We start from the raw sequence: 113,488 nt of genomic DNA, 5'->3' as shown, positions 1-113,488 counted from the left end.
CCTGCAGCGTCCCTACCTGACCCGCAAAGAAGGTGACGTGTGAAAGGACCAGGAACACTTGTGGTCCAGAACAAGCCTGATGGGGGGACATCCCTGCATCGAGGTGACCCTGGGAGGTTCCCAAGGTGACAGCCAGCCAGGCCGGGGTTGGGCCCATGGGGGCGGAGGGGGGGTGGCTGGGAGAGGTTCTCAGGTGAAACACATGGCTTTGACCTTCAAGGAGCTCATGGGGGTTGTACAGGCCCAAAGTCCACTCACCACCACAGTCTCACCATGCCCCGCATCCCCTAGGATGGATGGGAGTGGGAGGCAGTAGGGAGAGACTGGGGCCTGGGGACCTGGGGTAGCAGGGAGAGACAGGGAGATCCCAAGAGTGGTAAGGGCTGGCGGGGGGGGGCACTGGCAAGGGAAGGCCAGGCTGAGGGCCCCGGGGAAGAGGCAGAGGAGGAGCCCAGGAAGGAGTGAGGCTGGACAGTGAGGAACAGGGAGGGGAGGAAGGGCAGACCGGGGGACAGAGGGGACGTGGGGATGGGCCAAAGGAAGTAGAATGTTTCTACTGAGAGCAGAAGGCCCAAGAGAGACACCCCGGACTCGAGTAATTCCCCCAAGTTGCCCCCTGGCCCTGGAGCAGAGCTCTGAGCTGGGGGGGGGGGGGTTTTCTCAGAGAAAAGGCAGAAAAGCCAAGCACTTAAACGGGAGGGTCCAGGCCAGAGTCTGGGAGGCCAAGTAGGGCTGGGCAGCAGAGTCCAGTGAGCCTGCCCCCAGGGCACCCCACCCCCGCCCTTGGGACAGATTATCGGTGTGTGTGAATGAGTGTGGAAGTGTGTGTGTGTGTGCGCGCGCACACGCGTGTATGTGTTGGAGTGGGGAGTGCTGCCACCCAGCTCTACCCTCCCTTGGCCCATCTTCACTTGCTGGCCTGGATCCCGGGTTCCCTCGTTCCCAGTGCTGCCACGGGTGCACGGGACTGACAGGGGCCTGCTGACCTATGACCGGCGCTGTGAGCATCACTTACCCAGGTCAGCCCAGGGGCGCGGTAACCAGCGGCCAGCGGCCCTGCTGTCCTGGGCTCCCTGGCAGACCCCTTGGGTTCATGGCTCTCCTTGTCGCCCTGACTGGACAGTCCCTGAGATGGCCAGCTCAGCACGGCCACTCCCTGAGGAGCCAGTAAGAAGGGGGGGCTTGGGGGCTCTTCCCAGCCTCCCGGAGTTTGTCACGCAGATGAAGGAACCCGGCCCAGGAGAAGAACCTGAGGAGGCCAGGCTGTGTCCCCCTCCCCGGGATGAGGAAAGTGGCCTCCCTTCTGGCCGGAATCCCAGCCCCGGAAACCCAAGCTGACCGGCCAGCTGCGAGCCTGCGGAAACTGAGCACCTGCGGAAGACCGGGGACTCGAACAGGCTAACACAGACCTCCTCGTGGGGGCCCCAATCCAGGCCCTGGGGCCAGCCTAGCCAGCATCTTCCCAACTCCCCTCCAGAAGACCGTTTTCCTGAAGACCCGGGCCCCAGTCACTGACCCCCTGCTGAGGCGGGGAGGGGGGCTTCCTCGGGTCTAACGAATCCCTCCTGCCCCAGAAGGCGGCTCCACCGACGCGCGGCCTTAGCACCGCCCCAGACCCCAAAGACCTCATAACGCGGACCTCACCGCCAGCGGCCCCCCCCCCCCCCAAGCTCCTGCCGTCCACCCCAGCCCCCGCCTGGACCTGCAGGCGCTCTCCCCTGCCCGAGGCCACACCGCGTCATTCTGCCCCTACACGCACGCGCGGGGCATGTCCAGGGCAATCAAGGAGCCCCGCCAGGATGGACGAGTCCAGCGGGGTCTGCGGCCTGGGGTCTGCGGGAGCGGCCGTGCGCGGAGGGCCAGCGGGGTCTGCGCCCAACCCGGAGCCGGCGCGCCACCTAGCGGCCACCCCGCGCACCCGCGCCCCCTCCTCCGAGCCCCCGAGACGGACCGCTTTGGAGCACCAGACACTGAGCAGGCATCGTGCTTCCGCCGCTTTATTTAGTCTCTCCGCGGCCGTCCAGTCCCGTTTTGAGCATCGGAAACCCAAGGCTCCCAGGAATGAACCGGCCCAAGATCACACAGCCACAGGCTCACACCCCGAAACCCATGCTCATTTTCTCCATCTCCCAGGGGCCCCATGGCTGCGAGCAGAAATGGGGAGTTCCAGCCCCCGCCCCGGGGTGGCTGGGAAGGTGGCGTGGGGGACAAGGCGGGTGCGGGGGCCCCTGTGATTGGACACCACCCTAACCCGCAGCTCCAACGGCATTTTACTGGGGTCGAGCCTACAGCGCACAAGGGAGGTGCGGCCATGTGAGCTGCACAGGTAAAAAGGGGACTTCACGCCCCTATTCCGGGGTGGCTGCTTCAAGTCTAACGACACTCCAGGGAAAGCCCTAGTGCTGGGGCCCCATCCCAGGGGCTGGGGTCCGTGCATGGAGCCAAGGGGCCCGCTGTGGGGGGCACACGCGCGAGGGTGAAAGCTGTGGCTGCAGAATGAGCATTCCGTCGCCCCCTCCCACCTGCTTGGGCTGTCAGGCCCGCATTTGCACACATTTGCATAGACAGCAAGGCCAAGCCAGGTAAGGCCTTCTCCCTGCAGAAGTGGCCTCAGTGCTGAGTGATTCTGTTCCCCGTGGAGCCAGAGGAGACCGTGGTCCCTGGGGCCAGGGGACTCCAGGCCTTATCCCCTCCCCGGGCTCCGCAAGGGCCTCTCCTTCTTCCCAGACCTGTGGGGAGACACGGGGTGGGGTCAGGAAGACAGCTTTAGAGGACGAGGCCATACAGTGAGACAGGGCTCCTGGGAAGGGGGGACCCTGTTCCTCTGGAGACAGCCAACACAGGGGCCAGAAGGCTACCCCTGCGTGAACTCAGGGTGGCAGGAAGGCAAGGACAGAACAGGACAGAACAACCTGGAGGAAAAGTCTCCCCGGCCCAAGAGGGGCCGCCTAGACCACTATGGGGTGAGCTTGGGCGGCTCCTGACCTCCCAGAAGGCAGGCAAGTCTGCAGACTCTGCTCCATGGGTAGCCAGCTGCAAACTAAAAGCGGCTCCAAAGGAGCGCCTGGGTGGCTCAGTGGGTTAAAGCCTCTGCCTTCGGCTCAGGTCATGATCCCAGGGTCCTGGGATCGAGCTCCACACCGGGCTCTCTGCTAGGTGGGGAGCCTGCTTCCCTTCCTCTCTCTCTGCCTCTCTCTCTGCCTACTTGTGATCTCTCTCTCTCTCTCTCTGTCAAATAAATAAACACAATCTTTAAAAAACAAAAAAAAAGCGGCTCCAAAGAAGACCCCTCCTCAGGGCCCCTGCTCCTTCAGACATCCCGTCCCCCTCCCCTGGGCCCGGCCACCCACCTCTTCTTCAGCGCTTCTTCTCCAAAGAAGTGGCTGAAGATGAAACTCTCAAAGTCATCCACCTCATCGTCATAACCCGTCTGTCTCACAGCCACCTCCTCCAGGCTGTCCTCCAAGGCATCCACAAAGTCCCGGAAGCGGAGGCGGTCGTGGCGGAAGATGCCGTCCTCGCTGAAGTACGCGGGTGAGAGGGGCAGCTGCTCGGTTAGGGGGCCGGCCCAGGGCAGCCGCGCCAGGTAAGTCCTCAGCAGGGAGGCCAGCTCCTGCTGCCGCACTGGAGCCAGCTCCACGCCAAAGGCCAGGCCCTCCTGCCGGGCACACTCAGGCACGCCCGAGCAGCCCTGGGGCGTCCGGTACTTGTGCCTCGACAGCTCTGCCCACAGGCCCAGGGGGTCCCGCTGGCCTTTAGCCCCCTCCTTCCACTGAAGGTGCTCCTGCCGCTCCGCGGGGCGGTGCAGGCCCCCACTCCTCCTCGGGGGCTCCCTGGGGCCCTGTCGCTTGCCGTCCTTCTTGCTGCTCCACTCCTTGCCCCTCCCAGCCGCCTCCCTGTCCTCCTCGCCCCACCAGCTCTTCTTTCCTTCACGGCCCTCCTTCCCGTGCTTCCAGGGCTCGGCGTTCCGGTCCCCCCGCCCATCCCGCCACTTCTCCTTTCCACTCCCTTCCCTGGAGCTCTGGAAGCGGGCCTCTGAGGCATTGGCAGGGACCCCCGCGTGCTGGCCCCATTTCTCCAGGTCCTGTAGCTTCCGGGCCAGTCTGTGGCCCAGCGCGGTCAGGCCAGCACGCGCCGGGTCCCCGTGGCCCACGTCCCTCAAGCTCTGCTCCAGGTCCCGCTGCACGGACCCCAGCAGCTCCCGCTGCCTCTCCAGCTCCCGCCGGAACGCCTGGGCCTCCGCCTCCAGCCGCTGCTTCTGCTGCAGGAAGCCGGCGCCCGGCTCCCGCTCCCCGGGGCCTCGCTGCTCAGTGGCCCCGGCAGGAGCAGAGCCCGGGCCCCAGCTGAGGCACACCCCATCTGGGCCGCGGATGCAGTTGCCCTCCAGCCCCCGCAGCCGGGCCCGCAGCTGCTGCAGCTCTGCCTCGAGGGCCCGCTGGGCCGCCTCACCCCGCCGCAGGGCCCCGCGCAGCTGGGCGTTCTCCTCCTCCAGCTCCCGGGGCTGCTGCATCAGGCTCTGGAGCTCCTCCTTCTGGGTCTGGGGTGGATGGGGCCACAGGAGGGTCCCGTCAGGGCCGCCCCCCCATCCACTCCAGGAGCGTGGCCACTCAGAGGCTTCAGTCCTCCTCTCTGCCAGCCACAACCCGAACCAGAGCCTGAGATCCCCAAATCCCATCACAGACTTCCGCTTCCATATCCTTCTAGAAGCACCTCCTTCGACCGACCTGCGATCAGCCACCTGAGACCCACCTCCCCCACCTAGAACAGATACTATTAACTGATGGCCGCTCAGCCTTCTCTCTGAGTCCCCGCAGGTGCTGTCACGGCTCCAAACAAAGCAGCACCACCTCCAAGGGGGCTGCCGGGCAAGCAACCTGGGCCCCCGCAGCAGGAGGGGTGAGACTCTCCGGGCGGCAGGTGGGGGTAACAAAGACGACTTCCTCGAGGGAAGATGGTCAGCCCCTGGCCGAGGGAGGGCCCTGTGCACGAACCTGCAGCCGGGCCTGCAGCAGCCGCACATCCTGGTTCTCCTTGGCGAGCCTGTCCAGCAGCGCCCCCATGCTCTGTAGGCTGGGGACGCTGTCCGCTGGTCCCGGGGCCCCATCCTGAGGGCAAGGGAGACAATGACCCTCCTGCCCCATGGCCTGTGGTCTCCCTGGCAGGCCCTGCTTAGCTCTGGGCCCAGGAAGCCGACCTGCCCATGCCCCACAGAGTCCCGCACCTCCGTGTCCAACCCCGTGTCCAGGAAGACCTGCAGGTCTACTTCCTCCGCGGGCCCTGCAGGAAAGCCACATCCAGAATTGGCCTCTGCGTACACCAGACACCCCCCTCCCACCCACTCTCTCTCTCTCACACACACACACACACAGATGGACGCCCTCCTGCCCCGGACCTGGAGCCCACGGCTGAGAGGGTCGGCAGGGAAGGGGCCCAGGATCAGCACCAAGAGCCAAAGGGTCACTGAGTCAGAGACGGCCACCCCGGGGACTGCCCCCCCGCAGCCTCCCTCGGGCCAGGAGGGGACAAGCCAGGCCCTGTCCCCACTCACCACTGTCTGACTCTGTAAGGGCACCTGAGAATAGACACGGAGAGCTTGGTGAGGGGACGGGGGAGACAGGGAGGCCAGACGGGGACACATGAGCCAGCAGGTGAGGTCCCACTCACCGGAGAAGAGGAGGATTCCTAGCCCCAGCAGCACCAGGGCCCCAAGGACACACACGTTGAGGGAGATGCCCAGCTCCCAGGCCGCACCCTCGCCTCCGGCCTGGTCCTCCACGCGCAGGGGCCCCGCAGGCTGAGCAGTGCAAGGCTCCCGGCCCCGCCGTCTCCGCAGACCCTCCACGTCCACATCGGTGTCGTCCTCACTGCTGGAGCCTCGGGCCTCCTCCCTGGGCCAGGCTGGAGGAAAGGACGGGGATGAGGCAGTGAGGCAACTGGAGAACAAGACACGGGCAGAGACCACCCACAAGGACACGTGAGGACCCCGGGTCCCTGTGCACCTGGGCAGCTGAGAGTGGGACACTGGCCTTTCCATCTGCAAACCCAGGGAGCCACTCTGTATAGCACAGCCTCCTTCGGCCCACACAAGCCTCCCGCCAACTCCCTCACAGCTCCTGGGCTGCCCCGCTCTTCCTGGCCTGACAGTGAGGGTGCTCGGGGGACCGGCCTCCCCACCACACTATGTCACCCGCACCGTCCCCAGTCTGTAGCCCCTGACCTGTACGACTGACCAGCCAGCCACTCCTGCCTGCTGCCCCCCAGGGACCAAACTCTCAGTGCACTGCCCTCTGCGCTGGTCTCTTTGGGGGCCCATCGCCCCCCACACCCGTTCGGAGAGAGGCACCCCTGCTGCCATCTGGCTGCCTGCGCCCCACCCCCTACATTCACCCCACACCCAGACAACTCAGCATCACATGCCTCGAAACTGCCCGCCCCTGGTCTTTGCACTTGTCCGCTCCGGGGCCCCAGCCTCTCCCTTTACCTGTCACCCTTCAGAGACAAGTCACACAAGCTGTCCTGGGCCCCACCTCCTGAGCACAGGACAGGTGGCCTCATCCCGCAGTGGATGCAACAGCCTTGGCCTGGAACCTTCTCTTTCTCCAACCCTACTGATCCAGAGCCTGGAACATCCCCTCCAGTGTGAACCCCTCCCCAGGCATGCCCACTCCCCCTCGCCCTTCCCTCCACCTGTCCTGGGAGTAAACCCCCTTCCCCGCTGAGGGTGCACAGTAATCCCACCTCAGCCTCCTGCTCTCTTGGTCTGACTTGCATTGGGCTCGGACAAGATGGCCTGTGGCCTCTCTTGCACAGGCCATGCAGCTCCCTCCCTCTCTCATCTCCGGACACAGGACGGAGACTCATGGGGGGTGAGAGCTGAACCAAGGGGCTGGAAGAGAAGCAGCCCCAGACGAGGGGAAGACCCGGGCCCTGCCACTTCCCTGCTACGTGACCTTGGCTGCATCACGTAACCTCTCTGAGCCTCAGCGTCCTCGGGGGTAGTGGGGAGGATTCTCAGACACAGCGTAAGGAGACCCCTAGCGGCTCAGTGCCAGGGCCGGGACCACAGCCGTGCTCGGCGACGAGCCCTCCAGCGAGCACTCCTTCCCCTGAGCCTGCTTGTGGAGACCCAGCTCCTTCCAGAAGGAGAGTAAAGAGGGGCACATCTCACCTATGTTGGGCGATGAAGGCAGGTTTCCTGGGGGGCTCTGACCCTCTGGGTCCTCTGTGTCCAGTCCCAGGCCTGCCACCCCAGGGACCTCGTCTGAGTCTCCCTGGACCAGCGTGTCTCCCAGGCCAGGGGGCCCCCCAGCACAGCCATCGCCTTCCAGGTCACCCTGAGCAGACACGGCCATAAGCACTCTGGGATCGTACCCACTGCCCCCTCAACCCGATGAGGGTCCTCACCTCGGCCAAAGTCTTCTCTGGCAGAATGGGCCCAGACTGGGAGCTTTCCTCAGACTGGGAGATGGTCTCAGTCTCTGTGGTGGAAGAAAAAGCCCAGGAGAAACGCCACCGCCCCCCCACTCCCCGTGAACTCCCTACACAGCCCTGGGGCTGCCTCAGGCCCTGCAGAGCTGGAAGGGCAGGAACACGCCAGGCCGGGTGGGGGCAGGAAGGCTTCAGACCGCGACTAACCCCGGAAATCAGATGAACCCAACCCCCTTTCCCTGAGGAAATGGGGGCCCCCGCCCCCAGGGGAGCCCTGCTACCTCCTCCCTCCTCAGCTCCAGCGGACTCTTCCACAGCCGCCTTGGAGGGGCTCCCGAGTGCCCGGGGAGCTCGCTCTGACTCGGCATCTGCCGCGGATTCCGGGCCCAGGGTCTCCACGGGCAGGCTCTGGGGGAAGGGGTGCAAGCAGAAGCCACTGCAGAGCACAGATCCAGGGCCGTGGCGGGGGGCTCTGCTGGGGGTCTCCAGACCTTGCCACACTGCTCCGTGACCCCCCCACCCACATCTCACAAAAACCCACGACACTCACTCAGCCGTGAGCCCAGGCAAGCTGGTGGGGCGGGGAGGGGCTGGGATGCGCCCCCACATCACACACACACACACACACACACACCGGGTGCCCCCCGCCCTCCCAAAGAAGCCAGCTGAAGCCTGGGTCTCCCACCTCCCCACAAATGAAACCTGGGGATTGGCGGGAAGGCGGAAAATGGCAAGAGGTAAAGCCCCCTGGGGACTACGGGTCACCACACGTCCCCATCGGCTTTTCTGCAGCTGTTCACACCACGGTGTTTCCGCCATCTCCCAGGCTTCTCCCCCTGCCCCACACAGCCCTCTCCTGCAGCCCCACCCCAGCCCCACCCCGGCTCCCCTCCCTGCACACCCCTGCTCAGCAGCTTGCCACCCGCTCCCCTGCCCAAGCTTCTGCCACCCCTCCAAGAACTGTTCTCCATCTGAGTATGTTCTTGGCAATTTTCAAGCCACTGTTCTCTCATGGCCTGCCTGACACACCGGGAGCCACGCCCCCGCTTCTCCAGGGGAGGACGAGAGGTAAATGCCCCTCGGTCAACAAAGATACCCAACAGGAGGCAAGGGCCCTGGACGACAGTGTCCGCCCCTCTCCTCTCCCGCTACGCCCCATGCCCTGTGTCCTGGCCCAGCCCCTCCCTGAGCCCAGCCTCCTCCCTCCCCTCCCCACCTTCTCCCCCCCTCCCCTTCCAGCAGTGCCTGACACGCCAAGCAGCCGGGCTGGGACCCTTGATGATGCCCTTCTCCCTTCTCAGTGGCTTTGGGGACACAGGTATCCACAGCCACCAGCTGTGCTGCAGATGTTCAGAACGGTCCCCTCCTCACCCCACCCACGGGGGGTGGGGGGGCCTCTGTCCAGAGCAATGACCGTCCAAGTCCCTCTGATCCAAAGCCCTTCCATGACCCGGCCCTCAGGAAGACGCCCGTGTGCCTGGGTCTGCAGAGGTTCCAGGCTCTGCCCCCTGCTTCCTTCCAGCATAATCTGGCCCACATCTCCACCTCACTCCATGGACTGCCTCAGTCTCCCCCAAATGGCTTTCCTGTTGTTGCCCCAGGCCCTCTGCTCACATCGGCCCCTCCTTCTTGCAGCTGACCCCATGGCACCCTTCTTTCAAGGCCCAGTCCAAGCCCCACCACTTGACTCCTGCGGCCTCATCTCTGTCCTCCTGCCCCTGGAGTCCCCTCCCCTGGCAGCCAGCAGGAGGTGACACAGGTGACCGTGGGCACCAAGGAAGGGCACAGACCCGGGGAGCAGCCCAGGCCTGCCAGCACCTCTTCTGTGGGGTTCCCAGGCCTGCTCTCCCTACCTCGGAGCCGGCCAGTACCCAGCTGTTGTCAGAGTCTGGGCAGGAAGCCATGGTTGCTGGCGTCCCAGAAGCTGCCGCCACCACCTGCAGAGAAAAGCGCTCTTCAGGACCCCAGTTCCCTTCAGCAAAGGCAGGATGCAGAGGGCAGTCTGGGCCGGGTCCCCAGGGCTGGGCAGCAGCTTCCAGAACCAACCCTTCTAACTCTAACCTCCACTGTTCTGGGCAGTACCAAACTTGCCCATCAAAACCTGCCCACAGCCACAGAGAAGGTCCCCTCTCCCACAGACCAGCGGGGCCACTCCGAAAGGTCAAAGCACATGCCCGGACAGGCTCTGGGGGTGACCTGGCCAGGCCCCTCGGGTTAGTCAGGGAAGATGAAGGCCACACAGGTTGGCTAACTTGACCTTGCCGAGGACGGGCAGCTGATGAGAGGAGTGAGAAAATAACCACCCCAGACTCTCCCACCATCACCCCTCCCCCGTGGGGACGCAGAAGACAGAACTCCCGCCCAGCCTCAGCCCTTCACCCAGTCTGGTTCCGGAATCCCCAGCGCTGGCTACCCGCCAGAATCACCCAGGAGTCTGACCCAACTGGGCCTGGGTCCTTATTAAAACCTCCCAGATGGTCCTCATGGCCGCCAGGCCTGAGAAGAGTGGGCAGACCCATCCGTGGGGACCCTTAGTAAGGCTCCTTGTCATGCTGACTCTCCTCCCCAGATTCTTTCCGTGCTCTGTGACGGGCCGAGTGTCATCTCAGGGAACGTGAAGGCCACGGGGAGAGGCTCTCATGACCGCTCTCAGTTATAAAGACTTTACAGTTTGCAAAGCAACAGACAGCAGGGCTGTGGGCCTACCCTTCGGGGTAATTCACTCTGCCCTGGCCGGGCGGGCTGGGAAGTCGCTCCAGTTTCCAAAGCCTGAAGCAAAGCCGGCTAAGAGGAGGGAGACCTATCCCATCATCACTGGGGCCCAGGACTGTCGCCTCAGGCTGGGCAGCTGCAGCTAGGACCCGGCACGAGACAGGAGGGACAGAGGAGCCCACCCCCCAGTCCTGGACCTTAGTCCTTCAGATGGTAAGTGGCTGTTTCCTGAGGGGCCGAAAGGTCGGCAAGTGGAAAGGGCTCTGTCAGCAAACCCGGGAAGGGAAGGTGGGCTTGGGAAGAAGTCTGGCAGTATGACACCCCCACTCGGCCCCCTTCTGTTTGAGCTGGGGCGAGACCCGGCATGCAGCCCAAATGACCTGCGGCCCCTTGGGATCCATGGCTGGGACTGACACGCTCAGTGTCTTCCCCACGCCCATGCGTCCCTGGCACACGCAGCATTCCCAGGCGCCCTGGCCAGCTTTTGCGGTGTCCCCAGAGTGGCGGCCCCCCCACGCACTGGGCTGTCATGGTCCCCTGTCCCCAGCTGCTGCGTGTGACTGCTAACAGGTGGTGGCAGGAAGGAAGTGGCATCAGCTTGGGCTGAAGTCCCTGTTTATCCCTGGCTGTGTACAGCCTGCTCCGGTCCTCCAGAACCAGGCGCCATGGCAACCAGGGTGATGTCAGACCCGCCGTCTCCACGGAAACCAGCCCCGATATCTGGGTCAACAAGACGAACGCTCGGGAGACCCGAAGAGGAGACAGTCCGGAACCCCGGCACTCGGGGTCTCCAACTCGGGTGCCTCTCTCCCCCGGCGGAGCTCATCCCAGATGCCACCAGGGAGCCCCGCTCTCCCTCGCCAGCGTCCCCGGGCCTTATTAGGAAGTTCCCCACCGCTCCCCGCCTCCACCCCCCGCACTCGCAGGCGGGCAGGGTCCGGCCCAAACACACTTCCAGGCGTGTCGGGCTCTTCTGCGGTGTGGAAACGGCGGCTAAAGGGGGACCTTCCCCCTCCGACTCGCTAAACTCGGCGCGTCCAGGAGCCGCCCCCCAGCCCTCTAAGGCGGGGGACCCCGGCGCCGCAGAAGCCTGCCCGGGGCCCCAGCGCCAATTCCGTCTCGGGGACGGACGCCCGGGGCGCCCCCCGCGCCCGCCCCGCGGCGACACGCAGCGCCCGGTCTCCGGCGGAGCGCACGCCCCGCTGCGCGCCCGGGTCCCGCGGGGAGTCTGGGGGCCCCCAGCCGGGTAGGGCCTCACCTGACCGCGCCTTCGGACCCGCCGGGACCTGTTGCTGCCGCGCGGGGTTTCCAGCCCCGGAGGGAGGGGGGAGGCCGAACCACGTGGCCGGGGCCGGCCAATGGAAGGCCAACGTCCCTGAGGGGGCGGAAACTTCGGGCCAATAAGAGCTGACGTTGGGAGGCCGGGCAGGGCGGGGGGCCTGCTCGGGTCCCGGACCCCCGCCCCGCTCCCGGGGCGAGCTGCGTGGTGGGCGACCTCCCCTCCTCCGGGCGTCTAGACAGTTGCTCCCGGGAAGAGCCACCGCTGGAAGGCAGAGGGCGGCACCTCCCGGGACAGCAGGGGCGAGGGGCAAGGTCGACCCTAGGACGGACGGACACAGCTGCAGGGTGGGGGAGGGGACACGGCGCGCCGAGGGTTGGAAATAGCTCTCCGGCCGTTCTCCGCCGGCCCGGGTGCCGAGGGAGGGTTCCACGGCTACTGTTGCCAAAGGGGAGGGGTGGCGTCCCCAAATGAAATCTGCTAGACCGGGGGCCGCCGCTTCCCGCTCCGCTGGACCGCTAGCGCCGGCCGGGGTGCGGGAGGGAGCGCTGAGCCTAGAAGCACTAAACGGCACTTGTCCCCGAGACCCTGGCTGCCTGCCTGGCCCAGGAATGTGCCCAGAAAAGGAACACGTTCTCACAGCGGGGACGCAGGGGGAGGGGTGGCGCGCTCGGGCGTCCCTCGGCTCCTCGACTAGGAAGGACTAGGACTGCGACTAAGATCAGCTCGGGGCCCCAGTCTCTCTGCCAGTCCCGCTGCCAGGAACCCTGGGCCACATACCCATCCTCCCCCCCGCAAGCCTTCCCGCCGGGGCGAGGTTCACTCCAACCTTTGTGCCCAGAAAGAGCAGGAGTCCTTGTCTGAGTTTTCAAGTCTTTTTATTAACCCAACGGTTAAAAAAAAAAAAAAAAAAAAAGACCCCCATCACCACATCTCTGCCACCCCTCCTTCCTTCCAAAAAGTAGCGGAGAGGGAGAGAATTGAGCAGACCCCTTCCCCCAGGAGCCACTTACAAAAGGCAGAGATGGGAGGCAGGGGAGAAAGACATCACAAAAATAGCAACAGATGAAGGAGGGCAACAGAACCACAAGCACAACACAAAGCGGCGCGGGGGGGGGGGGGCGCAGACACTGGAAGAGAGAAGCCCAGAACCCCCTCCCTTCTTTTCCACAGCCTCGACGCTGCTGCCCACCTGGGCAGGCAAATGCGTTCTGCAGTACACTCGCTAAGTCTTGCGAGGCGAGGGTCCCCAGAGCAGCGGCCAGGGGACCCGGGGCGCCTTTCCGGGCCACACCCGAGCCTGCCTTCCCCACCCCACCGAGGAATGTGCGCTCGAACCGCAGGGAACCGCGGCGCGGGGAGGGGCGCAGGGCCAGCTCCGGTTGGCGGTGCATGAAAAGTAAAATATGAACACACAGAGCCCAGTGCCGGCCTCTGGGAACGAAGGGATACTGCCAGACCCCCCGGGGCCCAGCAGATACACAGAAAGGCAGGGAAAGAAAAGCAAAACACCAGTCTCTGGACTGCATCTCAGGACCACCGCAGTGACCGGCCCGCCGCCTCCCTCACCCACGGGGGACAGAGATCCTTCTATCAGGGGATGAGGTATAAGCGGTCTGTGCCCGTCCAAGCTTTCCTTCGAGCCAGGGAGGCGGAAGAATACAGACCAGCGCCTTGGCCGCGCTGCCGGGACCGCGTAACAAACGGGCGAGGCGAAGAGGGCCGGGCGAGCAGGGTCCCTGGTCCAGGGCAGTCTAAACTTCAAATATCCCGATCCGTTAGACCGCAAAGCCCAATTTTTGGCAAGAATATGGTCATTGGGAGAAAAGCCCAAGAGAGGCTGAGAAAGGGCCAGTGGCTTTGGTATAAGGGACACACATGTCTGGACAGCGTCTCTTACCCAGTCTCGAAGCCCCAAATCACCAAGAAACCGCCCAGCCAACAGCTCTCCTGCTTTCTCAAGCTATTTGGTTCTCTGACGGGAGTAGGACTTAGGTAGGTCTTGGGAGGAAGCAAGAGGAGGGTGAGAAAAAGGGAAATTCCCCATCTATTCCCTACAGCTGTCTCCTAAGGCCCACAAAGAGGTTACTGCAGGGCTGGGAACCCACTCCTCTAGCCAAAGCCCTTTAACAGGTCACTCCAAACACCAAGACCACGGGGAGGGGGCTGTGGCTGGCGGGGCATTCGTGGCCTGCATGGGGGAGGCCCCTGCCCTCCAGATCCTCCTTTAGCCTCTCTTCCCTCGCAGCCACAGCCCTCGGCCTTCAGGACTGGAGCCACCACGATACTCAGCCAGGCTTTGGTTCCCCGGATCTCTGTGGATCTCAACGTGTCCATGTAAGTTTCCAGAAGGGTGAGTGATCCAGGCGCTTCTGCCTGCCCACCTCAGGTCCTTCTCTGGCCCCAGGAGCCACTGTGTTTCTATCCCACGGGGACGGGAAGCCAGTGGAAACAAGGACCAAGAGTCAGACTTGGAGACCACGCCCCTGGCTGGCGTCACCCATCATTGGCAGCCACCAGCTGCCCCACACCCTCGCGGATGTACACAGACTGGATCTCCTTGGTCTTGAGGCAGAGATCGCAAGCCCAGACAGCAGAGGCCTCGGTGGTCAGCAGCCCGTAGGCGCTCTCCGTCATGCCGGTGCACTCGCGGTGGAACCACTTCTGGCAGGAGGCCTCACAGAGGATGGCGTCCTGGTCATCGTTCACCTCGCTGCGACAGGCGCCGCATGGATACACCAGGCCCGGGGGAGGCTGAGGCCCCGAGCCCCCACCCACCTTGCTGGGGGGTGCCAGGCTGTTGGCATCTGGGGGCCCCCCACCCCGCCCACTGCTGTCTGGGGGGAAACTGGGCTGATTCCCATTCACAGCAGCCACTGGGGAGCCTGAGTGAGGCTCCTGGGGAAAGGCAGTGGGAGCAGGTGGATTCAAGGGCTTTCCCCCATCCTCACCACCGGGGCCAGGAAAGCTAGGGTCCGGGCCAGGGAAGGGACTTGTGTTGGGGGGCAGGCTGGGGAGCCCCGGACCAGGTCTCTGGAGAGGAGAAGGACCAAAAGGTGCTCCTGGCTGGGTAAAGCGTTGGGGAAGAGAAGGGGGGCCCAGCTCTCCTCTGGGAGGTTGACCCATGGTAGGTGAGATCATGGGCCCAAATCCCCCCACTGGGCCTGGCATCATCTGCCCACCAGGAGGGCTGAAGTTCTGACCCAGAGGCTGGTTGAAGGGCTGGCTAGGAAAGTTCATGTTGCCTGGGGGTGGGTAGCCAGGGCCCTGGGGGGGCATGTTGAAAGCAGGGCCCATAGGGTTGGGAGGAAAAGGTGGGGGCTGTCGACGAAGAGGCTGGGGGCCCCCTCCACCCCCAGTGCCATAGCCTGGGGGTACCTGGCCTGCCATGCCCCCCTGTACACGGAAGCCTCCAAAGGGGACAGGACTGCCCAGGAATGGAGGGGCTGCACCCCCCACCTTAGGGGTTCCAAAGTCATCCTCAAAAGGGTTGGATGCAACCAGGTGGTCCACCATAGGAGTCGGGGGTGGTGCGAACTCCGTCAGATGTGAGTATGCAGGGCCCTAGTGGGGAACAGGTGAGGGAACGAAGTTACAGAGGGAAGCACACAGCCACAAAACCACAGGAGGGAGCGAAAACAGCCTGTTCTGGACGCTCCTCACAAGCAGCTCAGATGTAAATGGGGACAGACCTGACTGTAACAGAGCAACAGAACCGAGCCGAGTCCTCGCTCTGACAACCGATAATCTCGAGACCCCTAGGCGGGTGTTCCGCTTTTTTAAGCCGCGGATCCCTCCTCTGTAAAACGGGGACGGTGCCTATCTCCGCAAAAACTGTCAAAGCGTCAGAAGCACAGAGGGCGGGAGAAGTCACCGAAACAAACCTCGGTAAGGGGGAGGTGTCACCTGCCAGGAGGGAATCGGGACAGGAAACGTGCGGGGCGAGGAAGCCCGCTGGCCCGACCGGTAAGATCGGCGGCCCCACGGCGCCCACCCCCCATCGGTGAGGAAGCGGAGAGACAGGGCGAGCAGCGGAGCCGCCGTCCTCCCTGCACCCGAGGCAGGTGCGCGCACGGCGGGGGCGGCACCACCCACCTGAGTACTGGACTTCCTCCGCTTCTTCTCCGGGCTCTTCATCTGCAGACCTGGAAGCGCAGCACAGGGCACACACAAACGCGTTTCCCCGGGGCTGCCCCACCTCCAGTGTCCCGGACGCGCCCGGAGGGGCTCCTCCAACTCGGACAGGCGCCCGCTCCCAGACTCGGTACGAACAAAGGTGCCACACGAGACACGCCGCGCGACCGCACTCTCGGCCGCCTCCTCCCTTCAACGACAGACATGCCCTCCGACTCCCCCGGGGCTCCGGGGTGCCCCATCCGCGACGCCCGACCCCCACCCCTCCCGCCCGAGCCTCCCTTCGGGCCCCCGGAACCACCCCCCGCCCCCGGCCCCTCGAGTGCTCGGCGGGCCCAGCCCCTCGGCGCTCTCACCGGCCTTGCCCTGCTTCCTCCCGGTGCCGGGCGGCGCAGGGGGCGGTGCGGGGCCGCCACCTCCCTCCAGCTTGTCCGGTGGGGGCGGCGCCGAGGCGGCCATGGGGCGGGGGGGGGGGGTGCCGGGGTCAGCGGCGGCGGGGGACGGACGCGCGCTCGGGCGGCACCATCGCCGGGAGCGGGGTCGGGACGCCCGCAAGGAGCGGCCAGGCCAGGCGGCGAGGCCCGGGAGCGAGCGCAGCGCCAGCCGCCTGCGCGCGGCCACAGCAGCAGCAGCAGCAGCGGCGGTGGCGGCAGCGGCGACCGGAAGCGGAAGTCGGCGCGGTCGCCTCCACCTCACAGCGAGGGGGCGGGGCCACCGGGCGGCGGGAGCCGAGGACCGGGGCGCGGACGCGTGGGTGCGGGAGACCCCCACCCACCGCCCGCCGACGGGGTCGCGGACGGGCAGCAACAGGGACCACGAGGCCGAGGTACAAGAAATAGGGACTTTAATGACGATTTCCCTTTGGTATCATCGAGACCCGTGGAGACGCGCGAACGAGACGGAAAGGCCGGGACGGAGACGGAGGAGACCCAGACTCGCAGCGGCAGGACGCCCTCCAGGCGCTGTGCGAAGGGCCGGCAAGGCGGCCAGGCCCCGTTGCTGCAGGAGTGAAGCGGCTCGCACCCGTGGGGCCTCCCCGCCTCGCGCCGTCCTGGCTCGGGACCCCTCCTGGAGCCCTGCGGCTCTGCTGGAAAGGAGAACGCTGTGGGCCCAGCCGCCGCCAAGACCGGGTGGGAGGAGGAAAATGCCAATCATTGTAAAAGGCTTTGAAAAGTCAAAGAGGTGACGTGTACACGTAACTGATTATTGTCATTTTGCCACGGAAAACACATAAGGAAAATAAACCTACAGCCCTAAAACATATGCATAAAAAATAAAAATAAATCCCAAGTCTACAGATGGTATTTGGGGATTGTCCACTGCTTTCTTCTCGATGGCCCCGTTCCTGCCTCCACAGATCCCCCTGGGAAAGATACCAGGTCAGGAGGACTAAATCCAGTCCCTGCCACCCCCCGACCAACACCCGCCCCCCCGCCAAGGAGGAGAGCGGGGCAGAGGTTGCAGGACCCAGAGCTATGCTTTGGCTGTAGAGTGTAACATGCATGCAACATGGTGGGGGGGAAGATGACACAGGAGGACTTAGGAAATGTATGTACAGACCCCTTGGGTGAGGGGTGCCCCCTGGCCAGGAGGCACTGAGCAAGGGAGGGGTCCATCTCCCCGCTGGCCAGGAAGGGGGCTCTGAGGCAATATCTAAGGGTTGCCTGTCCCCGGGTAGAAGGGACAGCTAACATTCCTGCCTCTGTTCTCCCAACCTCAACTGGAGGGGGGTCCCAGAAGCCAAGAAGGTGTCAGTACCCCCACCCTCAACCTCAGGGGCTCAAGAACTCTTTGCATAAAATATCTTCAGACCTAGGAGATGGTCAAAGGCACAAAGTTTAACCACTGGGAGGGAGGGTTGTTGAAAGGGGTCTGGGGTATACCCTGAGCCCAGGGGTAGACCAAAGGTGTGATTCATCCCCCTTCCTTGGAAAGGTGACTGCCCCCATTAAAGCCTTTCTCACTTCAAGGAGACACACTGCCCACGCCTCAAGCACCCACCTTCTTGGGGAAGGGGGTATCAGATTGGCACAGGAAAGGCCCAGGGAAGGGAGCCACTCTGTTCAATAATACTTTGGTAAGGTTCGGGAAGAAACAGGATTCTACGCCCAGCTTCTGACAAACCCTCTCATTCAGTGGGTGCTGAGCCGTGTCCACACTATCCCCAGCTCCAACACAAGGCCACGCCCACAGAACGCTCCCACATGAGGTCCTGAGAATCAAGGAGTAGGGTGGAAGGGGTGGGAGGGCCCCTTCGGGGAGAAAGCACTGAGATGGTCACAGCTTCCGCTCCACGGGCTGCTGGAGACACAGTTCACTGCCCGCAGAGATGATGGGCAAGTGATTGTCCACGTGGTAGCTGATGAGGTGACTGACACTCTCAAAGCGGTGGTCCTTTGTCCGAACCTGAGCAGCAGGAAGAAAGGGGTTAATTCAGGCGCAAAGTCAAAGGCTGCAGAAAGGAGACAACTATACTGAGGGATGAGGAAGGAGAAAAAGACCGGGATGGGAGGACTGTCAGCCCAGGTCACAAAGGCTTCTCTAGAAGAGGATCCCACAGCTAGCTCTGGCAGCAGGCTGAGAGGACAACAGGACCAGAAACTGAGAAGCTGAGGGATACCGCCTCTCCCGACCTGTTGGGTGGCCTGTCTCAGAGGAGGACACACACTCCGAGAAATTTGGGGGAGGAAGATGGGACTGCTGTGGAGAAGAGCCGAAAGTCAGGATGGACAGTGGGGCGGTGTGGGCAGGCGACAGGACGCCAGGCTGAGCCCTGAGTCCGAAGGGACTGCGGAGGCCCCTCCCTCCTCTTGCAAAAGGAGATTTGGTGTTTCGAGGCTCCAGGCCTCTGACGCCGGGCATCAGCACCTCTCCGGGATGGTTTCCTCGTTTGTCAGAAGAGGGGCTCAGGCAGGCTGAACACCTTCGAGCTCAGATGGAGAACTGAGGATCGAGAGGAACAGAGCTCGGGCCCAGGGCTGTGCGAAGGGAAGGACGCCGTCCTGCCGGAAGCGGGCCGCACATGCAAGCCGAGCAGGGAAAGGGGGTGGCAGCGAGGGGAGACCAGGGCTCCGCGGGAGCGCGCCGCAGTGCCCAACACATGGCCCCACGCCACTCACCACGCCCTCTGGGTCCACCAGCAGCAGGTGCTTGGGCTGCCCGCTCTGCAGGCCAGTGAGCACGTACTGGCCTGGGCTGCTCGCGCTCTCCCGCACCAGGAAGTCCCCGTGCAGCTGCAGCAGCGCCTCGGCCTCCCGCCGGCTCAGCTTCCCGTGGAACCAGGCCTCCCCTCGGAGCTGCTCAGCCATGGCCACCGCCTGGGGGGGCGGAGGCACCCGAAGGGCATCTTCGAAGGGCTCTGGGGGTTCAGAGAGAGAGGGCTGAGAGGGGCCACTGGCCCAACACAGGCCAGGACCCACACCTTCAGGGAGGGGAGGGCAGAAGAGCAGGAACCGTGGGAGAAGATGGAGACGCAGAAAAGGAGACAGCAGCACTCACTCATGTCAAAGAGGTCTCGGGGCGTGCTGCCATTGACGGCAGCATTGGGAGGCCCAGCCCCACCCCCTGCCTGCCGGGCCTTGTCCAGGTTCTGCACGTTGACGTAAGAAGGATCGTCAAAGAGCTCTTTCCCTGCTGAGCAAAGGGCAGCGTCACAGTGGCCCCAGCCCCGCCTCCTGCACCCAGACTCCGCCCCTCCCAGCTCCCTTCACACCTGGGCAGGGTGGCGGAGGTGGCATCTGTTTGCGGGTTTCCGGGTCTGCCCCCACAGGCTGCCCCACCGGCTGCAGGGACAAAAATAAGATGAGACCAGGAGCCCAGGCCGGCCACTCCCATCCCGGGCCCCAGCCCACCTCCACCCAAGCGACTCACCAGCGTTGCTCCCAGGTGGCTGGGGGTCTGGCCAACAGGTGGAGGGGGTCGAGCTGCCCCAAGGGGGGCTCCTTCCCGAAGCCTCATGTCCACCACTCCCCCAAGAGGGGGTTCCTTTCCTGGGAAGTCATTATAGTACTGGTGGCCAGGTGGCTCTTCCTCTTCCTCATCCCAAGCCGAGCCATCAAAACCAGCCATCCTGAGAGGAACAGGTGGGAGGGGCACAGGCAGTGGCCATGGGCCGGGCACGTCCTGCAGGCCAGGCCTGAGGAGGGCTGTTTTCTATACACAGTCGTCCCTCAAGGTAGCCCCACTTCCCTCTCCAGTGACAGAGCGCAGAGATGAGGGTCGGAGGTGGAGAAATTTGCCTGTGGTTTCACAGTTAAAGGTGACGGACCTGAGCTGCAACACCAGATTCGATTTTAGGGTTCGTGGCCTCGATTATCGTGCTGCCTCCCCAGACGGAGGGAAGCAGCCACACAAGAGAGCAAGAGGAGCTGCGTTCCAGAGCGCCCGAGTCTCCTCTAAATGCTCCACAGCTAGAGGCCTCGAGGGGACAGAGAAAGGCAGAGACCTCAGGAGAAAGACATCCTCCCTCACCCAAGTCTTGATGGCTCCTGGGGGCCGGGGAATGGAAAACCACGGATGAGAAACGGGCAAGACAGGCGGACGCAGCGCAGGAGCCCGGGGCCGCGAGAGGAAGAGTGAGCCTGCAGCAGGGCAGGGCCTGGCCAGACTTTCCTGCCGGCCGCAGGAAATGTAATAGCAGGAAGGGGGAAACAGGCCCGCAGGTCGTCCCCCCACACACGCCAGGCCCCCGACCCTCTCTGCTCGAGTCTGAGCAGTGGAGCAGACCTGCTCTCTCAGCAGGGCCCCAGGGCCCAGGGGCCGCTCCACCCCTCCACACCCGCTCACCTGTCATGAGGGGTGACCAGCTTGGGCGGGTTCCTGAGGTACTGTTTGAAGCGCAACTCGAAGGCCTGGCCGATGGTGCTGATGACATCCTGAGCCAGCCCCTCGGGACACTCCAGGATGTGGCAGGCTGGGGACACAGCAGAGGCGGCCCGTGAGCCCCGAGCTCACGCTGGGACCAGACACTGCCGGGGGGCCCTCATCTTCCTGGCCGGAGCCCCCACTTAGCTCCCCGGGTCCTGCTCACCTGCCTCCCAGACAGCCGGCCCCACCCAACTCCCCACCACGCCTCACCTCTCTGATTCACCGGGTCTTTGGCAACATAGGCGACGTACTCAGCTGTGTCCTGGGGTGGGCAGGGTCAGAAACAGCCCCTTAGCTCAGGTTTATGGCCCACCTCACCCCCGACCCCTAAAAGCCCAGGCCCTCCCAGACACTGCTTCGATCCCAGCGTGGCCTCTTCTCCAGCCGCTGCAGCCCCTGCTCTTCCCCCCTCCACCCTGTTTCCCAACTCACCGGGTCTCCACCGGACGCAAACGAGATAGACTGCATGTGGTGGTTGGCGATGATCTGAGGTTAAGGCAGGGGACAGGGAAGGGACGAGTCAGGCAGCCTCAGGGCCGAGCTGGGCGCCCCCAGTCCCGGCCCAAGCCCTGGACTAGTCAGTCCCACCCTTTTGGCTTCCTAGCCCAGGTGCTCCTAAGCTCCTCCTTCCTGTCTTACTCCTGGCCCTCCCCGCAGGGCTTCTGGCCCCCTCACCCGACCCCACCAACCTGTCTGCAGTCTGCGGCCACGAGGTTGAGGCTGCTGGTGGAGACGGTGAGAGTGATCGGCATCCCGGCAAATTTCAGGTTACTCCTCCCCAGGATGGAACTGAGCGGGCGGCTACAGGGCTAGCCAAGGACCCGAGGGTCTCAGAAGCCGAGGGTTCCCCACACCAGAAATCCCCCACCCTCTGTCTTTTGGCCTTGTCCCCACACGTCCCCATGCTTGTCTTCCCCCACTCCCCCACATTTCCCAACAGCACCCCCAGCCCCATTGGCCCCAGGTACCTTTCTCCTCCTCGTCGCCCCCTTGGCACCGGGCACGGCATCACACACCAGGCTGATGGCCTCCCTGGCGAGAAAGGGGTCCTCAGACGCAGAGCCTGTCTCTCGCTCCAGAGCCGGTCTCCCGCTCACTGGGGCGGCCACAGGGCAGGGGGAGGGGAGGACCAGGCCAGACTCCAGGGGCACTCCAGGCTCTTTGTCGTGGTGGATTGAATTAAGGGCCTTTAATATTTGATGACATGGAGAGGCCACTTCCTGGCTGATTGGGTTAGGGCCTCTGTGGGTCTGCCCCCACCTCCTTCCAGCTACCAAATGAATGTCCCATGGCCTTCCCAAAGCCAGCGGCAACCTTCCATACACCCCATCCTACACTCGGGCTCCAGCTGCCAGCTGCTCTGCCGCCTCCCCCACAACCCACAGGACTGGAAAAGTGAGTGGGACCCAGACCAGAGGCGCCTCTGTTCATCCAGACTTAGACTCACTCCCCTAACTCTCTCTCTATCCCCTTTACCTAAAGCTAAGCCGTGGCTAGTAAGCCACCAAGACCCACTCCCCTGCTCCCCTCAGTAATTCAGGGCGCTCGCCCCCCCCCCCCGTCCCCTCCTCCCCCAGCCCCCCCTCCCCCGCTAACCTGGTGACCTGGGTGCGGGTGTTGAAGTCCAAGGCGCGCATTGACTGCAGAACCTCCACGCAGCCCATGTACTGAGGGAGGGACGGAGGGGAGCAGTCAGCCGCCTCCCCCCACCCCTTCACAAAGAGCCCTGGGCCTTTTCCCTACGTGCTCCCTAAAGGAAGAATAAAGACGAAGAAGTTTTGCCCGCTGCTTGCGGCTATGCCCCACAACGCCCCCACAACATGCAAGACCACAGGAAATGAGGAGCAGAGAAAAGGGCAAGCTGGGAGGGCCTGGGGCACCTGGGGAGAGACTGTGGAGGGCAGTGACAGGCACTGGCGGGGGGGGGCGAGTAGCGGGTGGAGTGACATCCACAGCGGGAGGAGGCTGGAGGACGTGATCGAGGCTCACTCATTCCCACACTTACTAAGTGCTGGGCTTTGTGCTAAGCATGGCAGGGTGGGGGTGGTCACCAGAAGGAAGGGGCCCAGGCAGAGCTGGAAGGGGAGGGGCCGCAGACGCGGAGGAGCAAGAAGGGTATGAGAAACAGGACCCTGAAACCAAGGGTGGTGCTAGGAAGAGCAGAAAACCAGAGGCTCCAGAAAAGCCCAAGTGAGACAGAGGGGTCTGGGAGGGCAGAGGGCGGAGGGAATGGCAGGACGTTCACTCACCCGAACCAGGTAGGAAACCCCGGGTCCCATGACTTTGTCGTTGGGATGCAGCCAGCCCCGTGTGGGCTTATTGACAAAGCTCCCGTGGCGCGTCCACTCCTCGCCCCCCAGCTGGCCCCCTTCCACCCGAGTCCTGCGCCCGCCGCCTCCACTCAGCTTGTTCATGTCCTGGAGGAGGGGCGGGGGGCCTGAGTCTGGCGCAGCCACCCCTCCGGGCCCCTCCCCATCCTCAGCTGCCCTTCCTGGCTCCCCCTTTGGCCCCGGGCGCCCCCCGGCTGGGTTGGCCAGCTTCAGGTTGCTCATTCGGGGGAAGAAGGAGCACAGGGTGGTGGGACTGTCATCCCCGGGCAGAGGTGGCAGGATGGGCCCCAGAGATGAGGCTGATGGGGAAGGCAGCTCCTCCGGTGGGGAGGGCCCTGAAGCCCCCTCCTCCAGCGATGACAGAGACTCGTTCCGGAGAGGGTTGTACTTGGACTTGGGGGGCAGGAGATCCATGGCTGCTGCTGGAGGGAGGCTGCTGCCCAGCCCGGCCCCCCTGCCAGTCCAGGCAAGGGGGCCAGGCAGGGGGCATCCCCAGGCCCTTAGTCTGACCGGACCTCTAGGGCCCAGGGATCTCAAGGATCCTGGAGAGGGAGAGGGACAAGTGGCGCCAGCACCCCCGGCTCAGACCCAGAGAGTTTCCGGCCCCATCCCCGCCCAGCGTGGAGCCTCTTCTCCAGCAGCGGAGAGAACAGGCTGGACCCGGAGCTGCCTTGCTCCTCCCCAGGGGCGGAGCCCTAAGGCCGGAGACCAATCCCAGGGACAGTGCTGACTCACAGGCTGGACCAGGCTAAGCCCCCAGCACAGCCACAGCCCCGGACTCTGGCTGGGATGGAGCTCCCTCCATGCACCCCCACCACTGCCCCGCCGCTGCCCCCAGACAAACCACCAGTAATCTGGGGAGGAGGAAAGTGGGGGTGGGAGGGAAGGATGTAGGAATGAGAAAGAAAGGAGGGAAATAAGAGGAGGTCTGGATCAATCCACACAGGACAGGGGCAGGCCAAAGGGAGCAGGAAGCTGCGGGAGGGTAGGGGGAATGAGAGAGGAAACAGGGAGCTGGGGGTGGAAAAGGGAGGGGATCCCTGAGCTCAGCACTTCCCTTCCTGTCCTGGTGGAACACTCAAACGCCCCCCTCCTCCAGGTCACCCCCCCAACATACTACCACACGATGGGGGTGGGGCCAGGGAGCCTGGGCCATTAGCACCCTCTGCTACTACAGCTGTGGGCAGGAGGTTAGGAAAATGGGAAAGGATGGAAGTGGTACCAGCGGACGCAGAGAGGGGCCAAGAGGAAGAGCAAAGCTGGAGAAGTGAGAACAAAGTCCAACCTGGGCGGTGCACCAGGGCGAAAGCTGGGGCACAGGACAGGCTGATGGAGCCCTCCCACAACACCCACCAGGCCAAGGAGCAGCAGCCCCCAGCCAAGCACTTCTCTGTGGCCCCTTCCACAGGTCTAGTCAGCAAAGCAAGCTGGCAGGGGCGGCTGGCTGGTTCGAGCTCCTCCTCCTGGAGTGGGGACAGGGGAAGTTGCATATGTCCACCACGGAGCACAGTGCCCCCCAAAACCAGGGGCAGAGTCTGGCTGGAGGAGGCGGAAAAGTGAAACCATTCTCCAGGAGAAGTTGGAGCTGCAGGCCAGAAAGGGACAGAGGGAGCAGCAGACAAGGCTGTGCCTGGAAAGCTGGGGCTGGACATGGGGAACAGCCCCAGCCATCCCTTCCAAACCCGGCTCCCAGACACAGCTCTGCTAGAGGGGCCATGGAGGAGCAAAACAATTAGTTGAAGATACACAGGACCCCCACGCTCACCTTGGGATTACCTACTCTTAAAACTCCAGAAGATACAAAGATGCAAACTACAACGATTGATAATACTAACACTTATATGGTGTTAGATACTATGCTAAACTCTCCCCTGGTCTCGGTCACTCCATTTCCTCAGGCCTTCAGCGCTCAGGCCTATAGAGATAGAAGGAGGGGTTCTGCCCTGGCCTCGCACCCCCAGCACCCAGGGCAGGACGTCCTCCGTCCTCCGCCTGCCGGAGCCCGCACAATCCAGAGGCAGGGAACAATCAACAGGTGTGGGCGTTTGGAGGAGAGACAGCGGAAGTCGGGCGCTTTAAATCTGCATAGGAAAGGAGACTGCCTACTGGGAGTTGGGGTGTCTGGGTGTGGGGGAGAAGCTGCTCGTGGCAGCTCGGCCCAGCAGGGAGGAGGAGGCAAGTAGCAGGAAATGGCGAAAGCCTCAGGAATGTTTCCAGAAGGGAAGGCTGGGCGAGCGGGACCAAGAGGAATGCCCAGACAAGAACTCTGGATGGGGGGAGGGGAAGAGCCAAAGAAACGATGGAGACTGGGGAGTCCAAAAAAAATAAAAATAAAAATAAAACAGCAAAAAGGTCACTGTCCCCTCCACCCACGCCAAGCCACCGTTTAATGGCAGCAGAGAACTTTCGCTCCTGTCACACGCGGGTCACACGCCAGTAAACCCATGGCCCTACCAGCTCCCGAGGTGCAGGTGTGAGACCTACAGCTGTCTCTGGGGCGGAGTCGGTCCTGGGCAGGAGCAAGCCTCCGTCCCCCTCTCGCGCCCAACCCCAAGTCTTGGCCGGGGGCAGGGGAAGCGGAGGTCTGCCCCGGACCTCGCGCCGCTCAGAACCGGGCGGGGCACCTGGACTTCCCACCTGCCGGGCCAAGAGCGCTAGGGACAGCCGGGCCCGAGGCCCACGCGAGAAAAGGGAACTCTGTCTGCCAGGGCCCTCGGGGCCCAAGACGGCGCTTCTGAGGGGGTCCGGGTCCCACTCGGAGCTCTCCCGAGGGGGCGTGGCCCCAGGTCGCGTGCACCCGGGACTTCCCGGAGGCCAGGCTCCCGCACGGCCGACGTGGTAGGGAGGGGGCGGGGCCTCGGGCGGAGCCCTGGGGGCGTGGCCTCGCGCGCCCGGCCGGGCGGCCGAGGGGCGGGGCCCTGGCCTTCTGGGAGTCAGGCTTCGGGACGGACCCGTGGCCAGGAGGCGGGGTCTCGGGAAGCTGGAAGCACTACCGTCAGGTTTCCCGCAGTAGGGCTGGGAAGCATGTCCGGGGGTGGGACTTCCAGGAAAGCTGGGCGGCAGGGTGGGGTCGTGGACAATAAACAGAAAACAAATCGGGGTTCGGGGCGCCCCCCTGAAGATGGGGGGTGGGACTTCCGGGGAGGGGGTCGTAGGGGGCGGGACTTACAGGTCCAGACCGGAAGTAGGGTCCCGGGAGCGGGGTTCCGGGGTGGAGGAGTGGGTAACCTAAGAAGAGGGAGAAGACCCAACTCACCAGGGCCTCATGGAGTCTCCGCACCGCACCGCGGCTCGATTTGGTTCCGGATCACGCCACTGCCTTCTCAGGTGGCCGTTCCAACTTTCTCCCCGGCCGGGCCTCCCTGAACAAACTTTATTGCACTCACTTCCGGCCTCACTAACCCCTGACCCTGCACCTCAGCGTCCCTCCTTCAGCCGGCCCACTTTCCCGAATCAGCCAATGGCAGCTCGAGAACGCGCACGGGGTCGGAATGGCCAATTAGAGGCGTAAGTTTTACCTACGTTGGTTCTTGACGAACGTTAGGCGTCCACTCCAATAAGGACTCGAGGAGAAGCTAATCTAAGCCAATCCGAGGCTGGAAGGTGGAGACGTCCCGCCTTAAACCAAAGGGACCAATAGGAAGCGCGGGCGGCGTGTTTGAAAGCGAGGCTAAAGTGGGTGGGAGCGCGTGCTGCTGGGAGTTGTTTGGAGGTTGGCGGCGCGGGCCTGACGGTCCTCAGACGGAGTGATCATGTCGCACAAACAGATTTACTACTCGGACAAATACGACGACGAGGAGTTCGAGTACCGGTTAGTGCCGGCGCGGGGGACATAACGAGGTTGCGAACTTTGACAAGGGAGGGCAAGAGGAGTTACTCACCGGGGCCGAGGCGACAGGACCGGCGCATGCGCGAGAGACTCCCGGGACGCTGGCGGGGAGCGCAGAGCGCATGCGCGAGGGCCGCGGCGCGGCGGCGTGCGGACCCAGGGAGCTCCCAGTCGGCCCTGAGCTGGGGAGCGGGCGGAGGGGGCGTGGCTCTTGTAGGAAGCGGACCTCCCCCCACCCACACACACAACCCCGCGCTGACAGGGCTCTGGAGCGTTCTCGAGCGGCCCCGGGCACGTCGAACTTGGACTTGCGGAGCCTGCTGGGGAGGGGTGCGGCGACGGCGCTGGAGGGCTCCTGGAGGGGGGGCGTGGGCGCGCAGCTGGCCGGGGAAGGGGCTGCGAGGTCCCCCGTCGGAGCCCGCAGAGTCGGAGCAGACCCTGCCGGGCTTCGGGGAGGCGGTGCGGCCGCGCGGGGGCCGGTGGCTCTTGCCGCAGGCTGGCGTCTGACCGCCGGGAGATCGCGAAGAGCGAGGGGCCGGCCCGAGTGCGTGGCGCTTCCCGCCGCTGCTCGGCTGGTGTCTGTGGGAACGTGCCGAGCTTGGGTTTCTTTTCTAGCCGAGTGCTGGGCTCGGGGCGCGCTGACCCTGCGGGGCTAGCTAGTCGGTGGGGCCTGGCGGTGCTGTCGCGGTTTAGGACCGGGGGAGGCCTTGGGGGTGGGTTTGTGCGGCCGATCCGACCGCGCGTGGAAGGCAGCCGGTGCCAGGGGCTGTCGGAGTGGAAGCTGCGGTCACGTATCCCCCCACTAGAGCGGGGCCTTTGCAGAGCATCTCCGCCGCTGTTTGTGGCTACCCATCTGGTGTGTTTCCACGGAGCCTGAGGGAGTCTGGGTCAGCCCGGTTCGTGTCGGAGAATTTTTCGCCCGGAAAGGGGTCTTAGCCCTGGTTAGGAGAACTTGGGAAGACGTCTCATGGCGGCTCTCGTCAAAGCAGGGAAACGAGATCGGGGGTAACCGTGGAGGGGAGGACATGGCCATTTCATGCTTGGTGGTGGGTCTTACCGCGGCTCTCCCCGAGGCTTTTCTTCCGCAAAACCAGCCCTTTTCAAAAACTACTTTTAGTTACTGGCTGTGTGTGCCCTGGGGCTGCCCTTATGTGTTCTAGAGTAAGCCGCAGCCTGAGCCCCAGGAAGGCAGGAAAACAGTGCCCCTTCCCGTGAGTTACTCATGAATGTGTGCTTCCTAACCCGCTCTGGTGAGGATTTACATAACTGGGCTTTATCTGTAGCTGCCTCCACCCCACCAAAAGTTGCATAAACTCCCTACGTTCGAAGCCCGTTTTTCCTTCCCGCCCTCTCTGTTTTGTGTGCAAGCTCTGGTCTAGCAGACAGCACCCAGCACTGACGTGACTCACCCCCCTTCCTATGCTTCTGTTGCAGGCACGTCATGTTGCCCAAGGACATCGCCAAGCTCGTCCCCAAGACCCATCTGATGTCTGAATCGGAATGGAGGAACCTTGGCGTGCAGCAGAGTCAGGGATGGGTCCATTACATGATCCACGAACCAGGTTGGTGCAGCGTCTGAGAGCAACCACGGAGGCTCCTTCCCTGTTGGAAAGAGGGAATGATGAGATTGTATAACCCAGACAAGTGGGGGGGGGGGTGGCAAGGGTGCTTTATTGGTTCCTCACCCACCATCTAGAAAAAGTGGAGTGACCAAAAATAAGAGGAGAGTATCTGGGAGGTTCAGAGACGACCTGTCCCTGATAAACCTCCTTTCATCTCTAGTTCAGTCTGAGTGTACCCTTTTTTTCCTAAGGCCACATAGATCTAGTAGAGGTTATGGTCCCTGCACCATTCTCCATCAGGAAGTGAATTTTTGGATGTGTTCCAAGTAAGCCAAGAAAGGTATATTTCTTGATAAGACACCAGACCCCAAGCAGCTGGGCGGAACTAAAAAAGGCCTGCAGGGCTGTACCAGCAGCAGAGGTGCTGATGCTAACAGTTCTGGGCTCGGCTGACAGCCCGGCACGTGGGGCTGTGTCTGAGGCCGACGCTTACATCTGCGTTTAGTCGGAAAGGTCTGAGTGGGTGACCCCTGGGAAGTGCAGAGATCGGTGCGAGTGCGTCCCTTGGACTCCCCCCTCTTTCAGAACCTCACATCTTGTTGTTCCGACGGCCGCTGCCCAAGAAGCCGAAGAAATGAAGCCAGCGGCGCTTCAGCCTCGAGCTTCACGCAGCTGCCTCGCTCGCTGACATCTTCCCGACAGCATCATTGTGTCGCCTTCTTGTTTCTCACTTTGGTATTTAAAGGACGTTCAGTTCACTGTTCGAATGTGCTGCTGCCCGCTTTGCTGGAGCAGAGCCGACAGCACCACGGCCCAGCCAGGGGAGCAAGTGGTCTTCGGCTGCGGCCTCTGCTGAGCATTACCCCAGAAACCATGCTGAGCTGTGCTGCACCCGGCGGCACACATGTGGTGGACAGAGGCAGTGTCCGAGGGTGAGGCCGTGGCTGCCACAGGGATTGTGTAAACTTGCTGTTTGGTTTTGTTTCCTGCCAGGTGTTGTATGATGGTGGTTTGTTTCAATGTATTGGAAACTTTTCATTTTATTCAAGAAATCTGTTCCATGTTAAAAGGCCTTGATTAAAGAGGACGTTTTTATAATCTAATTTTTTAGTTGTGAAGGTTTTCTGTTCTCTCAGGGTGAGCAGTGCACTCAGTACCGTGTTTCTGATTATATTCCCTTCGGTTGGATAATGTAGTTCAGCTCTTTGCTGATAATGAGGTTTATTTCAACATTCCGGTAACTGGTTTGTAATCTAGTCTAAGCAGACTTTCTGTCAAGCTTCTGAAATGTGCGGCTCTGTTAGCCTTCGGTAGAGGTTACAGAGAGACGCCACCTCCTCAAAACAAGTCAACTTTCCTACGGTCAGGGATGCTGCCTTTATCGAAGTCCTGATACTTGACCGGCACGAGGGTCAAGGGAGGAGGGTGTAAGCCAGAGGGTGCACCTGCGCTCCACTTCCTGCCCAGCCCAAGGCTCGGGCCTACCTGTGGCCCATTACCTGCTGCAGGGGTGGGGGGGTAGCCCCGGTTGTTCACTGTGGCTAGTACTGATGCCTAAGTCCTTACTTAGTGCCTTACTTGGTCTGGGGTGTGGCCTGGATGTGGGGATTTCCAAGCATTTTTATGCAGGTAGTTGGAGAATTAACCTTTGAGAAAACAGGTATAAGCTGTAGTTGTTCTAGAAAACATGTCTCCCAGGGGTACCAGGCTGGCTCAGTCCGTGGAGCGGGCAGGGTGGATCTCAGGGTTGCAGAGTTGCTGCCTCATGTTGGGTGGAGAGACTAACAGTAGTACTAATCAAGGAAGTGAATCTTCTCCCTGTCTTAGTTCAGTTGTGTTTCCGGAACCAGCAGCATAGGCCACACTGGGTAGAGATGCAAACTACTGGGTTCCACCTCGACCTTCTGAATCAGGAGCTCTGAGGGCTGGGCTGGGCTGGGCAGCGTTTGCACCAGCTTTCCAGGTGACTCTGGTGATCACTCAGGCTTGAGAACCCACTGCTAAGGAATTGGACCAGAGCTTTTTTGTGGGAGAGGTGGTCAAATGTTACCGGCACTACTAGTAAAGATAATGGGTCGTGTGACATACCATTAGCCAAGTGGGACTTCTGTTTTGCCTTTAAAAAATTTTTTTTCAGGGGGACTCAGATCATGACCTTCAGCTCAGGTCATGATCTCAGAGTCCTGGGAATCAGTCCCGCGTCGCCTCGGGCTCCCTACCCAGCAGGGAGCCTGCTTCTCCCTCTCACACTCCCTCTGTGCGCTCTCTCTCAAATAAATAAATAAATAACGAGGAAAAAATTAAGGGGGCACCTGGGTGGCTCGGTTGGGCATCTGCCTTCGGCTCAGATCGTCATCTCAGGGTGCTGGGATGGAGTCTCCCATCAGGGTCACCACACACACAGGGCTTATTGCTTGAGAAAGAATGGTCTAGAAGCCAGGCTCTTCCTCTCACTTTAGTGTTTTGTGGTTGCTGTGTGGCACTCCTAACTTTTCTTAGCCTGTGGCCCATCTGTAAAATGGGGATTGTTTGTCTTGGGCCTTAGAGTAAAATGAGGGTGGGCATGGTTCAGCTGTTCTCCAAGTGATGAGTGAACTCAGAGGCCTTACTGCAGAGAGCCGTCTAGGGACCGGGAGCATTGGCACGACCGTAGAGCTTGCTAAATGCAGATCCCAGGCTCCCACCCCAAACCTCCTGGATGGGAGAGACTAAACCAGCCTATTAAGGTCCCCAGTGGGAGCACCTGGCCTTCTCAGTAGAGCGAGCGACTCTGGGTAGTGAGCTCAGAATGCGCCTTGGGCAGATACTCCTTAAAATAAAACAATTTTTTAAAAGGTCCCAGATCAAACATTAAAATGTAAGAAACACTTTTAGACCAAAGGCAACTGAAATGAAGATAAACTGGGATGACATGAGAATCCGAGGCGGACACACAGCACGGCCTAGTCGGCTGCCCTCAGTGGTACCTGCGAAACCAGTAATCGGGCAACGGTGACGTTAAACTGAGCACTCTCGGCGGGGCGGAGGGGGGTGTCTTGTCAACAGGTGAAGCACAAGCTTAGGGCTTTATCGTTTACAACGGAGGTGAGTGAAAGCTCCCCTCCAAGATTCTCCTACCCCAGGCAGTGCTGACGCCTGGCGTCCCCGCAGCCGGCCTGCGCTACTTTACACAACCCCTCCGGCGGCAGCCCTGCGCCTGGAGTTAGGCAGTGCCGCACAGCACGTGCACACGAGAACTTGAAAGCAGGACAGAAGCGAGAGGCACGCCTCCCTTCACCTGCCTCCGCGGAGAGCGCGCCCCAAGTCCTTGGAGCACCGCCCACCACCGCCCCTTCCGGGTCCGGGGTCCGCCCCCGCGCCCGCGGCCCCGCCCCCGCAGTTCCGGGGGCGTGGCCACGCGCTTGTCACCAATGACAACCCGGCGCTCCTCCCGGCCCCCCCCCCCGCTAAGGCGGGCGAGCGACAGCCAGCTGCACCAATGGGCCCTTGGAACTCGTGTGAGCGACAGCCGAGTGGCCAACTGCTGTGAGCAGGTGCGGGTGTGAGGCGGGACTGCGTGCGGCGGCCGCCCGGGACGTGCGGGAGCAGAGGGCGCGAGCCGGGCAAGGGCCGGAGAGGCAGGTGGGGACGTGGGAGAGCGGGGCGGGCTGCGGCGAGGCGGGGGGACGGGACTGCAGGCGGGAGAGGGTGCGGGCGCGTGCGGGAGAGGCGCCTGAGCCCCGGGGCGAAGCGGGCTGGGGGCGTCTTAAGGGGTCGAGGCACTTGAAGGCACGGTGCCCCCCCGAGAGGAGGTATTTGCAGGTGCAGGCGCCGAGCTCGGCGCGCAGCCCTGTTCAAAGGGGTGGGTGCCGGGAGAGCAGGACGTTTTGAGACTAGAGCCAAGCCCAGAAGACATGTGAAGAGGCCCGGGCTTGGGTTTGAGAACCCGTTTCTTAGAGGCTGGGATAAAGGACTCTCTTACCCAGCGCCTGGCGAGGTCTTCCTCTGAGGAAGAACGGGCACTCCCGCTCTCCCCCGGTGTCCTCTCTGGCTCCTCCAGGTTCCCTTGACCCCAGACCCCCCTGTTTTCAGGCTATGGCCCCCAGTGCCCTGTAGACCTGGCGCGACTCCCGTGCTTTCGACCCCTTTTGGGGGCCCTGGGTGGCTTCTGGAGGGCCTTGCAGAGGGGCAGAGAAGGCAGGACCATGGCATCTAGGGCCTTTGACCCTCCCCCAGGGCGCAGCGTGACGGCGGGCATCATCATTGTTGGAGATGAGATCCTCAAGGTGTGTCTGGGACAGGAGAGGGGGGAGGGGGTGGCATCCTCCCATCCCTAAGCGCCTGCAGCCCTTCTGTTGAGGGGAGGCAGCCGGGGGAGGGGGGGTGAGTCCCCTTGCTGCAGTAGGGTCCTGGCGTGAGTCCAGCCTATTACAGGGAAAGTGACCCTCTGTTCTTTCAGTTACTCCGTTGAAAACTTGTAGCAAAGTCACTACAATTTGTCAAGGGGCTTATAGAGGTAGGAGGGACCTTACAGGAATGACAAGGAGTCCATCAGGTCAAGGAGGAATGGGTGCATGTGCTATCACGGAAGTTCTAGCTAACCTGTTGGGAAAATGACCCAAGGCATTCATCAGAGTGAGTAAGCAAAAAAGAAGGAGAGTCCTAGATGGGAGAAATCCTTTCTGAACAATCCAGAATTCTTTCGAGAGGTCATGGTAGGCATCAGGTTGGAATAGCAGCACTGACCCTGTTTTCTGAGGGTTTACTCGGGCCTGGCAGCATGCTGAATATATCACATAGACCGTCTTACTAATCCTTAGAACAGTCTCACGAGGTTTGATACTTTTACTATAAATCTCAGTTAATACGGGGCGCCTGGGTGGCTCAGTGGGTTAAGCCGCTGCCTTCGGCTCAGGTCGTGATCTCAGAGTCCTGGGATCGAGTCCCGCATCGGGCTCTCTGCTCTCTCGGGGAGCCTGCTTCCTCCTCTCTCTCTGCTTGCCTCTCTGCCTGCTTGTGATCTCTCTGTCAAAAAAAAAAATCTCAGTTAATTACGAGACTGAGAAGCTTGCTGGAGGTAGCAGAGCTCAGAGTGGTAGAACTGGGATTCCAGCCCGATTCTCTCTTCCTCCAGGGTAACCCTTACCCACTAAGCCCCCTGCAGAGAAGTAGAAGGAGACGGGGCTGGGAAAGAATATGGGCTACACACCGGTGACACAGCGTCAAAAATTCTGCAAAGGAATTTGAACTTTATTCTGTATATGGTTGGAAATGACACATGGGTTTTGAGCCCAAGAGTGGTGCAATCCCAGTAGCATATCAGAAAGGTTAGTCAGGAGGCCCCGGGCAGTGCTATGACTGGAGGCTGGGAGCCTTGCCAGGGGGCTGTCGCCACTGTCCAGATAAAAGGTGCCAAGGGCCTGTATGGTGGCAGTAGGGACACAGAAGAGAGCAGATGCAGGTAGGGAGACATGGCAGTAGAGGCGACAGCGGAAGGGCCCGACTGGCTGTGGACAGTGTCTGGGGGTGCCACTGACCAAAGGGACAACCGCCAGGAATGTGGTGAGGATGCCTAGTGTGTCCATGGCGGACAAGGGGACTGAACTGTCAGGGCTGGTGAGGAATTGACCACAGACTCCATAAGCATAGGTGAGGTCAAGGTGAAAGTACGGAGAAATGAGGCCCAGGGCAGGTCATGCTGTCCCTGACCCTTCAGATGGATTTCCTCACTTCGGTGCCCAGTCCAGGCTTTTGGCGGCCCAAGGCGGCGTCCCCCAAGCGCGCGGTGCCCCAGCATCAGGCAGACACAGCTTGTCGCTCACGCCCCTGTGCCCTTCATCCCCGTGGCATTGACTCTCATGGTCCCCATCTCACCTCCCAGGGACACACTCAGGACACCAATACCTACTTTCTGTGCCGGACACTGCGCTCCCTGGGGGTCCAGGTGTGCCGAGTGTCCGTTGTCCCCGACGAGGTCGCGGCCATCGCGGCTGAGGTCACTTCTTTCTCCCGCCGCTTCACCCACGTCCTCACGGCAGGGGGCATCGGCCCCACTCATGACGACGTGACCTTCGAGGCAGTAGCGCAGGCCTTTGGGGACAAACTCAGGCCACACCCTGAGCTGGAAGCAGCCATCAGAGCCCTGGGAGGGAAGGGCTGGGCCAAGCTGTCTCTCGTGCCCTCCTCCGCCCGCCTGCATTACGGCACTGACCCCCGCACTGGCCGGCCCTTCAAGCTGCCGCTGGTCTCCGTCCGGAACGTCTACCTCTTCCCGGGCATTCCGGAGCTGCTGCGAAGGGTGCTGGAGGGGCTGAAGGGCCTGTTCCAGAACACTGCTGTGCAGTTTCACCTGCGGGAGCTCTATGTGGCCGCCGACGAGGCCTCGATTGCCCCCATCCTGGCCGAGGCCCAGGCCCACTTTGGGCGCAGGCTGGGCCTGGGCTCCTACCCTGACTGGGGCAGCAACTATTATCAGGTGAAGCTCACTCTGGACTCGGAGGAGGAAGGGCCCCTGGAGGAGGGCCTGGCCTACCTGACCGCCCGCCTGCCCCCGGGGTCGCTGGTCCCCTACGTGCCCGACGCCGTGCCGCAGGCCAGCGAGGCCGTGTACAGACTCGCTGAATCAGGTACAGGCCTCCGCGGGGAGGGGCGGCGCGCAGTGCGCTGGGCTGACTCCCTGGGCCTCGGGAACATGGGGAGCTGTCGGGGGCACCTGCGCACTGAGACGGCGTGGGTGCCCTCCGGGGCCTGGGGCTGGGCAGCTCGCCGGCACAGTCGTATACCAGGCCCTTCTGGGCCAGTAGCATGACAAGAAAGGTCCCCGGGTATGACATGTCGCTGACGAGGGGCCTCCGTCCACGGCAGGGAGGTCAGCCCAGGAGGTGGGCGAGAGCAGACAATGTGGGAACTCAGGGAACAGAAGAAAACCGGGGGCCATAGAGGGCAGACACCGAGGTGGGGCTGCAGGGCTGGTGGGCACACTCTGCAGGGCATGGGAGTCCGGACGGTACCCGACCCACTCTGGGAAGCCACGGAGACTTGAAGCAAGGGCGGCGTGCTCCCATCCCCCACCCCCGCCCTCCCACGGCCACGTGCATCTAGCTGATGGCTTCTCATCTGTCTGCTCGCAGGGTCTTCTCTGGGGGAAAAGGTGGCAGGTGCCCTGCAGACCATCGAGACGGCCCTGGCTCGGTACGACCTTACCCGCCTCTGCGTAGGCTTCAACGGAGGCAAGGACTGCACCGCGCTCCTGCATCTCTTCCATGCCGCCGCGCAGAGGTGAGCTGACCCCAGGGTGTGAGGCCTCAGGGGGCCCATCTGCCCTCCTGTCCAGCTCGCTGCGTGAGGCCCGAGGAAGCCAGAAGGGAAGGGGTGGCCGGTGGGTGGGGTATGGGAGGGAGGTGGCCCTGGTGGCCTCCAGTTCTGTTCCCCACCGCTTACTGAGCATCTGACATGATGTGCCCGGGGCATGGACCTGAAGGTCATCTCCTGCACCGGGACACAGGGAGGTCACAGTCTTGTTGGGGAGGTGGCAGTTACTCACCTGACATAGGGCTGCGTGCTCCAGATCTGAGAAGGGAGAGATCAGAAGGGGCTTCCCAGAGGAAGTGATTCTGGTGGATAGGAAGGACCAGAAGAGCCGCGAACGGGAGGTTGTCCGTCCAGGGAGAACGGTGCGAGTCCTCTGAGAGCCTTTCCCGGCCTGCCCGGCAAGCCTATGCTTTGTCCCCTGCCCAGGAAACGCCCGGACACTCAGGAACCCCTCCAGATCCTGTACATCCGCAGCATCTCCCCTTTCCCCGAGCTCGAGCGGTTCCTACAGGACACCATCAAGAGGTACTAGGTGCCCAGAGGCTGGGGCTCTGGTGGGGGGCTCAGCAGCGCCCACTTCTGACCACAGCCCCCTTCCTTCCCCAGGTACAATCTACGGGTCTTGGAGGCTGAGGGAGACATGAAGCAGGCCCTGAGCGAGCTGCGGATGCAGCACCCCCAGCTGGAGGCTGTGCTGATGGGCACCCGCCGTACGGACCCCTACTCCTGCAGCCTCTGCCCTTTCAGCCCCACCGACCCCGGCTGGCCGGCCTTCATGCGCATCAACCCGCTGCTGGTAACGGGGTAGAGGCTGTGGGGCCTCCAGTCTCCCCATCCCTATTCCCCATGGGGGAGCGGTTGGAGCCTGGGGCTCAGATGTAGAAACACCCGCCCGAGGGAGGCTGTGCCGTCGGGTCCTCGGGCCTGAGCGCTGCCCTTTGCACCCTGAGAGCAGGCGCGTGCTCTCTCCCGCTAGGTCTGTGCTGCCCAGTGTGGGGGCCGCTGGCCACCCACTTACACTCAAGCTGCAGTTTCCTAAAATTAAATAACTACTAAAAATGGGGCTGGTGGGAGGAGCGGGCCCCTGAGTGGGGGCCGGCGAGCTCGGGGAGAGGGCCAAAAGGGCAGCTTAGCCAGCGCGTGCCCACCTGCGGGTGGATGGCGGGGGGAGAAAATTTAAAAAAAAAAAGAACTACTAAAACCAACAAAATGGGGGCTTTAAAAGGATGAACTCAGTGGCCTGGTGAGAGTCAAAGTTCAGTCCCTGATTTGCGCCAAGGTCATTTCAGGTGCCCCGTGTCAGAAGGCACAGCTGGGGCCCATTTCCACCCCTGCGCAGGCCGGCCTGCTCGCCTTGGGCTCACACAGACAGGTGCGTGGAGGGGCCAGGGCCAGGGGCAAGATGAAGGCTTCTCTGCCACAGCCAGTGGCCTACCTGTGTAGGTCAGTGAGCCGCACCAGAGAATCAGCTAGGGGCCCGCCCTCGGGGACCAAGAAGCAGCACCCTAGGCGGGCTCCTCCCGGGCGGCAAGGGGTAAGTGAGGGAGGGGACCCGTGACTCCACTCTGACCTCCCAGGACTGGACCTACAGAGACATCTGGGACTTCCTCCGTCAGCTCTTCGTCCCCTACTGTATCCTGTATGACCGTGGGTAAGGGGTAAGGGGTTCTGGAGACAGTGGGTATGGGGAAGACGGGATGTGGGGGGAGGGTGAGCCACCCCCCACACTCACCTCCCTGCTCCCCCAGCTACACCTCACTGGGGGGCCGGGAGAACACGGTGCGGAACCCAGCCCTGAAGTACCTGAGCCCTGGAGGACAGCCCGCCTACCGCCCCGCCTACCTGCTGGAGAATGAGGACGAGGAGCGGAACTCCCGCACCTGACCTCGAACCTGACCTTGCACGCCTGGCCGGGCCGCAGTGGGGAATGGAGGTGCCCTGGGGTGTCAGCTGTCAATAAACTGTGTCTCTCCTGTCCCACCCGGGCTGTGTCTTCCTGCTCCAGGGGATGGGAGATGCCAGAGGGGACCCGGCAGCTCCCTGCAAGGGGGTGGCGCGCATGTGCGTGTGTCTTAGCACGCGCGTGCAGACTGAAAAGGAGCTCGCGGCACAATTCCCAAGGCCCACCTCAGCAGGAGCCCCCCAGACGGCAGGAGCCTGGAGTTATGCCGGACACTGGGGGAAGAGGTAACGCCGCAGGCTTGGCCCCAAGGTCTGGAGACCTGGGCTGGAAGCCGAGCAGGCCTGGCTGTGGAGGATGGAGGCTGGGGTGGCCGGGCTCTCCCTCCCTCTCCCAACCCCAGCCTCCATCCCTGTCCACAGAGGCTGACTCAGCCTGTTCTTGGGCCAGAAGCTTCCCTGTGCTAGACCCTGGGGGCCTTTGTCTGTAGTCATGAGGCCTGAGGGGGTGGGGACACTGCTGATAAAAGGCCCCAGAGGCGGCTCCCACACGCCCCAAAACTGCTGCCCTCATGCAGCCCCGGATGCAGCCGCTAGCCCAGGCCCTGCCCTTCTCCTTCCGGAGGGCCCTGCGAGACACTGGGCTCCGGGTGCCCGTCATGAAGGTGGGCACGGGATGGGAGGGCCTGCAGCAGACCCTGAAGGAGATTGCCTACATTCTCCTGTGTTGCTGGTGTATCAAGGAGCTGCTGGACTGACGATGGCCAGGGAGGGCCCCAACCTCGGCTCAGCGCAGGTGGGCAGGGTAGGGCAGGGCAAACAGGAAGCACGGCCGCTGCTTCAGGGCCAGAGCCTGCCTCTCAGCCTCCTGTTCTCTGCTCTAGCACCCAGCCCAGCCCCCATCAAGACCCCTGGGGCCCGCCATGCTCCATCACGGAGGGGCCCCAGACACTGTGGGAAGTGTGGATCTTGCTTCCGGTGTGCCGTCTGTTGGTCTGGCCTCTCGGGGCCTCCATTCCCAGCCCCCACCTCGGGTGGACCTCCGGAGCCCAGGAGCTCGGCCTGCTGGCCGGGACCCCAGGAAGACCGCCGCAGGAGCTGGCATTTCTCCAAGCCTGGCACGGTGAGCCCCCCAGGCCAGAAGGTTGATTTCTCCGTGCTCTCTTAGTGCCAGGAAGGGGCTGCCCCCGATCTCTCTGCTTGAGAGTCACTGAACTATGTATGTGTGTGCATGTACATAGATGCATGTGTGTGTATACATAAAATAAACAGGCCTTGGGGCCTAAAGTTCTGTCTGAAAGGGAATCAGAAAAACTCAGCCCTGGAGGGGTCTCGGAGCTAGGGTACAGACCAGGGAAGAAAAGGTTGTCCTGTACAGAACTGAGATTAAAAAAAAAAAAAAAAAAATAGCTGTTCTGACTCCCTGATGCCTGGGCTGGGAGGCCGGGGCTGGAACGGTGGGGTTCCTCCCAACCGGTGGATAGGGAGCGGTCCAGCCTGGGTGGGGTCTCCTTCTGGGAGACACTGCGTTAGACCGGAAACCCAAATAGAAGGGCTGGTCTGGTCAGGTCCCTGCCTCTGAAGATCTGGGGCAGAGCGCTGGGCTGCTGCGGGTCCGCAGCTCACAGAGGACGTTGGGCCCTGCTCCTCCAGCTCACACAGGCGGCTACGGTGAACTGCGCCGGTGCGGCCACCCAGGCTCCTGGGGCTTACCGCAGAGTGCGTACAAACGGCCAGAAGGAACAGAACTAACTCCACCTCCCCCTGGCAGCCAGTGACGTGTGCTTTCCCCCAAGTCCCGTAACTCCACCGCGGACAGCACCTTGCTCACGCTTGGTGGCAGGCCTGCTCTCAGCCCCCCACAACCTCAGAGCCAGCACGCTCTGGCCCCGCCCTCCCCTCCTGGGGCACAGGCCTAGAGATGGTTTACAGGACCTTCTGCTCACTCCCAGTGACCAGCCTTTCCACTGACTTGCGAGTTCAGTCCTTGTTCTCTGGGTCTGTAGTGCCTCTTGTTGGGAAGGTAACAGAGACCCAGAGTAAGGAGTTGTGCTGGTGGGACATGACCCTCCCTCCTGGTCCCCATCCGCCCCCGGCGCTCCTGCTGGGAGCCGGTCAGCTTTACCCGTCCCTTGGAGAGCATTCCAGAGATAGTCTGTGCACGAGCTGCATTTGCTCCACAAATGTCACCGAGCCCCTGCTCGACGCCGGGTGGGGGGCTTTAATATGGTGGTGATCCCAACAGGCCCCTGTGTACTCGGGGAGCTGCTGTTCTCGGGGGCAGACCCAGGAAATAATGACAAAAGAAAAAGTGCAGCGGTGTTACTGGAGGTAGGTGCTCTGGAAAAGAGAAGTTGAGGTGGGGTGGGTGTGGGGCAGGTTGCAGAGGGCCACACAAGCCGGGTAAGGAGGGCTTCCTGCAAAGGGACAAGAGAAATCTTCACACTGGCTGCTGTGTGAAGAACAACTTTGGAGCGCAAGGCTTGGACAGGAGAGCCCAATCAGTAGGCCACAGGCACCATCTGGGCCCGACGTGCCGGTGGCTCAGAGCAGTGGAGACAAGTGGCCGGCCTGAACGTGTATGCGTTCTTTTTCTTTTTTTTTTAAGACTTTCCTTGGTTTCAAATAATCTCTACACCCGACACAGGGCTCTATCTCACACCCCTGAGATCACCACCTGAGCCAAAACCAAGAGTCGGACTCAACCAAGTGCACCACCCAGGCGCGCCTCAAGATGATTTTTTTTTAAATTTTATTTATTATTTGACAGAGAGAGAGATCACAAGCAGACAGAGAGGCAGGCAGAGAGAGAGGGGAAAGCAGACTCCCCGCCGAGCAGAGGGCCCGAAGCGGGGCTCGATCCCAGGACCCTGAGACCATGACCTGAGCCAAAGGCAGAGGCTTTAACCCCCTGAACCATCCAGGCACCCCCTCAAGATGATTTTTTATCCCAGCAGCGGGCAACCCTCTCTAGGCACTAGGCACCCACATGATGAGCTCAGTGCTCTTGCCAGGCCCCTCTGACCCCAACTGCACCCCAGGGCACAGCAGAGGGAAGGGAGAAGGTCCTGAATCCAACCATAGAAAGGCTGGTGGCAGAGGAGGACACAGAAGTCACCTTCCCGCAGGAGTGTGGGGCTCCCAGGACCCCCCACAATAGCCTACACCTGCTTGGTCAGCCCCTCCCCTGACTCAAGCTCTGGCCTTCTGCCTCCCTTTCCTTTCTTGGGCCCTGCTCCCACCCAGCTGGGACGGTGCACGGAGGTGGACCCTGGAGTCTGAGAGCTCTGAGCTCCAGCACCTTTGCCAGGGAAGGGGGTGTCTGGCAAAGACCCCCAGTGGAATAGGTGGATGGAGGATGGGAGGGCCCCGGAAGTGAAAAGAGGGATCTGCGGTGGCCCGAGGCCAGTGTCAGCTATCCAGAGAGCCCTGATGATGGAGAGGCGGAGGAGAGGGATGGGGAGAACAAGGAAAAGCTTGCATATACTCGGAGAGCACACTGCTCACACTCCAAGTGTGCGGAGACCCACACAAGTCCACCTGAGAAGCAGACTGCGAGGGCAGTCCTCCCACACTAACTGGAAGGAAACGGGCCCAGAGAGGTGGGATGCGTCCCGTGCAAGGTCATGTCCATGGCGCTGCAGTGGGTAGTCAGCCGGTGAACCGTATTTTCTCATCTCAGCTTCAGGGCTTCTCTGGACCAGCCAGCCCCCCTGTTTTGAAATAGTACTGGGGGAGGGGTGGGCAGGCCAAGGTGTGGAGAGGACCAGAACCCACTCCCCCAGCTGCACCCCCTCCCATTCCCACTCCCACCCCCACTCTAAGCAGCTCTTGTTCTTGCTTTCCGAGGGCTCCTCTGGGGGTCCCAGCTATGCCTTTTCTGCCTAAACCACAACAGGCCAGGACATGGTTCCCTGGTCTACGCCTCCCCCCTCCTCTCCAAGGGAAAGAGATGCAGCAGCTTCCCCGCAGCTTTCTCGGCCCAGCTGGAGGAGGCTCAGGTGTTCGAACTACTGTCATGGGGTAGCAGAAGCGGGGAGTGGAGGGCCGAGGGGGACGATGAGGGACATCTTATTTACCCCGAGTGCCCAGGGGCCCTCCGGTGGCCACAAGGGGTAGGGGAATGGACGGTGGAGCCGGGAAGGAGCCTCCGGGGAGCTGTTAGGGACCCCACAGGCCACAGCCCTGGGAGGAGCAGCCTGACACCCAGGACTCCTAGCAGATTAGTGGGATATAAGACCCCAATGGTGTGCGAAGGGCAGGTGGAGGCTCGGGGTCCCGGAGAAGGGGTCTGGGAGCCTCGCGGAGCACAGCGGACTATTCCGATAATGATCTCGGATGGGGCCCGTGTCTTCAGGAACACTCAGAAGCGGACGGGAGGAGGGCGGCGGCCGTGGTCCCTGCCGCGGCGGAGCGCAGACCCCCAAGGGCACAGGCTCTTCCTCGCGTTTCTGTTCGGGTCTCGTTTGCACCGCAGCCTCTCCTCTCCGAAAGGCCCCAGCCCCATCTCGGGAGCTCCCCGCCGAGCACCTGCTCCGGTCCTGGCCAGCCTCGGAGGCGTGCCCGCTCGTCCCGCCACGCTGGGGTCCCCCGGCCGCCGCCCCCGGTCCCTTCCGTCCCCGCCGTCCCTCCCGGGAACCCGACACCCGCGCCGCCTGCTGGCTGCCGGGAGGGCAGAGGGGTTCCGCGCCGCCTTCCCTGGGACGTGGAGTTTTGGAAAATGTTCCCCGAGCTTCCTGAGGCTAAATTTATCTCCCCTGGCCGTGCGGGGCGCAGAGATCCCGGGGACGATTAGCTCCGAGGCGCAGCCGGCTCCTGCGCGGGGGCCCGGAGGAGGCGCCGAGTTATAAATAGTGCGCCCGCAGGTGTGGGGGGAGTCGGCGGGAGGGGCAACCCTGGCAGCCACGGCCCCTTCAGGTGGGTTGGGCGGTCGCAGTGGGGGCGCCGGGGGGCGGCGCGCGCGGGGGGGGCGCTGCGGTCTGAGCGCCCCCAGCGGTTTCCTGGGCGGCGGGTTTTTCGAGGGAAGCGGAGGCAGCCGAGGCAAGGGGGGAGCGGGGAAGAGGAGGGCGCCCAGGGCAGGCAGGCTGACGCTCCGCTTCCAGCTCAGCGGCACCCCCTCACCCTCCAAGACAGACCCCCAGACCCACTCACTCAGGACCCCGCCCAGACAGAGCCTCCCCTTTCTTCCGCCAGAAGCCCTCTCCCTCCAGGCTTTGCAAGCCGCTAACTTGTGCAGCTGCCCCCGAGCGCACGTGGCCCGGCCAGTCCCTGCACCTGGCTGTCCCGCAGAGTCGCTGTCCCCGGCCCCAGCACACCCCCCTAGGACGGCCCCAGCACACCCCCCTAGGACGTACTAACTCCCAGCCCGGGCTTTCATCCTCCGCCCTGGTCAGGCCCATATAGTCCCATATCACTCCCCCGGTATCTACCCACCTCCCGCCACTCTCCCCCTTTCCAAAGTGAGGTCCAGCTGGTCTCCCGAGACTTAGGTCTGAACCTGCGGGTCTGGGTTGCCCCGCTCTCCCCAGGAGGCCCCCGCAGGCTCCACACCTGCCCTCCAGACCCCAGTGCCAGTTTGGCCCTGGTGGCCGGGCAGGGTTGGCAGCGGTTCTCTGGGGCCTGGCCCGGGCTTGGTGGGAGGGGGCACAGGTCCCAGGCAGGGTTTCCCAGCCCGCAGGCTGTGGTTTGGCGCGGTAAGGGCCAGGAGCTGCGGGGGACGCGGGAACTTCAGGTCAGGTCCCCTCTCCGCTTCTGAGCCAGGAAGGGATCTTTATGGACCAGAAGAGAAACCTGGGTAGTGGGGGGGGGGGGGGGGGCGGGTTTCTCCCTGAGAAACAAACTGGAGGTTCCAGAACTGCCCAGAGATTGGAGAATGGCACTCTCGTTGCCTGCAGGTCCAGACTGGGTCCAGCAAGAGTCCGGAGGCGACCCTGAGAGGGGGGCCGCGGCGGGCCCGAGGCACCGGGCGCCTTTCATTTCTCTGGACCTGGGGGCTGGTGCCAAGGCGCCCGCCCTCAGACGGCCTGCGGAGGCCCAGGCTCTGCCCTCCCCGAGCCGCCTTCCCGCCCTCCTTCCCCGGGCCATCACGTCCCCCCACTACGAAGCAGCCCCCTTTCCGGTTCACGTGCGCGTCGGGCCCTGCCGTCAAGCCCCTGGCACGACTCTTCCCTCGCGCGACCCCGACGGCTGGAGAAGGGAGGGGAAAGCCCCGGCCTGCCGCCGCCCCCCACCCCCGCCCCCGGTCGCGCTCCCGGCCCTCACCGACCAGACTCTGCCCGGCGGGGCCGAGAAGAAAACCCGGAGCCCTGACCCGCCGCGGGGCCCAAGGGGGGCAGGGACGACAGGAAAACCCGGAGCGGATTCGGCGAGCGGGAGCGCCCAGGGCTTGCTGGTGCCCCCTCCCTCCTACAGCCCCTCTAATTCTCCAGTGAGATAATGTCTGAGGTGGGGGGCTGTTTGGCTTGGCCTTGGCCCTCAGGGGCGCCTCACACTTTCCGCCCCTGGCTGGGGCGCAGGGCAGCGGCTCCGAGGCTGAGTCACGGCCGGAGAGGGAGGGAGGGAGGGAGGGACCCGGACTCCGCCCCTCCCCCAGCGCGGGGATCCCGGGTCAGCCCGGGTGAGGGCCAGGGCCCCCCTGGCGCCGCCCACTGTGGTCCAACAGGTTGAGCTGGTGTCCCGCGGAGCCACCTGCTGGAAAGGGAAGGAGGCCCCCTGCCGAGGGGGCTGGGGAGGAGAAAGCGAGCCGGACCCGGTTCGGCCCGGCCGGCCTCGGGGAGCGGAACCTGGCCCGCGGTAGCCGGATTTGATTCCGTTTTACACCAGTGGGAGGGGCTCCCCGGGGTGCGCCGCGCGGCAGGCCCCGCTGGAGACGTCCCTCGCAGGGAACCTTCCTCCCTGGCGGGGGCACTGAAGCACGTATCCTGCCCCCCACCCCGGCCCGCACACACATCTGGAAACACCCGGGCCCCCCGGGTCTCCGGCCGGATCCCTGGCCCGAGGTTCCCACCCTCGCGGAGACTCAGTTTCTACACTTAGGGCACAGGCGGGATGGAGGCGGGGTGCGGGAGCGAGAGCGCGCCTCCCCTCCCCTTCGCGGCCCCGGCCCCTCCCCTCCGACAATGCCAAGGCCGCAGCGGGCACCGGCCGGAGCGCAGAGGCTGCCTGCCCAGGGCGCCGTTCCCTCCCCGCGGGGCGCCGTCACGCGTGGGGAGGGACGCAGGGTGCCCGCAGCCTCCACTCCCCGGCTCCCTCAGCGTCGGGGTGGGGCGTAGGAGCTGAAGCTGACGGCCTGGTTGCTCCCCCTCCCCCTACCTCCCGGGGCACTGACCTGATTATAGCCCCTCACGGGACCCCCCCCTTCAATCCCTTAAGTCCCCGCCTCACCCCCACTTGGCCTATCCTTAACCTCTCATACCCTTCCCTCCCGAGGAGGTGACCGTACAAAGGCCCCGCTTGGAGACCGAGAGCCCTTGATGGGGGCTCGGGCTCCCGGGCCACTGCGGACACTGCCCCCTCCCCCTTTCCCTCCTCCAGGTTTCAGGCCAGCCCCTCGGCTCCGCCCCCTCCCTGGCGGAACGCGAGGCAGGACCCGCTTGAGATGGGCGGGTGCGCAGGCCAATGGGCGGGCAGGGCGGTGGAGTGCAGGGGGCGGGGCGGAGCCGCCGCGGAGGCTGGATGGGGGTTGGGGGCGGAGCCCGAGTTAAGGTGGACTGGGAGAGATAAGGCTGGAGGAGAAAGAGGGAGAGGGAGGGGGAGAGGGACCGCGGCAGGTGGAGGGAGAAAGAGACCGAAGGAAAGAAGGAGGGAAAAAGAGGAGGGTGGGAAAGGCTCGGAGAGCAAAGTAAAAGCTTGCAGGAAGGGAGCGAAAAGGGAGGGAGGGAGTCATCTGCGCCCTGCAGGGACTGGCTGGACCGAGGGGTTGAAGTTTATATCCTTATTGGGCGGAGGGAGGGGGACCTGGGGGGGCGGGTGAAAAACCAGGAAGTGACAGAGGGTGTTGCTAAGGACTGGGGGGGGAGTTGGGGGTGGCAGGGGGCGGGGGAGGGAGGGGAGGGATGGGGGGAAAGCCAGCGGGAGGACAGGTGAGACAGCAGGACAGGTGAGGCGGGCCCTGTGGGGGGGCGGTGGGAGCCAGGTGAATGTACGGTTCACGGCGGCCCAGGGGGGGCGGGCGGCAGGAGGAGGCCGAGGGCTGCGGAGGAGGAGCCCCCCAGCAGAGAGCGGCGAGCGACTGACCGCGGCCTTCTGACCAGGACCGGAGCAGGGCCCCAAGCCCCCGGGCCCGGCGGGGGACGCGCTTCTCTCCACACCCTGTGCTTCTGCCGGTCCGGCCCGCGGACCCAAAGGCGGAGAGGTGAGTGTACCCTACTTTCGTCTCCGGCTCGGGGTCCCCCAGACGCGAGACTACTGCAGTGTCCTTCGTCTGTCCTGTAAGTGGGACCCCCCCCACGCACACACACACGCACGCTGACCAGACTCCCACCACTCCCCTTCCCCGGGCCTTCCCGGCACCCCGGGTCTCTGGAACGGATTTTAACCGCGAGGAAAGGTGGGCGGAGGGTCCCCAGAAACTTTCTCTGCACTTCTGGGATCAGACAGCCCGGCGGCCCCGGGATGGAGAGGGGGTGAGGCGGCGCCGAGCGCTGCCCCGGCCTCCGCCGTGACTTGCGGGGAGACCCCCGACCCGCCCGCGCTGAGGGAATGGAAACGCTGACGGACTCTAACTAGGACAAGCGGGGCCCCCCCGCGCCCCCTGGCGCGGTGGGCTGGACCCGGGCCAGTGGCACTGGGGGCGGGGGGAGCGCAGGAGGAGCCGCGGCTGGGGGGAAAGTTACCGGCTGGACTATTCGGTTTCCTGCGCCTCCGGAGCCGCGCTCCGGCTCCAGTAGTGGGGCTCGGCGGCGACCTCCGAGCGACACAGATCGACCCCTCCGCCCCAGTCCCTTCCTTCGGGCGCCGGTCCCGTCGCCACCCTCCCCGGGCCGGCTCGTGCCCCCAGAACCCGAGAGCGGGGGTGGATGACCGGGAGGAGTTCTACCCCCAAGCGTGTCCCCCGCCCGCGCCCGCGCACCTGCCCCTCCACAGAGTGGGGGTCGCTACTGTGTAGTCGTGGAAGCCACTGGGAGCGCCGCTGGCAGAGGGCTGCCATTCAAAAGGGTGGGGGGCGCCGCTTTCCACTCCCAGCTTTCGCTCTCTCCTCCCACCCCACCCCGAGGAAGAGAGCGACGTGTCCCGGCCACAGCGGTGGGGGGGGGATGGGAGTGGGGGGGGCGGCGTGGGCAGCGGGTTGTGCCCGGACACGTGCCTGCCCAGGCGCCCCGGCCCTGCTGGTGTTTGGAGAGAGGGCGGGTCCCCTGCCCCCCGCCCCGCACAACCCCCACGTATCAAAGGGCGGCTGAGACGTGGTGAGACCTCGGGGCGCCCTGTGGGGGGGGCGGGGAGCCTGGGTCCGGAGCAGGGGAGGGGCAGAGGCGCGGGTGCTAGCTGACCCACAGGAAACGAGCGCCGCTGACCTAGTTTGGGACACCGGAAGTGGGTGCTGAGGAGAGGGGGAGACCAGCAGGCTGTCCCGGCTTCCGGGCCAGGTGGAGGGCGTTCTTGAACTGACCCCCGCCTGAACGCCCCGCAGACCCCCAGCTGCAGCTGGGAATGGGAGTGAGTCAGCGCAGCGGTTCCCCTGCCCCCAGCTTATTCCTGAGAAGGGAGGCAGCTCCTGGGGGCTGGGGGAGCCAGACTGAGCGGTGAGGGGTTAAACCAGGATGGGGACTCTGCTCCCCGGGTATACGTGTGTGGGGGGGAGGCCTGGAGGACTGTGGGGTTGCCTCCTGCTCCCCCCCCCCCGCCCCGCAGACACACACCAACTGGTTTGGTCACCCCTGTACCTGCCTGGCACTGCTGGCCGAGCTGGCATGGAGTGGGCATCAGGCTGGGGGGAAGAGCGGGCACAAGGAGCGTTGTGCAGGGCTGGAGAGGGACATATTTGTGACTGAGTTGGGTGGCAGTTACTGTTCCTGGTCGTCGGTGGTGACTGGGGAGAAGGGCAGGGGGCTCCCCCTGGAGCAGCTGATGAAACATGAAGAAATCTCTGTCACTGTCTCCTGCCGCGGCCCCCGGGGCCCTTGCTCTCCCAGCGAGCCTCCGTGCCATGGTTGCTGCGGGCACGGTGCAGTCTGCTGGCACCCCCAGACACTGTCCCCTCCCTTGGGTACCACACCCCCCAGCCTCAGCACAGGGGTCAGAAAGGGGTCACTGTCACCTGAAAGGGGCTCTGGGGAAGGAGGAAGGCAGTGCCCACCAGGTTCAGGTGTCAGGGACAGAGGCCTGCTCCATTAGGGCCCTCTCATCACCACACAGCTCTGGCTGATATGGACCCAGTGTCTGGGAGACAGGTGTTGACCTCGTCCCCCTTCCCCACGGTGCCCCCTGGCACCCAGGGCCCCCAGCTCCTCCTTGGCCTAGTGCCCGCCCTGGGAGGGCGCGGCGGGCAGCAGCGGGGGCTGGGCTAACAATGCACCATCGGGCCCTTTGTGTGCTTGCACTTGGCACCCTGGGGAAGGGTGGGGGAGGGGCCCAGCGGGCATGGGGGGCGGAGCGCCTCTCGTGGGGACGGTGAAGGCTGGGGGAGAGAAGCAGAGAATGAAAGCAGGTGGGGAGGAAAGGGAAGTAGGTCAGATAGGGTGCTGGCCCCCCATTCCAGGCCGAGGCTGAGAGGACCAGCCCCTGCTCCTACAGCCTCCCAGGTGGCACCATGCTGCCTGAGGCACTGCCTAGGACCCGTCATTTGGGGTCAGAAGTCACTGCCCAGGGGACTGCTCACATGGAGGAAGCCTGGCCTGGTACTGCCCCCTTCTTGGTGGCTGAGAGACCAGTTCTGGTCCAAAGCCAAGGCCCTACAATGGGTAGTAAATGGGCTCCAGGCAGGGCACTGCCCTCTAATAGGGGCCTCCAGACCTGCTTCGGGGCTTCCTGCCTCTGGCCTGCTTGGTTCTGTGACCTGAGAGTTGAGACTGCCCTGCCACCAGGCCTTGGGGCCTATGGCTGTTTCGGCCTAGGGCTGAAGAGGAGAGTGGGGGGAGGAAGGTGGGAACAGGAGACGGATAGGACCCTGGCATGGGGTGTGCCCGCTCTAGCCTCTTCCCCCCTCCTTCTGCTGAGTAAACTCGTGAGTAAACTTGACGTTTTGCCCGGACAGTTTGAAGTTGCCTTGCTACCCCCCCACCCCCAGTCCTGCCAACACACAGGCGGCCAAGCGCCAAGACGGGCCTGGGGGACTGGGGGTAGGGGGTAGAGCTACTGTAGTCCACTCTTAGGGGCTTTGGAGAGGCAAGGAAGGCCCCCCACCCCCACCCAAGCAGCAACACTCAGGTCTTGGCAAGAATCAGCTGGGGCCTGTAAGGATGTGTCCAGAGCCTTGGGGAACCCGGGGAAAGTGGCCTCGAAACAGAGCCTCTCCCCACTTGTGACCTCCACCCCCACTAAGGAAAGGCACCCAGCCACCATCTGGCCCCTTGCATTGCCGCCTCTGATGTTCACAGGCTGCCTGGCCCAGAGGGAAAGCTACCTTTAGCAAATTCCGCGGGGAGATCGAAGAGGGCTGCCCTCTCCACTGCACCCTGTAGTTGAGGTGGGTGGGAGGCTGTGGCCTCGGTAACGCAGGCCCCTCTGCACTGAGGCCCCCCAGCTGCCATGGAAGGTCGCACCCTCATTTGCCAGCATGATTCCTTGGACTCACACCTGGGCCTAACCCCACACCTAGCTCCTTCCCCCGAACTCCCCATCGGACCTGGCCCTGACTCCCCCAACCTCTTCCCCTGCCTGCGAGCATCCTAGAACCAAGTCAGCCTTCAGAGTTCCGTAGCGAGCAAACACCTGTGCGGGATCCAGGGGTGGGGGTGCCCCAGGCAAAAGAGGGCTTGTGGCGGGCAGATGGACCCAGTGAGCCCCCCATGAACACACCAGTTTGCTACCAGTTGGTATCCCTAATTCCTCTTATGCCGTCCCAGTCCCTGCCAGGCTTCAGAGCGAGGCGCTACCAGGCCTCTGCGTTCGACCTCATGTCTCTGGCTTCGGTTTCCTTCCTGTTTCCATCCCCCCCCCCCAACTCCTCCCCACCCATATGCCCCTTTCAACAGACATCCTCTCCTCCTTCCTTCCTCCTTTCCTCCCCTTTGCCTGGGAGAAGGGGTCCTCTTCCCCTCCACCACGGATCTCCTAGCCTTTTACCTCTTCTAAAAAGGAGATTTCTGGCCAGATCCCCAGCTCTGCCCTCCTCACCTGGTCAGCAAGGCTCTGGGGAGGAGAATGCAGAACTTCTCTTCGGAACTACAACTCCCAAGGTACATGCAGAGTAACTGTGGTGCATCCTGGGAGTTGTAGTCCTCATGCTCTCAATTTGGTGCATTCTGGAAGGGTTGCTAGATGGGAGTAAAAGCCAGGACTGGGGTGAATTGGGACATGGGTGCTCTCTGCATCCCACCCACCCCGCTTCACCCTGTTCTCGCCGTCCTGTGCCCATGTAACACCACGTACCCACAACTAACCTCCCTCCTCTGCTGGGACATGCTGCCACTCTTACCTTAGCACCCCACCCAAGAGATGCCCCACCCTGGCTGCTGCCCCTGGCAGGGATAACACTGAGGGGCCCCATGAACCCCTTCCCTGCCCCCTGCCCTCCAGGCTGGTTCCCTGCCTTTATGGGGATCAAAGGGCAGAGAGCAGCCCCACCCCACTCCCTTGCCGGCTGGGGGCACCAGGGCTTTCAGGAGTTGCGGGGACTTTGGTGCCCAAGCAGATGCTTAGGCAGAGGGAACACTGGGAGGCTGGCACCCACCTTGAGGGACGGAGCTTTCAGTAAGTGCTCACGGGGCCATCCACAGGCTGCTGGGCGCCCCGAGTAGGCCCTGACTTGCACCGGGCCTCTAGAGGCGATGGCTGGAGAACAGGGTCTTGGGCCTTATCTGTCGGACCTGGGGACTGGACCCGTCTGGCTGGCACCAAGGCTCGGGGGTGGCCCTCCCCCACCCCAGGCCCACAGTTGGCATGGGGCGCTGGGAGCAGGGGGCAGGAGGGAGAGGAGGGCAGGACTGCCAGCATCCTGGTGGGTAGGTGCCAACCGGGCTGGGAGCTGGTGAGGGGCAGCAGGCCAGCGGCGTTGAGCCAGCAGCTGTTGGGGGGAAAGGGGAGGGGATGTTTCAGGGGCATTCCAGTGGTCCTCACCAACCTAGGAGGACTTGGATGGACCTCATGTCTGGGGAACATGAGGGCACCCCTTGCTCCAGGAATAAGGGACCCTAGGAGTTGTTTCAGTGGAACTGTGTGGCCCACCCATCTCCGGGCTCAGAGCCTTCCTGAGTTGCCCCTCGGGCCCAGGCGGGTCCCACCCAACCGGCCAGGGTGGCGGAGGCTTGCGCAAGGGGTGGGGCTAGGCGCTTCCCAGCAGATGCCCCCTCCTGGCTCCTTCCTCTTTCGGTGCCCACAGCTCCCCCCATCTGTCCACCCCCCTCAGGCCAGCTCTGTCCCCGGAGCCCCCTGGCCACTGGGGGCTGGCACATGGGCTGCCCCCTAGCCTGGTTGGCAGGGGCTGGCGCCCGGGCAAGGAACTGTGGTATGTGAGTGGGTTTGGGGTGAGGCATGGGGAGGGCGGGGTGCTGCCTTGCCCAGCCTCCGAGGGCCCCAGCCCAGGACAGGGTGGGGAGAATTCGGTCAGCTCCTAGGGGTCTCAGGGGCCCACTGGGGACCGGAGGGCTTCCCTGTGGCCCTCCTCGGTGCCACATGCCCTGAGGGGCCGGGACCTGGGCACCTGTCAGCCCTGGCACTGTCTGTCCAGGGTTCCCCTCCTCCCTCTTCTGGCCACTGCTGCCTCCTGTCCCCTCCCCTCCCTTCTTCCTTCTCCCAGTCCCACCTCCAGCAGCCTCTCCCGTGGCTCCTCCTCACCTCTGTCCTCCTGGACTGTCCCAGCTCCTACCATGCCTACACTCACCTTTTTCCCCTTTCAGGACTGAGTAAGGCCGAGCGGGGGTGGGTACTGCCGGGGCTTTGGGCACCACAGGCAGAGACTTCAGGCCCTCTCCCACGCTGCCAGCCCTCTGGTAACCCCTCCCCCCAGCTTGGAGGGAGGGGGGACAGCACCCAGAGGGTTAAGGCTCTAGGGGGGAGGGGCTGGGCCAGGTCGTGGGCGGCCCCTTTGAAGGAGGGAGCTGGAGCGGGGAACAGCCACCCCACCTCCCCCCCCCAGCCAGGCCCTCCCCCACCCCTCCCAACCTGCTCCCCCAGGGGCCAAGAGGAGTTGCCGGCAAGGCCCCTCAGCGCTCAGGTGAGTAGGCCCTGCTCCGGCTGGGGAGATCAGGCCCCAGGGGCGGCTTGGAGGCCTAGAATTGGCCAAGGGTCAGAGAGGGACTGAAAACAGGCTAGGAAGAGGGTGTCCAAACTTCCCTGGGAAGGTGGAGGGAGCTGAGGGTGTGAGGAGCGCTTCGGCCCCAGGGGCCCCAGGAGGACTGAGAAGCAGAAGGGGCCTACCGGAGCCCAAGGACTGCTGGGCCAGGACAGGAGGCTGGACAGGCTGGCAGGGAGCCGGGCTCCGGGGATCGGGCTGGGGTGTCCTCTGGGGCTGGGGGGCTCAGGTTTCTGCCTGCGGCTTGGCGGGTGTGGGGTTACCAGGCGGCTCGGTTACCCAGCCTGAGACGCTCGGCTGGGGGGAGGGGGTGGGCACTGGGCAGACCCTGGCACCTTATGCCGGCTCCTCGGGCCCTGAGGGGAGAGGGCATTGCCTAGGCAGGTCCCACTTAGAGCCCTGACGGTGGGGGTCTGTCCTGGTACCGTCGCCTGGCCCAGGGTGGGTACCCTCCGGGGAAAGCCCAGCAGTTCCAGGGCTGGAAATTCTGACGGGCAGAGAGGCCTAGGTTGTCCCCCCCACCCCACCCCACATCCGCTCTCTCCGCACCAGCCCCCCCCCCACCGCCACCATCCTCCCCAGCTGGCCCCCAAATTTCGGTCCTGTGCTTCTTCTAGAAGGGTGGCATGGATCCCCTGAGTGTGGCCATCCTATGGCAAGACCAGGCCTTGGAAGGCAGGCCTGGCTCCTTGACTCGATTCCCCAGGGCCCTCTCTCTATCGGCCAGCCTGGGCAGAAGAGAGCAGATGCTCGGAGCAGGGCGGGATGGAGGAAGCGGGAGAGGCTGGAGTGGAGACCTGAGGGTAAAGGAATGAGCGGGCAGGGCAGCTCCTGGGGGCCAAGGGCCGAGGAGGCAGGAGGCTGGCCAGGGCTGAAGGAGGGACAGCAAGGATGCGTGGCGGAGCAGGCACAGGGTGGGCCGGTCAGCAAGGGGACTGGAAGGGGAGGCCAAGGATGGGGGCCCCAGGCATGGGGCAGGGGTCCCCAAAGGTGAAGGAGGAAGGCTGGGGAAGGGAATTGCCCCCCTTCCCTCCTCTGACATCGTCCCTCACACCCCCCAGTGTGGCCTGCAGGGCGGGGGCCATGGGCTAGAGCCGGTGTCAGGGAAAGAAATGTGGAGGGGCACTGAGACCTCTCTCGTTTCAGGGAGCACCAGGAATTGGGGATTTTGAGGGAGGAGAGGCTTAACCCCCACGGCACCGGGAAGCAGCCAACTCCCCTGGCCTCCTTCCCCCTTCGTGGCTTGCGGTCTCCCTTCCCCGCCTGGCCCCCAGGAAGTGTGAGTGCTGGGGGTGGTGAGGTTAGGAGGGGGGAAGCGGCATGTGGGGGATGGGCAGGGCACGCACTTGCTCTGAGGGGCTGGGGTGCGGACCCATGGGCTCTGTAGGCGCCAGGGGATCCCTGGGCCCGGGGCTTTACCTTCCAGGCCAGTACCGTCCTTCAGGGGACTCCCTCAGCCCCTGATCCCGCCTTCCCGACTGGGCAGTCCAGGTGGCTCCAGCCCCTGGGCTCCAGAGGCCCTGGAAAGAGGAGGAGAGCTGGGGAGCCAGGATTCCTGGGTCCCTGAGGACTTTGGACCAGCTGTCCCACTTCCCTACCCCCCTGGTCCGGCCACTGGCCGAAGCCCCACTGCTGCGTGCAAACCGAGCTCCAAAAAAAACAGGAAGAGAACCTGAGGCTGGAGTTGGGGCGGGGGCGGGAGGCAGAAAGGAGAAAGAAGTGGGGGGGTGGCTAGCCAAAATGGGGGGTGGGCGCTGGGGAGCGCCCCAGGCCCCCATCACCTGGAAGGGGGATGTCACAAGCTGACCTCACCCTCCCTCACCCTGAGCAGCTGCACCTGCAGAAGCCTTTTGGGTGGGGGGTGTCTGGGTGCCTGTGTCTCAGCCTCATACCTGTTCTCTCTGTGCTAATCCCAGCTCCGCCCACTGCCCCCCACACTAAGCCTCACTCCCCTAATCCCCAGGGTGTGGGGAAGGGAGGCCAGCTTCACTCATCTGCCCCTTGGGGGCCGGATCCCTGCCGCATCCCTGTGTCAGGGCTCAGGTGCCCCCCGGGACACTGCCAGAGGTCAGCACCTGGAAAGACTTCCGGGCTCCTTTCCCTTCCCGGTCAAGGCCAGTGCTCTCCACCTTTTGTATCTTGGCTAAGGACACACCCTGCAGGTGCCCCAGGACACTGAGGAGTTGGGGGTTTAGGGGCTCCTACCTTTGTCCCCTCCCTGCCTTTCCCACCCAGAGTCTTCCCCCCACCAAAGATGGGGCAGGCTTGACTCAGGGCCCAGTTTCAAGAGAGCTGCCCACCTGCTTGGCCGGTCTAGCAGGCCTGACAGTGAGGGGAGCCTGGGGGGGTGGCGGGAAAGGGGGAGCGATGGGGCGGGGCCCCCAGTTCTTCCCCCTACCAGGCAAACAAACCAAACAGACCTTGCCTGGTTCCCTGGCACAGCCGCCCCCCCCACCACACACACACCCATGCCCACAAGGCCTTAGCAAGAGGGGGCATGCCAGGCTGGGTGGGGATGGGCCGCCCTCATGGGGCGTCAGGGGGCTGGGCCCTTGGGGATGCAGATGTGGGAAGGGTGCCCAAGGTGGGGTGGGCATCCTGGCACTGGTGCCCCGCCCCGTAGATGATGTGGCTGTGAGTGCCCCCTCGGCCTGGTTGGCACCAGCATTGTTCTAGGCGGATCTAAGTTGGCCTGGGCGCCAGAGCCCTGGGTAAGGGCTGGGGGAGTTTCCCAGAAGCTAGAGAACCTTAGAGCACCTCCCCTTCCTACGAGTGTCCTCTGCCTCTCCCCTCCTTCACTGCTACCTCCTTGCCGTGGGTACTGGACTTGGGCCTAAGGGGTTAAACACCCACCCTGGCCCAAGCACCCGTGTGAGTTGCAAGCACTGAAGCAGCCTAAGCCCGTGACCTGACAGCAGGGTCAGCCAATCAGCACCCTGCCATGCCGAGTTGCCGCGGAGACTGGCCCGGGTGGGAGCAAGGAGGCGGGCCTAGCGGCAGAAATGGGTGAGGTGGGGAGGGAAGGAGGGAGAGGGCTGGGGCCAGCCACGTGCCTGCGGGTGCCCAGCTCCAGGCCAATGGACAGCGAGGACAGCCCCACCCATCCCCCTTGGGAGGGACGGGATCCGCCTGGGCGCAGGAGGGTGCCCGCTGCCGCCACTGCCCACCCGGCCTTTGCTTGTTCCCAAGCCCTGGGGCCATTTGCCACTTGCTGTTGTGAAGTGTGGGCAGGGAAGCAAGGCGAGCTGGGGTGGCTCCCAGGGAGAGAAGTGGCTTGGGAACTCCAGGTGGGAGCAGAGGGCTTGCTGAAGGCACCTGGGTGTCTGGACCGGAGAGGGGAGACACGTGGGTGCTGCTCCCTGAGGGTGCCCTGCAGGAGTCCCAGCGTCACAGGGAAGGTGACAGGCAGAGACAATGCAGCTCTTGTGTTCCCAAGGGGAAATCTGTGGCTCTTGACCCCCCCCAGCTCCCCGAAAAAGCCTTTTCCCTCCGCGGTGGGGCTGAGCAGCTGTTGGGAGTGGCAAAGAAGACACTGACCAGGGTGAGTGGGACCCGCCCTCGTCAGCCTTTCCTGTTACAGAGGAGGAAACCGGCTTCCTGGGGAAAGGAAGTGACTGATCCAAGGTCATGTAGCTCATAGTAACTTGACTCTTTGGGGCGATTTGAGGCAGGGAGACCCAGCTGTCCCCAAGCCTTCCCAGGAGAGGCCATTTGTGGAATCTGCCCCGGGCGAGGCCTCATTCCTACCTCCCAAGGCCAGAATATTTATTGCACCCCCCACGTGGTCTCATTTAGCCGATGTCCCCACAGGCCTCCGGTCCGGTGGAATCACCCATAGAGTAGACTAGGAAGGAGGCTCAGAGACGGGTGTGTTTAAAGTCAAAGAACTCAGAGCCATAGGGGCAGGTTTCCCTCTCCGGCAGCCGGCTTCAGAGCCCCTTTCTTTCCAGGCCCCCCATCTGCACTTGCTTCAGACTCACCCCCCCAGTGTCAGGCCCCAAGGGCTGCGCTCTTGGGACCTCTGCTCCCACCTGCTCCTTGTACAGCCCCGGAAACACACGCCCAACAGAAGGGACTGTCCCAAGGTCATTCAGCAACCTGGCGGCAAACCTGGGACTCAGGCTGCGCTCCTCACTCCCAGGCCAGGCCCACCTGCCGCCCTCCTGTCCCCCCACCAGCCTCGGGGTGCTGGGGGGCTGCAGTGCCTCCCTTGGAGGGGAGCACCTCTGCTAGAAGATAACCCTCTGGGCCTGGTGCTCTCCACTCTCCCAAAGGGCCATGGATGGGGAGGGAGAGGTGTGGAGGGAGAGGTGCCATGGCAGCTGCGGCGGGGAGGGGTGGAACTGGAACTTGGCCTATTGGCAGTGGGGGAGGGGGCGGGGATGATGCTTATCTGTGCGGGGCAGGAAGCACCAGAGCCAGGCCCTGACACCCCAGCAAAGGGTGGCTGCTCCTTGGCCCCCTGGGGGAGGGGAGGATGTGGGGGGAGGGATGCTGGGAGCAGTGTTTCCCTTTTGGCCTGGGGGGGGGCGGCGAAATCTAAAAGGGGAGATGAACTTTTAGCGGGTGGGGGAGGGGAGGAGGAGGAGGGTGAAGGTGAAGGTGCTGGGAAGCTGCCTGGCGAGTTTGCAGAGCCTCCGTGGAGCCCTGGACCCTCGGGGGGGTCACTTGGGTGGAAGTGCCCGGAGCAGACCTTGGTACAGTGCGAATCTTAGCTCCGTCCTTGGCCTCGCTAGTGCCATCAGAGGCTGTCACCCCACTTCTCAGGTGACCGAGCCCCGAGTCCTTCATGAAGCCTGGGCCAGGACCCCAGAGCTCCCTCCAAAGGCAGGCGAAGCAGGCGGGGCGGCCAGGGCAGCTGGGAACAGGACTGTGGGCCCGCCGCCTGGGTCTGAACACCCTTCTGCCCCTCAGAAGTTGGAAAGTCGCTTCCCCTGTCTGCGCCTTGGGTCCCCTGTCTGTGAGAAGACTGCTTCTCAGTCCGGGGAGGCTTCTGGGTCTGAAGCACTTGGGAGCCGAGCTGGCAGTCTGCCGGCACAGAAGTGCAGGCCGAGAGCCTTTCACCTGCCCCTGTCCTCCACCCCGCAGAACAAGATGGGGAGCCCCGAGGACGACCTCATCGGGATCCCATTCCCGGACCACAGCAGCGAGCTCCTGAGCTGCCTCAATGAGCAGCGGCAGCTGGGCCACCTGTGCGACCTCACCATCCGGACACAGGGCCTCGAGTACCGCACCCACCGGGCTGTGCTGGCCGCCTGCAGCCACTACTTCAAGAAGCTCTTCACTGAGGGCGGCGGTGCGATGGCAGGGGCAGGGGGCGGTGGCGCGGCAGTGGGGGCCGCCGGGGCCGGCGTATGCGAACTGGATTTTGTGGGGCCCGAGGCCCTGGGTGCCCTGCTGGAGTTCGCCTACACGGCCACGCTGACCACCAGCAGCGCCAACATGCCCGCCGTGCTGCAGGCCGCCCGGCTGCTGGAGATCCCATGCGTCATCGCAGCCTGCATGGAGATCCTGCAGGGCAGTGGGCTGGAGGCCCCCAGCCCCGACGAGGACGACTGTGAGCGGGCCCGCCAGTACCTGGAGGCCTTCGCCACGGCCACGGCCACGGCCTCGGCCTCCTCGGGAGTTCCCAACGGAGAAGACAGACCGCCCCAGGGGCCCCTCCCGCCCCCGCCCCAGCCCACACCACGGCCAGTGGCCCGCCGCAGCCGCAAGCCCCGGAAAGCTTTCCTGCAGACCAAGGGGGCCCGGGCAAACCACTTAGTGTCCGAGGCACCCACGGTACCTGCCCACCCCACGACCTATGAGGAGGAGGAGGTGGCGGGGGGCAGAGTGGGCAGCGGCACAGGCAGTGGGCTGGGGGACAGCTACAGCCCTCCAGCGGGGACTGCTTCACCCCCTGAGGGGCCCCTGACTTACGAGCCCTATGAGGGTGATGAGGAAGAAGAGGAGCTGGTGTACCCTTCTGCCTACGGGATGGCGCAGGGAGGGGGACCCCCGCTGTCCCCAGAGGAGCTGGGCTCGGACGAGGACACCATTGACCCTGACCTGATGGCCTACCTGAGTTCGCTGCACCAGGACGCTCTGGCCCCAGGCCTGGATGGCCAGGACAAGCTGGTGCGCAAGCGCCGCTCCCAGATGCCGCAGGAGTGCCCGGTCTGCCACAAGATCATCCACGGGGCGGGCAAGCTGCCGCGCCACATGAGGACCCACACCGGGGAGAAGCCGTTTGCCTGTGAGGTCTGCGGCGTCCGCTTCACCCGGTGAGCACTAGGGGGCCGGAGACCCAGCAGGGGGGGGTCCCCGCCCAGAAGGACTGGGGGTGTGGAGGTCCCTAGAGCCACTGGAGACACCCAGATTGGGAGGCCGGGAGAAAGAAAGGTGAGGGAGGTGGGTTTGGCTCAGGACAGCTTTGGGGTTGGAAGCCCTGGAGGGGGTGGTGGCGCTGCTCACCTGCGGGGGGGGGGGGGGGGGTGTCGGGAGGGGGTGGTCCCGGGCCTGACCGGCACCCCTCCCCCTGCCCGCCAGGAACGACAAGCTGAAGATCCACATGCGGAAGCACACGGGAGAGCGCCCCTACTCTTGCCCGCACTGCCCAGCCCGCTTCCTGCACAGCTATGACCTCAAGAACCACATGCACCTGCACACGGGGGACCGGCCCTACGAGTGCCACCTGTGCCACAAGGCTTTCGCCAAGGAGGACCACCTGCAGCGCCACCTCAAGGGCCAGAACTGCCTGGAGGTGCGCACCCGGCGGCGCCGCAAGGACGACGCGCCCCCGCACTACCCACCCCCCTCCGCCGCCGCCCCGGCCACCGCGGGCCTCGACCTCTCCAATGGCCACTTGAACACCTTCCGCCTCTCTCTGGCTCGGTTCTGGGAGCAGTCAGCCCCGCCTGGGCCCCCGGTCTCCACCCTGGGCCCCCCTGAAGATGAGGAGGAGGAGGGGGCACCCAGGACGCCTAAGGCTGAAGGTACCATGGAGTCCTCTTAAAGAGGGCCCGTGGCCGTCCCCAGCAGCACGCGGCCAGGGCGCCCATGCCAAGCAGTGGGGGCACGCGGGCTGGACAGGGCTGGGGTCCGGGCGCTGGCCTCCCTGGCTTCAGCAGTCCGCCCCTGTCGCCCCAGAGCCCTCATTCCAGTTCCAAGCTGAGAAGGCTTTGGGGTCGGGGGCTCCCCAGATTGGGGTGAACTCCTAAGGAGTGATCCCCGATAGTACGTCTCCATTTCCAGCTGTTTGTTGTGAACGGTGGGGCCCTGTCAACCCTCCCCTGCCGCTCCTGGGGAGTAGAAGCAATAATGTATTTCTGATTTGTGGGGTCCCAATTCGGCTATGCGGGTTTCTAGGGGGTAGGGGGCTTGGGACCAAAGCCTCGCCCCGCCCCCATGCCCCCAGGGGTTTGGCGGAGTCCGGGGGTGAAGGACCGCCCCTCCCTCCCCTTCTGAGACCCCCTCCTTCCTGCTTTCTGTTCCTTTCCCCGGCAGAGAATTATGCAAAGGGGGCGGCCAGGAAGGGTGGGTGGGGGGAAGCGAGGTAGAGGCTGGAAAGCCTCGGGGATTGGGCCCGCCGGAAGGAGCCATCCTCGCGCCCCCACCCGCACCCCACCCCCACCCGCACCCTCACTCCCCCCACCCCCCACCCCCGCCAGGCTCGGAGCGCTGAGTCACGGGGTCCTGGAGGAGCCGGGGGCGGGGTGGCCTGAGTGGCTCGCCCGCCCCTGGGGGCAGCGGGAGGGGCCGCTCCGCTCGGCTCTCCGCCCCGGCCCTGCCCTCCCCTCCCGCGTCCCCGGGCAGGGAATGTCTTGTTCCCGCCGCTCCCTCCCCGGGGCCAGAGGGCAGGGCGGGCCGGGTGGCTCCTAGCCTCCTCTCCTCCTCCCGCCCAGGTGCGAGCCGGAGCCGCCGCCGGGCCGCCCCTGACTCACGCCGCCCCCAGGCTGGCGCGGCGCGGGCTGCGGGACGGGTGAGGGGCTGCGGGCTGCGGAGCGCGCGGCGGGCGGGCGCCCCCTGGCGGCAGTTCCCGCGAGCCGCGGGCGCCCGGGCGGGGGGTGAGGGCGCCGGTCGGGAAGGCGCGGGAGGTGGGGGTTCCCTTGCCGGCCCGGGCCCCGCTGGGCCGCGGAGTGACCCCCACTGTTCCCTTAGGACGGAGTCCGCCCGGGCCTGTACATAGCCTCTTCTGTCGGTCTCGATGAAATCTAGTTTCCGATTTTTAACTACCCGATTCTGCTGGAGGGGTGTCCGCCCCCTCCCTTGCTGGGTGCTCCCCCCCGTTGCGGCCTGGGCTCTGCCTTGCACTATTTCCCCTCCCTGGCCTGGCGGCCCCTACCCCTTCCTAAAAGGGGCAGGTTAAGGGGCCCGGTGCTCTCCCTTCCTCCCCTGCACCCTCATGCCCATTTGCACAGCTGCCCAGGTACCCCCAGGAGTGAGGGGGTGTCACAGGGAGGGGGTAGCGGGACCAGTCCCTGTATCTATTTAAAAAGTGATGATGTAATATATTGGGGTTGGGGGAGGTCGGGTTGCCCTGGGCCTCATCTTAGCATTTCAGGTGATGGGGGAGACCTGGGGCCCAGCCCCAGAGAGCGAGGACAATGTGACCTCCCCCCTCCCCCCTTGCGGCTTCTCCACTCAGTGCCTTAGGGGGGGAGGCAATTTCCCCCCCTCCTCTTCCCCTCCTCTTCCCCTGCCCCCACCTCGGGTGTAAAGGACAGGAAGAAATAATAATTTAAGACTCACACCCTTGTCTGCCTTTGGTTCCTTCATTTTGGGGGTAGGTGGGAGGGATCAGGGGAGGGAGAAGAGAGACGGAGAGGCCGGGCTTCTGGAGCTGGAGGGGGACTGCTGTGGGGCAGAGGGTTTGGGAGGCCGTCTGTCCAAGGAGGGGCAGAGGCAGGGTGGGAACCCTGAAAGACTGGGCACCCGGTAGGAGCTGCTAACTGTGTGTCCTCTGCGGAGGCCCCTTCTCCTCATCCAGGTCACTAGTGAGGAGGGCAAGGGAGTGGCGCAGTCAGGGATGCCGTTTCCACAGGTGCACTCCTGCCCTGTCCAGACCAGCCTCCGCTGCTCCCACGGTCCCCACAGGATCTCAGCCTGTGGCCCGAGAGCCCCAGTTTTAGGCTGGTGCTGAGGGACCAGTGGGCAATCCCTTGCCCAAGGTCACATGGCCAATAAGGACAGAACCAGGAGTGATCTCGGTGGTACGGCTCCATGGTCAGGGATCAAGCTTCCCTCATCCCCACGACCCCGCTTTTAAGTTCAGGGAGCCCCCAGGAACCTCTGAAAATAAAGCATCACTTCCTCCCCAGCCCCTCAGCTTACCGTTCCCCCCCCCCCCGCCTGTTCACACCAGCACGTGCCCATCGCTCTCCCACCCCGTTCCCACCAGCCCCCGTCCCTCCCCCACCCCGTTCCTACCAGCCCGTGCCAGTCCCTCCCCCGCCCCATTCCCACCAGCCCATGCCCACTGCGATTTGTACGCCTCCCAAATGAAGGCTGCTTGTCTTTCTCAAACCTGCTGGTACATGGGACATTGCAGAGGTCCTGCCAGTGGCACCTGCCCCCCGGGGCCACAGCTATCTCCCCAGACATCTGCTGCACCCACCCAGGGGCCAAGACCAGACCAACTGCTATGTGGCCCCCACCCTCCTCACTGGGGACACCCCCACCTCTCTAGCCTTCCAATCCTTGACCTCATGGCCACAGAGGCCTCTGCCCCTGCTCCTACTGGAACAACCCCCCAACCTTGGCCGCCTCTGGATTTATCCCAGAACTTTCCCTGACCATGACCCATTCTGTGTCCCTCCTGCTCTCACATCTCAGTGAGACAGGGACCTTGGACTTCCCTGGGGAGTCAGTCCCTTTTCTACCCCAAGGCCAGTCCTATCACACGCTTCCTGAAGACACCCCCATTCTCTCCCCAGTGTCCTTCCCCTGATCCACCCAAAAAGAGCCTTCAGCCCTCGGGTCCTGGTCTCGAAGAAAGCCACGTCACCCAGCACCCTGGACTTCAGTCCGGCTGCGCCGCGCGGGCGGCGTCTGTGCCTCTGAGGCCCCCGAGCCCGCTGCTGCCCACACTCCCAGGGCAGGTGTTTTTGCCCCCTAGACCCGGTCCTTGCAACCGTCCACTCCCAGCCCCTTCCTGGCTCTCAGCAGGGCTCCCTGCCCTCTGAGCCTGCAGGGAACGGCAAGGCCAGCGGCCTGGAGGGCACTGACTCCGCTCAGGGGATGCCACTCTCCTGAGGCCGCCGCGCCACCTGGCCCAGACCCGGTCCCTCAGGAAGGGCCTCCGAAGGGCCCAGCTCTCCCTCTTCCTGGGTAGCCCCACATCCCTTCGCACCGGCCCCCCAGCCCGCTCTGCCTGTGCGGGGCGCGGACTCCCCGCTCTTCCCCGATGAGCTTCCTTGTTCAACTCCGGCAGTGACGTCCGCAGGGACAGGACTGAGCGTCTCTGGCTCTGACACCAAGCTGCGCACAGCTTCCTTCTGGGTCTTCTCTACCTACTGGCCTATGGCCCGTTACGGTCTGCTCTGGCTTGGGCTTGCTCGGGACCACGAGAAATGTCCCCACAGGCACTCCAGTGACCTCTCCGCCACCGCCGCCGCCTCGCCCCTGTCTCTGCATGATTATGCTGGGCTCCCACCTGCTCCAGCCTCTCCCCTGCTTGGTTTGTGCCTGAGCCCCTCAGGGTTCTGCCCGTTCCCCTTCGCCCCTCCTGTCCTGCCCTCACCCTCCTTCCCCACTGTAATAACTCAAGCCTGGCGCCACAGGCCCAGACCCCAGACCTTTCGTAGCGGCCCCTGGGCGGCCGGCTTCCCCACGGACAGCCCAGAGCTCCCCACCCGAGCCCTCCTCTTTCCCCAGAGCCGGTCCTTCCGCTCGGCCGGCACCACGCCGACCCAAGAGCTCCCCACCCTCAGCACCTCCGTCCTGAGGCCGCCCTGGCTTCCCACTGCCTTCTCAGCTCGTGTCTTAGAGGACCGCCAGGAATGTACGAGGCCATTTCCTGGGATCTTCAGACGGCCAGTAGGGCACTCAGCCAGCTCTCTACCCCTCGACTTCCCAGCTCATCTCAGCGCCCCTGACTCAAGTGACAGACACACACAGCCTCTTAAACATCTCCCATTCTCTAGGCTCCCCCCAGGCTCCTCGCCCCCCATGCTCTTCTCTGCCCCTTGACCCAGTGGACACCCAGGTTACCCCCGAACCCACTCTTTTTCCACTTGTTCCCTGAAGCCCTCATTAATTCAACCCCATCCCAACCCGGCCATTCTGTCCCCTGCCTGACCTGGCCTGCTGCTCTCCTGGACAGGGACACCGGCCCGCTATCACTCCCCACCGCTCCATAGGCTCGTTCAGGGCAAGCTGGACAGGTCCCCCCCCAACTCCGCCACGAGCCCTTCACCTGTCTCCAGCCCTAGCACAGGGCCACGCACCCCAGGGGCCCACTGCACACATGGCAGACGGCTCAGGCCTCCCAGGCCCCAGGTCCTGCTTTCTGCTCACCTGACCTCGGAGCTGGACTCCGAAGCAAGGGTCCTGCCCAGGGCCTCCTGCAGCTGGTGCCGCAGGAAACGCTCCTGCTCGGGGTCCTTCCTCCGAGCGGCGGCCAGCCAGAGCCGGGGGCCCTCCTCATCACTGGAGTCCCTGCGAAAGCCTCCCATCAGGCGGCAGCTCCCACCGCCCCCACGGACAGGACTGCAGCCACCGCATCCCCTGGAGACTCACAGCTCCAGGTCCAGGCCCCCCAGCTGGGAGAGGGGCGCCGCACACACGGAGCAGGTGTTGTCCAGGAGGCGGAAGCAGGTGGGGCAGAAGAGACCTGCAAACACCAGGAGGGCAGGAAAGGGTGGCTGAGCTAGTCCATCCACCCCGCCACCAAGCTCCCCTCGCCTCCAGCCCTGCGGGGACTGTCCTCACAGAGGGACAAGCCAGGGACCGGCTGCAATGCCACTTGCGAACCAGTGGTTACCACCAACAGAATTAAGGCAAACACGGGGAAAATGAGCTTCTCATGGTTCTCTGTAGACAAGAACATGTGGTCACGAAGGGAGGGGCCCAAAGTGTGAGTTCCAGAAGTCCACAGAGGAAGGACCATAGCCAATTGTCACACACGACCGTGGGGAGTCCCCACAAAGAGAGGTCCCTCCTGGGGTCTCACCTCGGCAGCCTGGGGTGCTGCAGGACACAAAGTTCTCCGTGTCCTCGGGGTCGTGGGGCTGCCCGCAGCCCAGGCAATAATCCTGGAGTGTCCAGAAGTGGCTGAGCACAGGGCCCAGAAAGTAGCACCTGGGGAGGAGTCCCAGATACTGACTCGCCAGCCCACTCCACACCCAACACCCTCCAGCTGGGGCAGGCCTCCCCGCAGCCTGACCTCCACCCCCTGTAGCTGCAACCTCTGTGTCCCGCCTGCCTCCTCCCCCCACTGCCCACTGCGCAGAATTCTCATCCCTGTCTCCCTGTTCGCACACGGATCACAGTGAATGGGCACCCTCTGCAGCCAAACCTCGGGGACTCAAGGAGGACAGGGACCCACTGTGACCTCTGGCTCTTTTTCTGTCCTCTCTTGCCCCACTTCTGCAAGGGAGGACAGTGGGCCCACCGCCTGGACAGCTTCTGGAGGACACTTGCGTGGCCCTGGTCAGCCGCACGCCGTCTCGCTGCTCGGTGCACGGTCGCTGGCAGATTCGTTCGGTGGCTCAGAAGTAGGTTGTAGAGGTAGGAGATCCTCTCCTGGTGGAGGGGAGATCGGGGCTGGGATCTGCCTTGATCCCGTCTCATCTACCTGGAATGCCTTCTGCCCCCATCCCCACTCCCTTCCTTTGCCTTCTGTCCACGCCTACGAATCCGTCTAGGCTAGGTTCCGATGCCCCTTCCTTTGGGAAGCCCCTGGGCTCCCCTAGGTGGGGTGACCTGGTCTGTCCTCTGGGTGTTCATAGCACTTTCTTTATTCCTGCACAAAAACACTTCTTCCTTGTAATATCTGGTTAAAAGCCCGTCTGGCCTTGAGACCGTGAGCTCTGGGTGGGGTCGGCTTCATCCTGGCACGGGGTGGGGAGGGCTCCGCCACAGCTCCGGGACTGATTGGCGAGCGAGCACCCAACCGCTGGATTTCCACTCACGCCTCAACATGCCAGCGCGGACCCCGGTTGCCATGCCCTTCACCACACTCTGGGGACGACAAGCTCCTTCTCAGCCAACGCCCCCCAAGAGGCACCCCTGCTCTCAGCACCCCTGGGGCCTGGAGACCCGCTGTCCAGGTCATGTGCTTAGCGGGACTTCAGCCAGAGGAGAGAGGACCGGCGCCATCGAGGAGTCGAAGCTCCCCAAAACCAAGACAGATGGCCGCGGGCTCCCAGCGGGCAGGGGGACAGCGGCCGTGGCCATGGCTGCTCACCTGCTCCCGCGAGGGATAGTAGGAGGCGCAGATGGCCCGCCGCAGCCTGCTGACATAGTTGCCGAATAGCGTGACGAAGAAACTCAGGCCGTACAGAATGCCTGGGGGGCAGCAAGGCCAAGAGCCACATCTGCGGGTGTGGGCCGCCGGCCCCCCCGGCCCTCACGCCCTCTGCCACGCCTGTTCCCTCCCCACCCCGTGCCCTCACGGCCAAGGTCGGTACCGATGACGATGTACCCGGTGGCATCTGGCTCCGAGGGCCTCAGGAGGCAGTGCCGGGACAAGATGCTGATGTTGCGTTGCTGCAAGACGTCGAACGCCGACACCAGGTCCCGGTAAATCCTCCCGGTGTAGCCAGTGCCTTCCACGGTTATGGACACTAGCACGGGGCCTAGCACAGCGCACTCTGTGAGGGCCGGTGCCGGGGGGCGGGTGGTGGGACAGGGAGGCTCGCAGCCCCACCCCCCAGCCAGGGGCCTCTGCTGCCCCAGGGCCCCACCAAGCCCCTGGCCCCCAGGAGCCTCTTTGAGAGGCCTCGATGCTCCATGAGTCCGTCCCCCGTCCCCCGTCCCCGCGACGGCCCAGAAGCGTTCACTTTCAAGCACTTGCTAATGTGCTGCGTGTCCAGTGGTGGCGGGCGCCGGGCTGAGTGCGCCGGTGACTGCATTGGGCACTTTCTAACTGCCACCGGCCTCTGCGCAAGGGATGAGAGTCATGACACCCTGTGGCCCCCGCGTGTTCATCACCACGGCCTGCCAGGCCCTCCCACACAGGGCGTCCTGGGCCCCTTCAAGCGACCCGGGGGCTGCGCCTAGCATCCCAGCTCCGAAGAGACGACTGAAGCTCTGGGGGTTCGGGGACGGCCCGAGTCACCGCTGCAGGGGGCAGGCTCCCCGACTCCAGGTCCTGTGCTTCCCACTACCCCGTCTGGTGGACCCAGGACGCGGAGGCAGGGGTCCCAGGCGGAGTGGAGAGTTGGCGGGGGCAGGATCGGGGCTGATGAGTGACAGTGACCTAGGGACCTCCAGGCAATCCCCGGGACCCAGGAGGCTGGGGGGACGCCGACCAAGGGGACCGCAGCGGGAGGCCCCGGGCACTCACTGCGGGCCACGATCTCCCCCTGCAACTGGTACCGGGCCAGGTCGAGCACCCAGAAGACGGCGTAGTCCAGGAAGACTAGGGCCAGCACGAGGAGGAGGTGCCGGGCGAGGCTGAGGACGGCCAGGGCGTAGAACATCTGCTCCCACCCGGACAGGAAGATGGAACCTGCAGGGAGGGCCGTCAGGAGGCCACTGCCTAGTCTCCGGGCAGAGTGCGCCCCATTCCGAGCCAGGGCCTGTTTGCCCATCTGGTGTGGAAGCTGGGATGGTCCCTGGACGAGGGTGGGAGGGGCTCTGAGGCTAGAGGAACCCTCCCTCCTGGGCAACCCAGCCCCAGCCTCCCAGGCTTCCTCTCCATATTGGCAGGTTCATACTTCCGGCATCACCCCCAAAGCCCCCCTTCCCTTAGCTGGCAGCCCCTCCCCACCTACACTTCCCTCTGTCGGGATGTCCAGCGCCCCCGGAAGCTTCCTCTGCCCTTCTGTCTATGTCTGGGTGTCTGGGTGCCGGGAGGCATCCTCCTTCCCACTTTGGGACCGAGGGCTCCCCAGAGACAGGGCTGTGCACAGAGCCCAGGGTCAGGGCTGGGGTGAAGGGGAGACCCTGGTGTCCCCCTGGGTCTCGGTCTCCAATTTTGGGGCCCTCACCAGGCTGGATATAGCGTCTGGCTTCATGGGCGCTGAGGGGCAGCACCGTGGGCAGCCCCGCCTCAGAGCGGATGGCCTCCATGCGTAGGAACCGGCTGGTGATGTACACGTTGTCATAACTGACCCAGTTCAAGTAACAGTACCGGTAGAACAGAGCTCTGGCAGGGTAAATGGGAGGCCCCTCAGCTCCCCAGCCTACACCCATCCCACGTCCCTCGGCCCCCAGGCTCCAGCCTCCCCAGAGGCCGTGGAGGCGACCTGGCACCTCGCAGCCCAAGCCCCCAGCCGGACCCCCCTCACTGGAGGTAGAGGAGTGAAAGCAGCAGAGGCGTGGTGTAGCCCATCAGGGCCAGGGCCTCTCGGACACCGTGCAGCTTCAGGCTGACGGCTTCATGGAGGTCCAGGGCCACCTGTGACAGGCTCCGAGAGGCGTTGAGGTCCACGGAGAAGTGGTGGGCGGCCGTCACATTGAACTCGAACTCCTGACGCACCCGGTTAATTAGGTTCCTCACAGCTGGGGCCAGCAGGTGCAGGGGAGCCGGAAGCCAGGAGAGTTAGTGGGGGCAGGGCCTGGCACAGCTTGCAGACCAGCCGGGATCCCCCCACCCCGAGGAGAGGAGAAGCCCCTGCGGTCCATGCTGTCACCACCAGGGGCCTGACACCACGGCCCCTCTCTGTGACGGCCCATCTCAGTGCCCTGCCCTGGGCTGGGAGGACGGGGAGGGGAGCAGGAAGCCCGGGTCCTCCCCCTGCTGGGCCTCCCACTTCCCCGCATCCCTTCCTGGCACCTTTCCTCCCTCCTGCATTCTCACTGGGGACTGGGAGCACGGCTGGCCTGGAGAGGGGAGAGTCCCCAGGAGCACCCCCCAGCAGGGCTGGGAGGGGTCACTCACGGGTGCCAAGGGTCTTGCGCAAGAAGGGCTGGATGTACTTGGGGATAACGCAGAACACCTGCACCACTGGGACCCAGAGACCGAGCGTCAGGGGAGGCGGAGGCGCAAGGCTCTCCCGCTGCCTCCGGGTCCTCTGGCCTCTCGCTCTTGCTGCTGACCTCCGCACCGGCTCCAAACCGGCTTCTCCCAGCGCCCCCAGGGCCCCCAGCGGCCCCAGCGCGGGCCCAGCCCCGCCGACGGACGCCCTACTCACTGGCCCTGCCCCGCAGGCGCTCGCCGGCCCTCACCACTGGCCAGTCCGCACAGCGCGAGCTTGAAGGGCATGAGCACGTAGCACAGGTGGTAGGCCCAGGGGACGACGTGCATGCAGCGGTCCTTGGCGTCGTCGAAGACCCGCGCACACTTGAGGTAGGGGTTGCCCAGCTCGGCGTTGCACACGTCGCCGATGTGCAGGAGCCAGTACCACACGTTGCGCAGGACCCTAGCTGGGGACAGCGGTGGGGCTGGTCCCCAGGCCCGGAGCCCCACAGCCCCTTGGCTGGGACTCGGGGACCCCGGGGCAGCACCCAGCGCGGGACCGCGGTCAGGGGCCTGGCTGCGCCGTATCCGGCGGGGGCCAGTCAGCACCCAGGAGGGGCCCTGGGCCGTGACGTGGGCACGGGTGAAGAGACAGGGTGAACTTTGAGCCCCACCCTCTAAAAACACCCCAGCCATGCTGACTGTGCTGACCCACGTGCTTCACGCCGTCCATGATGGACCGGAAGAACTTGCGGACCCGGTCAGCCACCTCTTTGGCTTTCTGGGCAATGGCTTTAATCTTGTTCAGGGCACCTGGGGGCGGCAGGGGTGGAGGCACTGGGGGGCCGGTTCTGCCCGCTGCAAGGGGGGGCGGGGGTGGGGAGCAGAGTGGAGAGGAGGCTGCCCGCAGGGTGTGGGGAGATGCAGCGGGCCAGGGAGCGGGGGGGGGGGGGGGGTCCAGCAGCCGCAGGGGACGGAGCGGGACCACAGAACGCGCAGCCATGGGCCCAGGGGGCCTTACTGACAAGGGGCTGCCTGGCCTGCTCCAACGCCTGGGCGGTCTGGTTCAAGGCCAGCTCGGCCCCGCAGGCCACGGCCTCGCTGGCTTGGGTGAAGTTTCGCAGTGTGTTGGCGCAGGGTCCCTGCAGCACCAGCCCGAAGGCGGCCACCAGCAGCAGCGTCCGGCCCTGCCCTGGGGGAGACGGCTCCATGGGCCCAGGGCCCCGGCTTCACACACGGAAGCCTCCAGAAGATTTCCCTTAAACCGCCCCCCATCCTGTAAGATCCCTCATGCCCCCCTCCGCCCCCCACCCCGCACTCACTGGAGAAGGCCTGGGGCAGCAGCAGGAGGACTGTGACCCGGACCTGGCGCGAGAACCCCATGCCCAGGCTGAGGAAGGCAGCCAGAGTGAGGGTGCCCACCAGGCAGCCCCAGGGGCTGTGTCCTTCCACTAGCAGCTGCAGGAGCCCATAGGCCGTGGCCAGGGACATGCCCAGGCTAAACCCCCCCAAGCTTCGGACCACGGCCCGCGCCACGCTTGGCTCCTCCGTCCCCAAGGGGAGCACACGGTCCTTCGCGAGTCTGGGCATGACTGCTGAGACCCAATGCCGGCCTGTCTCCAGGAGATGCCCTCCAGGTTCTGTGACCTTTCCGGGGCCCTGGAATCCCTCGCCACATTCTCAGGTTCTGGAAGCTTGTATTGTGTCTCGGAGAGCCCGACCGGCTCCAGGACTGGAGACGGGGACACAGGTCTCTAATCTCTTTCTCCAAGTCTCAGAGCAGAGCGAGCAGAAGACACAGACCTCACCCCGGCCACGCGGATAGCAAAGGGGATAGAAGGGGACCTCTGCGCCCAAGGCCACCTTGAGGACGTTTGTGGGACAAGGGAGGGTCCCGCAAGCTGACTCATGGCCATCACACTTCATCAGAATGGAGCAAAGGGGGAAAGAAGGAAGCTCCCCCACACCAGTGAGTCCGTCCTTTCCCAGCACCACTTAACCCCTCAAGGCGTCTCATCCCCTGTCCCCTTGGGGCCCCATGCCTCCCCCCACTGTGGGTCTCCAGCTATCGCCCAGTGCTCCCCTCCAGCCATGCCCCTTCCTCTTCTCTCCCTCACATCTGCCCTGCCTCCCCAGGGTCCCCCATCCTACTTCAGGATGCCCCCCCGCTCCCACCACGCCCGCCCTGGTCTCCCCCAGCCTCTCCCCCCGTAGGCCCCTGACCCCAATGAAGCGCATCCCACCCAGAAGAGCGGGCTGTTGGCCCCAGTGTGTTTGCTCCCACCCCCCCCCCCCCAGCGGTGCAGAAACTCCTGAGCTGGGGGCTGCCTGTCCCCTGCAGCCGTTTCCTGCAGCGACAGCCACGCACGTTTCCCGTTGCCGCCTTCCTGCTGGGCGCAAGCACCGGAGGGCTCCTGGCCATGGGTGAGTGTGGGCAGAGCCCGGGGGGCAGGGACCCACCTCCTGATAGTCAGCTTGACCCCGCACCCTCAGGTCTGTTTCAGCTCCTGGTGAACCCCATGGACATCTACGAGGGTCAGAAGATGGTGGCGTTGTACGGTGTGGTAGGTGAGTGCTGGCTAAGGACGGGGACCCTTGAGAGGCCTGTGGGGCAGGCCTGGGGAGTCCTGGCCCAGGAACAGATCTGATCTTGTTTCTTGTGCACCGAGTGTCCCTCCCAGCCCCAGCCTCCTCTTGGGCTTTGAGGGGAGATCCAGGGAGAAGAGGCCCCAGTCTATGGAAGAAACCCGACTGGTCCTTGTCCCCTAGGGAGCCTCCCAACCGGAAGGACTCCATGTCCCCCACAGGATGCCCCATGGCTCCCAACCTCGATGACCTTGTTTCTTGTTCCTCCCAATTAATTCTGTTCGTTCATTCATTCATTCACACCTTCATTCGCTCATTCAGCCCTCTCGGGGGCCCCCTTAGCAGCTTCTAAAGGACCCAAGGTCGAGGGGCCCCCAGTGGAGAGAGTGAGGTAGGAAGGACGAGAAGGGAGCAGGAGCATTTCTGATGATGACGAGGAGGCATGATGAGAGGAAGCTGCGCCGTGTGGAAGGGGCTGGTAGTCAGGGAAGGCTTCTTGGAGGCGACACTGGGGTGGGGACCTTGTGCAGGTGGATTAGCCACAGAGAAAGCCGGTTGTCTCCCGCAACAACCACTCTCAAGGCCGAGCAGTCTTTGGACTTTGGATAATTCAGCCCCTCAGTCCATCCCCAAGGACCCAGTTTCCCTCCCTGTTTGGCCTGGTGGCCGCTCGTCTTCAGGTCACGCAGGGGCGGCCTCAAGTCCAGGCATCTCCTCTTCATCCATCGATGCTGGAAGACCAGAACATTCTTTCTTTATGTCTCCTTTAAGAAGGAGGAAAATGTTCCCGTCCCCCCAGCCAGCTTCCCCGTGCTGCCTGTTCCAGGCTGCCCGGTAGGGCCCTCGCCCGCTCACCCCGGAAACCGACCTGTGTGGCAGCCACAGGACCACACCGGGCCCCCGGGAAGGACCTCTCCCACCGACCCTTCACTTGCTGCCTATTTTCAATACGAGATCCTGTCCTGCTTCTGCGAGTACGACTGTTTCTAGGGTTGGAAAGGTCCAACCCAGGCTATACCCAAATCCCACCTCGATGCCCTCTCCAGCGCCTTCCCTCCCAGCGCCCTTGCCCCCAGGTGTCTCCAGGAGCTCTGTGAGGCCCTCCGAGGTCCAGCCTCCTGCTGAGAGTAGTTCTGTCCGGCTGACCTCACCTAGCTTCCGCCGCCTACAAATGGGCTGCCCTCGGAGGGAAGGAGCTCCCTGATGGCGGGAGGCCTGCTGCCCTCCAAAAGGCCCACTCGTCCCCGAGAAAGTCCTCCATCCTTGCCCTACCAAAGTAGGAAAGCAGGCACCTTGCCGCTGCCCCCCTCCCCTGCCAGGCTGAGAAGCAAGTAAGGCTCCCGGGGCACGTCCCCCACCCTCCCCAGAGGCACTGCCAGCGCCAACCCGGCCTCACCTTCCACGCTGGGCTCACATGGCCACGCAGGGGAGCCACCTTCCCCTCCGCCCCGTCTCTCTGGGGTCCCGTGAGGCTCTCACTCGGCCTGGAAGTGAACCCCCATCCTCTCCTCAGACCACCCCCCCGCTATGTCTGCCTACTCCAACTTCTTCTCTTCTAGAAAATACTGATTTCTTTTATTTATTTATTTATTTATTTATTTATTTATTTATTTGAGAGAGAGAGAGAGAACGAGAAGGGGGAGGGTCAGACGGAGAAGCGGACTCCTCGCTGAACAGGGAGCCGGATGCGGGACTCCATCCTGGAACTCCAGGACCATGACCTGAGCCAAAGGAGGTTGCTTATCCAACTGAGCCCCCAAGGCGTCCTAGAAAATTCTAATTTCTGGCCTTGTCTTTGTATATACTGGTTGGTAGAGGGCCAGAGATGAGTTTCGTCCTGCTGGTGAGCCCAGAGAGGGCTCCTGCAGACCCCTGGAGCTCTCTGTAGAACCAGGGCAACGACTTGCCAACTCCCTTAGCTTGAATCCTTGGCCAGAAGGCCAAGACCGCGGAAACAAACCCCTTTTGATGTCCTATTATCCCGTGATTGGTGAGGAGATCCCGATTTCCCCCCAGGGGCTGGGGCAGGGACAGGTGGCTGGCCTTGAAGGAAACTCAAGTTGTGTTAGCCAGGAAGAGGGCAGACACTCAGGCGGGCGGCAACAGACAGGGCTCCCAGCAAACCTGTGTGACCAGGTGAGGCCAGCCAGGTGAGGAGCCGCACTTTGGGCAGAGGCAGGATGACCTTGGCCTGTTCTAGGGTTGGCCCGAGGCCGAGGCGGGGTGGTGGACGGGCAGGCCATGGGCTGAGCAGCCCTAAGCTCGCAGGGGCCCCATCAAGGTGGTCTGTGGATCCTGCTAAGGGAGCTCGGACTGGACCCCACCTCTGGTGGAAAGTTCATAGCTGGTTTGAAGCAGAGAAGGGACAAGGTCAGAGGCCGTGTGTACAAGACCACTCTGGCCACCTTGTGAAAACCCAAATACAGAGGGGAGGCAGGGGACCGGTTAGGCCCTGCAAAAGGTGACGGGGACCCCACAGGGGCTGGGGAGATGGAGGGAAGAAGTGGGGGACTTGGCTCCGACGATGGCCAGCGCTCCATCCCACAGGAAGCCACTGGGTTCCCTGCCCAGCTCTGCTGTCCCTCTGGCCTGGAACACTGTCCTGCCTCCTAACTACACGTCACTTGTCTTCCAGCCCTAGCTGACCTGTCAGCCGCTGTGTCCGGCCTTCCCAGGCCCACACTCCCCACAGAAACGCAGGCTCCTGCCATGCCCCCGCAGCCCTGGAGAAGCACCTCCCTTGCGCACTTAGCACTCGGGGCCGTAGTCATCTGTTAACTCGCTGTTTCTCTCCCTGAATTCTGAGCTCCATGGAGCTCTGTGTCTCCTTGCGGGGACCACAGGGAGACACCTGTGAAGCTGTTAACATCACCAGGAGGTCCATGATTAAGGCCAAAATTAGAGACGGAGATAGTGATTGGGATGGGGTCAGAGCACGGGAACAGGGAGGCAGCTGTGAGCACGAGTGACGGTTTCCAGAACTTTCTCTGGCACTCCCTGCCCCCTCAGCACCTGAGTAGTGTGTGAATCCAGCGTACTGAAGAGGGAAGAGTCCCCTTCCCGCACACACACACTCCACCCTCGGTCACTGGCCATGGCTCTTGGACCTCTGGTGTCCCTCCACGCCCCTCCCGAGCCGCCATGCAACTGAACTTGGGAAAGGGCTGTTCACATGACTGAGCGGCCTCCAAGGCCTCCAAGGCCTCCAGAGCCAGTGCCCAGTGTCAAGAAGGCTCTGGAAAGAACCTGGGGGGCGGGTGCCGTGCTCAGCCTGGTGGGTCAGCCCGCACCCTCACTCCCCCTTGCCACCTGCTGGTCTCTCCTGACAGGCTTGGGAGCTGTGGGCTGGGGGACCTCCCCTCACATCCGCTGTGCCAGCCTCCTGTTAGTGCCCAAGATGCTGGGCAAAGAGGGCCGGCTCTTCGTGCTGGGGTACGCCTTGGCGGCCATCTACGAGGGTGAGTGTGTGTCCCTGGGGATAGTGTGTGACGGAAGCAAGGGTCCTGGGCGGGCCACCCGGCGAGACCCAGGTGGGTGAAGGGGAATGAGTGGGGGCCCGATGGCAGCTGTGTGCCCCTGAGAGAGTTCCTCCACGTCTCTGGGCCTCCTCGGCTTACACGGGAAGAAGCAACCCAGTGATGAGCCGGCTGCCCTCTCCCAGGCTTCGGGGCCCCCTCGTACGGTTATAGGAGGCGGTCACCCACTGCACACAGAGTGGGGGTGAAGGGGGCCTCTGGAGAGCGACTAGCTCCAGAGGGAGACCCACGAGGGCATCTTCCCACCAGGACCCGTGGCCAACCTGCGCTACAACCTCAATGAGGTGGTCGCGTCGCTGGGCTGCACCGTGGAGCTGCAGGTCAACAACACCCGGGCGGCCTGGCGCGTCTCCACGGCCCCGCTGCGTGCAGTGTTCAAGGACCTGCTGGTCAGGACCCCACGTGTGGGCAGGGCCGGGCCCCTCTGCCCCGGGGGGCTGGCATGGCTGTCCTCAAACATTGCAGGATGTGCCCTGGGCACTAGACAGCGGGGAAAGCCCCCGCCCCCGGTCATGGGACCTGCACCCCCCATTTCCAAACACCTGGGTAGGCGGCACTCTGGGTAGCTGAACTAGAATGTCAGGAAACCGGGGCCGTGGCCTTGAGCACTCAGGAAGCCTGGAGGCCCCGGGGATTGCGGAATGGGGCTGTGGAGGCCTGGAGGCTGCGGGCGTGGGAGAATTGGAGCGTCGAGGAGCTGGGGAGTCAGGTGACATTGGGGACGCTGGGACTGGGGACCCTGAGATGGCATAGTGGTCTGGGAGGTTCATGCGAAGCCCCAGGGCTTGGGGAAGCTTCTGTAGCTAGCGGGGATCTGAGACAGAGGCCAGTGGAGGAGCTGGGTGGGGGGCAGAGCGGAGGCCACTGGTCGCAAGGAAAGGCGGTAGGGGGCTGTCCCCAAGACTGAACAGTGGAGCATGAGGTGAGAGGCTGTCTAGGGCCTGGGCTCCGCCTGGGCCTGAGGGAAGAGCCCGGAGTTTGGCCAAAGGGGCAGGAAAGGCTCCTTCCTGTGCAGCCGCAACGACCTCCCTGTCCTCACCCCCCAACCCCAGGGCAGCAAAAATTCACTGCGAGCCGGGACTCAGAACATCTCCAAGTCCTTCGAGGAGCTGGATGCCCAGGTGAAGAGTGACGCGGGGTTTGTGCCCGAGGATGCACCGGGCTCTGACCCCACGGCCCGCAGGCGGGCGAGCCAGCGAGCCCTTCCTCCCCGGCGGCGCTCACTGTCCACCCAGAAGATGTATGAGCTCAAGACCAAGCTGCGCTGCTCCTGTGAGGGGCGTGGGGGGGACGTGGCGGGGCGTGTTGGGCGTGATGGGGGCGGGGCTCCAGGCAGGCCACTGCAGGGACCTCACCTGCCCGTGCCTTTCCGCAGACGTGGTGGACCAGGCCATTGCCAGCTGCCGCCGCTGGTTTGACCGGAAGCACCAGCAGTGCGTGCGGCGCATCTGGGTCCCGCTGTTCCGGGACCTGCTCTGCCTGCCTATGAAGTTCAAGTTCTTCTGCAGCATCGCCAAGGGTCGGCGGGGCGGTGGGAGGGCGGGCACGTGGGTGCGGGAGCCGAGTCCTCGGGGACACTGGGGGTTGCGGGCGAGCCTGGGGGGCAGCCACGGGGCCGCACGGGGCACATTCCCAGCGACCTCTGCTTCTGCCTCTCTGCCTGGAAGATGGGCCTGACGTTAGCCTATGAGGGGGCTCCGAGGTGTGAGGGTGGAATACAGGAGCTGAGCTGCGCTTCCCTGTGCCTGTTGCTATCGGTGCTCACAGTCGGCTTACACGGTTACACGGTTACACGCCGACGAGCGAGACGAGGGGAAGTCAGGCCTTGTGCCCAGGACGCGGGACTCACGGAGCGTGGAGAGGGGTGGAGAGGCAGCCATGGCAGATGGGGGTCCTCAGGCCCTGGGGGGCAAGAGGCGGGTGCAGGCCCCTGACCTGCCCCCGCCACCCCTGGTAGTGACGGAGGTTTGGTGTCGCCGCCGAATCCCCGTGGAGGGCAACTTCGGGCAGACCTACGACTCTCTCAACCAGTCTGTTCACGACCTGGACGGCGACTTCTCAGCCACTATTGAGCTCAAGGTAGGAGGCGGGGGGGTGCCCAGGCTGGGAGGGAGCAAGGGAGAAGGGAGGAGGGCACAGGCCTGTGGAGAGCAGGTGACAGGGCGCAGGGAGGACCGAGGGGCACGAGGACGGAATGTGCTGGTGCTGGGGGATGGGGAGAGGGGGCTGTGCTGAACCTGGGTGGGCAGGGACCTGCCTCTGAGACCCGAGGGACAGCCTGGCCAGAGAGGGTGTCAGCCCGGATGGGCGCAGGGGAGCAGGACCACGGGGAGGAGGGGGCCACACCCAGCCCGCTGCGTCTCCTCCACACGGGGGGGTCCCGAAAGTCCTGGGAAGAGCTGGGGGTCACGAGCGGGGTGCCAGGGCAGAGATGTCAAGGAGGGCTGTGTCCGCTCCTGTGACCCGCCCCCCCCCCCACCGCCCCAGGAGGAGAAGCAGGCCGCGGTGGTGGGCGCCAACACCAGCTGGGAGCATGTGAGCACGGAGCTGCGGGACTACGTCCGCCAGCAGGAGGCCCGGCTGCAGTGGACGCTGGGGCTGCTGCACGTGCTCTTCTCCTGCACCTTCCTGCTGGTCCTACACGCGTGAGCCCGCCCGGCCCAAAGCCCCTTCCCCCCAGGGCGGGCCCGGCACGGGGGACGCTGGCCCACACTCCGCCACCTGGAAAGGGAGCCAGTCTTCACTGATCCGCCTCCCTCGGCCTCCGTCCCAGCGCTGACTTCCCTCTGACAGCGCTGCCCGCCGTGTTCCCCTTGGTTCTGACCCTGCCCGTCTCTGTCGCCCCACTGTGCTTTCACTTTTGGCCGCCCACCTCGGTGGCAGCTACTTTCCCTCCATTTGGACCAAAGTCCTCAACCCCACCCAGTGGGGCGTCCAGCTGGGATGTCCCGGGCCTCACTCTTTCCCCGATGACCTCTGGACCCTCTGTTTCCTGTCCCCACCCCCAGATGCCTGAGACAGGCAGGGGCTGGGCAAGGGCGGCCACAGGGGGCTCCAGCCCCATCTGCCCCTTCCATGGGGCAGGTGAGAGCGCAGTTCGGTGTGTGCCGAGGGCCCCGTGGGAAGACGGAGTGAAGACGCCTTCCTCCCACCCTCAAGACGCTGGTGGTCTAGTGGAGGCCAGAGGGGCGCCCACGGGGCACCCTGTGGTGGGTCAGAGGGCCGTGCGAGGGCGGGGCTCCCGGGACAGTGGCGGGAGCTGAGGACAGGCCCCTGCAAGAGCCATAGGGGGTTTCAAAAGGCTGCCAGTGGGGAGCCAAGGTCAAGGCGAGGAAGACTGTTCTCTTGGGCGGGGACCAAGGCTTCTGTGGGATGTGGAGGGCAGAGGCTGGGCTGAAGAACTGGGCGGGCACAGGCAGGGCCCCGAGAGCTGGCCAAGCCCTGCAGGCTGGAGGCCCGGAGGCTCAGGTGGGTCAGGGGTTAGAGCGCCCGGCGGCCGCGAGGGGCACCACAGGAAGCCGGCCTGAGACGGAGGCAGGAAGGGGAAAGGTGCAGCAGGTCTCCGGGGCCAGCTCCGGGAGGGAAGGAAGGAGGCACCGAATCCGCTTCCCAGCTTTCCACCTGGCTTTCCACTGGCGGGGGGCAGAGCTGGCGAGAGGGCAGGGCCAGGCAGGGCGCGGCCGGTCTCCCCACACGGGGGTGCTCACGGGCTGGCCTGCCGGGGACCGCTCCCCCCGCCCCAACCCTCCGCGGGTTTTTACAGGGTCTCAGAACCCCTGAAACTTAGCTTGCACAGTTGACGGGGCTTATTGAGGGTAACGCGGTTTTAAACACATCTCCGGGAATTAGCATGTTTCCTTAGCAAACCAAAGCGCTACATGGGATTTGGACTTGGGTGTGCACAGAGGGGCACTTGTGTACAAAACATAAAACACCCTAAGGGTGTGTTGGGGAGAGGGGAAATGCAGGTGGGGGCATGCGTTTTGCTTGAAGTGACCCCCAGGAGATGTTCTGCCGGCTCGGGCGAGAGGCGGATGTGGGAGTGAGGCGTGACGGCTGGTGGCTCTGCAGCCTTGAGGGCCTTCCCACCTCTCTGTGCCTTTGCTCCTGCTGTTTCCTCTGCTCGAGATCCATGCCTGAGACCCCTCCCTTCCCAGCCAGGCATGCGATCCCCTCCCCGGCCTTTTCACCCGTGTCTCCTCACCTGTGTGGGTGCCCGCCCTGCCCCAGACGGCCCGCTGTCTCCACCTGGGACAGACGCAGCATTCAGTTCAGGCTGGGTGGTCTGGGGAACGCCCCAGCATCCAGGAAGCCCGCAGTGGGGGGTGGGCGAGGACAGGCTGGAGGACACAGAGACGTCCTCGCACACAGGTCCTTCTCCTACATGGACAGTTACAACCGCGACATTCGCTTTGACAACATCTACATTAGCACCTACTTCTGCCAGATCGACGAGCGCAGGAAGCAGCTGGTGAGGGGGGCCCAGCCCCGGCCAAGGGTGCCCTGCTGCATGTCCTCTGTGGCTTCATGCTCCAGGAGGGCAGAGGGCCGAGGGGAGGGGCCCCAGTGTCCCCCACCAGCTGGACATTTTACCAGGGCAAACGGACGCTGCTACCACTCCGCAAAGCCGAGGAGAAAACTGTCATCTTCCCCTGCGATCCCTCCGTGCAGGCCTCGGAAATGAGAAACCTGGTGAGGCCACGGGGGTGGGCCCGGGGGCTCCAGCCGCAGCCGAGGGCACAGGTCCCGGAGAGGGCCCGGGCAGGGCGGGCAGCGCTGCCCAGCTCAGACCTGCGGCTCCTCGGGCAGGCGAGGGAGCTGGTGGAGACGGTGCCTGTTCTGCTGCTGCTGCTGCTGCTGTGCGGCCTGGACTGGGCCCTCTACTCCATGTTTGACACCATCCGCCACCACTCCTTCCTGCAGTACTCCTTCCGCAGTGAGCCCTCACCCATGCCCCCGCCCCCCAGGCCGCCATCTCTTCCAGCCCCGTGCGGGGTCCGGTCTCAGGCCTGCCAGCCTCAGTTTCCAAGCCTCCTTTCTATGTGCAACAGGGAGGGGTTAGCGCTCAGCGAGCGGAGGGAAATCCCCCCACACCCCGTCCTCATCCTGCCCCGGCCTCCTAAACTGCAGCCCTTTCCTGACGCCCCCCACGGCCTTAGGCAGCCACAAACTGGAGGTGAAAGTCGGGGGGCGCTCCATGCTGGCCCGGCTGCTTCGGAAGACCATCGGAGCCCTGAACACGTCCTCGGAGACAGTGATGGAGTCAAACAACATGCGTGAGCGACGTCCAGAGTCCGGGTTAGAGGAGCTGTGGGCGGGCATCAGGCTCTTTCCGAGGCGTGCCAAGAGGGGGCCTCAGAGCAGGAAACATCAGGTGGACCCCGAGTTGCTAGAAGGTGACAGCTTGGGGTCCGATGGCTGGAGGACCTGGGGCCTTGGCGACAGAGGGTGCCAGCGCCCCGGAACCACGCTGTCCAACAGAATTTTCTCCCGCATCTGTGCCATGTTGGGCTACTAGCCTCAGGAGCCTGGTAGCTATGGGCTGGAGGGGGCAGCTCTGCAGGGAAGAGGACGCAGGCTCGTGGAGCCCTAACAGGCCCGCCCTGCCCCAGCCTGCCTGCCCCAGCCCCTGAGCCTGGACGCCTGGGCTTACGTGAGAGCGGCGCTCCCCATCGGCCTGCTGCTGTGTCTCTGCCTGCTCCAAGCCTTTGCCTACAGGCTCCGGAGGGTCATCGCCGCCTTCTACTTCCCCAAGGTACCCTCTTCCCGACACCCTCAGGCCTGCATCCAGCCCCCCCCACCCTCACTTCAGTCTGCAGGGTGCACTGTCCTGTCCCTGACCCCCTCTCCCCGGCCCCAGCGGGAGAAGAAGCGGGTCCTGTTCCTCTACAACGAGCTCCTGAGGAAGAGGGCAGCGTTTACGCAGCTGAGGAGGGCTGCCATCCTGAGGCGGGCGCGAGAGCAGAAGGCTCCGGTAAGTGCAGACCTCCTTCCCGTGGCTCCTGGGGTGGTGAGGACCCTGCGACAGGGGCCTCTCCCCTCAGTCCATCCAGCCGCAGGGCCCTAGGCCGACGGAGCCCAGTGAGTTCTGACGGGAGGGGTGCCAAGGGCCCTGGTCGTCCAGCTCCCGGGGGTCAGGGCTGAGTCCACCTCTGTCCCCCAGGATTCGGCCCAGCCCGAGACACTCAGTGGGCCGTGAGGAAGCAGGCAGAAAAGGGGAATCCGATTTGAGGTCTGGCTAAAAGAAAGCAAGGGGGCTCCATCAGAAGCAAGGGACTGAAGGCAAGCCACAGGTTCTACTGAGTGTCTCTGGGGGAGGTGGGAAACTGGTGGGCTGGGGGTGTGTTCCAGAAGGTGTCAAGAAGGGCCACATGGGATAAGGAGACAGCACAGAGCCAGAAGAACTGGGTTCCAGTCCGCACTTCCTCATTATGCTGGGTGACCTTGGCCATGGTCCCCACCAGACCTCAGTGTTCCCCTCTGAAGGTCAGGGAGCTCGGACAGATGTGTGAGACCTGTGCAGTGATCAGCGACAGCGTGGCAGGGGCTGCGGGCTGCTGGCGCCAGAGGGCCTGGGTTTCAATCCTGGCTCCCTGCTTTATCGCCATGACAACTGGGATCTGGAGTACTTGCTAAATGCTGGGCCTTGGTTTTTCCCTTCTGTAGCCCAGAGTGAGCTGCTACTCTGTCTGGTTGTAGTAAGGGCTGAGGGCGTCTCGGGCCCATGGAGCAGGCATCTAGCAAGTTCCATGCACAGGCCAGTTGTCATCGTGTGATCCTGGGCAAGTAACAGCCTCTGAGAGCACGTTTTCTCATTTGAAAAAGAAAGGATGATAACAATGCCTGTCGCAAGGGGTTACTGTTTGAGTGAGCTCATTTATTTACCCTTTCTTAGTGCAGGACTCAACATTAATTAAAAAAAAAAAAAAGGAAGAAGAAATAAAAAAGAAAAAGAAGGAAAAGAACGGCAGTCATTCTTAGTCAGCCCGGCAGAGCCCGTAAAAGTGAGACACCAGCTTTGCCTGACTTTCCCTCCAGGGCCTAGATCCCCCAGCCCAGAGCACATAGAGGCTAAAGGCCTAGGAACAGGTAGCCGTGATGCCATGACAGGTCGTGAAGTCAGCTGGCTTTCCGCAGGGGGTGGCAATGAGAAGGGCATCTGTCCCAAGCTAAGGGAATAGAAAGTGCGAAGACTCAGAGCCCAGAGCGAATGTCAAAGGCCAGGGTTAGTCTGAGAGGCTGGAGGGAGCGGCCAGGCTCGAGCTGGGGCAAGTCCGAGCAGAGGCTGGAGGGGACCAGAGCGCGGACGGCTCTGCAGGCCAAGGCCAGGCCTTCTGCCTTTGCAGGGGGCCTCCTCTGCGGTTTCCAGAGCGAAGGCCGCCCTGATAAGGTGGCCTGCGGAGGGGAATTCCTGGTGATTGCAGGGCGAGAGGGTGGGAGCACGGTGAACCAGACCTGCGATCTGGAATGCGGGGACCAGAGCCAGGCAGGTTGGCTGCTTGCTCTCTGCCCGCCTGGGAACTCACCGGCCGCTGTCCCGGCCCTCAAGGGGAGAACGCGGCAGGGATCGTGGCGGGCGCCCTGCTCCCTTCCCGGCCCACTGGGACGGCCAGATAAGGCGGCTGATGGGAAAGGACAGGTGGCGGCTGGCGGGCAGTGGGAGCTGCGCCCCGAGTCTCCATTCCCGAGCGGGGCAGGGCCGCGCTCGGCACGACCGCCCCGGCAGGCGGGCACTGGCCGGCGTGCGGCGCCCTCGCAGCCCTCTCTCCGCGCCTCCCGGCAGCGCCCCCGCCTGACCGACGTCCTGCACCGCCGCTGCCCGCTCGCGCGCCGCTGGCTGCGCCGCCGCTGCGTCGTGTGCCAGGCGCCCGAGACGCCCGCGGCCTACGTGTGCCCGACGCCGGACTGCGCGGCCGTGTACTGCCGGCCGTGCTGGGACGACGTGCGGCGCCGGTGCCCGGCCTGCACCCCGCGCGAGGAGCTCTCGTCCTCCGCCTACAGCGACAGCAACGACGACGCCACCTACGCCGAGTGAAGGCGCGTCCTGTCCACCCGCCCCTGCGCGATGAATAAAGGCCCGCACGCCCCCGACGCCCGCGCTTCCCAGGGCTCTGACCCGCAGTCCGGAGACCCGGGCCGCCGACCTGACGCGGGAGGGCGGCGGGGCCGCGAGGACCGGTCCGGCCCCGGGAGACGCGCGGCGCAAGCGGGTCGGACCCGGCCTCGGCTCCCGCCGTGCGCCGCAGCCGGGAGGCGGCGGGGGCGAGCGACGCGGGCTGTCCGCGGGCGGGGCTGCGGCCTCCCTGGGGGCGGGGCCTGGCCCGGAGCCCGGGGGCGGGGGCGGGGCGGGGCCTGGTGGCGGCTTGGCGCGGTGGGGTGCGCCAGGCAGACCCGGCGGCCGCGGCTCCTCGGCGCGCGGCCCAGCACCTGCTGCCCTCCGCCGGCCCGGGGCGCCGCTGCCATGCGGCTGGCGCTGCTCTGGGCCCTGGGGCTCCTGGGCGCTGGCAGCCCTCTGTCCACCCGGCCGCTCCCCGATGTCGGTGAGTGCCCGGCCCGCCGTGGGCGGGGGCGACGGAATGGGAGGAGGTGCAGGGAGGTCGGGAGGCTCTGGGGTCCGCTGGAGACGTGGGGGAGACCCCGGAGCGGAGCGCAGCCCGCCCTCTTCGCTGTCCGGGCCTGAGCGCCCTGCGACTGGGCGACTGGGCGGGGGAGTGGAGAGAGGAGGAGGGGGATGCCGGGCTCCCTGCTGCGCGGTCATCCTCTGCTCAGTCCCCACGGACACTTCCAGGCTCCGGTGCCGGGCACCGAAGGCTCTGGCCCAGCGTGCCCTCAGGATGGTGGGACAGGGTCGCGGCTCCCCAGGACTGACGTCTTCGCTCCTCTGGGGCCTAGCGGGCCATTGCACCCGGTGCCAGAGCGCCGAGTGGGGAGAGGATTCTTCCTGGGCCCCCATCCCTGGGCCTGAGCAGCCAACGCACCCCTCACTCGGATGCTGATGCCACCAGAAACCCGGCGGAGCGAGCGGGCGGGAGCGCGGGAGGAGCCAGGGGAGGGGAGACTTGGCCGGGAAAGAGGCTGACACCAACTCCTCCTCGGGACTTTCACTTCCCGCCGCTGTCTCGGGCCAGGGGCTGGGAGGGCAGGGGCTGGGAGGGCAGGCGCGGTGGGCTGGCTGGAGGAGAGAGAGGGCCATTGTGGGGACGGGGGTGCTGGGGGGGAGGCTGGGCTGTGGTGAGCGGGTGTGCCTGACCGTGTGGGGGGGGTGTTTGGGGAGGGGTGTTTGCACTGCGAACCCAGAAATGGGCGTTCCCGACCGCTCCGCTGTGAGGACAGGGGAGGGCAAGTGGGCACCGGGCCACAAGGCTTTGCCCAGGCCTGAGTGGGGGCATTCCTGGGGGGGATTGCGAGGGACTAGGAAAGGGGGTGCCCCCGAGAACCTGAGATTGGTCTGGGGGGGCCAGGGAGGGGCCACAGGCAGGCCGTGCAAGGTGGGGTGCTGGGATGAAAGTTGGGAGCCTAAGCGAAGACCCTTCCCTTTAGAATTCTTTAAGTCCCAGCATGCACTGCAGGCGTCCTTCAAGCAGAGAAGGGCCTGGATGCCCAGTGGGCACCAGCTGTACCCAGCGGTGGGGTGGCCTCTCTCAGCGTCCCCTCGGGGTGTTCTGGGGGCCCTGCAGGTGACATTGAGAAGGAGCGGGCAAGGCCAGAGAGAGCCCTGGGTGGACCCTTGGAGCCCCAGATCCCTCCGGATACCCCCACACTCAGCCTTGAAGAGGTGAGCCTCCCTCTCCCCTCGAATGAAGACGTACACCCCCATCACCCACAGAGCAAAGTGCGGCTGAGGACAGGTGAGAGGATGCCCCGGGCAGCAGGGCCATCCCCGGCCGGGCCGCCCCTCCTGCCGCACGCCAGCACCTGGCTTCACCCATGCCCTCCACATCTGCCCCCACATCTGCCAGCCTCTGCCCCCACCCAGCCACCCGTCTCCGTGGGGACGTCCCGAGGCCAGGCTTGCCTTCTTGGTCTCATTCTGTCCATTTTCTCCCCGGGGGAGTCGGGGGGGGGGGCTCAGAGAAGGTCAGGGCCTCACCAAATACCCCCCTTCCCCAATTCCAGAGCTGAGTCAGAGGAAGGGCTGGGGCCCATGCCGGGTCTTCCATGATGCTTCCTCTCTGGGCAGGAAGCCGAGAAGGGGCGGCTCAGATACCTTCCTTGACCTCCCCACACAACCCCCCAGAACAATGCCCCAGGCCGGGCAGGGCTTCCTGGCCCCTCCCTCGGGACGCCCCCACCCCCACCCATGATCTAATAGTTGGTGCTCTCCGAAGGACCTGAAGGCTTCTGGGTAGAGAGGATAGGAGTTTGGGGCAGGGCCGGGAGGTGACTGGCCCTGTATGGCCCACAGACCCAGCTGCCTGAGGCCTTGCAGATCCCGCTGGAACTGGATGGGGAGAAGCACGTTCTGGAGCTCCTATGGGACAGGTAAACACGCTGGCGTGACGTTACGGATGCGGGTAGCATAGCTGCTGGCCATAGAGCACCAGCGTGCACTTGAACTCATCCCACCCTTGCGACAGCCCGCGGGGCAGGCACCATTCAGTACTGTCCTCGCGTTATATATGCAGCCACCAAGGCCCAGAGAGGCTAAGTAGTTTGCCCAAGGTGACACAGCTCAGATGTGGTCAAAACCAGATTAGAACCCAATAGCCGGGCAGTTTGGGACCCAACCACAACAGTTTGCTGCCTCTGGGGGAACCCGGCTCCCCTCCACCATGTCCAGGCCTCAGGCCGTTACCATGCCCACAGGAAGGCAACAGTCACCTCCCTGCTTTCTCTTCCTAGAGAGCTAGTCCCAGGCCGCCCGAGCCTGACGTGGTACCAGCCTGACGGCACCCGTGTGGTCGGTGTGGGCCACAGTCTGGTGAGTCCTGTGCCCTGTTTGTGGCCTGCAGGAGGAAGGCAGGGGCCACCTGAGGGTGCCATCCCTAGAGGACAGCCTGTCGTCACCAACAGGCCAGCCTCCTGGCCTTCAGCACCGCTGTCTCTCTGCTGTAGGGAAACTGCTGCTACCAGGGGGCCGTGAGGGGCCACAAGGGCTCCTGGGTCTCTGTCTGCACCTGCTCCGGGCTCAGGTACTGAGGGCACGTCCTGTGGGGGTGGGGACAGTGAGGGCACGAGGCTGGCAGTTGGGAGGCCTTCTGACTTGCTGGATCTTCCCAGGGGTTTGGTGATCCTGTCCCCGGAGAGAAGCTACACCCTAGACCTGGGGCCTGGGGACCTTCGGGTGCCCCCGAATATCTCTCGGATCCAAGACCTCTTCCTGCCAGGCCGCACTTGTGCCCTGAGCCGGCGAGCGCCCGTGCCCACGCAGGTCCCCCCGGAGCGGCCCTGGGGACAAAGCCACAGCCACACTCACCGGGTGAGGATAATCTGCTGGGCTTTTGCTGTCCCTGGGGACCAGGCCCCAGACCCTCAGAGCCCTGTTTCCAGGACCTTTAGGCAGCCACCATCCACACCCTTGTGTGAACATAATCCTTTCCTCTTCCCAGCAATGCTGGGAGGTATGGGCTATATCCTCCACTCTGTGGAGGGAGAAAGCAAGCCTGGAGAGGTCAGTGACTTGCCCAGGGTCATCTGACTATGAGTGATAGAGCCGCCACTCACATGCCGGTCCTTGCCCCAAACTCACTCCCCCAGTCTTGAGATCCCCAAGGCAGGGACTCTCACTTGGCCACAGACAATACAGTTACTAGTCACTGAGCAACATGAATCCAATCTCCTGACTTATAAAACGGGGACAACAGGGGCGCCCGGGGCGGGGGGGGTTCAGTCAGGAAAGCGTCTGCCTTCGGCTCAGGTCCTGATCTGAGGGTCCTGGGATCGAGCCCTGGCGGGGAGCCTGCTTCTCCCTCTCCCTCTGTCCCTTCCCCTGCTTGTGCTCTCTTGCTCTCTGTCTCTGTCTCAAATAAATAAAATCTTAAAAAAAAAAAAAACCCACCACCACCCAGGGATAATAAAACGCCTTCCTCTCAGAGTTATGGTGACAATCAGCTGAATTATCTGCCTCCGCGTAGCGCTTGGAACCGGCCTGGGGCCTGACACGTGCATGACAGCGTCGCCTGGGATTTATTCTTTTGTTTGTTTAATAATCTCTACGGCCACTGTGGGGCTCGGACTCATGACCCCGAGACCAAGAGTCACAGGTTCCACAGACTAAGCTAGCCAGGCGCCCCTATTATTTTCTTTTTAATTTGGAAAAGACACTGAATGTGGAACCAGAAGAGCAGGGCTCTGCTCCCAGCCGCGTGACCTACTTGTGGGTCCACCTTGGGCGCGTCCCCGGCCTTGCAGGTGCCCCGTGGTGCATCTGTGAAATGGGCTCTTTGCTCTCCTCCGTTCGGCCACCCAGGGTGGGAGCGGGCCCTGTGGGCTGCTGGCCGAGAGCCACGGTGAGCCCGCTGCCCCGTTCTTGCCCACAGCGGAGACGGGATGTGGTGACAGAGACCAAGACCATCGAGCTGGTGATCGTGGCCGATCATTCGGAGGTGAGCACGTGGCCCCGGCACGTCCTCCCCACCCCACCACCACCACCTGTGCTGCGGCTTTTCCTGCTCACATCCCTGGCCCACAGGTCCAGAGGTACCCAGACCCCCAGCACCTGCTGGACCGCATGCTGAAAGTGACCCTCCTCCTGGACACCGTGAGTGCTGGGCGGGGCTGCACCCTGCCGGCCCTCTGGCCGTCGGAGCCCCTCTCCTGAGCCCCAGGTCTTTCAGTTCTTCCGGCCCCTGAACGTGCGGGTGGTGCTCGTGGGCCTGGAGGCCTGGACCCAGCGCGACCTGGTGGAGATAAGCCGGGACCCGGGGCTCACGCTACACAGGTTCCTCAGATGGCGCGGGAGAGACCTGCTCCCTCGACTGCCCCATGACAGTGCCCAGCTGGTGACGTAAGCCCCCTCGGGCCCTGCGCTGGCCGGTGTCACACCCACTCCCTGTCTGAGGCCCTGAGGCTCCGGCTCCCCGCCTTGGGCCTGACCTCTGACCTCATGACCCCACAGCGCTGCTTCGTTCTCCGGGCCCACGGTGGGCATGGCCGTTCAGAACTCCATCTGTTCTCCTGCCTTCTCTGGGGGGGTGAACATGGTGAGCTCTCTCAGGTCTCCTCCCCACTGCCACATCAGGGCCACCCAGTTAGAGGGCCGCGGAGTCACTGAAGCCCCTACAGAGGGGCCAACCCTGGAGCTGGGGGCATGGGGGCAGGGCTGGATGATGTGGCCACTGCTGTGGTGGCCCCCCTCCCTGGCCCCCTCTCCCATGGCCAGCAGGTGAGGAGGGAGGCAGTGCTGAGGGCCCAGAGGTCAGATGAGAGAACAGGAGCATTCAGGCTGCTTCTGGACCTGGGGTATCCCCTCCCCAATGCCAGGATCACTCCACCAGCGTCCTGGGGGTCGCCTCCTCTATAGCGCACGAGTTGGGCCACAGCCTGGGCCTGGACCACGACTTGCCGGGGAGCAGCTGCCCCTGCCCGGGGCCGGCCCCTGCCAAGAGCTGCATCATGGAGGCCTCCACGGAGTGAGTCCCTGCAGGAGTGGGGGCGGGGCGGGGGAGGGCCAGGGCCTGAGGCCACCCTGCAGCCCCAACCTTTCTGGCCACCCTCCCCAGCTTCCTGCCAGGCCTGAACTTCAGCAACTGCAGCCGGCAGGCCCTGGAGAAGGCCCTTCTGGAAGGGATGGGCAGCTGCCTCCTTGAACGGCTGCCCAGCCTGCCCTCTCTGGCCACCATCTGCGGGAACAAGCTCGTGGAGCCCGGCGAGCAGTGTGACTGTGGCTTCCCGGATGTGAGCGCCTCCCCCAAAGCCTGAGCCCTCACCTGGCTCGCTGCCCCTCTGTCCCCTCTCCACGGGGACAGCACTGTCAGCCTCCAGCAGCAGCTCGTGTGTGTCCTCGGAGGGCAGGGGTGGGCTCTCGCCCGGTCTGCTCTGACAGTGGTCCCGCCGCCCTCAGGACTGCAGTGACCCCTGCTGTGATCACTTCACCTGCCAGCTGAGGCCCGGGGCACAGTGCGCATCTGACGGGCTCTGCTGTCACAACTGCCAGGTAGGCGCAGACGGGATCCGCCCTCCACCCACAGCCCACCTGCCCGGGGTCGGGGTGGAAAGGGGTTCCCGGCTCCCGGGGGCCTGGTGGGACCCACCGGCAGCCACACGCACTCCCTTGCCCCCGCAGCTGCGCCCGGCTGGCTGGCAGTGCCGCCCTACCAGAGGGGACTGTGACTTACCGGAGTTCTGCGCGGGAGACAGTGCCCAGTGCCCTCCCGATGCCAGCCTGGGAGACGGCGAGCCGTGTGCGGGGGGCGAGGCTGTGTGCGTGCAGGGCCGTTGTGCCTCCTATGCCCAGCAGTGCCAGGCTCTCTGGGGACCCGGGGCCCAGCCCGCCCCGCCGCCTTGCCTCCTTGCTGCCAATACTCGGGGGGACGCCTTCGGGAGCTGTGGGCGCAGCGCTAATGGCAGCTATGTGTCCTGCGCCCCAGAGTAAGTGAGGCCCCTGGATTCCCCTCTGGGGGCGGGGGAGCCTTGACCTGACCCGGTACCCTCTGCCCTACCTCAGAGACGCCGCCTGCGGGCAGCTCCAGTGCCAGGGGGGGCAGGCCCGGCCTCTGCTGGGCACCGCTCGGGATCTGCGCTGGGAGGTGCTGGAAGCCAGCGGGACCCAGCCAAGAGCGAACTGCCGCTGGGTCCACCTGGACCTGGGCGACGATGTGGCCCAGCCCCTCCTGAGTCTGCCCGGCACCGCCTGTGGGCCTGGCCTGGTGAGCGGTCCCGGTGGGCGCGACCAGCGGGGAGGGCCGTCTACACGAGCCGTGCCCAGGCCCCGGGGCCCGCCGCTGTGCGAGGCACGGACTCTCGGGGGTCAGACGCGCGCTGCTGACCAGGCGGCGACCTGTCCTGCCCAAGCCGCGGTGTCTTGGTCTGTAAGAGTAGGTGTGGCCTCCCAGGGCTGGCAGTGCTCTGTGAGGCTCTGACCTTGGCTTTCCCCCCCGCACCCCTGGGCAGGTGTGCATGGATGGCCGATGCCAACCCGTGGATGTCCTGCGAGCCCAGGAATGTCGAGGCAAATGCCACGGACACGGGGTGAGCGGGCATGGTGGGCACGGAAGACGGTGCCAGGCTTGGCACACACACCCCTAATCCGTCCTGCTTCCTCCCAGCTGTGCAACCTGAGGCCCGTTATTAACCCCTCTGAGCTCGGTTCTCTCGGCCACCCAGTGGGGCGTCCTGGGGTCCGGTAGATGAGTGTGAGAGGGTCTAGCCCCGTGCCCGGTGAAGGCACTGGCAGCTGGGTACGAGGTCATGTCCTCGGGCAAGGCCACAGGCTCCCTGTCTCCGCCCTGTCAGCCAGCCTACCTTCCAACCTTGGACAGAGAAGAGATCCTGAAAGGCTAAGGACAGGGAAACACGGCCCCAGCAAGTAGGGTCCCTCATTGCTCAAACTCTACCCCCAGGTCTGTGACAGCAGAGGACATTGCCACTGTGAGGAGCGCTGGGCTCCCCCTGACTGCGCCAACCGCATCAGAGGTAGCGGGGGGCAGCGGGCCGGGGCCACGCGGTGGGCAGCGTGGCTTACCCTTCTCTGACCCCTTCCGGTCCTCTGAGCACCCTCCCTTCGTCCCCCCCTCCCCTTCCTGGGTGGGGGCTCTTTGCCTGGCCCGCACTCACACCGGTCCTCGCCCCGCAGCACCCAGCTCCCTGACCGTGGGGCTGCCTCTCAGCCTCCTGCTGCTGGCGGTCCTGATACTGCTGGGGGCCAGCTACCGGCACCGCGCCCGCCTGCGACAGCGGCTGTGTCAGCTCAAAGGGCCCAGCTGCCAGTACAGGTACCGGCCTCCTTGACCCCAGGCCCTCCGCAGCGCCTGGCGCCGGGCCCTGGCCCCTGGCATGCACACCTCGCTCCCCTCTGTGGGCCCCGTTACACCTCACCTCGCACCCAGACCCGCAGAGAGCAGCGGGAGGCCGGGTCCACGTCTGCCCAGCAGCCCTGTGTCGAGTAGATGGGGCGCTCCCCCAGGCTCATGAGCTGCCCCCCAACTTCTGACTGGGCCTCAGCTACCCTCAAGCTGCTCTGCCTGGGCCTGCCAAGGGTCAGCCCCACTCAAGGGCCACGTGGGGAGGGAGAGCGTGGTCTGAGTCTGGGCCCTCTCCCTCCTTGCCTTTCTCCATGCTCAGGGCAGCCCAGTTTGGTCCCCCCCGAATGCCCAGGGCCCCCGCAGAGGGTCCTGCTGATGCCAGGGGCCAAGGTAAGTATGGACGCCAGAGGAGAGCAGCCCCACCTCCCCAGGCACCCACCGTGGGCCCTGGGGTGGGGGTATGGAAGGCCCTAGACTCAGAGAAAGGCTCCCCTTGCCCGAGAGTCAGTCCGCGGAGCCAGCCCTCCCCTGCACTCCCCCGGCTGCAGGCCCAGCAGCGTTCAGCCTGCCGTGGGGAGAGACAGTCACCTAGAGAAGGGGCTACTGAGCTTTTTGAGCTGTGGCCACGCTGGTGGCCATGAGAGGTGGGTTCCTGGTGCTCCCAGCAGGAGACCCTGGAGGACAACCGGGGTGGTGCCCAGAAATGGCCTCCAAGGGGCCACGACCCGATGAGGCCTCGGTCAGCACGTGTGGCAGGGCCGGCGAGTACCCCGTGAGCCCCTGGAGCTGATGACAGGGGTGCGCCTGCAGGTGGCCCGCATGCTCCCTCCACCACTCGTCACCCCTTCTCTGTGCATGCAACTGAGTAACCGCTGGCACGCACACCCCCGCCCCCGCCCTGGCCCCGGCTGGCCGCCCCTCCCGGCACTAACTGCTCTCTGCCCGCACCTGTCTCTGTGCTCCCCCCGCCCCCCACCCCGTCCCGCCTGTCTGCTCCTCCCGCTCTCTCCACAGCCTAGTGCTCTTGGCTTCCCGGCACCCCCTTCCAGGCCGCTGCCTCCTGACCCTGTGCCCAAGAGACTCCAGGTAAATCCAGGCCAGGCCCCGCCCTGGCCCAGTGGAGGTGGGAGGCTTGGTGCCCCGCTGCAGTTCTCACCCCTGTTCCCTGCCGGTGGCGCTCTTCCGTCGGGGCCGGGGCGCCCCTCAGCCTTCTGACACTCTGAACCCCGCCCGCCCTGCGGCAGCAAAGGGTGAGCCTCCTGCCTTGGTTTCTACCACCACCTGGTGGTCAGTGGCAGGACTGCAGCCGGCCAGGGACGCCACTGTGACCCCCGCCTTCCTGCGCGGGGGCTTCTGCGGGCAGTCTCCCGAGCCCTTTGCGCATGTCCCCATCTTCGCCTGCCCCCTGGCTGACTTTGCATGTTGAACTGAACCCGCCGGAGAAAACCAGTGCACGCTCCTGTGCCCCCGGCTGTGCTCCCACAGCGCTGCCCCTCTCTCTGTCCAGGCTGAGCTGGCTGACCGGCCCAATCCCCCTGCCCGCCCTCTGCCCGCTGACCCGGCGGTGAGGCGCCCGAAGGTAACAGTGTGGGGCGAGAAGGGCGCAGCCTCTCCCCCACTCAGGGCTGTGCTGCTAATAGTGAGATGGTGAGATGCCCCCTCTGAACCTGAGGGCCCCTACCCTGGTGTCTGTTAAAGGTGACAGGTTGGTTCGGAACAAAGGTGACCTCTGGGGCCAGCCCCACAGACTGGTGCTCCCCAGCAACAGGGGTAGGCAACATGACACCCCCTCCCAAGCCAGATCGCGTGTTCTCTCTCACTCTCAGGGGCCTGCCAAGCCCCCACCCCCGAGGAAGCCACTGCCTGCCAACCCCCAGGGCCGGCGCCCTTCCGGTGACCTGCCCGGCCCAGGAGCTGCAGTCCCGCCCCTAGTGCTACCGTCCAGGTAGGCGAGGAGGGGTGCGGGGGACACCTGCGCAGCGCCGGGGGTCTGGGGAAAGGGGACCTCTGAACTTTTTTCTCTATTTCCCGCACCCCAGGCCGGCGCCGCCGCCCCCAGCAGCGTCCTCGCTCTACCTCTGACCTCTGCTGAGGTTGCCCGCCACCCGGACTTAGGACTTCGAGAGGCGAACTGGCCGCTGGAGTCCCCCGCGATGACGGAAGGAGCCAGAGGCTGGACACGGCGGAGCAGGCACCTGAAGACCCCGGGCACCCCCACGCGCCGCGGGGCAGCACGCTCGGGACCCGCGCGCGCAGCTGGAGCTGGGGTGGGGGGAGCGGGCGCCGGACGGAGCCGACGGAGGTGCGCACAGCCTGTCCCTGTTCGGGTGCAATAAACGCGACGTCTGGGGAGCGCGCTTGGACTTTGTCCGCTCCGGGCGGGCCGCGTCGCCCCGCTGCGGTTCCAGGTGTGGCCGCCAGGAGGCGCTGCCGCCTCGGACGAGGGTCCCAGGCCGCGTCCGCGCGCGTGTCCGCGGGATGCTCGCGGCCGGTTTCTGCCCGGTCCGGACGACTGCGCAACCCAGTACCCCAGGGCGCTGTAAAACCCCGTGCCAGCCCCCGGTCGCCAAGTCCTCGCCCCCGTGTGCGCGGCCCCCAGAGGCGGCCCCCCCCAGCCGGCCCAGCTGCCGGACGCGCCGTCCCCACCCTCCGGCCGGTGGCTGGGAAAGTGGATCGGGCTGCTGTTCTCGGAGCCCCGGAGCCGGGGCGGAGCGGGGCGGCGGCTCCCACGATCCCAAGGCCGTGCACCTGCCTCCTCCTCCTCCCCTGCCCCACCTGAGGGCTTGGGAACAAAGGCGCTTTGTACCGGCCGCAACCACCTCATCTCTTGGACTTCGGGAATGGGGCCGCGTGGGCCCCCAGCCCGGAGAGAAGGTGCGGGGCGGAAAGGGGCAGGCGCCGGCCCGCAGGTGGGCACGAGCTCACCACTGAGGCTCAGTAAGGGGTCGGGGGATCCCAGGAGGCGACCTGTCCCTTCCACTCGCGCTATCCCTGGGTGGGCAAAAGGGGCGATAAGCTAAGGTGGCGCGGGACGGGCTCCGCGGACCCCGCCGCGCCGCACCTCTTCCTCTTTGTGGCCGAAGGCCGTGTGCCCCGGTTTCAATCTTCCAGTCTAAAGTAATAAGGCTTCCTACCTGCCCGGTACTAGCGCAGACGCGAAAGACGCGACCTCCCCCGAGACGGACTCCCAGATAGTGGACTGCGCCGCCCGTGCCGCCCCCTCGCGACGCCGTGCAGCCCCAGGGGTAGCGTGGCGAGCCTGACGTGCGCCTCGGTGCACAGCGGGTTAACAAGAGTCGGCTTTGAGTGGGGAGGCGGGGGCGCGCCCCCATTGGTGGAAAGTTACCGGGGGCGTGGCCTGCGAGTCTCGGCGCCCCACCCCCAGTTCCGCACCCCCCACCCCCCCCACCTCCACTTTGTACCTTTCTCGCCGCGGCAGCGAAGCGGGCCGGGACCGGCCGGACCAGACCAGAGCGGACCCCGGGGGCGATGCGGCTGCTGCCCCTGCTGCGGACTGTCCTCTGGGCCGCGCTCCTCAGCTCCGCGCTGCGAGGGGGCTCCGGCCTCCGCCACGCCGTCTACTGGAACTCCAGTAACCCCAGGTAGTCGGGCCGAACCCGGCGACGGCGGCCCGGGCCTGCGCGCTCCCGCGCCGGGCGCGCACCCCACTCTCGCTCTGTGCGCGGCGCCGCCTGCGCCCGGCCGCGCGCCGGGGCTCCTTTGTTTGAGCCGGCGGGGGAGGGGGAGGGGAGGGGCGAGGCGCGCCCGGGGCTCCCCCCGCCCGCACGTGTTGGGGGGCGGGCGGAGGACCCCAGCTCCGGAGGCGGGCGGTGGGATCTCGGAGCCGGGTGCCGGGGAGCCCCCAGGCCGGCGCTCCGAGCCCCGCCCCCTCGCTTCTCCCTTCCTGGCGGCTGTGCCCCCCCACCTCTGGCCCGAGCTGGGGCGGGCGTTCTGGAGAGCGAGGGAGGGGGCTTCGCTCCGGCGAAAGAGCGAGGTTTACTCTCCTGCTCCCTTGGCCTCCTGCGCTCATTTACTATCTCTGCGTTCATCTCCGTCATTCTGGGCCCTTCTATTTCTGTCCAGTCTCAGCCCTGCCCTTCCAGCGGAATCACCTTCGGGCAAGTCGTTTGACTCCCTAACCTCAGTTATCTCATCTGTAAAATGGGCTAATAACACCTGGCACCCTGGGAAATCAGGCGGGCTGACCGAAGTCACGTGTGCGAAAGGAGTGCAGGCTGTGCAGATACAAATTATTTCTTTCTCCCCAGCCTTTGAACCTCAGTATTTTTTGACTGTTTTCATTTTCCTCCCCAGTTCTCCCTGTCTGTCTGCTTTCTCCATCTGTTTGCCTTTCTGATTTTCTACTTGAGACAATCTGTGACTCTGTTCATTTGTTCACTCCCCAACAGTTGTTACGCAGGACGTGTGCTAGGATCCTGGCTACAGGCAGATAAGACCTCTGCTTCAGCCTCTGGGAGCCCAGAGACCCCCGGGGAGGGCGGGCATCAAGACAGGTCCTTGGGATGCCGGCACCACGTGATAAGAGCTATTGTCCTCCCAGTTCCGAAGCCCCCTCTCTGTTCCAGACCAGTGCCTCTGAATCACTCAGAGAACTTGTTAGAAATTCAGCTTCCTAGCCCCCAACCCTGAGGTTTCTGGCTCAGCCGTCCAGTCTGCAGGTATCTGTTGAGCATGGAAGCAGGACACTTTCCCAGGCGTGGAAGACGCTGTGCAGCAAATCACAGCGAGGCCCAGCTTGGGTTCAGTCAGTCTCAGCTGAGCCCAGGAATCAGCATTTCTGACAAGCCCCCAGACGCAGCTGGTCCTTAGACCACTCAATGAGGGATAGTTAGAGGCCTTTCATCCAGTGTAGAGTGCTGTCCGGCCGCCTGCCCCCGGCCCTGTCTCCTGTCCCGGCCCCCACAGGCAGCTCCCAAGAGGTAGGGAAGGGAGTCCAGAGTGGGCCAAAGGTGAGCTGATATCTGGAGGGGCCTCCCCCCATCTACTCCCTACCCCTTCCTTCCTTCCTACCATGGCCTTCTCCATATCGCACTGAGATCCGGAAGGCAGTCTTCCTCTCTCAGCCTGTCTGACACGGATTCTGTTGCTGGCGGCCATCTCTGCGGCCGTGACTGCGCTGCGGGCCCAGATATGTACCCCTCACCTCTGTGCCCCAGCGTCTTCCCGGCAGCCACACACCTGACATTCACCGAGTCCACGGGGCTGGGCCAGGCCCTGCGTCGGGCCCAGGGCTGGAGCAAGGGTCGCAGCTCCAGCCTGCGCTTAGGCGCGCGGAGTGGCCAGCTCAGACTTGAGCCGCACGGTCATGGGCCCTGCGGTCACTTCGGCCCCCTTCCCCTCTCCCACCCATTTCCTGACTCTGTCTCTTCGGAGCTGTCAGGCCGAGAGACTCAGGCCTTGCCAAGCTGCTCCCTCCCCAGTGGCTGGGGAAGAGGCCAGCCCGGGCCCCTGGGACCCTCACGGCCCTGGTGATCGGCACCACGTGCCTTCGGCCCACGCTGGCCTTCTGCCCGCAGGCTTCTTGGAGGAGACGCCGTGGTGGAGCTGGACCTCAACGATTACCTAGACATCTTCTGCCCGCACTACGAGGGGCCAGGGCCCCCTGACGGCCCCGAGACCTTTGCTTTATACATGGTGGACCGCCCAGGCTATGAGGCCTGCCAGGCCCAGGGCCCTGGCGCCTTCAAGCGCTGGGAGTGCGCCCTCCCCTTTGCTCCCTTTGGCCCCGTTCGGTTCTCTGAGAAGATTCAGCGCTTTACACCCTTCTCCCTTGGCTTCGAGTTCCTGCCCGGAGAAACCTACTATTACATCTGTGAGTGAGGGGGCCTCCCCGGCTGTCTGGGGGGCGGCGGGGGAGGAGGGGGGTGTCCTACCCCTGCCGCAGGTCCAGGCCAAGAGCCTGAGGTTGGGGGAAAGGAGGGGCCTGGGAGGGAAGGTGGGGAGACCCAAGTGTAATACTGAGTAGGGGGCCATCTGGGGGAGTGTGCAGAGAGGAGGAGATAGCAAGAGGAGCAAGGGGACATGATGTGGGACACGGCCGAGGCCTGGCACCAGGGTGTGGCCCAAAAGGAAGGGGAGGCTTTCCAGGGAAGCAGAGAAGAGGAATTGGAGGAGTCCGGAGGGGTCTGCGGCGAGGAAACCAGCCAGTGCTGACTTCTTCCTCCCTACCCCCCACCACCCAGCGGTTCCGGCTCCGGACAGTTCTGGCAAGTGCTTGAGGCTCCAGGTGTCCGTCTGCTGCAGGGAGAGCAGTAAGTGGCTTGGGGTGTGGGGAGCAGCCCTTCGGGCGTGTGTGGGGCCCTTGGAGTGAGGGAGGCCGCTGGGAGAGACTGGGAGCATCAGACCCTGAGGGGTCCAAGAGGGGCCTTTAGCTATGGCCTCTGCTCCCCCTGTACCTGTTTGGGAGCTTCCACTCCAGCCCTGTATGCTGGGCCAAGGAAAGGGCATCTCCAGCGCAGTATCCTTCAAGGCTTCCGCCGAACCGGTCCGGGCGTGAAGAGTCCAGGGCAGGGCCCAAAGGGGCTGCTGAGGCGGGGGTCCCTCAGCACTGCCCCTCCCTCCACAGAGTCGGAGTCCGCCCACCCTGTCGGAAGCCCTGGAGAGAGCGGCACCTCAGGGTGGCAAGGAGGAGGCGCTCTCAGCCCCCTCTGTCTCTTGCTGCTGTTGCTGCTTCCGATTCTGCGTCTCCTTCGAGTTCTCTGAGCCAAGCAGACCCCTCCTGCTACACCCCTGCCGCTGGAGCATCACACCAGCCAGACCAATGGAAGAGTGATAGGGAGGTCAGAGGGTCTGTGGTGTCCCTTCCAGGGGCTGGCCCCTTCCCACAGGCTGAGGAGTTGCCGCAGGGGTGCTGCACACGGCCCCAGGCGTCCTGGAGCCCAGGCAGGACAAACGCCGGGTCTCTGTCAGCTGCTTTGACGTTCTCATCCTGTCCCCCCAGAAAGGCTGGGATTTGGTGGGGCTGAATCCTTGAGTCTTTTGGGGCCAAGACCAAAGACCTGGGGACAGGTGGATTGCCAGACCAGGGCAAGGAGGAGGTCCTGGCCAGCCCACCTGCCGTCTGTGCCCAGCACCCTGGGGGCCTCTTCCCTGGGGCAGCGTTCTCCCCTCCCCAGGCGGTCACTCACTTGTCTTCTATGAAGACGGACTTGCTATGAGGTTGAATATCATGCCAGTTTGTATTTTTATAAGTGTCTGGACCGAACCCTCAATAAACCACCCGACTTTCCGTTGCTGTACCCCCACCCCCACCCTCGGGCTCCTTCCTTGACACGAGGACTCCCTGCGGCCTCTGCTCTGGCTTCACTTGGCCGGCCCTCCGTGCAGCTGGCACGCAGGCCGTCTTCCACTCCAGGCCGCGGGAGCGACCCTCTGGGCACTGTGAGGTAGGTGCCAGCGGCAGCTGTGGCGCTTGGACCCTCTCCCACCTCCCTAGCCGGCTTCCTCTGCTGCCAGGGGGCACAGGCTCCTGACAGCCCACCCACTTGGGGCACGGCCCAAGCCCCGGAGCACCAAGCAGGGCGCTGGGGCTTCTAGAGAGAGGGCACGCGAGTTTCAGAATGCCCGGGTCCCTGAGCTGGGCATCCCTCTCCCTCCCCAAGGGCAGTCTGGGCCACGCCTGGCCTAGAACTGGGAAGGTGGGGTCAGATCAAAGCCTCCTTCCCCAGCGGCTTCTTTGTTCTCCGCTTTTATAAGGAGGAGGGGGTGGGGCCGAGAAGGGAGGGCCCCCTCCGCTCTCAGCCCCACACTCTCTCCCACCTCTGGCAGGCGAGCCTCTGATCCCCGCCACCCCAAGCCCAAACGGAGCCCTCTTTCCGAACGGTGTCCTGGGTGGAGCCAGGGCGAGGGGGTGCCCCTTCCCCCGCAGCTGGGCTCCGCCCGCCCCGGTGCCCCGCAGCCTCCCCTGGCTCCGAGCCGCCCGCCTGGCACCGGGCCAGCGATCGATAGGTGGATGTTGTGATTAGCTCGGCCCGGCTGCGGCAGCGAGAGGCGGCGTGTGAACACGCGGGGGGCGGGCAGGGGCGGGGGGCGCCGGGGGGGGGGCGGGGGGCGGGAGACTGACAGACGCCGGAACTCCGGGCGTCGCGGGCCCCTCCCCCAGCCCTTCACACCCCGCTCCGATCCCGCTCGCAGGAGGGCTGGAGGGCGGCGCCGCGGGCGGGGCAGACGCCCGTCGCCCCCTCCCCCCATTCGAGGCCGCGTCCCGGGAACGCCACGTCTGGAGGGGCACGTGCCTGCGGCTGGGCTCGTCCGCGCGCTCCGCACCGCCCTGACCCCCCACCCCCGCTGCTTAGAGCACGGGCGGGGGCGTCGGTGCTGGAGGAGGAGCTCCGGCCCGGCTTCAGGACCTGGGTTCGAGTCGCGTCTCTCCTGACATCCAGGAGGGGGTCGGTCTGTCGCCGTGGAAACGGGGCCCTGCAGGCTTCCGCACCGTTCCCCTCCCCCAGCCGTCGGCGGGGCGCGCGGGGGCGACGGGCGACTAGCCCCTGCCCTCCACTGACGACGGTGCAGGTGTCACCCCGCGGCCAGCGGCCCCACACCCCCCTCGGCCCCCCAGCCGGTCGTCGCTGCCCAGTGTGCGGAGCAGGCGGGGGCGGGCACTCGGAGGGGGCCCTCGCCGGCCGCCCGCTCCCGGCAGGTGTCTGCGCGGACGCCTGGGCGGCTGGACTTTGACGACCCGCCCGCCCGCCTTTTTCTCATGCCTGGCCCTGCGCGTTCAGCCCAGCCAATCCCGGGGCGCGCCCTGTAGAGGGCCAGGTCTGCTCCCCGGGACCGAGGCAGGCTGAAGGTGCCGGGCGGCCTTCCGCGACTGGGCCCGAACCATGAGAAGGCCTCCAGGCGCGTTCCGGGGCGCGGTTCCAGGAGGCTGGGCAGGTCTATGAGTTTTGGGGCGGCACCGATCTCCCCTAAACTCAGCGGCGCTAGACGGCCCAGGGTGGGGCTCTCAATTCGCTGGGCCCGCCCTAGTCTCTCCCCAGCAGATGCGAAAACTGGTCATCTTTGCCGCATTCTGTCTCGTCGTCCCAAGAGCCTGGCAGCCTGTGCGGGTGACCCAGGTCCTGCCCCACACTTTGCAGAGTTGCAAATCACCCTTTCCCTAGAAGCTAAACCCTGAAGCTTTGGTCTTTCTATGTGACCCCTCCCTCTTTTCTTCTCTTTCCTTCCTTTGCTTATTCATTCATTCATCAACTCGTGAGCTCCAGCTCCGCCTGCTCTCAGCAGGCTACCGCAGCTGGGGTCGTCGGGGGGTTCCCAGCAGTGACGCACTTGGACAGGGCCGCTCCGGCTTCCAAACAGCCAGTTGAGCCCCGGGCCTGGGGCATGAGGTCATAATTGGTAATGCCCATTGGTTCAGGCCTGGAGGTGGGGAGGGGTCCCCATAGCAACACGAAGTAAGGGTGTGACGGCGTAACCTGGAGAGAGTGATCCTGCTTGAAGCTCCTGTGGCAGCTGGGGGAGGTGGGCGCAGGTTGGGCTGGGGGTGGGGAAGCTGGGGTGGAGCTCAGTTTCCCAGGTCCCCGCAGCCCTAGCCCAACCAAGCTCTTGTCATTCTTGAGGTCCTTTTCTCACTCCAAGTAATGGTCAGTGCCACTTACCCCAGGAAGGCTAGGGGAGGAGTCCTGGCAACAGCCTTGGGGTCCTGGGTGCCAAGCGGAATGCTAATTATGACGTCCTCCTGGTCGTCTGCATACTGTCTGCATCTCATTTGCATTCTCTTCATTTAAGGTCAAATTGAGCAGACATCTCCACATCCCCAGCCCTGTCGCTTGTCTGTATCCCGACTTTATCCTTTAGCAGCTCCATAATTTATCTCTCCTTTCCCCATTCCTTACCCCACCCCTCTTCTAGCCCCCAGTGTCTCCTCCAGTGGGAGGGGGCGCAGCCTTGCTGAAGCAGAAAGGAGAGGTCTGCCTCTCCCTCTGGATGTTTGTTGACAGATGGGGAGGGCTGGCCTGTACTGTCTAGAGATGAAATTGGCAAAGCACATAGTGGGGGGCGGTGCCCCGGGCGGGGTTGAGGGTCTCCAGGGCCAAATCACCCACATGCCTGGCAGGGTGCTGGAACGGAGGGATGCCTGCCCACCTGTCTGGTGCCAGGCCAGCTTCCTTCCTCCAATTAAATACTAATGAGGTGTCATTAACCCTTAGCTTGCCTGCCAGCCCTCAGGAGAAGCTCAGATTCGTGGTCTCCCACCGAACCAAGAGGGAGGCCCTTTGAAGAAGCTGAGAGGTAGTGGGGCCCTAGGGGTGGGAGCAGCAGGCCCTGGTCGTCCTGTGTGCTTCAAGGGTCTCTAGACATGGGTGTCCCCCCCTGCCCCGTCTGAGAGCACCTCTTCCTCTGTGTATCAATCCAACAATTATTTGAATCAGCTTACCTATTCCTACTAACTCAACACCAGGCTGCGTACAGGGGTAAGCATTTGCATCAGACAAGATCCTTTCCCCTAAGGAATCTGCAGATTACTCGGGAAGGCAGAGTGGCCAGCAAATGATTATAATGCCAAGTGCAAAGGCTACTCTAGAGCTACGTAGAAAGTTCTGTGGGGGCACACGCTATCGGAGGAGACTTGCGCTTGAAGGACAAAGTTGAGGGCAGGGAGGGGTGCGCAGACCGGGTAGTGCCTGTGCGTGTGGCTCAGTGTGGGCCTGTGGTCAGGCTGTGTTTGCGCCCCCATCTGTATGTATGTGTGAATGTGTATGGGTGAGACAGCACTCACACATACATACAGATGGGGGATCTCGCTTTGTCTGGAGTCCCTTCTCCTGAACACACACTGTGGTTTTATTACAGATCAATGTTTGCCGTGAGGCTCTGTGCAGATTAGCCTGGACCTGCCCAGCCCAGGGGAGAGAAGTAGAGAGAACGGCTCTCTGGGAAGGGGTGGGCAGGCACCGGCTCCACTTGGGGGCCCAGACTCTTGGCTCCCCAGTTGGCAGCGGCTGGCCAAGGGAGGCAAAGAGCTGGGCCCCCAGCTGTGGCAGGGTGTGCCCAAGCCATAGTCCCCCTCTGGCCCTGGCTCCCTGGAGGAGACAATAAGGGGGTTTAGAGTCACCACTCCCCCCCCCAACTGGCCCCCTCCCCCAACCTGTTCTGTCTGCGGAGGAGCAGGCCAGCTCAGACCTGTCTGCTGGCTCTCTCCTGCAGGGAGCAGATCCTTTCCAGAGGACTCCGGAGGGCTGGGGAATGCCGGAGCCTACGAGGGAGGAGACCCACCCCGTATTCCACCCTGGCCCTTGGAGGCTCCCTCCAGGGGAGGGTTCCCCCCACCCACTCTAGGGAGCCACTTCTCTGTGTTTCGCCCAGACATAGCAATCGTGGCCAGGGAGCCTCTTAACCGTTAGGCAGAAGGTGGGGGCTAGAGTCCTGGCTATGAGGTGGGGCCGGGGGGGGGGGTAGCTACTCAGACCTCTGCCCGTCCCCTCTCCTTGAAGCCACAAGCTCAATCTTGGTGTCTTGGTGGCGGGAAAGGTAAGAGAGTCTGGATGCAGGCGAAGTATTAGGGCTTAGGAGACTGTGCAGTCTGCGGAGGTCAGAGACCCCACCGTCCACACTGTCAAGGATGGGGACTTCCTGGTTGGGGCTGAAACTGCCTCTTCCCTGAGTCCCATCTAACTGTTTCCTGCCCCATCCCACTCCCCAGACAGTGCCTCGGTGACAGCTGTATGGAGAAGCTTGGCGAGCAGGAGAAGGAATGGAAGAGTGAGTCCAGGGCTAGTCTCAGTGGGCAGACCTCAGGAGAGGACCCCTTCATAATAGTGGTGTTGGGGATGCCCTGCTGGCTCTGCCAGGGGAGGTGGAGGTGGGGCCTGTGACTTTCATGGTTGTGAGTTCAAGCCCCATGCTGGGTGTGGAGATTACTCAAAAATAAACTCTTTTAAAAAAATAAATGGGGGGCGCCTGGGTGGCTCAGTTGTTAAGTGTCTGCCTTCAGCTCAGGTCATGATCTCAGGGTCCTAGGATTTGAGCCCCGCATCGGGCTCCCTGCTCAGCGGGAGTCTGCTTCTCCCTCCCCCACTCCCCTTGTTTGTGTTCCCTCTCTCGCTGTCTCTGCCAAATAAACATAATCTTATAAATAAATAAATAAATAAATAAATAAATAAATAAATAAATAAATGGGGCACCTAGGTGGCTCAGTGGGTTGGGCGTCTGTCTTCAGCAGGGGTCAGCAAGGGTCATGGTCCGGGGATCCTGAGATGGAGCCTCGCAGCATCCACTGGGCTCCCTTCTCAGCAGGGAGCCTGTTTCTCTCTCTCCCTCTGCCCCTCCCCCCTACCGTATTCTCTCTCTCTCTCAAATAAATAAATAAAATCCTTAAAAATAAATAAATAAATAGGGGTGCCTTGTGGCTCAGTGGGTTAAGCCTCTGCCTTCAGCTCAGGTCATGATCTCAGGGTCCTGGGATTGAGCCCCGTATTGGGCTCTCTGCTCAGCGGGGACCCTGCTTCCCCCTCTCTCTCTGCCTGCCTCTCTGCCTACTTGTGATCTCTGTCTGTCAAATAAATGAATAAATAAATAAATAGCTAAAAGTAATGGTGAGGCCCGCATGAAATCATGGGTCCCAAGCACTGTGCCAAGTGCTTCCGGGACACGGGTCCTAATCTTATCACAGGCAGCTCCTGGAGAAGGTGCTGTTCTCCCTGCTTTACAGATGAGGAAGCAGTCACAAGTGCGGTGACCCGAAGAGCCAATGAGTGGTAGAACTAGAATTCAACCCCTAGCCCCTCCTGTCCCCACTAAGCCACACGACCTCCCTCTCGGCTTTTCTGGAAGCACGTTCAGAGGACCCACACGCACCTCTCACAGCAGCCTAGAGATGCCCCCACACTTCAGACCGGGCAGCTTGCGGGGTTCATTAGAGGAAGCAGGGCATGACGAGGACGGTGACAAGGGTTGGAGGCTCTCCCTGCCCCCCCTGCCCCCAACCAGCCCACTGAGCCTAGCATCCTGGTTTTCTGCGTCCTGGACACACAGTGGTGCGTGTGTCCCAGGGCAGGCGTGTGTGTGTGTGTGTGTGTGTGTGTGTGTGTGTGTGTGTGGCTCCACGACAACTCAGTGTCCATGACAACTCAGGACACTGCGCATCACACAGCCCTGTGGACAACACCCTCAGGAGAGTCGGCAGACACACGCATCGCCCTGGTCCTCGGCACTCGGGTCTCCACACCAGGACCCTCCCGACCACCAGCCCGCTGTGGGCCACTCACATGGGCCCCAGGGCAAGGTGCAGAGCCTGGGAACGGTTCCCATGTGGAGCAGGTGGCTGCCTCCCCCACGCACAGGCCTCCCTCTCGAAGGCCCCTTGTTTGTTTGTTCAATGAATTGTTTATCCGCGGCCCCCCTTCGCTGCTGGGCTCCCCTCCCCCAGGCCCCAGCCTCCATGATTTATTGAATACATCTCAGCTCTGTGCTTGCCACCCGATGTCCTGGGAGCCGCCTTGGGCCACAGGGCCTGAGTACTCCCTCTGTCCCCTACCTGGTCCGCTCCCTGCTTCCGCGGCCCCGAGACGGGTGGACCTGTGGCACCACGTTACAGGGCTCCCAAGGGTCTGAATTCTGTGTCCCTGGAGAAAGCATGGCAACCAGAGGAGCACTGGCGAGACTGAGGGCCAGAGGGAGAGGCAGGCAGAACCCGCAGGTAAGAGAGAAGAGGCCTGAGGCCCTAGAGGGAGGGCCGGCCCCATGGAGAGGACCCCCCCGCCGCCACCAGAGGCCCTCGATCTACAGACAGGTGTCCGTCCAGGCCCAGGCCTTAGATGCCACTGTCAGACCACGACCTGTGAGCCTATGGGGTGGTGAAATCAAGAATACATTTTATGGGTCTCAGCCACCTTCTTATTTTAAAGAAATTTTAAGACTAGAAGAGAAGAAAGATCTCAGAGCGCGTCCTCTGTAGTAAGGGTATGGTTTCATGACCATTACTGTTCTGGGTACATGTGAGCGTGTGTGTGTGCACACGTGTGTGTTCTCTGGGGAAATACACATCTTGGAGCGCCTGGGTGGCTCTGGTTAAGTGTCCGACTCATTTATTTATTTATTTATTTCACACAGAGAGAGGCACACAAAGCGGGAGCGGCAGGCAGAGGGAGAGGGAGAAGCAGCTCCCCACCGAGCAGGGAGCCCGATGCGGGGCTCAATCCCAGGACCCTGAGATCATGACCTGAGCCGAAGGCTGATGCCCAACCCATGGAGCCCCCCAGGGTCTGACTCTTGCTTTCAGCTCAGGTCATGACCTCAGGATTGTGGGATCAATCTCCAAATTGGGGTCTCTGCTCAGTGGGGGTTTGCTGGAGACTCTTTCTCCCTCTCCCTTTCACCTCCCCCGCTCGTGCTTGTTCTCACTCTCTCATAAAATGAATAAATAAAACTTTTAAAAAAATATATACATCTTGGGGCACCTGGATGGCTGAGTCTTTAAGCGTCTGCCTTCGGCTCAGGTCATGGTCTCAGGGTCCTGGGATCGAGCCCCGCATCGGGCTCCCTGCTCAGAAGGGAGCCTGCTTCCCCCTCTCTCTCTGCCTGCTTATGACCTCTGCCTGTTAAATAAACAAATACAATCTTTTAAATAAATAAATACATATGAACAAATAAACAAACATCTAACTGTGGGTCACGGTTGAGAAAAATTTGAGTGACAGCTCTACACAGAGGCCTAGAACCCACTGAGGACCCAGATGCCACAAAAAGAGGCCTAGGCTTCAGAGGAGACCCCAAGTGTGTAGACAGTGGCCGTGATCATACACCCAGAGACCCAGTCCCCAGAGAGGCCAAGAGCCCATGACTGGAGGCCTCCAGGCAGGCCTGCACACCACAGCTGTACTGGAGGGCCATACCCCATGTCACCCCACCTAGTCGAGCAGCTTGTGTGTGGCACAAAGGAGTCACCTGCGGAGCAGGTAAAGGGTGCCATCACCTCGAACTCCTTCACCAAGGTAGGCATACACACAGGGCCACCTCCTGCTGAAGGAAACAGCACAGAAGCACTACTTACAAAGAGAAGCACCCTAAAGACTGGGTCCACATAGAGGGTACTTATCCTAAAAAACACAAAAGCCCACATCAGTCAGAGACTGATTTGGCCAGAGGTCCGCACAGAGCACCGGATCCCATGGACAGGCCCTGGGCTCTATAGAGAGTGTCTCAGAGCTTAAAAACCCAACAGACCTGCTTAAATCCTAGGGAAAGGGCTCCAGAATCTAAGGAGAAGGGGTCAGTTATGGGGAGTGGGTATGGGGATTCTTGTTTCTAGACAGGAGTATCTAAGTCCTGTAGAAAAAGACTCACATCCATAAGTGGGACCCAGATTCTACAAAGAGGGATTTAAGGCTTCTAAAATGAAATCTGCGGGCGCCTGGGTGGGTCAGTGGGTTGAGCCTTTGCCTTTGGCTCACGTCATGATCTCAGGGTCCTGGGATCGAGCCCCACGTCGGGCTCTCTGCTTGGCGGGAAGCCTGCTTCCCCCTCTCTCTCTGCCTGCCTCTCTGCCTACTTGTGAGCTCTGTCAAATAAATAAATAAAATCTTAAAAAAATAAATAAAATGAAATCTGAACTCCTAGACCAAACCAGCAAGCTTCCATCCATACATAAATGGGCAGCCCCTCTGCCCACTGCGGGCCCTACAAAGAGAAGCCTCCCTTGGCTCCACAGGGAGCATGGGGGGTGGAGGGGGATGCTGGGACCTGGGGTACCTGAAGTAGGCATGTTAGCATCATTCGGGAGAAACAAATCTCCCTGGGGGTGCGGAGTCTGGGGAAAGAGAGAGCTGTTTGCAAAGTCCCCCATTCCCACCCCAAGAGGCCTAATTTATTTTCTGGCTCCCAAGAAGGGAGAGGAGATCTCCTGGGGTGGAGGGGAGCTGAGGGAGGATGGAGACTGCTTTTGCCTGGCAGAAGCTAGGCATGAAGCCCATGCCGGATGGCACTATCCCCCTACCCCCACTGCAGCCCCTGAGGCTGACTTGTGTGGGGACCCCTGCCCCGCCAAGAACCAGCAGATGGAGGGGATCAGCCTGTCTTCCCTCCTGAAGTAAAGGAGAAAAGAGCATCACAACAGTCTCTCCAGGCGCAGGTCGCTGGGGTGCGGACTGTGGGAACCTGGTCTGAGACCCGGTCACTCTCTGTCTGAGCCTCTCCAAGAGAGAAGAGATGACGGCTGGGCACCCCCTATGTCTGGATCCCAGACCCTTTCCCTCAACGTTTACTTCCCGGGCAAAGAAGGGACCTGAGGAGAGCAAGGAACCGTGGTTTTCTGGGTGCCCGTGGGCCTGTGAGCGCATCCCTGCGTGGGCACGGTCTGGGCTGTGCTCCCACGTGTCTGTGTGTCTGCGGATCTCTGGTGGTATGAGTGTCTGCCAGGGCATGTGTGTGTGTAAACGTCCGTGTCCAGGGCTGTATCTCTCTGTTCCCTGCCTCTGTTCTGGTGAATGTGTGTGTGCGACGTCTGTGCTTGGGCGTCACTGTGGGGACAATGTCAGAGAGAGCGTCCAGCAGTGAGCAAGCTGAGGGACGCCACTGTGGGCCCTTCCAGAACACGCACTAGGGACATTCTCAGGCCCAAGCCCCTCTCCCTCCTCCAAGACAAACAAGCTTCATGTGGCACTGGGGGCTTCGGGGTCGTGGCTGTCACGCCCTTGGTGCCCACTGCGGCTTCTCCGCCCTGCAGCCCAGCGGCCTCCTCGTTCACTCGGGAAGAAGGCCATGGACCCAGCGGAGGGCGGACTGCTCAGAAGGAAGGGTGGGAAGGGGCCTAGTTCTACTTATGAAGCCGTCCTGGATCCCCAGTTCTTTTCGAATCTCCCTCACCCCATCCCCAGGATGGATGTGCTCCCAGAAGATGGAGACCCCGGTCTCGGCCCCCCTAGTCCTTCTCCAGGGAGCTCGAGACTGGGCAGCAGAAGGCCGGGGACCCGCGCAAAAATTAAACCCAAGAGGGAGAGAGGAGGCGCGCGCCGGTCGTTTCCGACGGGGCAGCACGGTCCCCATCTCCCCAGCGCCGCGCGCTCCGGGCCCGAGCGGGGCGGGGCCCGGCCAGGCGGGAGCGCGCCTGGGGCGGGGCTTCGGGAGCGCGCCCGGAGGGCGGAGGGAAGGGCTGGGGGCGTGGCCTAAGGCTTGGGGGCCGGCGGCGGCGGCGGCGGCGGCGGCGGCCGCAGGGAGCTGGGAGGCGAGAAGCCGGGAGCGCGGGGCTCAGTCGGGGGGGCGGCGGCGGCGGCGGCCTCGGGGATGGCGGCGGCTCCGCTGCTGCTGCTGCTGCTGCTCGTGCCCGTGCCGCTGCTGCCGCTGCTGGCCCAGGGGCCCGGGGGGGCGCTGGGAAACCGGCATGCGGTATACTGGAACAGCTCCAACCAGCAGTGAGTCGGGGGCCCGGGGAGCCCAGGGCGTCCCGCGTCTGCGAGGGGGGAGCCGGTGGGCCCTGAGGGTGATGGGGGTCCTGGGAGGCACGGCTGGGGGCTGGGAACGAGGGAGAGGGGCACACTCTGTGGGCGGCTGTGAAACGCGCGGGGGGGTGGTCTGAAAGGGGCTGTTAAGGTCTTGGAAGGAGGACTTGGGCCGTGCGGAGGAGGCTGGACGGGGACACCGCACCCCGCCTTGCCCTCTCTCCGCGCCCGCCGCTGGAAGAGCGCCCCTCGCACAGTCCCCCATCTTCGCCCCCTTCAGCCGTGCTGGGCCATCGCACGGGGCGGGTGGGGGGGACGGCCAGGGATGACCTGTTTTCAGCGCTGAGGCTTTCGAGGGGTTCTGTCTAGGACTCCCGCTTTTAAAAGTGGGATCCGGGGCAGGGCAGGGAGTCCGGCCCGGCGCCTCCTCAGAACGTAGCCGAATGGCCTGCCCTGGTTGTGGGGAAACGCCAGGCGTGGGTGAGCCGGGGCTGGGTCGCCGCGGCTGGGGTCCTGGAGGTGCTGCTATGTGGGGACGGGAACGTGGGCCACCGGCGAACCGGAGAGAGGCAGGCAGATGTCGGCGTGTCACACACGCACACACACGCCCGGCCTGGGGACGGCGTGTGGCTCCAAGTGTGAGCGGGCGTGCGCGGCTGTCAGTGTGCGTGTGTGTCTGAGTGTGTGATTTGTGTGTCTGCGTCGGCGATCGTCTGGGGGTGGGAGCGGGCGGCGGGGCGGGGAGGGGGCTGCGGTCGCTGTCCGCGTGGCCGGCCGCGTCTGGGCTGGGGAGGCTGCCGGCGCCGCCGCGGTCTGGGCGGGTGTCAGGGCGGCCGTGTGGTTTCCCGGGGTGTGTGGCGCGGCGGCTGGGTGCCGGCTGCGGGGCCGGATCCTCAATCTGCTCAGTCCTCGCTGCCCTTGTCTTCTCCTCCCCGCCGTGCCTCCGTGTGTGTCTGTGTGCTGGGGGCATCCCTAGGGACGCGGGGGTCACTGTCACACCTGCCCAGGCGGCGGCGGTGGCACTGCCTCTGGCTCCCCACCCTGGGGGGCAACTCGGGAGCAACTGGAGAGGGACCAGGGGAGGGGGCCGGGAGGGCCGGGCGGCCGCGACCCCCCAACCTCCCGGGGGAGGGGCTGCCGCTCGCCGCTCCGCTCTTTGTTGTTTGGGGCTCCGCGCCTCCCCCTCTCTCCCTGCTCGCGCCCGAGTGTCAGACTGGGGGTGGGGATGAGCCAACGACGCCCCCCTCTCGCTTCCCATGGAAACCTCAGGGGTGGGGAGGAGGCCCCTCCCCCCCCCCCCCCCCCGGGAGCGGGACTCGAAGAACTCCGGGGGGTGCTGGGGGCTGACTCCCCGTTCTATCTAGCTCGTCCCTCTCCCCCAGACTCACACGTCCGCCTCCCCCCGCCCCGCTAGAGTCTGGCAGGGAGTGGAGAGTACGCAGGTGAGGGGTCCCAGGTTCCCACCGCCCTCTGGGCAACCCCGCGTTCTTAGGGGACGCGGGAGCCAGGGGTATGCGGGAACAGCCTGGGGGTGGGAGGGGGATGTTGTTGATCAGGTTCCCCTCCCCCACATACACCTGGGCTCAGGTGAAAGCCCTGGGAGGGGGTGGCGGGGCCCGGTTCCGGGAGCCTCCTTTCTGTCTTCCCCGCTCCCCCGCAGGTCTGGACCGGCAGAGGTGGGAGGGGGCGCGCACCCGGCTGCGAGGACGCCACCGCCCCCGCCTCGCTTCCTCGGCCTTTGTTGCCGCTGCGCCCGGGCTCCCCGGCTCCCTCACTGCGGCAGCCGCGGCCCCATAAATCGTGAGAGCGACGTGCTCCGGAGCCGGGAGTGGAGAGGGCCAGGGAGCTGGGGGCGGGGCCGGGCCGAGCCACAGGCTCCCGCGCCCCCTCCCCCCGTCACGTGAGCTGGGCGCCGGGCTCCCACCCCATGTCACGTGGAGAGGGTCTCTGCCCCTTGGGGTCACGTGGAGAGGGTCTTGAGACCCCGCCTCCTGGGGTCACGTGGGAGGGTGCTGGTGGGACACGTGCAGAGGCCTCCTTTGACAGACCTGGGGGCAGTACCCCGCACAGCGGTCGTGATCTCGCCCCTCGTCCCCACCCCCCACCCGGGCCCTCCGTCTGATCCGCTGTAATTGGAGACCAGTTCCCAACCTGGCCAGGACGAGGGATGGGGGGTACTATCCTGGAGGAAAGGAGGAAAATATGAGGTCGATGGAGGGGTCCCCTGAGCCCGGAATTGAATTTGGGGTGGGGATGGGAGGGCCGGCTGATGGCCACACGCATGCCCCCGGCCCTGTGCTTCCTTGCTTTGCAGAAGGGCGCAAGGCGCTGTTATTCACCCCCAACTCAGGAAGCGTCGGCAGCTTCTTCTCCAGCCGGCGCCCTACCGCTTTCTCTCGGAAATGTTTCTGCGGCTGGTCTTGCTCTCATTCACGCGTTCATTCAGCAAAGGTTTATTGAGGCTGTACTAGGTCCCGCTGGTCTTTCTCCCTGCGCGCGTTCTCCCAGCCGCCGAGGCTCTGCCCGCACCCCCTTGCCCGCCCCTGACAGCCGTCTCCGGCTCCGCTGTCTGGGGGCCTCCGCGATCGGCCCCCTCCTCTCTCCCTTTCTCCCCGCCTCCCTCCGTTCCCATTCCGGTCCTCTTTCTCAACGATTCTAGGCCCCCCTCTTTCGCTGTCTCTCCCTGTCCCCTCTCGGGGACCCGGGTCTGGTAGTCTCCCCTCTGGCCGCGCGCGTCTGCTCTCACTCCGCTTGTGTCTCGCTTTCGGCGGGTCTCTCGCTCCTCGCCGCCGCTGCAGATCAATAAACCGCCGCCGCCGCCCGCCGCTGTCGCAGGGAGGGGGCGGGGACGTGGGGCGCGCTGCCTCTCCCCCACGCGACGCCGGCGGGAGAAGCCCGGGCCCCGGCCGCGGCCGGCGAGACCCAGCGGGGCGGGGCGCCGGGAGCGCCCCGAGAGGTGCGGGGGTGTCAGCGTGCACGCGCCGCCCCGCGAACGTTCCCGCCACCCACCCACCGCCAGCCGGGCGCGCGGGCCCCACGCCGCGCGCACGTGGTCCGGCCTCGCCTGCTGGAGCGAGCGGCGCGCCGCCTCGGGGCCGCGCGCTAGAGGGGAGGGAGCCCGGGTCGTGTCTTGCCGTCGCTCCTCCTCGCCTTTAGCTCCGCTTCCCGGCTTCCAGGGGTGGGGGCAGGGATTAAGCAAGTTCAGGGCCTCTCGGGATGCCTTCCCTACTCCGTGGTCTTGTTAGGCTCCCTGTTTACCTGCCCCTAATTGCCCCGTGGGGAGAGGTTTGCTCCTTCCCTGCTCCCCCGCCACCCAACCCCCCCCCAGGCGCGAGCCGGCGGGGCATTGAAGGAGTGACGGAGAAGGGTCGGAATGCGCCCCGGAGGCGGTGAGAGCCGGAGTGAGATATAACGGGGTGAGGGGGCACCCCCTCCAGGTGGGGTGTGTCAACACTTGACTTTCTGCGAGAGACTTGGAGGCTAGGACGGGATGAAGGGAGGAAGAATAGAGAACCATTCCGAGGGGCAGGCACACCCCAGCCCCCAGGTGCCTCCCACACCCCCCGCGGATGAGGAGCTGCAGCCCTAGAGGGGGAGTGAGCTGCAGGCCATTGCGCGGCCTAGTGGCACTGCTGGGGCGGAGAGGATGACAGATTCACTGACAGTGGCCGAGCCTAGGAGACACCTCACTGGCGTCTCCCAGGAGTTGTGACTGGGGACACCCAGCCCCCTGCCCGCCAGACTCCAGCTACCCACAGCCACGCCACCAGCCACACTTCCTCCCACATGCCCAGCTTGGGGGGCATTTCAGGGACTCCTCCTGCCTCCCAGCCCATGGAGAGGTAGAAGATGGCTTCTCTTCACTGGTGCTCACCCACAGGCCTCTCTGTAAGGCCAGTCCCTGCCCTGTCGAGGAAACTGAGGTCACCTGTCCCAGTGACCCTGGCTGTATTGTAGGGGGAGCTGGGCAGTGTCCCAGGGAAGGGTCCTTTCACAGCAGGGCTGGAAACCTAGGTGAGGCTCAAGGACAGAGGTCCCAGGGTGGCTGGGCTGCGGCTTTGGGCCCAGCCCCCTATCACTGGTGGCCCCCTCCTCAAAGCCTATGGGGGAGGAACAGTAGACTTGGAAGCTGGGGATAGAGACGCAAACCCAGGTGGTGCCAGGAACCAGGCCTGGTCTAACCCGTTTTCCTGCTCCCAGTGCCCCAGGCCGAGACTCCTGCCCACCTGAGTGCCAGAGCCAGGGAGGGGCCTAAGTGACCCATCACTCCCGTGGGAACCAAGTGGGACTGGTGGCATTCCTGATGACTCAAGAAGGCTGTGCCCATTCCCACTGAGGTGCCCAGGCACCAGCTCTCACCTCTCTGCTCCCTGCCAGGCTTGGAAGGGAGCGCTTGGGGAGGGGGTGGCACAGGCCAGGCCAAGCAAGTCTGGTTGGGTGGGGAGGGACCCTCAAAGCTCCACCCGATTCAGAGGCCTCCAAGCTTGTTTCCCTAATGGATCTAATGACTATTTGTGGAACTGGGAGGTGCTTGGTGACATGAGGAACCAGTCCCTCCCTTCAGGGAGTTCCCAGGGCTGAGAGACCCCAGTGGTATGACATTGCTGCCAAGCGCCCCAGGCCCTCTGTGTCCGCCATGTTCTCCTCTCCCTGGCAGGATGTGTGGATTCCTACCCTAAAGAAATTGGGGGAGGGGCGCCTGGGTGGCTCAGTGGGTTAAGCCTCTGCCTTCAGCTCAGGTCATGATCTCAGGGTCCTGGGATCGAGTCCCGCATCCAGCTCTCTGCTCTGCGGAGAGCCTGCTTCCCCCTCTCTCTCTGCCTGCCTCTCTGACTACTTGTGATTTCTCTCTGTGTGTCAAATAAATAAATAAAATCTTTAAAAAAAAAAAAAAGAAAAAAAAAAGAAATTGGGGGAAACTTCCCCCTACTTTTCTTGAGTTTCTTTCTCCATTCAAATGTTTTTCCCATCCCCACACCACCACTCAGCACCACCATCCAGGCATTAAGACCAACGCTTTGATGACGGCTGGCAAGGCAGGTGGGGATTACGAGGGACCCAGCATCTGCTTCTGTGTCCCCATAGATGAATCAAGGAAGGAGGAGGCTCAGCCATCTTGCCCAGGCTCTCTGCCCACTTCTCTAACGAGCACCACTCAGGGCCAGTGGTTGAGGCGGACGGTGTATAGAGATGGAAGTTTGGGCCTGTGGGCATGCTACCACGTGGGGCCTTGCTGTTGAGCCCCGGCTCCAGGCTCTGTTGTCTCAGTTACTGGGGACCTTGATTGCCAGGATTAGCAAAGAGAGGGCATGAGCCCGCGTGCACGCGCGTGTGTGTGTATGTGTGTGTCTTGGGGGGACGCAGGGGTGGGGAGAGTGGGCGCAGTAAGAGAGCTTGAGATGTCTGGGGTCAACCAGTCCTGCGTGCGAGTCCAACACACAGGCAGCCTGGCTCCCCCAGGTGTGTGCCGCCCGCGCGGACGGTGCGCGTGTCTGTGTGCGCGCCGCGGCACTTACGCGTGTATATGCGCGAAGCGTCCACACCTGCGTCTGTGAGGTCAGGTCCTGGCCGACTGGCCTCGGGGGTGCGCTGGCCACGGCAGGGAAGCATGCGGGAGAGGTGCGCATCTCTGGGAAGCGATCCCTCCCACTCCCCCCTTCCCTTCCAGTCCCCGACCACCCCCCGCCAGTGGAGGATTGTGGGGGATGGGCGGAGGAAATCCGGGCGCGGGTCTGGGAGTCGCTGGGGCCTGCGCCGTTTCTGTGGCAACCAAAGCGCACGTCCCCCTTCGCCGTTGGAGGCAGGCCGGGCTTCCCTGCGCCGTTGCTGCCCTCTGGCGGCCGCCGGGAGGACAGCACGGGGCGTGGGCGGCTGGCGTGGGCCTGGTGGCGCTAGGGCCCTGGGAACGCGGACGCGGACAGGCGCTGAGCAGAGAGGCGGCTCCGGAGAAACGCCGGGAGGCTGCGAAGGCCCTAGGGAAGCTGTGCCGAGCGGCGGCGTGGGACGGGGGTTGGCGTGGGGCTTCTCCTCTCTGACCCGCTTCCTCTCCCCCGCAGCCTGCGGCGAGAGGGCTACACGGTGCAGGTGAACGTGAACGATTATCTGGATATTTACTGCCCCCACTACAACAGCTCGGGGGTGGGCCCCGGGGCGGGCCCGGGCCCCGGGGGCGGGGCGGAGCAGTACGTGCTGTACATGGTGAGCCGCGCCGGCTACCGCACCTGCAACGCCAGCCAAGGCTTCAAGCGCTGGGAGTGCAACCGCCCGCACGCCCCGCACAGCCCCATCAAGTTCTCGGAGAAGTTCCA

At 64.1% G+C, this 113,488-nt stretch overlaps 12 protein-coding genes and 1 long non-coding RNA gene across 31 annotated transcripts in view; 8 read left to right on the top strand and 5 right to left on the bottom strand.

The window, feature by feature from the left end:
- Positions 1–1,981: 1,981 nt before the first annotated feature.
- Positions 1,982–11,515, bottom strand: PBXIP1 (PBX homeobox interacting protein 1). 3 transcript variants are annotated; one of them, XM_047705617.1, is made up of 11 exons: positions 11,399–11,515; positions 9,282–9,365; positions 7,710–7,836; positions 7,405–7,478; positions 7,169–7,334; positions 5,665–5,898; positions 5,549–5,572; positions 5,195–5,277; positions 4,992–5,105; positions 3,351–4,537; positions 1,982–2,729 (listed from the first exon to the last, which is right to left on the bottom strand). In XM_047705617.1, the coding sequence occupies exons 2-11, from the start codon at positions 9,330–9,332 to the stop codon at positions 2,684–2,686; spliced, it is 2,106 nt and encodes a 701-aa protein (XP_047561573.1). In that variant the 5' UTR covers positions 9,333–9,365; positions 11,399–11,515; the 3' UTR covers positions 1,982–2,683. The 3 variants fall into 3 exon arrangements, with proteins under 3 accessions (XP_047561573.1, XP_047561571.1, XP_047561572.1); XM_047705615.1 differs by having other exon boundaries at positions 7,405–7,836; XM_047705616.1 differs by having other exon boundaries at positions 5,222–5,277; positions 7,405–7,836.
- A 763-nt stretch (positions 11,516–12,278) lies between these two features.
- Positions 12,279–16,261, bottom strand: PYGO2 (pygopus family PHD finger 2). 2 transcript variants are annotated; one of them, XM_047705626.1, is made up of 3 exons: positions 15,910–16,261; positions 15,515–15,564; positions 12,279–14,983 (listed from the first exon to the last, which is right to left on the bottom strand). In XM_047705626.1, exons 1-3 carry the CDS (start codon positions 16,010–16,012, stop codon positions 13,916–13,918), a joined length of 1,221 nt encoding a protein of 406 aa, XP_047561582.1. In that variant the 5' UTR covers positions 16,013–16,261; the 3' UTR covers positions 12,279–13,915. The 2 variants fall into 2 exon arrangements, with proteins under 2 accessions (XP_047561582.1, XP_047561583.1); XM_047705627.1 differs by having other exon boundaries at positions 15,515–15,743; positions 15,910–16,031.
- A 119-nt stretch (positions 16,262–16,380) lies between these two features.
- Positions 16,381–26,160, bottom strand: SHC1 (SHC adaptor protein 1). 6 transcript variants are annotated; one of them, XM_047705621.1, is made up of 13 exons: positions 26,006–26,160; positions 22,669–22,836; positions 22,016–22,086; positions 21,388–21,451; positions 21,109–21,228; positions 20,852–20,905; positions 20,630–20,681; positions 20,339–20,465; positions 19,424–19,622; positions 19,266–19,335; positions 19,052–19,186; positions 18,673–18,911; positions 16,381–17,959 (listed from the first exon to the last, which is right to left on the bottom strand). In XM_047705621.1, the coding sequence occupies exons 2-13, from the start codon at positions 22,831–22,833 to the stop codon at positions 17,831–17,833; spliced, it is 1,425 nt and encodes a 474-aa protein (XP_047561577.1). In that variant the 5' UTR covers positions 22,834–22,836; positions 26,006–26,160; the 3' UTR covers positions 16,381–17,830. The 6 variants fall into 6 exon arrangements, with proteins under 6 accessions (XP_047561577.1, XP_047561578.1, XP_047561574.1 ...); XM_047705622.1 differs by lacking the exon at positions 26,006–26,160 and adding an exon at positions 25,387–25,560; XM_047705618.1 differs by lacking the exon at positions 26,006–26,160 and having other exon boundaries at positions 22,669–24,008.
- A 244-nt stretch (positions 26,161–26,404) lies between these two features.
- On the top strand, positions 26,405–29,243 carry CKS1B (CDC28 protein kinase regulatory subunit 1B). Of its 2 annotated transcripts, none has more exons than XM_047705632.1 (3): positions 26,405–26,560; positions 28,013–28,140; positions 28,726–29,243. In XM_047705632.1, the coding sequence occupies exons 1-3, from the start codon at positions 26,502–26,504 to the stop codon at positions 28,776–28,778; spliced, it is 240 nt and encodes a 79-aa protein (XP_047561588.1). In that variant the 5' UTR covers positions 26,405–26,501; the 3' UTR covers positions 28,779–29,243. The 2 variants fall into 2 exon arrangements, with proteins under 2 accessions (XP_047561588.1, XP_047561587.1); XM_047705631.1 differs by lacking the exon at positions 26,405–26,560 and adding an exon at positions 27,590–27,789.
- A 2,389-nt stretch (positions 29,244–31,632) lies between these two features.
- On the top strand, positions 31,633–37,410 carry FLAD1 (flavin adenine dinucleotide synthetase 1). Of its 2 annotated transcripts, none has more exons than XM_047705037.1 (8): positions 31,633–31,761; positions 32,212–32,405; positions 34,001–34,745; positions 35,250–35,397; positions 35,857–35,955; positions 36,037–36,226; positions 37,008–37,081; positions 37,179–37,410. In XM_047705037.1, the coding sequence occupies exons 2-8, from the start codon at positions 32,325–32,327 to the stop codon at positions 37,312–37,314; spliced, it is 1,473 nt and encodes a 490-aa protein (XP_047560993.1). In that variant the 5' UTR covers positions 31,633–31,761; positions 32,212–32,324; the 3' UTR covers positions 37,315–37,410. The 2 variants fall into 2 exon arrangements, with proteins under 2 accessions (XP_047560993.1, XP_047560995.1); XM_047705039.1 differs by having other exon boundaries at positions 31,689–31,757.
- A 28-nt stretch (positions 37,411–37,438) lies between these two features.
- LENEP (lens epithelial protein) lies at positions 37,439–39,412 on the top strand. 3 transcript variants are annotated; one of them, XM_047705040.1, is made up of 3 exons: positions 37,439–37,617; positions 38,073–38,125; positions 38,214–39,412. In XM_047705040.1, the coding sequence occupies exons 1-3, from the start codon at positions 37,439–37,441 to the stop codon at positions 38,495–38,497; spliced, it is 516 nt and encodes a 171-aa protein (XP_047560996.1). In that variant the 3' UTR covers positions 38,498–39,412. The 3 variants fall into 3 exon arrangements, with proteins under 3 accessions (XP_047560996.1, XP_047560997.1, XP_047560998.1); XM_047705041.1 differs by having other exon boundaries at positions 37,565–38,125; positions 38,214–38,356; XM_047705042.1 differs by having other exon boundaries at positions 37,565–38,125; positions 38,194–38,346.
- A 5,955-nt stretch (positions 39,413–45,367) lies between these two features.
- On the top strand, positions 45,368–60,449 carry ZBTB7B (zinc finger and BTB domain containing 7B). 4 transcript variants are annotated; one of them, XM_047705033.1, is made up of 4 exons: positions 45,368–45,427; positions 45,582–45,682; positions 56,807–57,981; positions 58,247–60,449. In XM_047705033.1, the coding sequence occupies exons 3-4, from the start codon at positions 56,813–56,815 to the stop codon at positions 58,710–58,712; spliced, it is 1,635 nt and encodes a 544-aa protein (XP_047560989.1). In that variant the 5' UTR covers positions 45,368–45,427; positions 45,582–45,682; positions 56,807–56,812; the 3' UTR covers positions 58,713–60,449. The 4 variants fall into 4 exon arrangements, with proteins under 4 accessions (XP_047560989.1, XP_047560990.1, XP_047560991.1 ...); XM_047705034.1 differs by having other exon boundaries at positions 45,377–45,410; XM_047705035.1 differs by lacking the exons at positions 45,368–45,427; positions 45,582–45,682 and adding an exon at positions 49,062–50,178.
- A 17-nt stretch (positions 60,450–60,466) lies between these two features.
- DCST2 (DC-STAMP domain containing 2) lies at positions 60,467–69,476 on the bottom strand. 3 transcript variants are annotated; one of them, XM_047705027.1, is made up of 15 exons: positions 69,086–69,476; positions 68,785–68,955; positions 68,475–68,576; positions 68,033–68,230; positions 67,746–67,811; positions 67,153–67,366; positions 66,853–67,010; positions 66,207–66,371; positions 65,329–65,511; positions 65,106–65,206; positions 64,311–64,441; positions 63,870–63,997; positions 63,437–63,530; positions 63,215–63,355; positions 60,467–60,690 (listed from the first exon to the last, which is right to left on the bottom strand). In XM_047705027.1, the coding sequence occupies exons 1-15, from the start codon at positions 69,351–69,353 to the stop codon at positions 60,645–60,647; spliced, it is 2,166 nt and encodes a 721-aa protein (XP_047560983.1). In that variant the 5' UTR covers positions 69,354–69,476; the 3' UTR covers positions 60,467–60,644. The 3 variants fall into 3 exon arrangements, with proteins under 3 accessions (XP_047560983.1, XP_047560984.1, XP_047560985.1); XM_047705028.1 differs by having other exon boundaries at positions 65,329–65,496; XM_047705029.1 differs by lacking the exon at positions 67,746–67,811.
- Positions 69,477–69,562: 86 nt separating this feature from the next.
- Positions 69,563–82,091, top strand: DCST1 (DC-STAMP domain containing 1). Of its 2 annotated transcripts, none has more exons than XM_047705025.1 (16): positions 69,563–69,732; positions 70,062–70,187; positions 70,257–70,331; positions 73,679–73,807; positions 74,135–74,274; positions 74,938–75,157; positions 75,261–75,404; positions 75,843–75,964; positions 76,373–76,530; positions 78,257–78,356; positions 78,482–78,582; positions 78,700–78,821; positions 79,045–79,183; positions 79,498–79,640; positions 79,746–79,859; positions 81,669–82,091. In XM_047705025.1, the coding sequence occupies exons 1-16, from the start codon at positions 69,672–69,674 to the stop codon at positions 81,956–81,958; spliced, it is 2,184 nt and encodes a 727-aa protein (XP_047560981.1). In that variant the 5' UTR covers positions 69,563–69,671; the 3' UTR covers positions 81,959–82,091. The 2 variants fall into 2 exon arrangements, with proteins under 2 accessions (XP_047560981.1, XP_047560982.1); XM_047705026.1 differs by having other exon boundaries at positions 69,564–69,732; positions 79,045–79,161; positions 81,669–82,039.
- On the bottom strand, positions 75,440–76,685 carry LOC125086010 (uncharacterized). The gene is made up of 3 exons (XR_007123071.1): positions 76,607–76,685; positions 76,139–76,274; positions 75,440–75,541 (listed from the first exon to the last, which is right to left on the bottom strand). It is a non-coding gene; the product is annotated as an uncharacterized LOC125086010 (long non-coding RNA).
- A 135-nt stretch (positions 82,092–82,226) lies between the features above and the next one.
- On the top strand, positions 82,227–92,139 carry ADAM15 (ADAM metallopeptidase domain 15). Its single transcript, XM_047705024.1, is given in 24 exon segments — positions 82,227–82,425; positions 83,563–83,660; positions 84,291–84,367; positions 84,728–84,806; positions 84,941–85,017; positions 85,106–85,304; positions 86,365–86,430; positions 86,517–86,585; positions 86,662–86,831; positions 86,943–87,027; positions 87,308–87,456; positions 87,547–87,721; positions 87,888–87,980; positions 88,110–88,414; positions 88,491–88,692; positions 88,937–89,014; positions 89,386–89,458; positions 89,619–89,757; positions 90,107–90,122; positions 90,124–90,177; positions 90,802–90,873; positions 91,295–91,366; positions 91,614–91,732; positions 91,827–92,139. Coding segments are annotated over 24 exon segments (2,589 nt in total). The 5' UTR covers positions 82,227–82,346; the 3' UTR covers positions 91,870–92,139.
- Positions 92,140–92,263: 124 nt separating this feature from the next.
- On the top strand, positions 92,264–97,046 carry EFNA4 (ephrin A4). The gene is made up of 6 exons (XM_047705031.1): positions 92,264–92,423; positions 92,459–92,661; positions 93,227–93,389; positions 95,325–95,620; positions 95,991–96,059; positions 96,374–97,046. Exons 1-6 carry the CDS (start codon positions 92,266–92,268, stop codon positions 96,508–96,510), a joined length of 1,026 nt encoding a protein of 341 aa, XP_047560987.1. The 5' UTR covers positions 92,264–92,265; the 3' UTR covers positions 96,511–97,046.
- Positions 97,047–106,923: 9,877 nt separating this feature from the next.
- Positions 106,924–113,488, top strand: part of EFNA3 (ephrin A3) — a 9,115-nt gene continuing 2,550 nt past the window's right edge. Inside the window, exons 1-2 of the mRNA XM_047705032.1 lie at positions 106,924–107,153; positions 113,237–113,488. The exon at positions 113,237–113,488 is cut by the window's right edge and continues 62 nt beyond it. Of these exons, the coding sequence (XP_047560988.1) occupies positions 107,026–107,153; positions 113,237–113,488 (380 nt within the window). The 5' untranslated portion in view covers positions 106,924–107,025. The remainder of the gene's footprint in view (positions 107,154–113,236) is intronic.

The sequence above is a fragment of the Lutra lutra genome, chromosome 15, assembly GCF_902655055.1.
Source record: "Lutra lutra chromosome 15, mLutLut1.2, whole genome shotgun sequence".
NCBI classification, from domain to species: domain Eukaryota; kingdom Metazoa; phylum Chordata; class Mammalia; order Carnivora; family Mustelidae; genus Lutra; species Lutra lutra.
Note: the sequence above shows the minus strand (reverse complement) of the source record. Positions and strands in the feature narration are given on the sequence as shown.

Excerpts from the sequence above, each read along its gene's own strand:
- PBXIP1 (XM_047705615.1), bottom strand. The coding sequence starts at position 9,332 with ATGGCTTCCTGCCCAGACTCTGACAACAGCTGGGTACTGGCCGGCTCC. Across the intron at positions 7,335-7,404 it reads CAGAGAAGACTTTGGCCGAG|GGTGACCTGGAAGGCGATGG; the intron begins GTGAGGACCCTC and ends GTGTCTGCTCAG. Across the intron at positions 5,573-5,664 it reads AGGAATCCTCCTCTTCTCCG|GTGCCCTTACAGAGTCAGAC; the intron begins GTGAGTGGGACC and ends GTCTATTCTCAG.
- PYGO2 (XM_047705626.1), bottom strand. The coding sequence starts at position 16,012 with ATGGCCGCCTCGGCGCCGCCCCCACCGGACAAGCTGGAGGGAGGTGGC. Across the intron at positions 15,565-15,909 it reads GAGGAAGCAGGGCAAGGCCG|GTCTGCAGATGAAGAGCCCG; the intron begins GTGAGAGCGCCG and ends CTGCGCTTCCAG. Across the intron at positions 14,984-15,514 it reads GGAGGAAGTCCAGTACTCAG|GGCCCTGCATACTCACATCT; the intron begins GTGGGTGGTGCC and ends GTTCCCCACTAG.
- SHC1 (XM_047705618.1), bottom strand. The coding sequence starts at position 23,163 with ATGGATCTCCTGCCCCCCAAGTCCAAGTACAACCCTCTCCGGAACGAG. Across the intron at positions 21,452-22,015 it reads ACCCGCACCCAGGTCACCAG|GGAGGCCATCAGCCTGGTGT; the intron begins GTTAGCGGGGGA and ends CTTTCTCGCCAG. Across the intron at positions 20,682-20,851 it reads TTGCGTCCGGTGGAGACCCG|GACACAGCTGAGTACGTCGC; the intron begins GTGAGTTGGGAA and ends TGCCCACCCCAG.
- CKS1B (XM_047705631.1), top strand. The coding sequence starts at position 27,728 with ATGTGTTCTAGAGTAAGCCGCAGCCTGAGCCCCAGGAAGGCAGGAAAA. Across the intron at positions 27,790-28,012 it reads GGAAAACAGTGCCCCTTCCC|GCACGTCATGTTGCCCAAGG; the intron begins GTGAGTTACTCA and ends CTTCTGTTGCAG. Across the intron at positions 28,141-28,725 it reads TTACATGATCCACGAACCAG|AACCTCACATCTTGTTGTTC; the intron begins GTTGGTGCAGCG and ends CCCCTCTTTCAG.
- FLAD1 (XM_047705037.1), top strand. The coding sequence starts at position 32,325 with ATGGCATCTAGGGCCTTTGACCCTCCCCCAGGGCGCAGCGTGACGGCG. Across the intron at positions 34,746-35,249 it reads GTACAGACTCGCTGAATCAG|GGTCTTCTCTGGGGGAAAAG; the intron begins GTACAGGCCTCC and ends GTCTGCTCGCAG. Across the intron at positions 35,398-35,856 it reads TTCCATGCCGCCGCGCAGAG|GAAACGCCCGGACACTCAGG; the intron begins GTGAGCTGACCC and ends TCCCCTGCCCAG.
- LENEP (XM_047705040.1), top strand. The coding sequence starts at position 37,439 with ATGGGAGATGCCAGAGGGGACCCGGCAGCTCCCTGCAAGGGGGTGGCG. Across the intron at positions 37,618-38,072 it reads GCCGGACACTGGGGGAAGAG|GAGCTGCTGGACTGACGATG; the intron begins GTAACGCCGCAG and ends TGGTGTATCAAG. Across the intron at positions 38,126-38,213 it reads CCAACCTCGGCTCAGCGCAG|CACCCAGCCCAGCCCCCATC; the intron begins GTGGGCAGGGTA and ends TCTCTGCTCTAG.
- ZBTB7B (XM_047705033.1), top strand. The coding sequence starts at position 56,813 with ATGGGGAGCCCCGAGGACGACCTCATCGGGATCCCATTCCCGGACCAC. Across the intron at positions 57,982-58,246 it reads TGCGGCGTCCGCTTCACCCG|GAACGACAAGCTGAAGATCC; the intron begins GTGAGCACTAGG and ends CCTGCCCGCCAG.
- DCST2 (XM_047705027.1), bottom strand. The coding sequence starts at position 69,353 with ATGCCCAGACTCGCGAAGGACCGTGTGCTCCCCTTGGGGACGGAGGAG. Across the intron at positions 67,812-68,032 it reads GCTGTGCGGACTGGCCAGTG|TGGTGCAGGTGTTCTGCGTT; the intron begins GTGAGGGCCGGC and ends TCTGGGTCCCAG. Across the intron at positions 64,442-65,105 it reads ACTATCCCTCGCGGGAGCAG|GAGAGGATCTCCTACCTCTA; the intron begins GTGAGCAGCCAT and ends CCCCTCCACCAG.
- DCST1 (XM_047705025.1), top strand. The coding sequence starts at position 69,672 with ATGGCCATCACACTTCATCAGAATGGAGCAAAGGGGGAAAGAAGGAAG. Across the intron at positions 78,822-79,044 it reads CCTGCAGTACTCCTTCCGCA|GCAGCCACAAACTGGAGGTG; the intron begins GTGAGCCCTCAC and ends CCACGGCCTTAG. Across the intron at positions 79,860-81,668 it reads CGCGAGAGCAGAAGGCTCCG|CGCCCCCGCCTGACCGACGT; the intron begins GTAAGTGCAGAC and ends GCCTCCCGGCAG.
- EFNA4 (XM_047705031.1), top strand. The coding sequence starts at position 92,266 with ATGCTCGCGGCCGGTTTCTGCCCGGTCCGGACGACTGCGCAACCCAGT. Across the intron at positions 92,662-93,226 it reads GCCCCCAGCCCGGAGAGAAG|CGAAGCGGGCCGGGACCGGC; the intron begins GTGCGGGGCGGA and ends TCGCCGCGGCAG. Across the intron at positions 96,060-96,373 it reads CGTCTGCTGCAGGGAGAGCA|AGTCGGAGTCCGCCCACCCT; the intron begins GTAAGTGGCTTG and ends CTCCCTCCACAG.